The sequence below is a fragment of the Aristolochia californica genome, unplaced genomic scaffold (genome assembly GCF_029961685.1).
Source record: "Aristolochia californica isolate CCGP_79_NKW_82.1479 unplaced genomic scaffold, dmAriCali1.0.hap1 SCAF_8, whole genome shotgun sequence".
NCBI lineage: Eukaryota > Viridiplantae > Streptophyta > Magnoliopsida > Piperales > Aristolochiaceae > Aristolochia > Aristolochia californica.
The window spans coordinates 5,368,243-5,512,421 of NW_027182279.1; the positions used below are offsets into that span (position 1 = coordinate 5,368,243).

Genomic DNA, 144,179 nt, shown 5'->3' on the forward strand with positions numbered 1-144,179 from the left:
TCGGATCGTTCGTTCCCATTAGATCGTTTATTTGTCAAATAGAACATCCAAGTGGGAGAACAAGATGAGAAAAAAAGAAGAAGTTTTTTGCATAGAAGATTTTTTTTTAGGAAAAAAAAATAAAGACTTAGAATCTTTTTCATTGCAAGCTAAAGTTATAAATTCCACCTTGAGGGCGAGTGTTGAAGATAAGGTATGGAAGAGTCCCACTTGATTCTCACAACAAGAAGTCTAATAGAGTTAGGATAATTATGGAATGAGGACTGATAGAAGAGTTTCTTTTTGAATGTGTTTTAGTTATGTTAGTCTTTTATTTGTGTTCAATTGTTCTAGGACTTATCTTTTAGTGTTTAATTTTGGGTGTAACTAACATAAGAGTAGTTTAATTGTAATTAAATTATACTTGTTTCCTTTATCATAAATAGAATCTCATGTACTCAAATTCCAACAAGTCAATGAAGTTTTTTTCCTTTCCGAAAGTTCAACATAGTTTCTACAAGCTTTATAGATTTAAAAGAAATTATTCCCATGGTAGCAAATTAAAAAAAAATGCATAAGCCCTATTAATCATCATTTCCATCTCTTAACATGCCATATGGTTGATAGAAAAGACCAACATGACTATTGATTTATAAGGAACCGTGTGCAAAAAGACAAGTTGGATTTTGATCCAACAAAAAATTGTAGAGTTTATGAATCATTTTGTCCTTTAAGTAGAATCAAAATTTTATTTTAAATTCCATAAATATTTCCCAATCATAGATATTAAACGGGTTACTCTAACAAATAAAAAAATAAAAAAATATGATTTTGATCGATGGACTAGATCGGTTCAATTACTATGTGCCTCCTTTTACAAGCACAAAGATTGAAATATTGGTAAAAGTAAATTAGATATTTATAATAAAATTTATTATGATTTAATGATTTACTCATAGTAAAATAGATATTTAGAAATATATATTAAAATGTCAGAGGAGAAAAATCTAAAAAGCGTCCTTCAAAGGAATTAGAACGTGTGTTCGTCGTCTCTCCTTTCATTGCACGTTACAGCGAAGCAGACAGGGCAGGATCAGAGTTAATTGGGGTCACCTACCCACCAAGAAGAGAAAACAAATTCAAGTCAGGTTCGTATTTTATGCCAACGTAGACTATGCCCACGCGGTCCACGATCACATCGAGCGACATATAGTGGGGCTCTTTCCACGTTTCAGCTGATTATTGGTCCAATCCTAAATTGTCCACGTGACACAATGCTGTGTCACGTGGGCTTCACGTACCTGTCGTCCCCAGGAGGAGATGCAAGATAAGAGAAAAGGACAATAGCAAACAGAAAACGCCATTTCGGAGAGCAAAAAATGGAAGAGGAGATGCGAGAGACAAACGACGTTTCTGTTAAAGGATGGCGTGTGGCTTAATGCCTCTGCTCCATTTCATCGCTTTTCTTCTGAGATGCTCCTATGTATCTGCATTTGCACCTGCACCTGAGTAGCTTTTCTTGTCTTCCACAGCTGAAAGATGCCCAAAGACGCAGGCGCAGGTGCAGATGCAGACACATTTCATCTTGGGTTTCTCTCTCTCGATCCCTTCCAATTATATCTCTCGTTTCTGGGTATCTTTGGTGCAAGTGAAAGTTTGTTTGTTGTTACCATGTTTCTGCTATACTCCGCTTCTCTCATTTCTGGATCGCTTCCAGTGAGTTTTTGAGCAGGTGCAGATGCAGACACATTTCATCTTGGGTTTCTCTCTCTCGGTCCCTTCCAATTATCTCTCTCGTTTCTGGGTATCTTTGATGCAAGTGAAAGTTTGTTTGTTGTTACCATGTTTCTGCTATACTCTGCCTCTCTCATTTCTGGATCGCTTCCAGTGAGTTTTTTTTATCGACATAAACACTATACAAACACTTTTTTTTTAAAAAAAAATTTTTATTTGCTTTTGAGTCAGGAGATCCACCCGTCTGGTATAGGTTGGCTGTCTCGCATCTTGATAACCAGACTGTCTCCCCGTAATATCTACGTCATGTAAATAAATCCATATTCCATCTCCGTGCTATTTGTTATTCTTTGCCTAGCTCAGACGATCGCGTTCGACCTCGAAACTCACTCTCTCAGTTCCTCCGGTTTGACTGACTGGTTTCCTGGCTTTTCTTTGGTTCTCTTTCTGGGGCTTTGAACAAGTAGAGTTCGGATTTGTTTTATCATGCACGTTGCGATTAATTCCTCTCTCCTGACTTCTCCCTCGACAGATGTTATTTACTAGTGAGCCAAGAGGTGGCTGCTTCGTCTTTTTAGCTTTGCCTCATACGTAAGTGAATTCCGTTCCATTAATGCTTCCAGGTAACGTGCTCTTTCTCTCTCGACCTCTCTCATGAATTTGTCGTACTGCTGTGAATGAACTTTCTGTTCTTGAATTAGGGCTTTATGTAGGCAGGAGACGATCACGTCCTGTAAGAGTTTCAGGTAGAGGTTTCCATCGAATTGTTATACCCAGTTTTAATTCATATTTCAGAATAAAAACTCCTCCTTAAAAGGAAAATTTTGAAAGAGTAAAAAGCAACCCGTGAACCAAATCCGAGATGTGATTTCTCATATGTTTATCTTGCTTTTTAATGAAATTTCATGCTGCCAAGAGAAGAAATCCAAGGCCTAAACCATCTAGAAGATGAGTCAAGCTGAGACTATACGAGATAAGATCAAAGTCAAAAAGCAAAGCATTGATTAAGACTGAACTAAACTGTTTACTGATGAAGATGCATGTCTGATTAGATCACTTAGATTTATCCTGGATGACTTTGGTTAATTTTGTCGATCATATGGTCACTTCTGAAGATAAAATTGCAATGCTTACATGCAGCTGTCGTTCGAGGAATGAGTATAGAGCAAATCAGGTTAAATTTGACTACAATTATATGATGGCAAAGCAATGGAGAGGCTCCTTGAAATTCCATGTGAAATAGACCACCTTCGATATGATATATGAAGTCCTTTTATTGGTTTGACGTAGACAAGTTGGCAGTAGATCCTAGCTCATATTAATGAAGGCAAGCTATCTGATTGTCCCACTTAATTGATTGTTTTTCATGACGTTTAGTGACTATATTGATATTATCTTTTTCTTGTTTCAAACTAGCTAGTTTCTGTTTCTATTCTTTACAAATATAATTGATCTTTATGTACCGACCGATGGCTACTCTCATTCCTTTCAATCACTAGGGAGTATCCCTGAAGAATTGCTTTCTTCATCTCACAGGATGAATCTCAAGTTCTGTTTCGTAGGAGCAACAGAAGAATGAGGTGCCTGCTCTTAGAGCTGAATTTTAAGAAGAGAAGATACATTAAGAGAAAGCTTAATCAAGTGCTGGGGGTTCTTTCGAGCATTCCAAGATTGCCAAGAGGAAGTACGATGAGATTAGCGACTAAATAGTGTGTGAATTAAGACATTCTCAAGTGAGCTACCGATGCAAATAGTGTTTTGATCATCGTCTTCAATTGTAGATAGTGGTGCTGGGGCAGTATCATCGTCTGATGAACCTATAAATTATTGATACGTTTGAAGTTTGTCTTAGAGAGCTATTAACAGATCTTAATTCAGGAATGGTAGTCCTATTGATATCTTGTATGACTGTATCTAGACACTTGCTTCTAACAGTTCTATAAATGAGGAATGTGGCAAACCAAGATTGAAGCTTGAAAAAACGAGCCAAGAAAATTGAAGTCTGGTTGTCGAGAAGAAGTCAAGCAAGAGGATACTGAACTAAAAACATTTGGACAATATCTAGATTTTTGTTTTGAAGATTACCTGAACATCTTTTTGTAGATGAGGAGTGTTTTTGAAACATTTAGGCTTTAAAATTGATTAAAAATGACTTGATACCACTTGAGAGCAAATATTTCACCTTTCTATAAAAATGCCCACAAGTTGCATCAACTGGTGATAGGTGGAGCTGAATATGACATTCTCTCAGGTTGAACTCAACTCAACTCCAACAAGTAAATTTGACGTTTTGACTTGAGTGACTCAAGTTTTCAGGTGTGTTGTTTTAGAATAGCTAAAAAAAATTGAGCTGGGTCGATGTAGGTGGAGTTTGTGAAGACAAGCTAGGCATCATTGTCACTCCCTTGCAAAGGAGATCCAATTCCTTAAACCAAGGGATATCTAAATGCAAGGCTACACGTCTATCAGCTCCCACGCAAGAAAAAATTAACAGTCATTCATGGGACATAGATTGCCAATCACACAAGAACCACATAATAATAAGGAGAGGATATATTCTACAAGATCAATTCCAAATCTCGCAAGATCATACAATCTCTCACTCAACTAGAATCAATCAAGATCCTATAACCTCTCTCTCAAGGAGAATCAATCAAGATCCTACAATCTCTCTCAAGGAGAGTTAATTAAGATCCTACAATTGAGAAGCTAAGAGAAAAAGAATAATAAAAAATTCAAAAGTGTTTCCATATCTCTCAAGAGGAAAGACAACTATATGTTTTCAAATTCCTTCTTTTTGACAAAACAAAAAGATGTATGTAAAGTGTATATAGCATTCATTCAATCAATTAATCAATTAACAATGTTATTCAAAGAATAATTGCAATTTTTAATGATAGTCATAGGGTAACTCGTCCACCCTTTGATGGTTAGATAATGGTTAGTTAGTTTCTACACTCTATAAATAATAATGGAGCATTATTTGAGGCAGAATATTCAAAAAAAAAATTCTGTAGCAATATCTCATGCTCCAGTAGTGTATTTCTCCGCTTTCTCTTTCTACATCTTGTGAAGAAAATTGCTTGTTTTACTAGTCTTCAAAAATCAATAGGTGCCGGTGCTTGAATTGTATTTTTCATTTCATACTTTTGTATATATACAATTGGTTGGCTACCTTGTGACATGAAAGCAAGTGGGCTTTTTCTTGCGGAATATTTTAGAAAAAATCTTTCGGGATTAAGGTTTTTAGTGAACTTTTGTAACTAGGGGAAGTGTTTTGAATAGTTTGTAGGTGTTTGTAGTTTCAAAATCTAATGGGGTTTAGTGGATTTTCTTGACCAAAAATTCTCAAGTAGAGACTAGAGTAAACCACATCCCTACCCACTCACCCCCCATGTTGAGGTTGTTGAATTGAAATTATCAAATTAAAAACAAGTTGCATGTAACTAAAATTCATGTATAAAAACAAGTCAAGATGAAATGTAACATGCACACACCATAAAGATAAAGAGTTTTTTTATTATCGATGTTCCCCTAGTGGTAGTCACCACCTAAGAACCCTTGCTTGTAAAAATCCCACTATTTTCAAAAGCTCTAATATCTTGAATTAACAAAGAGATTCCAGCTCTTTTTTCCAAGTTTAGCTCAATACACGATTTTTACAATGCAAATGTCCCCTATAGATTGCTGCTAGATTCTAACTCTAGTTAGGCCTTTCTATCTAGATTATATAGGTCCTAGATGGACCTTTAACAAAATCAAATAAAAGAAAGGTAAAAATACACCCTTACTTGGAGAAATGCTTCTCCTTGAGAGATTAAAGTTTCCTCTTCCTTTATAGCATGATTTGATGAAGGAGCTTTGACTAGGTGAATGCAAGGATAGATGAAAGAGAAATGAGATTTTTCAAGGTGTGAGGCTCTCTCTTTCAGTTTACAACATTTACAAATGATTTTTTTTTTAAGATAGAGAAGAAAGGCTTGAGTATTTGCCAATAAATTCTCATTAACTTCTCTATACACGGTTTGGTGGGCTATTTTTACCATCCCAACAGTTATTTGCCTATTTACAAAAATCGGCACTTTGATTGATCAATCACTAAAAAGTGATTGATTGATCATTGACAAGGGCAAAATTCCCTCTGGCTATGCATTACAAGTATGATCGATCATGTTTTTTGTCCTTTACTAGAATTTTTTTGTCTGATCGATCAATCAGGTGGGATGATCGATCATTCCATGTGAAATTTGCTTGCCCTGGTAGAAATGATCGATCAATCCAAGTGGAATGATCGATCATGCTTTATAGCATGAAATAGCCATATTTTGGATGATCAATCAATCGATTATGGTTGATCGACCATGTTTTATATTTTTGGCCTGCACAGTTCTGGATGATCGATCATTCCAATGAGAGTTCAACAATGTTGAATTTTAAAGAATGATAATATCTTTCTCTAAGTACTCTAGCATGATCTAAATGATGTTCATGATGATCCTAAACATGTCTAAGTATAAATTTTGACCTAAAGCTCCAATTTCACATATGTACTTAAATAAGGGAGTTTAGAATACTCTCTTACATAAGTGACTGAGTTTTGACATTTTGACTATTTCACTTAAACTCTAGTCTTCTCATTATCTTCTTCCATGTGAGTGCTTTTTCAAGAGATGTTCTTCAATGGTGTTTGAGGTCTTGAGTTTGGCTTGATCATTTTGAAGATTTAGACCTTGAGATGCATTTACACTTGAAGGTGAGGTATATAAAATACTTAAATTTTCAAGTTCTTAGATAAATTAAGTTTTGTTATCTTCAAAAGCAACATGGTAGTCAAGTACTATTAAACAATCTCCCCTTTTTTTATTATGAAAAAAAATAACTTAGAAAAATTAGAAATATACACTTACCTAAGGTTGGTGTTAAAGTAATTGGTTCAAATTCAGCTTAAGCTCCTCCTTAACTTTTTAATAGTGTGATTTGATCCTTTGAAGCATAAGATTTGTAGAAAAAAGCCTAGGTCTTTTGATCTAAGTTCCCAATGTTTCCCACCCTTTTTGTCATACTCAAAAAGATAATTACTTTAAACACACAAGTTATAACAAAAAGTGGCTCATAAGCCGTATCATATATAAAATTATCAATGATTTACAAAAAAAAAGTGTGTACAATGCCTCTAAAGTAAATATACACAAATATAGCATAAAAAATGTACACTAGGAGTCACAAAAGAAAGTGGATGGGTAGATCCTAAAAATGACTAAGCTGGAGGCAGGAGGCGGCTTAGGATGGTCTCTAGGAGTGCTCAATCCTCTACTTTCCAGCCTTCAACTTGTCCTGTGTGGCAAGGATAGCCGCTTGAGTTGCCACAGTATCATCGACAACTGCCTCTAGTGTTGTAAGATGATCGGTGGGGGCTGAGCTTCCTTCTTCGGTGTGTTAGCAGAGGGGGTGGTTGCTGAATTGAAATATTTAAATTAAAACCAATTTGTGTGTGTAATCAACATGCACACACCATAGGGACAAATATTTTTTGTTATCGATGTTCCCCTAGTGGTAGTCACCGCCCAAGAACCCTTGCTTGGGAAACTTCCACTATTGCGCTCTAATAGATGGAAAATTACAAAGATATTTTGGCTCTATTTGGCTACGTGTGGCTCAATACACAATTTGTATACAAGCCAATCTCCCCAAGAGATTGGTGCTAGATACTAACTCTAGCTGGACCTTTCTATCTAGATTAACAGGTTTTAGATGGACCTTTCACAATATCATAAAAACCATTGGGAAAATTACACCCTCACTTGGAGAGATGTTTCTCCTTGAGAGATTCAAGCTGCCTCCTCCATTGTAGTTATAAATAGATCAAGAAGCTTGTATTATGATGTATACAAGGATGATTGAAAGAGATTGAAGACTTTTCAAAGGTAAGACTCTCTTTCTTTATCTCTAAAGCACTTTAGGTGGCAAATTGTAAGATAAAGGTTTATGACTTGAAGATATGCCAATAAAAGCTCATTCACTCCTTTACTTATGGTTTACTGAGGTATTTATGGGTTCCCCAACTCGAACTAGTTGTTATCTGCCCATTTGAAAAAATCGGACCATTGATGGATTGATCACTGGTAAGTGACTAATCGATCAATCGATCATAATGACTACTTTTCTCTTAGATAATGACTCATTTATTGATGGATTAATCAATAAATATATTACCATTGGTCCAAAAAAGTTAAGTTGATCAATCATTGACAGTGGCTGATCAATCAATCGAGATTCCCTCTAGTTGTGCAATACACTTTGGATTCATCAATACTTCCATCCATTTAAAAAAAAGTGGGTCGCGGATGGGTATTTACCTTAAAATATAATATGGATGGAACAATTGCTAGGTATAAAGCATAGTTAGTAGCTATGGTGTATACTCAATCATATACCATTGACAATTATGAAACTTTCTCGCTAGTGGCCAACTTAAACTTGGTACATGTTCCCATATCCCTTACTATTAATTTCAAATGGCAAAATTTTCAGCTCAACATTAATTTTTTTTCCTTCATGGTGACTTATTTGAGGAAATCTATATGATTCAACCACGTGGTTATGTGGTTGACGGTGAGAAAACATATCACCTTTGGAAATCAATTTATGGGTTGAACAATCCCCTCACTATTGGTTTGATAAATTTACCAATTTTGTGGTAAGACTTGGTTTTAAATGATGTGAAAATGATCATTTTTTTTTACTAAGAATGCTACATAGGGCATGATACTTAGGGTTGTTTTTTTAAGATGATATTATCATCACATGAAGTGATTTTGTGGGCATTCAATAGGTTAAGGAGAATTTGGATAAAGTGTTTCAAACCAAAGATCTTGGTTTGTTAAAAGATTTTTTTGGTTATAGAAGGTCTTTAATCTAGTCATGGCATAGTTGTGTCAAAAGAAGTACGAGCTTGATTTACATAAAGAGAAAGGATGCTTGGATGTAAGTCAATTGATACTCTTATAGAACCAAAGGTTAAATTATGTGTTGAATTTGGGGATAATGTAGATGTAGGGAAAATTCAATGGTTGGTCAGAAATTTTATTTATCTCAAAGTTACAAGACCAAAAATCTCTTACTCAGTCAATGTTATTAGTCAGTTTATTCATTAACCACAACAATTTCATTGGATAGCATTAGAAAGAATCCTTCAATATATAAAGAAAATCCAGGTCAACATTTATTATATAAATGGCATGGGCTCACTAATATCAAAAGATTTGTCAATACATATTGGGTTGGGTGCCCTAATGACAAAAAATCAAATAACTTTTATGGCACTGCTATTGGAGGTAACTTGGTCATTTGAAGAAGCAAAGCAAAGGTTGGTAGCTAGATCTTGTGCAGAAGCAGAATATAATAAGTGAACTTTTGTGGCTTTGGTCCTTAAAGACAGAACTTGGTTTTCCAATAACCAAGCCCATGAAACTTCATTATGATAACCAAACTGCTATCATTGTGGCCAATCTGATTTTTCATGAAAGAACAAAGCACATCAAAATTGATTACCATTTTGTTCAGGAGAAGCAACAAGCTTGTGCCGTATCATTGAAATATATTTCTTGTAGAAATTGATTAACATATATTTTCACAAAAAACTATTGCAATGGGACCACTTGGTAATACTTTCCAAAACATGGCATGTTTAATATTTTGGCACCAGCTTGAGGGGAAGGTGTTGAAGAAGCATTAATCGCATATATGGTAATTACAATATGTTGAATTTCAGGAAAAGAAAATTACTTCACTAACTTATTGTAATTTGAGTACATTAAGCCTCTATTTATAAGAGGGAAAACAAATAGAATCCAACTACAATTAAACTACCCTTATCCCAGTTATACCCGAAGTTAAACACTAAAAAATAAATCTTATAATAATTAAACAACTGAACATGAAAAGAAGATTAACAACACTAAAATACCTTTAATTCAGACTCTTTTGTGAGATCTCCTCCTGTGAGACTCCTTTAAAACTCCATCAAATTAATTTTGGCTCTGTGAAACTTTTTACTATGAGAGTTATGTAGGACTCTTCCATATCTACTCTTCAACACTCCCCCTCAAACTGGATTTTATAATTTCAGCTTTCAATGAAAAACATTCTGTCTTCAATCTTCAATGGGTAAATGTTTTTTCATATATGTTAAATCTTCATCATTTGTTCTCCCCCTTTTCTTGAATATTTTGGTCACATAAAAATTACAACAACATGTGGAACAAAATACTTCTTACACTAGTCAAAATGGTTATAGTTTGAAACACACTCAGCTCAATTTTAATGGAAGAAAAATGGCCTAACTTTAGGGCTTAACCAAGAGACTACTCACTATTTAAGGGTAGCTCGAACACAAATCACCTCTTGGGTGAAGAATAAAAGACTTGACTGAAGTTGTATGTTGGGCATAATCCTATTATTAGGTAGTGGGCCTAGCCATTGCTCTGAAGTGATGAAAATACAAAAAGATAAATTGAAAAATATTAGAGGAAAGTAACTTTAATCGAAATGAGATGACAATGCAAAACTCATACTTCCAAACGAATCTAGAATATGACCTTTTAAAATAAACTAGGGAAGACTATATAATAGATGAACTTAATAAATTTGACCAAATATACATTTTTTGGGGGGTGACCACAATTTTTGGAGTTGACAATGTGTATGATACACAACCAAGTAACAAAAACGTAAAACTTGAAAACAAAATTGAAGCAGGAAATTTTTGCATACCTTGAATTACCACATCATGGAGTGATTAATTCTAACAAAAAAATTATGATTAGAAGAAAATTTTGGCTAAAAAACTAGTATTCTAGAAAAAAAAAACACAATTCACGTTTGAGAGATGATAGGAGAGAAGATAGGAAAAATGAGCGATCTTTTAGTAGAACTAATCTTTAGTACTTCTAATATCAATGTTTCCCATAATATAGATCATAATCACAAACCATTTATTTCTTAAGAAACTAGACTCAACGAGATTTAATTTCATACCTAATTTGATATATAAAACGTCATTTTTGAATTTGTTATGATCTCTTTATTTTCTTCATTTTGTAGCTTGACGGATGTCTACTCCAATGTGGATATCACCTTACATATAGATCAGATTGACATAAAATTTTCTCCTTCTGAAACTAGAATTTGATCACTCAAGCATAATATTTCTTTATTAAATATATTTCTTTTGAGAGAAAGAATTTGATAGATTTTTTACTCTTTAATCTGGTCAAACTGACTACTCTTTCTTCTTTGGCCAACATGACCTTTGACAATTCCGATATTGATATCTCCCTCTAGAAAACTCAAATTGAGAATTGGTTTGATATTTTAAAAAATATACTTACAGATCTATATTTTTACATGTAATTCCTCATATTAAGTCTTATTCTTTATGGAATAAAATGTCTTAAAATTTGAAGTTTTCTATAGCAACTCAAACCTCTCTCTTAGTCTAACCTTTTCTGTTTCAAATATTGATTTCTCTTTGAAGAGACTTCAGATTGCCAAAATTATTTTTGCGTTGGAAAGTAGACTCAAAGATATTTCCCTCAACATATAATTTACAATACAAAAATTTTATTAAAGAGGTGTGAATACCAAGAAAAAATGGGTACAAGGACTAAAAAATAAAAAAGATTGAATACGAACCTAAACTACTGGAGATGATAGATCAGAAAAGGATCACATTATCTCAGTGGCTTGACCAAGTCAAATCATAGAACCCGCTCTAATACCATGTTAAATTTTTGGAAAATAAAATACCTCACTAACTTATTGTAATTTAAGTACAATGAGCTCCTATTTATAATAAAGGAAACAAGTAGAATCCAATTACAATTAAACTACCCTTATCTCAGTTACACCCAAAGTTATACACTAAAAGATAAGTCCTAGAACAATTCAAAAATTCAACATAAATAAAATATTAAAATAAAAAAATATATTAAATTGAGATTCTTATGTGAGACTCCTATAAGACTACCATATTAATTTTGGTTCTGTGAGACTTCTTATTGTGAGAATCATGTAGGACACTTCCATATATGTTCTTCAACAAGGGAATTGAGTGGCATACCTTTTAATTACTAAGTATTTTAAGTTCCTTTTTATCTTTGTCATGCATTAGGGTTTCTACCCACGATAATAAATAAGACATCATGAAGAGGGGAGGCTCATACTCGAGCTCCTCTCCATCCTTGCCTAAAGTCTCTTCTCTCTTCCACTCAAGCTCCTCTCCTTAAACTCTATTCTCCTCTTTTCTTCTTCTACTTTTTCCCTCTTCTTTTTTCTCCTCTTCCTTAAGCCTCTTCTTTTTCTCCTCTTCCTAGTCTTTGTGACCAAGTAGGTGGCATAAGTCTCAACATAGATAGCATTGTAATTTGGCCCTTGTGGTCGCTTGTTCTGGATCTCATTAGGTTGTTGGGCATGATAAATTAACTTTAAGGTGCAAACACCTTGGGAATAGATTAACAACATGAGTTTCAGGCTGTGAATTACTTAAAATGTTTGTCTATTCACTTTATAGTTAATTACTTTAAGAGTAAAAATACAGATCATAAGAAGAGTGTGGAATTTTCTATCTAAGTTAACAAACTTATTCACCACTACCCTCCTCATAGGACCAGCCTACCTCCTCCCCCATCTTCTTTCATAGAACGACCTCAATCTCTCAACGTTTATTTGGACAAATGGTTTTCTAGTGTCTCTTGCTTTGAGACCTCTCTCAAAGTGATGACATAACTTCACATAGAAGTTTCCAAGCAGATAGCCTAGGAAATGGAGAACTATTGATAGTGTTTTTTTTTTCTCAAAAAACACACTAGCTAGCCCTATACATAGGTAACTTTTCCTAGAGACACTTGCATACTAAAAGAAGTATGACTAGCCTTTACATTATCCATTATGGTTCTATGTATATATTATTTGGATCTTTGCATAGTGAAGTTATGTCCTCTCACAATTATACCATAAAAATGCATGCAACGGTAAATTGAAGATAAACAGTGAGATGAACACAATTTTATGTTGTGGCCCTTTCTATTCTCAACTTCATGTTTTCTAGTGTGTGAGATGAACTAATTGTTTCAGGTGTGGATGAGATCAACCCATTTAACAATGAGTTACAGTCTACCCAACCTAGGTTCTTGATTGTGTTAGTATGTAAACTAGTTATTGTATATTCTAAATTCTTTATTTATGTTTAAGAAATTATACTCATATAAAAAGGATAAATTTTAAATATGGCATCTAGTTAATGTGATATTTTCAAATATGTCTAAAATTTTAAAATAAAGGACAATCAAAATAGTTATTAAATTATTAAAATTATTCAAAAAGGGACCCACTATGTGGAGTCCCATTTGCCAAGCAATGAGAACCGACTCCTCTTGCCCACCACAATAAAAATGCTAGACAAACAAGATGAGAAGAGTAGAGGTCCTCCTCCCCTTTGCATATCTTTATGTAGATGGAGATCGAGGAATGGGAGGGGTTCTATTCTCTGCTCCCTCGCACGATTGCAAGGTAAGATAGGTGGGCCATTTTCCTCCTTTTTATCTTAAATTAAGAATTAATTAAAAATTCAAGTAGATGATTCAGTTTGTCTATTAAGACTCTACTTGTGGTATTGTCATAATTTCAAATTTCAATGTTGTTTCTCAAAATACACCATCCAACACATTGTATTTTGAAATTCAACATAAAAGGGTTGTATTCCAACAAAACCCAAAAAAAAGGAGTATTGGAAACCCTAATTAAAATTTCAGAATCCATTTAAGAATTTTCAACTATGCTTAAGGGTCTGTTTGGATCCCATATAAAAGAAAAGAAGAGAAAAGAAAATGACAAAGAAAGTGATTTTTTGTTGTTTGGCAGCAGAGAATCATGGAGAGAAAAGAAAACAAGATGGAAAGTTATTTTATCTTTTAGTTAAAAAAAATTCTCTAAAAAAATGATGGAGTTTGGGGAGAAAATAAAATAAATGGAAACTTGAGAGAAAATTTTAATCATAAAAAATTTAAAATATTTTTTTATTTTTCTCTTGCATTCAAACAAGAAAAACTATATTTATCTTCCATTTTCTCTCTCATTTTCCATGTGCATCCAAAGAAGAAAAAAAAACTTTTTTCTTTTTTTTTCTTGTCTCTTTCTCTTTCTCTTTCTTTTCTTTTCTTTCCACTTTTTGTGTTCCAAACACAGCCAAAGGAAACCTATATGGAACTCACATTAAAGAAAATCATTTTATGTTGTTTGGCAGCAAAGAATCATTGAGACAAAATCACTTTTTCTCTTAGTTAATAAATTTTCTCTCACTAAATTATGGAATTTGGGGAGAAAAGAAAAAAAATAGAAGTTTGAGAGAAAATTATAATCATCAAAATTTTAAATTTTACTTTTTTTTTTTCATTTTCCACTTGTATCCAAACAAGTGAAACTATATTTCTCTTCCATTTTCTCTTTGATTTTCTATGAGCATCCAAACAAGAAAAAAATAAAATTTCTTTTCTTTTCCTTTTTTTTTTTCTTTCCTCTTTCTATGTTCTTAACACAACCTAAGGTTGTGTTTTGAACACAAAAAAGTGAAGAGAAAAGAAAATAATGAAGAAAAGAAGTTTCTTTTATGTTGTTTGGATGCCCATAGAAAATAAGAGAGAAAATAAAAGTGAAAAATTATTTCTACAATTTGAATGCATAAAGAAAATGGAAAAGAAAAGAAAATTTAATAATTTAATAATTTTTAATGATTAAATTTATATATAAGCTTAAGAACTAAAATATCTAAAAGTATTAAATTATTATTGATAAAATTTTATTTTCTCTCTAATAATTTTTATTATCTATAATTTTTTCTCTCTAATGTCTCTTTCTTTTCTCTTCTCTCTAAATTCCATGTTTTTGTGTGAGAAAGTCCATGAACTAAGAGAGAAAATAAGTTTCTCTCATATTTTCTTTTTTCTAACAAATCTGCATTGTCAAACACTAGAAAAACACTTTCCTTCTACGTTCTTTTTTTCTGTGGTTTTAAACTAAGAATTATGTAGAAAGGAGAAACAGAAAATGGTCTCAAATATAATGCTTGCATCTCGTAGTCTCCTTTCCGAGGTTTTCTGGGTACGTACAAGGTGGCCATCTGCAAGGAACCAGAAGAAAGTAAAAGGCAAGCAGATGCTTCCAAAAGCGCGAGGAGCTCGTGCGAGCAACGTTTGCCGCCCTCGTTACACCTCGATGACCCTGGGCCCCATGGCGAAGCAGAATGCAAAAGTATCTGAACCCTTTCCCCATACTTTGCAGGTGGGATGCCTGGACAGGCTCGACGAAATGCCCCAACTAAGAAGACTTGCAGAAAGAGAAGAAAGAGAAACCTAAGAAAGGGAGAAATAGATGGAAAGGACAAAACGTGGGCTGAGGCGTGAAAGCCAAGTGTTCTCGCACATGGAAACCAATTCCACTGGTGCATAATAATCCATCATCGTTACACCGTTCTACTCAAAACTTGAGAAGGTAATATTAGACCACAACAAAAGAGAGAGTTAATGGGTAGGTATATCATTGTCGAAGTGGGTCTTCTGGTAGGTAAGATCTGCCCAGGAACTGTGATGGACCACAGAGGATGACGAAAGCTTCTTGTTCATCGTTCTCAGATAGCAAAGAACATGTGCCTACTAACCACTGGAAGTTGCTTCCGGTCCATGTGCAGTTAAAGTTTATTATGTTTGTTTATTGCCCCTGGAGATGAAAAGAGTAAATGTGTTCACCGGCCTCTTTTTGAAGCCTTAACCCAGGAGTTGTGCTAATTGTATCACCCACATTGGGTTGTTCTCTTTCTGTAAAGGAAACTTCTCTTACTTTTTTCACAGATGAATTTGCTACTGTCATAGCTTATCTGCCAGGCTATGTCCCAACCAGAGAAGGATTTCTATTAAGATTTACTATGAGATTTCTTCCCTTAAGGAGAAATCATTAAAATATTCTTTAAATCCGGTATTGTGTAATCCCGTTAATCACTCATAATTCTTCCATGTATATTCTATAAAACGGCTATTTAAGCCTATGAAGTGAATGAGAAAATATGAAAGAAACTGAAGTTGTATTCTTTAGTTGGTATCAGAGCAGGAGAATCCTTCTTCTTCTCCTTCTCGTCACCGAAGAACAGAGCGAAAGCTCTGTCCCGTAGTCTCTGGTCGCCGAAGAATAGAGCGAAAGCTCTGTCCTGAAATCTCAATCACCGAAGAACAGAGTGAAAGCTCTGTCGCAAAATCTCAGTCACCGAAGAACAGAGAAAGCTCTATCCCTTAATCTCAGTCGCTATTCGGAAGTTCCGCCGGTCGCCAACGACCTCAGCCAAGCCACCGCTCAGCCTTCCTTCAGAATGCGTCGCCGACCGATGACGAAGAGCCTCACTAGCGCCGCACTAGCGTGCGTTTCGATGAAGACGAACCTACTCTGGCAGACCTTCTAGACGTCACCGACGACGACAACGATGGCCTTCTAGCAAACAGCCAACCCAATCGACGCAGGCGAAGAGGAAGAGAGGCACCGTCTCGACGAAGAAGACGAGGTATAGGAAATTTAATTTTTCCCACTTAAACTTAGGTCACGGTTTTATTATTTTGCTAAGCGACCTGGTCTCGGACAAAACCAAGATCAACCCAGCAAGAGTAAACGAATTGGACCAAACTGGATCTATTCACGGACCGGATCGGACTGGAAACAGAGACCTAAACCAGGTCAACCCAGTGGCAGGAATCGGACCGGACCAGAAAAATATTGATGAAGCCTTATTTAGAAAATGGACCGGACCAGTTTTCTGACCGGACCGGAATCAGAGATCCAAACCGGATTAACCTAGCAAACAGAAAGCGAATCGAACTAGTATTTTTGGGTGATCATCACCGATCTTCTTGCATCATGTCGAAGAAATCAAAACCAGAGCATATTTGCATTCACTGTGGTGAGACTAGGCATACAAAGTCAAGATGTTATGAACTTATTGGGTATCCAAAATGGTGGGATTCTACTAAAGCGCCTCGCAAACGGAACACTAAACCAAATAATCATGCTTCCGTTGCTGTAGCAAAACCCTCCACCTCTGCTACATCTGGTAAGGTTTTTAATACTTCCACTCCTAGTAGAAAAAGTGAATGGATAATTGATTCTGGTGCTACTGATCATATGACCTTTGACAATCATCATGTTGAAATTATGAAACCATCTGAACAACATATCATATCTACAACAAATGGTACTCTCTCTCAAGTTATTGGAGAAGGTTCCATCACCCTCACTAAAATTCTGAGTCTTGATTCTGTATTAGTTGTTCCAACCCTCAATCATAATTTATTATCAGTGGCTCAGATAACTCACACTTTGCATTGTATTATAATTTTTTGGCCTAACCATTGTGTGTTTAAGGACATTCGAACTTGAAAGACAATTGGTTATGGTACTAGAAGGGGGAAACTCTATTACCTTGATCTGAAGCCAGAGAGTTCTCATCAGTTAGCTCAAGCATTCTCTGTGAATAAATCTACAGAAAATGAGATTTGGTTATGGCATAAAAGGTTGGGTCACTCATCTTTTGGTTATTTAAAGAAACTGTTTCCAAAACTATTTGCTAGATTGTTTGTTTAAGATTTTAAGTGTGAGGTATGTGAATTGGCTAAAAGCCATCGTGTTCCATTTCAAATAAGCATGAATAGGAGTCCAACACCCTTTATGATTATCCACTCTAATGTATGGGGTCCAGTAAATATAGCCTCTCTAAGTGATAAACGGTGGTTTGTTTCCTTTATTGATGATAACACCCGAATGACTTGGATTGGCTTAATGAAATCAAAAAGTGAAGTTACTTCACTGTTCAAAAAATTTCATAAAATGATAGCCACTCAGTACCATTCTACAATACAAACTCTCCGCAATGACAATGGTGGAGAATTTGTTAATCAAAGTTTGAAAGAATATCTAGATGATCATGGAATTAGTCATCAAACTACTTGTCAGTACACCCCTCAGTAAAATGGGGTTGCAGAGCAAAAGAACCGCCACCTTCTTGAGGTTGTTTGTGCTTCCTTGTTTGAAGCTCATACGTCGGCTAGTTATTGGGGTGAAGCCATCACAATTCCAGCTTATCTTATCAACCTAATACCCTCTTATCAACCGAATACCCTCGAGTGCGTTACAATTTAAGACTCTCTTGAGTGTTCTTCATGAAACTATAAGTTCACCTATTGTGCCGAATCTGCCACCTAGAGTTTTTGGGTGTATAGCCTTTGTTCATCTCCATATGCCATTGAGAAATAAATTGGAACCCTGAGCTCTCAAGTGTGTCTTTGTTGGTTATGCTCAACATTAGAAAGGTTATCATTGTTATCATCCTCCCTCTCGCAAATTGTATGTCACTCTTGATGTGGTATTTCATGAAGATCACATGTATTATTCTACTCCCGAATCTTCAATTCAGGGGGAGAACAGGATTGAATTACAGACCCTTAATCGTCATTTGGATATCTTGGATACTACAAGTGGGAAGTATTCAGATTACAGCAGTGAACATCAAAATGATACAAATGAGCATGATTCACAGGATGGAGACAGACAAGACCAGATAGAAGTAATGCAACCAGAGTCTCAACCGATATCTTTCCCCTTTCATAATGTACCAATGGATCAATTGCCTTCCGAGTCTGAGTCCATGTCTGAGCCTCAGGTAAGTTCTGAAATTCAACTAAGAGTGCTACTCATCAAACCACAAGAGGAAAACCTAGAATCAATTATGAACCTCTTTTCACCTCTAAATCTCAGTATCCCATGCATAATTTTGTGTCTTATCATAGATTGTCAAAGCCAAATGAAGTATTTGTGAATTAATTATCTGCTATATCTATTCCTAATAGTGTTCAGGAAGCCTTGAAAGATCCTAAGTGGAAAGAAGTTATGAATGAAGAAATGAGGTCCCTCCAAAAGAATTCAACATAGGAAGTGGTTGACCTACCTGTAGGAAAGACACCAGTTGGATGTAGGTGGGTATTTAACATTAAATATAAAGCCGATGGCACCATTGAAAGGTTCAAAGCAAGGTTTGTCGCCAAAGGATATACTCAAACCTACGTGATCAATTATATAGAGACATTCGCACCAGTGGCCAAAATCAACACTGTTCGGATTCTACTATCTCTAGCTATAAATCTTGACTAACCCTTATATCAGTTTGATGTTAAAAATGCATTTTTGCACGGAGATCTCCAAGAAGAAATATATATAGAATTACCTCCTGGATGTATTATGCAAAACAAATGATGCAAACAAGTATGTAAATTGAGGAAATCCCTATATGGTTTGAAGCAGTCCCCGAGGGAGTGGTTTGGAAGGTTCACAAATTTTATGAAATCTATCGGATACAAGTAAAACAACTTAGATCATACTATCTTCCTGAAATATAACAAGGAGGCCATTACAGCTCTTATTGTGTATGTTGATGATATGATAGTAACTGGGAATAATCTAGAAGAAAAGAAAACATTGCAAAGTCATCTCGCTAGAAAGTTTGAAATGAAAGATCTTGGCTACTTATATTTTCTTGGTATTGAAGTGTCACAGTCCAAGGAGGGAATTTTTCTATCTCAACGAAAATATGCTTTGGATTTATTGAAGGAAACTGGTATGACATCATGTAGTCCAGTCAGTACTCCTATGGAAGAAAATTTGAAACTGAGAACACATTCAGATCAAGTCTCTGCTAACAAGGAACGTTATCAGATAATAGTTGGGAGGTTAATGTATCTTGCACATACCATACCAGATTTAGCTTATGTACTAAGCGTGGTTGGTCAGTTTATGCACTCTCCAAGTGAAGAATGTTGTCAACCGTATCCGGCACTACTTGAAATCATCTCCAGGGAAAGGAATTTTACTTAAAAAGGGAGGTGACTTGAAAATTGAAGATTATACCGATGCCGATTGGGTTGGGCCAATAGAGGATCAACGGTTTACATCTGGATACTTTACATTTGTAGGTAGAAATTTGGTCACTTAGAGAAGTAAGAAACAAGAGGTGGTGGCTAGATCTTCATTTGAAGCCGAACATAGGGGAATGGCCAAGGCAATATGTGAATTATTATGGATCAAAAATCTGATACAAGAACTACATATTGCGCAAACAAGTCCTATGAAATTATACTGTGACAGTAAGGCAACATGTGATATTGCCTACGACCCAGTCTAACATGATAGAACTAAAAATGTTGAAGTTGATAGACACTTTATTAAAGAAAAGTTAGAAGCAAAAATCATTGAAGTCCCTCATGTTTGATCTGATGGTCAGCTTGCCGATGTGCTAACCAAGGTAGTGTCTTACCGAGCTTTTAACAATTGTCTTGACAAGTTGCGCATGAGTGATATCTATGCACCAACTTGAGGGGGGGTGTTAAGATTTACTCTGAGATTTCTTCCCTTAAGGAGAAATCATGTAAATATTCTGTAAATTCGGTGATTGTGTAATCCCGTTAATCACTCATAATTCTTTCATGCATATTTTGTAAAACTGCTATTTAAGCCGATGATGTGAATGAGAAAATATGAAATAAATTGAAGTCGTATTCTTTAGTATTTCTAGGTCCATCCTAAAGTGCTTATGGTCCAGTTATGGCCTACCATATCTTTGGTCTCAATGGAAATAAAATGTTCACATGTATAGCTCTCATTACTTTCTGTCTGTGAAGATTTGTTTAAAGAAAGAGAAGGAAAAGCAGTTGGAAGAGAAAGACAATGCAAGGGCATAATGAAACTAACATGGAAAGAGGTCTTTGAGTGAGCATTGAGTATTGTTTTTCTTTGATTTAATTAAGAAGAAGAAAGGAGAATAGAGAAAGACAAAGGAGAGTATCCTAGTTTTTTTTAATAATGAGCCAGCTCTGAAAGTATGTGCCACGAGAAAGAGAGAGAAACCCTTTTTTCCACACCTTTCTTTGAGTCTTTGCTTCCAATTTTTGGCAGATTAGCTGCCAAATGAACAATTCTTTTAATCATCAACCTTATTCTATCTCAAAGAAAAAGATTAAGAAAAGATAAAGAATCCCTTCGTTGTGTTGCATTTCAGAGGTTAGCTTTCGTTATCCATGAAAGCCTCCAGTCTCCTAATCTGATTAAGCTATTACTTGTTAGTGGAAAATTTGGCTGTTTCCATTACCTCAAGCATGGGAACCAAACTACATAAGATTCAGCACTGAACTAATTGAAAAAGACTCACGGGCGCAATATTCTTTAACAGGAAACAGCTATTAAAAGAAAATGTGGCTTCTTTTCTGTTTCTTTCCAAGTATTTTACTTCAAAAACTGGCGCAGTTCGCTCAGTTTCTGAGCGTTGGTTTATGTAAGATGACGCTGGAAGCTTTTTGTTGCAATTAGGATGGCTTTTGATTAATTTACTTCAATATAGTTAGTTATAAAGGACTTCACTACTGGATCTACAGTTGGCGTTGTCAGATTCTCGCACTCGGCAGGTGTCTTCATATTTGAATGGGGAAACTAAAAGCAAACAATAACATGTTGTAACCAGGGGTGTCATCGAATCAAGCCGGTTTTTTATTTGTTTAAGTAAACAAGCCGAACTTGAACAAGCGGCGATTTGGTTCGCGAGCTCACAAGCCAGCTTGTTTACTTAAACCAGTGGGAGTGCGGGAGCTGGGAGGCACTGATTTATTCAGCCTGCACTTCGGGTCTTCAAGTAAATCTGATTCCTAAACCAGCGGGGTCAGGTTTGAGGTTTCGAGTTTTTTAAGGGTTTAGGTATTAAGATCAGGGTTTGAGGTTCAAGGTTCAGGGATCAGAGTCGGGTTTGGTTTAGGGTTTAGGGTTTAGGGTTTAGGGTAAACCCTAAACCTGACCTATGTCCCTAGTTAGTGGATCCCCTCTAATTTGTTAGCTATGCTTCGCGTGAGTAAAACAGAAAAAGCCTTCCAAGACAACAACGTCATGTTCTGTTTATTGTCACTTTGATAAACTAGCATGTATTGACCTGTAAGGCTACCCTTCGCACATCTCACTAAGCACCTAACCTTAAATTGAACCCTAGCTCTAACCCTAATCCTAACCTTAATCCAAATTAAATCCTAATCTGAATTGAACAATAATTAAATCCTAATCTAAATTGGACCCTAATTAAACCCTAACCCTAATTGTAAAGTCTAATTAAACCCTAATCTGAATTGGAACCTCATTAAATTGTAATCTTAACAAGAACCTTAACCTTAAACCCTAAACCCTTAACCCAAACCCTATCAATAATTCAAACTCAGACCCTAATTAAACCCGGCCCTAATCTAAATTAAACATTGATTAAACCCTAATACAAATCAAATCCTAATTAAACCCTAACTCAAAACCATGACCCTTACCTTATCCCTACCAAATTACACCCTAATTAAAATCTAACCCTAATCCTAACCCAAACCTTAACCTTAACCTAATCTCTAACCCTAACCCTAATCCAAATCAGACCCTAATCAAAACTAGTCCTAATTAAACCCTAATTTGAATTGGTCCTAAATGAAACACTAACCCTAATCCTAACCCTAACCCTAACCCAAATTATTAATTACTTTCAAATCAAGACATGGTTTCTTTCTTTTTCATTTTTTTTTTGTGTGTTTTGGAATTTATAATACATTTTATTATCATTCATATTTTGGTAGTCATGTTAGATGCTTGTTTTGAAAAGGACAAATTGATGTTAATCTACTTAATGAACATGTCACATGTGACATGGTGCATTCTATTTGTGGCACGACATTTTGACATATAGTATGCACATGGCAAATGGGGTTCATCCTCACGATTGGTTGACGCCCTATCATAGGGTCTCTCCCCTGGATTTGGAGTGGCTTTGTGATAAGGTCTTTAGCACCGTCCACTTTAAGATAAATGAAAATTTGGCATTAAGGATAACAATTTAGTTATAGAGTAGTACTAATATTATGTAATTCCAATCTACAAAAAATTCTCAATAGAATGTCAAAAATGTTAGTAACAAACGGTTCAACATACTATGGAACAGAAATCAATCATACACATTCGTGAGGAGATGGTATGTCATATATTAATTTTATTTTTATTTTATTTTATTTTTATTATTTTGTTAAAGAAACATCTTTAGTGTGCAAGTGTTTTCTATATTCAACATTTCAAGAACACCCATCATGGGGCTTCACATGGAAAGAATTCAAGATTTGAGGGAAAATATATAACAATAACTTCATTTTTATCTTAATTTTTTTCAAATATTGTTATTAGTGACCTCAACAAATATATTACTTTTTTATAAAATCTTCAACAAAACCAGATGCAATAATGGGGGAAGAAGTTGTTTAAGTGCGAAAAGCCAACCTACTCAAGAGAGGTGGACCGGAACCACCTCTGACACCCACCCCACCCGTTACCGCTCCCCACGGGATTCAAAGGCGGGACGTACCAGACCTGGCTTTGATACCATGTCAAGAGGCTAAACAATGCAATTTAAAAGACTAGTCGTTTAAGCGCGGAAAGTCAACCTACTCAAGAGAAGTGGACCAGAACCACCTTTGACAAATATAATTCAAGTGGTGAATTTTTCTAAGTTAGCCTTAAAAATGAGTAATCTCTTTTTGAATGCACAAAGATTAAGGTTTTTCTACCTTTAAAAATTGACCAAAGTTTTTCCAAACTTAGACCATTTTGATTGGTATAGGGAATTTTGTCATTTGGCTATGAGTGATTTTTTCTTCTTTCATATTTTTTTTGTTCAAACTAGGACTTTGTGTCCTTTTGATCCGCCGAACTTAAGGGTAAAGATTAGAAGAAAAAGTACAAAAGAATGAGGTATTTGGTATAAGCCAACCATGAAGAAATTTTTTATGTGACTAACAATGAAGAATTCCATAAATTGTGTTAAAATTTTATGTTACTAGTAATGGAGAACATCCAATTAAGGGGAGAATAGAAGGTGAAGAATTTTATAACCCAAATTTTTTATGATGAAGACTAAGATTTTTTTTTTTGCAAATGGAAGTTAGAAACTCCAACTTTAAGGAGAGAATAGAAGAGATAGTTATAAAAGAATCTTACATGATTCTCATGGTAACGAATCTCATAGAGGAAAAATTAATATGGAGATTCTTATAGTAGCCCCACAGGGAGTCTCACACAAGGAGGTTTTTTAGTATTAACAGTTCTATTTAATAGTTGTTTAGTGTGTTTCTCATTAGGAGTTTTATTCTCGATTTAACTTAGAAATGGGTAGTTCAATTTAACTCTGATTCTATATATTTTTCCTATTATAAGTAGAGACCCAATGTACTCAATTTACACATCATGAATGAATTATTTTCTCCTCTTAAAATTTCAAAATATGAGTTACAGTGAACTCGGAAAGAAATGTAGTTCATGTGAGATGAGCATGCTTGAGAGTACTTTCTACTATCTGAGCAAGATGAGATGCATATGTGGATCATGCAATTGCATGATCCACAGATCGTGAGAGGCATCTATCAAGTCCCTCTCTCTCTATCCCCTCCCCCGAGCGGTGACTAGAGATCGACTTCTTCTAAGGTTTCAATATTTTTTACATGTATATATGAATATTTTTCCATACAAGTTTATGTTCACTGAGTAATTATCAATTAACCAATTTTATTTTAATGTGGTTTTAAATTATATTTTTATTTGTGTTATTTTCTTATTATTTATTATTACAAAAAAAATTGTAGGAAAAATAATTTGATGAATAAAAAATATTTGTTTAAAAAATAAATATTCATTCTATTAGGAAAACAAATTGTGTAATTTATTATTAGTTATTGTTGTAGAATTTTCATAGGAAAAAGTAATATGATAAATAAAAATATTTTCATAAAAAAATAAATCTTCCTTCTACGAGAAAAAAAAATTGATACTTTAGTTGATAGAACAATGGTTTTTTTCAAAATTATAAATCTTCCTTCTGCTAATGAAATATGAGTAGTTACGACATTTACCAGAGAAATGCTTTTTTCATTGGCAGAGTTTAATCTTTGCCAATAAAATTTGATTTTTCAACAAAGATTTTCATTTGCTAGCAAAAGCCATTTTGGTTGGTAGAGGTTGTAGTGCCTAAAAGTGAGATCATTGACTTCTTCAATGAAATGAACTAAAAAGAAAATAACTATACTCCAAAATTGAAGGAATATTGTTTGGTGTGTTTAAAAGATGAAAAGGAAAAAGAGAACATTGAAGCCTCTAATGTACTAAGTAGGAGATTCCCCCTTTGGGTCACCATCTTGCAATTGAATTGAATTGCCCCTCCTTTGGGTCACCATCTTATAACTTCAATTGAATTGCCCCTCCTTTGGGTCACCATCTTGCAATGACTCACTCTATTTACTCCAATCTTTATATATATATATATATATTTTATTTGATCTATTTATCAAACGGTCATCTTGACTAACAAACAACTATGGTTAGATTTCGTGGTCCATTATTAGGTTAGTATAGCATGATGAAATTGGCCTCTCATTGCACTAATTGGAGGAATTCACACCACTACCATGGTTAAACTCTCTGCGAAAAAGCCAAGCAGCTCTTTCTGAGGCCAGCTATATTGCAGAACAGGTAGGAAAAATGGCTGAGAGATGTGAAGTTTACTCTGTTTTTACAACTTCGTCTTGATTTGTTGAGATGAATGACAGACCATAGGACAAATTCGCACAGTCCAGTCATTCGTGGGCGAAGCGCGGGCGTTTCAAGCTTACTCTTCTGCGTTGCGAGTTGCTCAGAGGGTCGGGTATAAGAGCGGACTGGCTAAAGGGATTGGATTGGGAGCAACCTATTTCACAGTTTTTTGCTGCTATGCTCTTCTGTTATGGTATGGTGGATACCTTGTGAGACACCACTATGCAAATGGAGGAGTCGCCATTGCTACCATGTTCTCTGCCATGATCGGCGGACTGTAAGTCCATCGTTCTTGATTTTTCCAGTGCCCAAATTGGTTCTGTTTCTGAATTGGTCATTTTGGGATAAACACGAGCCGTTTTGGTGTCGAACAGGGCTTTAGGACAATCTGCACCTAGTATGACTGCATTCGCCAAGGTTAAAGTAGCAGCCGCGAAAATATTTCGTACAATTGATCATAAGCCTGGGATTGATCGGAATGGAGAATCGGGTTTGGAACTAGGGTCTGTTACGGGTCATCTGGAGATTAAAAATGTGGAATTCTCATATCCATCCAGGCCGGAGATTCGGATCCTTAACAATGTCTCCCTCGATGTGCCTGCTGGGAAGACCATTGCTCTGGTTGGGAGCAGTGGTTCTGGTAAGAGTACAGTCGTTTCCCTCATCGAAAGATTCTACGAGCCCTGCTCAGGTAACCTTTCTTCCCTCTTTTTTGCAGAAATCCTTCAGGCAATCTTGTGTTCAAAGTTCTGTTGTCCTCCTTTCTGGTTTTTTTTTTTTTTTTTTTTTGAACAAATTAACCGGACATAGGCATTTTCATTTTTGATTTAACAGAAGTCTGAATCTTTTACAGAAAGAGTGACCACTAAACAGATTTTTGAATGGATGAGTTTTATCTATGTGATCTCAGGACAAGTTCTGCTCGATGGGCACGACATAAAGACACTCAAATTGAGATGGCTGAGGCATCAGATAGGACTCGTGAGCCAGGAGCCTGCTCTGTTTGCCACAACCATCAAAGAAAATCTGCTTTTAGGAAGGGTAAATGCAACCCGGTTGAGGTTGAAGAAGCTGCGAGAGTGGCAAATGCTCATTCCTTCATTGTCAAACTTCCAGAGGGTTATGATACACAGGTATGTCTAATCCCAAATAATGCAGAAAATTTACTCTTCATCGATCTAATTGATAGCCGGACGCTACGCATCTCGAATTCTTTGACTCGATTATCAAATTGATTACACATTCCCAAACTTAACTGTTTTTTTTTTTTTTTTTTTTTTTTTTTTTTTTTTTTGAGAAATCCAAACTTTGCTGTTAGAATCAAGTACGTTGTTGAAGTACGTTGAAGAAGCTCTCGAATTGGAAATTGGAACTGGACTGCTCGCTCGTGAATTGTTCTTAATGAACGCATGAAATTTGCTGTGCAGGTAGGGGAGAGGGTTACAGCTATCCGGAGGACAGAAGCAGAGGATTGCCATCGCAAGGGCTATGCTGAAGAACCCAGCGATCCTCCTCTTGGATGAAGCCACCAGTGCCCTCGACTCTGAATCTGAGAAGCTGGTTGACGCAGGACAGGATAACGATTATCCTGCAAACGATACCACCTGTAATCTACGGGGAAAAATCGCAAGAGGTCGCCTTAAAAACACAGTGAAACCTCTCTGATTTTCAATTCACAATATCAAAATCAATAATTTCCTCTCTGTTCACATAACAGAGTTTTAAACAGAACTCAATGCCCCGACAAGCCCGGGCTGCAGCTCAAAATAAAACAAACCCTAAACCCTCAAAAGTCTGGTCCAACTCGGGTTCAGGAAAAAGGTCCGACTATGGATCCGACTATTTACCAGCTTTACGCTGATCGGTCAACTTGAGGTATTTCAAAGCCAACAACGTGCTATCTGATAATTCAGCATCATCTAACTCAGCTTCTCTTGCATCAGTCGCCTCGAGTTGGAAAGAACTTGTCCTTGAGTTCACAGTAACTTCACCAGAATCACAAACACCAAAAAGTACCTGACGACGGCAACTGTCGGCCTTAACCTGGTACTTGGCATGAGTCTCGGGAATGGCCAACTTTGCCTACTCAGGCGGCAATCCAGGAGGAAGATCCTCCTCTACGTCTTCACGCTCAATCTCTACTAAAAACCTAGACAGTGAAAGCATGTTAGTAGTACCGGCTATCGGAGTAGGAGTGGGTCTGTCCTGACGAGGTACTAACACAATCTTCTTCCCTTTGATGCTAAGAGAATAGGTATTCTTCCATCTATCTGAATAACACTGCGATCATATTGCCAAGGGGCGGCCTAACAAGACATGACAAGCATCCATAGAGATTATATCACACCAAGCATTATCAAAATAGTTCATGCCGATGGAAAAAAACTAGACAACGCCTATCGACTGTTACCTTACTGTTGTGAGTCAGCCACGACAAGTTGTACGGTTGGAGATGATGATCTGTCGTCAACTGCAATTTCTGGATAGTCTCTGTAGACACAACATTCTCATTACTACCATCGTCAATGATCATCTTGCAGACTTTATCTGTGACCGTGCAGGTCATGTGGAAAAGATGGGTTCGCATCCAATCATCCCCTGAATCCCCCTTGGGAGTCAATAGACTCTTACGAACAACCAGGGTCTCATGGCCATCACCATACAACACATCTCCATCCTCATCATCATCATACACAGGCTCACCAAACTCCTCATTTGCATCTACCACATCTTCCTCAATCAGAAGATTTTTGCCTTTCTGAGAAGCAGGTTTCCTACACCCAGTTGCATTATGTCCCTGCTCGCCACATCGAAAACATCTAATATGTGAGGTAGAAGTACCTTGTATAGGCTACTGGGCAGGAACAGATTCTGGAAGACGAACTGGTGGGCTTCTTTGATCGCTTCTAATCATAGGCCTCCTGTTTTGCTGCTTTTCGACAGCCAATGCACGCTGGTAGGCTACAGAAACGGTCCACAGCAAGTGAAGGCGGAGGACATCCTACAGCGGCTGTCGTAACCCCCCCCCCCCTCCCCCCCCCCCCCCCCCCAAAATATCGTGCCACCATCTGCTCTTCCGTCTCAGATAGATCATTACGGGCGATCAACTGATAGAACTTCTCCGTATAGTCATCCACCGATCTCGGGCCTTGCCGCAACAAATGAAGTCGCTAAAACAAGGTTTGAGTGTAGCCGAAAGGAAGGGATTGACCCTTCATCTTCTCTCAATCAGTGATCTTGCCCTTGCCTTGCCAGTCTCGTGATCACCTCAACTGCTCCCACCACGCAGATGCTCTGCCCTTGAATTTGATGGCAACCAGTTTCACCTTGACACGATCTGGGACTTCCTTATACTCAAAGATACGCTCTATTTCATGCAGCCAATCTACTAATCCCTTGGCCTGTAACGTACCAAAAAACTCGGATAACGACACTTTGAAATCGAGGTCTACAGGTCGATCCCCCTGACCTTGGTGCTCCCTGAATCGAGCATGATTGTGATATGGGTTTGCGAACCTGGCATCGGAATCGTGATCTTCCATCCCACGATCACCGAAATCCTACGTCGTTAGATGCTGGGTTAACTCCACAACTTGCCTCTATAAATCTTCAAGCATCACAGCCTGAACATTACGACTACGACCACGACTACCAGCCATGGAAGTTGCGTGTCAATCTCGTCGTCCCTGGAAACGAGAGTGCCCCAAAGCGAATGTTTAGAAAAAATGGGATTTCCCCAAATCGAAACCTCATCTAAAGCTTACGAAATTCGAAAAATTCAGCAAATGTCTCGACGCTGACGTTGACGAAATCGACAAAAACCTCGGCTCTGGAAAATGTCTCGACGCTGACGAAAAATTTCCCCCGAATTCGGGATTTTGGAGCCATTTTTTTTCTGAAATCGAGACCTCTTTGGCCGTCATCTTCGGCAGCCCGAGGTGCTCCTTTCTAGCACGAGGTTCTCCTCTCTCGAACGAACCTCTGTTTCGGCACCCTTTTGTTCGGTAAGTCCCGAACTCGTTCTGTTCGGCCAACTCTATCAACGGCAGTTCCGGCCACGGCGACGGCAATGGCAACATCGTATGATAGTTCCAGCAGTGACGACGTCGATCTTGAACCCTCTCCCTATCAAATCCCTATCTTTCGGCAACAGCCACGAACAACTGCTCTGTTCGGTCGAGTGCCGAGGTCTCCTCGGTCAAGTCCCGGTTTCTGCTCGGTCGAGTCCCAAGTTCTGCTCGGTCGAATCCCAAGTTCTTCCAACAGCAGCGTCGAGCGATTGTTCCGGTGACGGCGACGACGGCGGCGTCGTCTGCATCGACCCTTCTAACTGCTTCTCGTTGCAGCGTCTCTGGCGAGACCTAGCTTCTTCCCCAGCCTAAAGCTCTGATACCAACTGACGCTGGACAGGATAGCGATTATCCTGCAGACGATACCACTGGTAATCTATGAGGAAAAATCGCAAGAAGTCACCTAAAAACACAGAGAAACCTCTCTGATTTTCGATTCACAATATCAAAATCAATAATCTCCTCTCTGTTCACAGAACAGAGTTTTGAATAGAACTCAATGCATCGACAAGCCCGGGCTCTAGCTCAAAATAAAACAAACCCTAAACCCTCAAAAGTCTGGTCCAACCCGGGTTCAAGAAAAAGGTCTGACTACAGATCCGACTACTTACCCGCTTTGCATCATCTGACTCAGCTTCTCCTGCATCACTGTAGCAAGAAGCTCTGGACCGGTTCATGATTGGGAGAACGACTCTCGTTATTGCCCACCGTCTCTCCACCATCCGGAAGGCAGATGTTGTAGCCGTCCTGCAACAAGGCAGTGTCTCTGAGTTGGGAACCCATGATGAGCACCTTGCCAAAGGCGATAATGGGGTCTATGCTAAGCTTATCCGCATGCAAAAGACGGCCCATGAAACTGCTTTAAACAACGCCCGGAAGAGCAGTGCCAGGCAATTCTTATTATCAGTTTAAATCGATTTCATTTATTCTGGCAACCATACCCGTTATGGAATTCAATCAAATTGATTAACCTTTCAACCCTCCTACGCCATTGCAATGCCAGGCCTTCCAGTGCCCGCAACTCGGTAAGCTCGCCGATTATTGCGCGGAACTCCTCTTACGGGAGATCACCATACTCGCGCCGCGTCTCGGACTTCTCAACCTCCGATTTCGGTCTCTCGATCGACCCCAATTACCGCCTCGAGAAGCTGGCTTTCAAGGGCCAAGCAAGCTCCTTCAGGCGCCTAGCCAAAATAAACTCACCGGAGTGGTCCTATGTCCTCGTGGGTTCCATGGGCTCCGTCGTCTGCGGCTCCATCAGTGCCTTCTTTGCCTACGTCCTCAGCGCCGTTCTGAGTGTATACTACAGCATTGACTACCATCACATGCAACGCGAAATCGCAAAATACTGTTTTCTATTGATAGGCGTCTCCTGGGCGGCTTTGATGTTCAACACGTTGCAGCACTTGTTCTGGGACGTAGTCGGCGAGAATCTCACGAAGAGGGTGAGGGAGAAGATGCTGGCGGCAGTGCTCAGGAACGAACGAGAGTGCAAGGATTGCAGCCAGGTTGTCCCTTGATGCTAACAACGTAAGGTCCGCTATCGGCGATCGAACTCTGCCCTCATGCTGGTGGCCTGCACTGGCGTCTCACGTTGGTCCTCTTTGCTGTTTTCCCGGTTATCGTTGCTGCAACAGTTTTGGAGGTAGATTGAGACTCAAAAAATCAAAATTACAGAAAAGAGAAGAGATTTTCCTGGAAACAACTCAAAATGCAACTCTTTTTTACAGAAAATGTTCATGCAAGGATTTTCCGGCGATCTGGAGGCTGCTCACGCGAAGGCTACGCAACTCGCTAGCGAAGCAGTGGCAAATGTTCGAACAGTTGCGGCATTCAACTCGGAGGCCAAAATTGTAACCCTCTTTACCGCGAACTTGCAAACGCCACTCCGGCGGTGCTTCTGGAAGGGTCAAATCGCCGGTTGCGGGTTCGGGGTTGCGCAATTCCTCCTCTACGCCTCCTACGCGCTGGGCCTCTGGTACGCCTCCTACCTCATGAAACACGGCATCTCCGACTTTTCCAAGACGATCCGAGTGTTCATGGTCCTTATGGTGTCCACCAACGGCGCCGCCGAGACTCTAACCCTCGCTTCAGACTTCATCAAGGGAGGCCGCGCCATGCGCTCCGTCTTCGACATTCTCGACCGCAAAACAGAAATCGAGCCTGACGACCCCGACGCCACCCCCGTTCCCGAGCGCCTACGGGGTGAGATCGAATTCAAGCATGTCGACTTTACCTACCCCACCCGCCCGGACATCCAGATTTTCCACGACCTCTGTCTCCGCCTGTGCACCGGAAAAACCCTCGCCCTCGTTGGTCCTAGCGGCTGCGGCAAGAGCTCCGTGATCGCCCTTATTCAACGGTTCTACGAGCCCTCCTCCGACCGGATCCTGATTGACGGGAAAGACCTGCGGAGATACAACCTGGAATCCCTCCGGAAACATATGGCGTTTGTCCCACAAGAGCCCTGCCTATTCGCTTCGAGCGTTCATGAAAATATAGCGTACGGCTGCGAAACAGCGACAGAGGCGGAAGTGATGGAGGCGGCGACGCTGGCGAACGCCCACAAGTTCATCTTGGACCTGCCGGAAGGGTACCTGACGTTTGCGGGAGAGCGGGGAATGCAGCTGTAGGCATTGGCAGAGGAGCCGAGCTTGATTTAAATATTTCGAGCCGAGCTTCGAGCCAAGCCTCATCTCGAACCTAAAATTGTTATCGAGCTTGAGCCCACCGAGTTCGAGTCGAGCTTCGAGCCGAACTCGAGCCTCAACATACATTTAAAACTTTTCAAAAAATATATACCAAATAAAATATATATAAAATTATACATACATTTTACATAAAATTGGGTATAACCTATATATATAATACATGTATAAGATTGGGTATAGTTAAAATTAAGAATAATCTATATATATAATACATGTATAAAATTCGACATGATCTCTATATAAAATTGGGCATAATCAACATACATAATACTTGCATAAATACTCCATAAAATTATTTATACATTCCATAAACACTCCAATAAATTGTTTATTCATTCCATAAAATAGTCTAAACACTCCATACACTACATAATATTATAAATAAATTCCATACAATAATCAAACACAACAAAATTAAATGAAATATCACTATCAATTTACAATCACCCAAATAAAAACTATAAATCCATTATAAATTTACAAACTATAGTTATTTCTCTTTATGTTAGAAAATAATATACGTCCTTGCTTGAGCAAAATCTCCACCTATGACAAAAACAAAAAAATAAAATTAGTTATTGTCAGATAAAAAAATACTCTTCCACTGGTAGTTACTTAATGTCATTAAAAATATTAAAATTACCATGATGAGAAAAAAATGAAAAATCATGTAGCTGATAGCATTATCTTTACACTCTTCTTCTCATGTTGTAATCATAAAACAAAATTTTAATAAATAAAACTAAAAAATATCGTAATAAATAATTAATCAAAGAAATTCACCTTTTGATCTTTCTTTATACCGTGAAGAGTTCGAACCCAACCAGTGCCACAAATCAAAGTTTGAAATGTATTTGGTACCAAAGAAGAACTATACGAGTCTCTACCACCAACACTAAATAATGACTCCGAAGTTACTGTGGATATGAGAATTATAAGGGGGGTTACTCAACAAACTTAAAATTTGAAGTTCATCTTCATCTCCTGCTTCAAATTCATTTAATTCCTCTACATGAAATTCAATTTCAAACTTGGTGTTAGTGTGGACAAGTTCATATACATTGGAAAATAGTTTCCAGTGTTAGTACCCCAAAATAAGAAAAATATAAAAAACAAGAAAATGAGTAACTTATAATAGTATACTTAATTAAAACATAATATTTAAACCCCAAAGTAAGTAAAACAAACATGATTACAACACAAATAAGTAATTTAATGTATAATTAATATATTAATTAATTAAATTAGATATTATATTATTTATTGATTGCTGTTTATTATACATCAATACAATAATTACGTGAGCCAATTAACTGTGTACAAGATTAATTATAAAAAATAAAAAAATAAACAGAAAAATTTGATCAAATGCTAACTTTAACACATTATATTTTTACGTATTAGGATTTGCAAGTTTTTTTTTTTTTTTTTATAAAAACCACACGTGCGAAACTCGCATGTGTGAGTTGCACGTGCGAGTTCGCACGCTGTGCGGGACGGAGCGTCGAGTGGGGAAAATAATCTCCCCCCCTTTCTCCGAACTTTAGGTATCCGGGGGTTCCCGTTCCGGCGAGAGCGGTGGCCGGCTGATTTAACGGCGGCAACAGGCGGTGGTAGGGGGTGACGACGACGAGAGAGGGTCCAGAGCAGCCGCTCTAGTTGGGGTACGACGAAGTGAGAGTGACGCTACGGGAGTCGATGGCGACGACGATGAGAGGAAGAGAAGGCGATGAGCGGGGGGAAGGATTAGGTGCAGCGGCGGCGGAAGGGGCACCGGTGGCGAGAGGGAGAAAGGAGATGGAGGCCGAGAGAGGGAATTTCGGAGGAAAAAGAGAGAAGGGAAGGAGGAGACGAAGAGAACGAGGGCGAGAGAGAGACTGAAAGAAAAAATTTAGGAGAGAGACCGAAAAAAAAAATTCGGGAGAGAAGAGAGCGAGGGCAGGAGAGAGACCGAAAAAAAGTTTTCGGGAGAGGAGAGCGAGGGCGGGAGAGAGACCGAAAAAAAAAATTTCGGGAGAGAAGAGAACAGCGAGGGCGGGAGAGAGACCGAAAAAAAAAATTCGGGAGAGGAGAGCGAGGGCGAGAGAGAGACCCCCGATCCTGCCGCTCGTTAAATTAATGAGTCGGCTCGTGAGCCGACGAGCCGAACCTGGCTCTGTTCGAGCTCGGCTCATTAACCTGAACGAGCCTATTTCTGAGTTCGAGTTCGGCTCGAGCTCGAAATATAACGAGTCGAACCGAGCCGAACACGAGCCACTCGCGAGCCGGCTCGGTTCGAAGCCACCCCTAGCGACGAGCGCCCTGGACGCAGAGTCGGAAAGGTACGTGCAGGAGGCATTGGAGAAAGCCTTGTCAGGGAGGACGACGATCGTTGTGGCCCACAGATTATCGACGGTAAGTAACGCGCATGTGATTTCGGTGATCGAGGAAGGGAAGGTGGCAGAGCAAGGGTCGCACTCCCTTCTACTCAGCCATCACCTTGACGGCTGCTACAAGCGGATGATACAATTGCAGCGGTTCTCGCACGTGCAGGTTGTGCTAGTGCCGGTTCGTAGACGTGTGTGATGGGGCTGAGAGGAAGTGAGTAGTGTAGGGATAATGGGAAAAATTGAAAGAAATTTGACCTCAGTACAAAAAAATTTTTGGAAAAATTGGTAAATACAAGATATGTATTATAGTTGTTAGAGGGTTGATCAAATACGAAAGGTTATTTAGTGTGAAACGGTTATCTCAACTGTCCGAATCTGGCGGCTGAGATAATCATTGATCGAACAACTGAGATAGCCGTTTCGCATATTTTACTTTAAATAACCTTTCATATTGGATCAATCATCATAATTGTTATATGCATTAAAATCACTCCTAACCGTAAGACAAAGCTTCGTACTCCCATCAAATGATCATAGTCAGAAACACTCTCCCCTCAAAGGCAGAAGGAAACCCAACTATGGGGTACAAAGTCTACCCACTTTCTTTAGGTAGCTCAAAAAAACACCTCTTTGGTGAATAATAGACTTACGTTAGATGTTGGACACACTCCTATCATCTGTATGTAGTGGGTCTATAGGCATTGCTTAAAAGTGATTTTAACAAATAATAAGAGGGTAATAGGGAATCCCCAAAAGATAAATGTTGGGGGCACCATATACTTTTTTATTCATCAAAATTACCAATGTTCACAATAGTCAACAACCGAGAAGTCCTTCAATAATAATATCTTAGTCATAAAGACATAACAACACCAGTTGAAATGGAACTGGGCCCAAATAACGTATCAAATAGTGAAAGTCCTTAATAAGGATACATAAAATAATCAGTTGTGAGTCCATCAAAATGTTGTACACCAAATAATACGTTAATCGAGGAATAAGTTGTCAATTAATTCAAGGTAATAATCAAACTGGAACCAAGGGACTGAGTTAGGTGACACACGTATGGATGCCAATATTAAAGTATGATCAAGCTCTGGAGAAGACAAAAACTTGTGAGCGAACTTATCTACCTAACAGTAACTAGACCAGACATATCATATATTGTTAGTGTGGTGAGTCAATACATGTACAAACCACAACTTACCCAATGGTAAGCCTTGGAGAAGATATTATGATATTTAAAAGGAGTTCCAAGAAAATGATTACTTTATAAAAACAATGGCCACTTCAACATAGAAAATTTCTCGAATGCAGATTGGGCTGGATCACTTGATGACAAGAAGCCCACTTCTAGATATTGCACTCTTGTTAGAGGGAACCTGGTTACATGAAAAAACAAGAGGCATAATGTAGTTGCAAGATCTAGTGTAAAAGCAGAATACAGAGCTATGGCTCACATAGTCAGTGAACTCCTATGGATCAAGTCCCTTCTTATCGAATTGGGATTCTATAAAGAAGGTTCTATGAGTCTATATTGTGATAACCAAGTAAATATTCATATCAATTTGAATTTGGTCTTCCATGAAAGGACTAAACACATTGATTGAGGTGGACTCGGGAGAAATTTTAAGCAGGTATAATCTCCCTCAAACTACCATGTTAAATTCTAGGGTTTCATGATTAGAATAACTAGGGTTCAGAGGAAGAAGGAGAGAGGAGGAGGAAAAAAATGAAGTTTAAGAGAGAAGGTTATGCACGTGATGCAAGGAAGAAGAAGGAGAAAGTGAAGAAAATTGAGCACAAATTTTGTGCCAATTTTGATGAAGTTTGCGGTCCTAATAGGCTAACATGCTTGCAACCTCAGCTCCAACTAGTCACAATTGATTCTATAACAAGGTTTTTTCTCCTACTTAGAGGACACTTAGGTCAACACTTGTGTCAACATGAACTTTAAAAATTGAACATCAAATTCATTTGAATCATTTACATGAACTTAAACTTTAAATTTGGTATTTGTGAACGAGTTCATGTACACTAGAAAACAGTTTCCAGTGTTAGTGCCCCACAATAAAAAATATAAAAAAAAATAAGAGAGTTAGTAACTTGTAATAATAAACTTAAATAGAACATATATAACTAAACACCAAATTAACCAAAACAAACATGATTATTACACTAATAAGTAATTTAATGTAGAACTAAAATATATTAATATATTAATTAAATAAATAAAATATTATATTAATTAATGATTGCAGTTTATTGTACATTAATACAATAATTATGTGTGACAATTAACTGATTAATTATAAAAATAATAAAAAATAACAAATACGAAAATAATAATTTTATTTATTTATTTATTTATTTATTAATAACATAAGATATATTTTAACATAAACAAATAAATAATTAAACAAAAGTAATTGACCACTCTTAAATCACTAATTTAAAATTTTAATAAAAATAAATATATATATATATATATATATATATATATAAATAAATTATTTTATCAATATATTTAAAAATTATTATTTTATTTAATAAATATAATTTATTCTTTATTTTCTGCATGCTGGAAGTCGTCTTCAACCTCCAGCCATGCGTAGAGGGGGGTTGATGGTCACCCCATTGCTCGTCACAAGCCGAAAGGGCAAAAGGAGTGTGAGAAGGAGAGAGACCGAGAGGATGTAGGCGAGAGAATGAAGGTCAGAGGGAGAGAATAAAATTTCGGTAAGAAGATGCATCCTGATGGTTTACGTGGATGACTCGGAAAAAACTAGAGATTTCTAATTCCATCAATTAAGCCTTGGGTGTCTTCTTCGACTTCATCCCCTTCATCAAAATAAACCCGACACTGGTTTACTACTAACGACTTCACTAGATGAACTAAGTAATCATGATTCGACTAACGCGCCCTTTATGTAGTTGTCCCCTTTGGTTGAACAAACAAGTCACATTTACATATTTAGAGAGAATTAAATCCATTTACATGGAGAAATGAGTCCTATTCATCTTCTCTATGTAATTATAAGGGATTAACCCACTGCTAGAACACGTATTGGCAAATCTAAACTCGTTGATTAAGGGCTCGTATCGGATCTATATATCATTTCAGAGCCATATCTGTACCCTTCAGAATTCAAGTTGCATCATTAAGGTGCTATCAGAATCCCCCCTACAACATTTATAAGAATCAAATATATCTCCTTGTAAAAGCTGTAGCTTCTGCTGGCAAAATCTAGGAAGAGCAGGTTTAGGACATTAGCTTTGGTCCGTTATCAGGAGGGGCCATACCAGCAGCTAATTCCGCATCAAGTTGAGTATGTGGTGCAGGTCCGTCCATTAGTTTTACTCTACACAAATTCCAACAGGTGGGATTAATACATTGGACTACCAACCTTTCTTGAAGCAAACACATGATCATTTCAATTTTGAAACACGTACAAACCAAACTAAGCAACATTTTCAATAATTTAATCCTCTAAAAAACGACAGACCATCCACTGAAACTCAAATTCCATCACTCTTATGAATATCCCTATTTTTAATAGTTAAAAGGAACCAACACACAATTTATATACCTCTCAAATGACTTGCAACAGATGCAACTTATCTTTGCTACAAATGACTTGAAATCCATGCAACCTATCTTTTGCTACAAATGACTTGCAAATTATATGCCTCTGAAAGCAAATCTAGGTATGCTGTACTAATCTGGGATATCCAAACAAAACTTAACACTGTTAAGCAGGTATGTTGTTCCTCCAAGACTCAACATCTGGCTGTTTTGGCTAATAGAACTGATATCAGACATTTGTGTTAGTGACTGCAAACCATGACTAGACCACACTAAACAAAAACTTGGCTTAGCTTTTAGTGAGTCTGGTGACTAAACCACACTACACAAAAACTTGGCTTCGCTTTAGTGAAGTCAAGAATACATGACTTAAGAGAAAATAATACATAAGCTGTTTTTTTTTATGTTACATTTGTATGTTTATAATAAATTTCTGAAAACAAAAAAATAGCTAAACCATGAGTTCAACGAATATCATAAAACCATCCAATCTAAGCTTTTTTATATTAATGTAGTTTAACATCAATTAAATTCTGTATCTATTCATAAGAAGTTATAACACAAGAAGTTAGGATAAACCAAAGGCTACTTTGGAAGAAAAAAATGACTTGCAAGATGGGCAATTATAACGTTAGAGATAAAAATATACTCACAACTTATCAAATTTTGACAAAATTTAATAAGGTTCGGACAACAAACAATAATATCCAAGAAAAAATAAAAAAATAAACTATGAAAGAAAAACAATGTTGTCATTTTGAGTTTCAAACTTCGTAGGGTACAACATTTTTTATTTTTTTAAACATTTAGCAGTTGGGTACAACATAACTGATGAGCTACTTTTAACAATTTGTTATGCAAATTTAAGAACAACAAAAAGATAAAAAGATCACAATGAAAACAAAGACCAAATAGACAGAAATATAACTAAGAAAAGTTAAGCTTTCAATACTAACATGACTAAGCTCAGTCGTTTCCATTATATTGATAGTCAACCAAGGTTTTAAAGCAAGCAAGTCCGTTAAAAAAGAATAAGGTTTTGGATGATTACTAGGTTTCCTAACTGATCCATGTTAACTCAGGTGAGTCAAAGCAATTCAAGTGAACACACCATGCCAAAACAATGGAGAATAAAAATTTCTTCTATGATTGATCATAAGCCTGTTCAGACCTAGAAGAAGAAATACCATGCCATTTCCTAGCTTGACCATAAAGCTACAACTACAAAGGAAGTCGTAGGAAAATGCCTATAAAGGAAAGGAAATACAGCATGCCAAGAAAAAGAAGAACAAAGAGCAAATTCCACTAAAAGTCTGAAGGAAACAAGTTTAGGAAGTAGAGCTCTTTACAATGAGGGATTAGAGTATGTTAGTGAGCCTGAATGGCCATAATGGGTTGGTTTTGGCTTAGGCCAAAACAAAACTTAGCCAAGCAGAAATAAGCAGAATTAATCAAATGACTAAAGATTACAACCAAAGGAAAATCGTTCTTATTTGTGAAAAAATAAGAAGTTTATTTTCCATTTCTTTACAAAAAGAAACGATAGCACTTTCTTGCCATACAACAGGCTAGATAAATCAGGTAAGGAGGGAGGTTTTATTGCACAAACAAAGTAGATCATTTAGGGAAGAGAAAGTACAAGTTCATCCTAGGGCGATCCACTTTCCCTAGAGTATGCTTTTTAGCATGATTATGCAACTTGCCTGAGTCAATCTGAATTTGGAAGTGGCATGTAAAATTTGGAGATCAGACCCACCCCGTGATCATGTTTTTTCGACCTGGACTCCGGAACCAACTCAGTCACCCAAAAACCTGAGTAGGATCAGTTTGAATCACCCGGAAATCCGAGTAGGATGAGTTCAACAAACCTGAAAATCATGGTATTCCTTGTAATTTCTTCGAGTCCTTTGACTCGCATTGAGTTTGGCTTTTGGATTAGGGAAAATTAACAAACCTAAGGTGAACCGACCCAGAATTTATCTGGGCATGAGTCAGGACACAATAGAGTGTTAGTTTGTGTAAGTGCTAAAAAAAAGTCAAGCATGCAACTTTTTATTTTCAAATTATGGTTCAGATGAGAATATAATAATCTCAATTATCTCATTTGAACATTATACAGAAAAAGTAAAATCCTACCTTTTAAGAGGGGATGTCACTTTCCTATTCATATTCATAAACACGATTATTCATCTTCTCCACGACTATGTTTACTAAAGCATTATAAACATTTTATCCTACTTTCTCCCTTGATTTTCCTTATGCATTTATAGGATCATAAGATAAGAACTAGAGGAAATGCCCTTACGAGTCCCTTAAATTGAAGTATCCAAATTTACCTCTGTTTCTCAAGTAACATGTCAAAATCCCCTACATATCTTTAGCGTTTAAATGCTTACAAACCCTTATATAGCTAAAACTACCTACATACACCTAATTTTTTTTTTAAAACAAAGTTAATAAAAAAAAACTACCCTTGAGAAAGTTGTGAGTTGAGTAATTATGCCGTAGGTCATACCAATGGGACCCACTACCTGAGTGTGTGCAGGCTGCTGATCCGCAAAGAAAAACAATTAGGAGCATTGCATGTCATCAATTTATTAATTGGCATATATATGTGCAGGTTTCTATTACGAGCAATAAAGGTGTATAAGTTTGTCCATACATGTTTCATTAACATAAAAAAGTGAAAACTACTGTATGTGATATTCAACCTGTATCTAGACTTACCCAAAAACCCAATTTTTTTATGAAATGCCTTTCATAGTTAAGTCAGAGAAGCCAATTTGAAAATACAGTACAATAAATTTCAAGGAAAAAAATGGTTAAACAAGTCATACTTAGAAAAAGTACAATGAACCTTAAACCCTTCATCATATAACTGTACAATTGCAAAATATATAAAAATAACTTGAGAGTCTTTGAACACTAAAACGGGACATTGATATTTGTCAGATATTTTCAAGTTCAAGAATTACTTGGTCATCAAAATCACACATTTCTGTGTTCTACATATCTGACATTTGCCACAAGCAAGCTTCAGTTGTTCAGAAATTGGAGCGACAGCTCAAACGATGCATATGAAAACAGTAGGATCATCACCTGAGCATCTATTTGTGAATTGCAGTGCAGAAGTATGCATCAATTTATGCAAGCTTCTATTAAGCAAGACGAAGGTGTAAACCTTAGCCCACACCATAGTCTTTCTTAATAAAAGGAAAGTCAAAACTGCTTTATGCAATAAATTACCATCTAGACCAATCAAAGATAAATACAAACAGTTATGAAGTGCATTTCTGTAATCGAGTCAGAAAAATCAAATTGGATACAAGCTACATACAAAAAAGAAGGAATACAGGGCAGGTAACTCATGGAGAAATCAATATCATTGACTTCATTATTTGTTTAATGATTTCTTAGTGTGATTGCACAAAATCAGGCCACCGGACACTTAGTAGAACAAAACTCCTTAGAGGTTTCAAAAAGAAACTCAGACCATAAAAATAGACAAAACCGTAAAAAGAAGAAATAAAGCAAAGAGTGAGAAAAGAAGAAATTCGACAAAGGAAGTGCTCACACGATACCCATAAAGCTCGAGTAAAGTTCTCCTTACCGTTTCTTGTGTCTCTTCGACCGGAAATGATCATCTCTCACGGAGACATTCGAGAAGTACCGACTGAACAGAAGCCAAAAGCGTACAAACGTTAACCAAAAAACAAAACGACAACCACAGCAAATGAGTCAGATAAATTGAAAATAATAGAGAGTACTCAATGAGGTATAAAAAGTTCTCACTCGCAGTGCAGACAGTAGTATTGACCCATTCCCGGGAGGTCTTGGTCCAATGGTAAAGGATTTGACTCCTCGTCAGTCTTGCGAAGGTCCGAATGAATCATGTCATCGCGTGATCCGTTATACGTCAAGAGATGAACAAATTTGAAACAGAAGGATTGCTGTGTCCAATAATTGAAAAGAAAAAACAAAATGAATATGAAGGAATAAAAGTCAGAAAAGGATATCCTTGTGAAGGAATTTCTCACGGCGTGCGGATTTGTGAGACAGCCTGCGTTTCTTTACTTTGCGGTGTGGGCATTTACCACCCATGATTGACTGATATCTCCCCGCTTTCTGTTCAAGGGTTTCTCTTAAACCCTAGGAAGAAGAAAGCAGAAGTCGCGATAGGCACTGATGGATGAGGAGTCAGTTAAATTAATTTATTTTACCTTGTCTTGATCGCGTAGAGGGGGTCGGGAGTGGGCTGTAAACGGATATCCGGATCTCTTCCGGAACAGGGCCCGAGCTGTAGAATGAAATCAGAAGTCTGGAATACTTCGGAACCTAAACGGATATCCAATCCCGAAATAAATGGTTCCAAACTCTAAAATTGGAATGAAGAGGTTTGTATGTATTCGGTGTACTAATTTTTCCAATTTTTATATATATTAGCTTTTCAAGTATTTTTTTTTCATGTTTGTCATCTCTAGATCTAGTAAAAGAACATGCTTCTATTCTTTAAAAGAACACATACGGAGAAAAAAAAAAAAAGAATGAAGTTATGGACTTATGTCCAAACCCTCCCCCTAAGCTCTATTTATAAATAAATAAAAGTATAATATTATAATTATGTCCTTCACGCCAGTTAAAGTGAAGAAGATACAAGAAATATAAACTATTTACATCAATAACATCCGAATTATATTATATCTTTCAACACTCTCCCTTAACCTGGGAGGTAATGACAGTGATCTCATCTTAAAACAAATAACATAGATGTAGTAATAAGCTCCTCCATCACGGTGTTATAAGGATAAATACGACACCTGGTACGTAGTCTCAAATGGTAGAAATAGGAGATAAAATATAAGTCCAAACCAACTTCAAATGATTTCGAACAAATATATTGATACTAATAACTCAAATAGGTAATGTCAGTCATTCACAAGACAACGATAAAAAACCCAAGGGTACCAATAAAAAATCTCAAAGGACTTAAAAACACCTATATAAATAAAAGGACCAACCAAAGCAACACTCCAAAAAGGGTTGGCTGAAGGGGTTAGTTGTTACGATATGTTAAAATATATATTAGATATAATTTATGTTCATGATTGTTGTATAATTTGGGTTATGTACATAGGGTTATTAGATTAGGCTTAATGGGATGGGTGGTATTGTATTGGGCCCATGGGCCATTTTATAACAAGAAAACCTAAAGCCTAAATACATAATGAAAGGGGGAAAAAACCCGAACGGAAACATTTTATCATTTGTCTCTCATGTTCGTTGTGTTCGCCGAGAAAACAGAGAGCTCAACACTCTCTCTCGTTTGGTGATTTGGACTGTTCCGTCAGTCCCATGAGGTAGTGGTGGTTTCGTCCACCACCGTGAGCTCGTTGTGCCATCAGCCGTTGAGTTTCGTCGGGTTGTTGGTTGTCAGAAACAAATCTAAACATGGTATCAAAGCTGGATTCGTCCAAAGATTGACAAAGAATCTCCGTCCGAAGGTTTTTCGCCCAAAGTATCCCTATCTGATGACCTGTGCTGTCCGACGACTCTATTTTCGGTAACACTTTCGGGGATTGTCAGAAAACCTTGTCGGAGCTCCAAAAAGTCATCGAAAAAGCTCCAACGGGTGGTTCTGTTGCTGGAGAAGCTCCAACGGGGTAGTTCCATTGCCAGGAAGGGGGTTCTCGCCGGGAAAGGAGTTCTTGCTGGAAGGGAGAAGAAATGTGTGTTTTTTTTTCCCGCCTCTGTTCAATTAAGAGGAAGATTATTTGGCATAAGGTTGTTCTGAAATTTTCAGAAACTTTGGGGCCAATTTGGAATTTCTGAAGGTTTTGGGGCCAATTTGGAATTTTTGATAATTTGGGGGCAAATCTTGAATTTCTGAAGGTGTGGGGGTTTATTTCAAATTTCTGATAATTTGAGGGCAAATCTTGACTTTCTGAAGGTGTAGCGGTCTATTTGGAATTTTCGAAGAGTGGGGGTATATTTGGAATTTTTTATATTGCGGGGGTAGATCAGCAATTTTTGTTGGATCCATCATGTCAGTAGACAAGTTAGATTTATCTCCTATTCGGTTCACGGGCAAGAACTACGGTGCTTGGAAATTTCAGTTCCGGTTATTTGTTTAGGGAAAGGATTTATTGGGTCATATTGATGGGAGTGATCCAGCACCTGGCAATGCTGACGCATTGTCAAAATGGATCATCCTAGATGCTAGAGTCATGACCTGGATACTTGGATCCATTGAGTCTTATCTAGTCCTTAATCTGAGGCCCTACAAAATTGCAACAGATATGTGGAATTACTTCCACAATGTTTATTGTCAAACCAGCACGACCTGTCGATTTCAAGTTGAATATGAAATGGCTAATTTCACCCAAGGTAGCCGTTCCATTGAAGAATATTTCTTAGGCTTCCAAAATCTGTGGGCTGACTACACTGACATTGTTTATGAGGATGTCCTTGTTGCTGCCTCCCTGTTATGCAAGTCGTACATTAAACCAGTAAAAGAGATCAATTCTTGATGAAGCTTCGTCCAAAATTTGAGATTGCTCGATCACATCTGATGAATCGTCATCGAGTGTCGTCACTAGATGCCTATTTGAGTGAACTTCTCCGGGAGGAGCAGTGCCTTGCTAATCAGGCTGTCATGGAACAACGAGTTCAGACTGATGTCTCGGCTATTGTAGCTTATGTAGCACAAGGAAGAAATAAGGGTCGGGACACGAGTTATGTTCAGTGCTTCCACTACAAGGCATATGGTCACTTTGCTCAGGAATGCCCCAAGAGGTCCTGTAGCTACTGCAAGAAGTTGGGTCATCACATTGCCGTTTGTCCTACACGTCCTGAAAGGAGGAAAAATACAGTTTATCATGCCTCCACCAGTGCTTCTAGTTTAGCAGCATTGCCGTCGGCCGTCCCAGTCACTACCATTCCAGTTCCACCAGCACCTGCAAGTTCAACCACCCTCACTCTTGAAATGGTACAACAGATGATCATATCTGCCTTTTCTACTTTTGGTATCTCAGATAAGCAAAAAATCTCTACTCAACCATGGTATTTTGATTTTGGTGCCTCTAATCACATGACCAACAATGTTGTATGTCTTTCAAATGTCAGAAAGTATGATGACAACCTGCACATCAACACTACTGATGGCAGCACTCTGCCTATCAGTGTTGTTGGTGATCTCTCTCCATCTTTAGCTGATGTCTTTGTGTCTCCTGACCTATCGACAAACTTTCTATCTGTTGGTCAATTGGTTGATAAAAACTGTAATATTCAGTTTTCTCACTCTGGCTGTGTTGTGTAGGATCAAGTGTCGGGGAAGGTGATCACGAAGGGGCCTAAAGTGGACATGTTATTTCTACTTAAAGTCTTTTTATCCACTGTTATTCCACGTTCTTTTGTACTTTATTTTTCTTGTAATGTTGTTGGATCTGGCACTAAGATGTAGCATAGATGTCTACGTCACCCAAACTCAGTTGTATTTCGTACATTGTCTAAATCGGGTTTATTAGACAATCAAGACTGCACTTCTCGTGATACTTATTTTGACTGTTCATCATGTAAACTTGAAAAAAGTAAAACTCTACCATTTTCGTCTCATGCCTGGCATGCCTCCCACTGCTTTGACCTTATTCATAGTGATGTCTGGGGAATTTCTCATATTGTCTCGCATGCACAAATTAAGTACTTTGTCACCTTTATTGATGACTTTAGTCGATGTACCTGGGTCTTCTTCTTACGAGCTAAGTCTGAAGTTTTTTGTCATTTTTAAGCGGCTTCTTGTACTCATTGAAACACAGTTCTCTGCTCACCTTAAAGTACTTCGCTCTGACTCTGGAGGCGAGTACATATCGATGGAATTCGATGAATTTCTTCAAAGCAAAGGCATTATCTCTCAATGTTCTTGTCCCTCGACACTGCAACAAAATGGTGTTACTGAACGAAAAAATTGTCACCTTCTTGATATGGTCCGTACCCTTCTCATTGAATCATCCGTTGCTCCTAGGTTTTGGTGTGAAGCTCTCTCTACCTCCGTTCATTTAATCAACCGCCTGCCCTCGCCTATTTTGCATCATGTCTCTCCCTTTGTTAAATTATTTGGTTATTCCTCATCCTACACTGATCTTCAGATGTTCGGTTGTGTTTGTTTTGTGCATTTACCTGATCATGAACAGCATAAACTTACAACCCAATTAGTTATATGTACATTTCTTGGGTATGTCAGATCTCAAAAGGGCTATGTTTACTATGATCCCCAGGCACGTCGAGTCCGTGTTTCTCAGAATGTGGTCTTCTTTGAAAATCAATATTTCTTTCCATCTCAAGTTACTCTACCGTCTGTCTCTTTGTCTAGTTTGTCGAGCTTTGATGAGCCTCACCCCACTACCTCGCTGCCCTCTCCTCATCCTGACCTGGTGCTTGCTCCTGATCCTCCCTCTGATCCTGCTCCCATCACTCTTCGCAGATCCACGCGTCGTTCTTACCCTCCTACCAGGTATGGTTTTCCCTCTCCAGTATCTTTGGTAGCTACTTTGTCTTCTATTTCCATTCCTTCTGGCTAAAAATAGGCTATGACTCATGAGTGTTGGCAAAAAGGCAATGCAAACTAAACTACAAGTGCTAGAGGAGAATCACACATGGGACATTGTGGCTTGCCCTTCTACTATTTGGCCTCTTGGAAGTAAGTGGGTCTTCTTTGTCAAACTGCGTTCAAATGGATCGTTGGATCGGTACAAAGCCCGGGTTGTGGCCCTAAGGAACAGGTAGGAATATGAGATTGATTATGAGGAAAGTTTTGCACCAGTTGCCAAGATGCCCACAGTCTGTACTATCTTAGCCATTGCAACATCTCAATCCTGGCCACTGCATCAGATGGATGTGAAGAATGTCTTTCTCCACGGTGATCTGCAGGAAGATGTCTACATAAAGCTTCCCTCGAGTATGTCTACATCCTCTCCTGATCATGTCTGCAAGTTATGCCGTCCTTTGTATGGGCTTAAACAAGCCCCCCGGGCCTGGTTTGAGAAGTTTCACGACACACTTATCCTCCACCAGTTTACCCAGAGTCAGTATGATTCATCTCTCTTCTATCATAAGTCTGTCGCAGGCATGGTCATTCTCTTGGTTTATGTGGATGACATCATCATTACTGGCACTGACTCTGGACTGATTACCAAGCTTCAGAAGGTGTTGCATGCCACTTTTCATATGAAGGATCTTGGACAACTCACATAGTTCTTAGGGCTGGAGGTACATCACACACCCAAAGGTATTTTCTTAAACCAACATAAGTATATTCAAAATCTTATTACTCTCGCTGGGTTGGAAGACATATTCGGTGGCTACCCCTATGGAGTTCAATGTCAAATATAGGAAAGATGAAGGGAATCTCCTTGATGATTTGACTATCTATCGACGACTGGTCAGGAGTCTCATACACTTGACTACTACTCGCTCGGACATCTCCTATGTTGTTCATAAGGTCAATCAGTTTATGTCATCTCCTCGGCACCTTCATCTTGTGGCAGTTTGACGCATCATCCGCTATCTGAGTGGCTCCCCTGCTAGTGGCTTATTCTTTCCTACCGGCTTCGCACTACGTCTGATTGCCTACATTGCTGTTGATTGGGTAGGGTGCTCCTATACCCGCTGCTCTACTACAGGCTGGTGTAAGTTTTTAGGGGTTGCACTGATTTTTGGGAAATGTAAGAAACAAGACCGGGTGTCCAAGTCATCTACCGAGGCCGAGTATTGCGCTATGTCTACTGCGTATTCTGAAGTTATTTGGCTCCACGGTCTTCTTGCTGAGCTCCAGTTTCCTCAACCCTCATCTACACCGTTTCATGCAGATAATACAAGTGCTATCCAGATTGCAGCCAATCCGGTTTTTCATGAGTGCACCAAGCATATTGAGGTTAACTATCACTCCATCCGCGACACTTTGGAGCACCGGGTAATATCTCTTCTGTACATTTATTCAAATCTTCAGGTGACCGATGTCTTCACCAAAGCATTGTCTCAATCCCAACATAATTTTTTTGGTTGGCAAATTGTTACTGGTTGACTCACCAACATCAATTTGAGGAGGGATGTTACGATATGTTAAAATGTATATTAGATATAATTTATGTTCATAATTTTTGTATAATTTGGGTTGTGTACATAGGGTTATTAGATTAGGCTTAATGGGATGGGTGGTATTGTATTAGGCCCATGGGCCATTTTGTACCAGGAAAACCTAAAGCTTAAATACATAATGAAAGGGGAGAAAACCCCGAATAGAAACATTTTATCATTTGTCTCTCGTGTTCGTTGTGTTCGCCGAGAAACTTGAGAGCTCAATGCTCTCTCTCGTTTGGTGATTTGGACTGTTCCATCAGTCCTGTGAGGTAGTGGTGGTTTCGTCCACCACCGCGAGCTTGTTGTGCCGTCAGCCGTTGAGTTTCGTCAGATCGTTGGTTGTCAGAAACAAATCTTAAAATTAGAAAGAAATAAAGACAGTAGGAGAAAGGCTGCCAAAGGGTAATGGGTAATGAGGAACATAAGGTATAGAAGTGCTTTATTTTTCTAAGGAATTCAAATTCTTCAACAGATAAACCAATGTCAACAATAGTCAGCAACTGATGAACCCAAGCAACCAAATGGTTCTTCTTTAGTAATAATGTCTCAATCAAAGATGCACAATAGTAGCAACAGGAATTGGCCAATACCCAAATAGCACGTACCAAATGTGCAGTTGTATAGCAGTGGATAACCGATAAATAATGGAAGTCCTTAAGAGTAATAAGGACACATGAAATAATCCGCAACAACTCCATCCTTGAATAAGGTGAATCTGTACCAAATAATAATAAGTTGGAGCCAAGTAATAAACTGCCAATAATCCAAGAGAATAATCAAGCCAAAGTAAAAAAAATTAGAGTCAAACCGGGGCAAGGGACTGAGTCGAGCCGAGTCAAGTATCAGACCAATATAGCCGAGTTATGGGAGGAATCAGTGTGGAACTCGGGACTCAGACCAGTAAAATAAAAGCAGAGAGTAAGTGAATCAAGTTAGGCTGACTCGAGTCCAAGTTGACCTGAGTTAACTCGACAAAACAGTAGTAAGAAGCAGTAACTCAAACAACAGTAACTCGCCAGATTAAGATTCTGGTCTAAGTGAGGAAATGCAATAACTCGGACAGCAATTGAAGGAGTAACTTGAGTTGTACTAATCTGGTTTGATGAATCAACGTCTACTGCAACCAGAGCGTGATTGGCAGCAAGAATAGAGAACATCAAAGAACCAAAGACTGCAACTAACAGTGAAACCCCAGGAAGATCAATCCATTCCAATGCCAGTGAAGAGACGAAGCAAAGAAAGGCCAAAGAAGAGAGGAACAGAGGAGTTTAAAAAAAAAAGCAGTAGCAAGATCCCTGAGAAGCAATAACGAACAGGATGGAACAACAACAATACAAGATGAAATCAAATAATCTTCTGCTTGTAGCTCAGTGGGTAGATTTTCAGTGATTCAAGCTAATCAAGTAATATGTTTTAACTGCCTCCCTTAATTTTTGGAAGCACTAGTCCTCAACTTCTATCAAGAGTTATAACTCTCTTCCTCTGTAGTTACACGATGCCATATAGCTTGATGGAAGCTTAGCTAAAAAAGACGACATACGGAATCTGATCGCCATGGAAGGGGGTATGATTTTATCGCTTCCATTTATGTTTTTTATAAAGTCTTACAACATGAGTATCCTTCGACGATATCTAGTACTGAGAAAGATTATCAAGAAATTATTGTAATTACTTTTGGAGATTAATTCGAAATGGCAAAACATTGATCGTAATATCTTCTAGAGATTAATCAACGCGTATCAAGCGTTACAGGAGATGCATTTGCAGAGACTTCCACTGGATGACAGAACACGGAACGGTTAGAGAATCCAAATAATCTCATAGATTTGCAGAGACTTTAATGTCTGATAGCTAGGGATAGAAAATGCCAGCAGATGGTTGGTAGGCCATATAATAATGAGATACTATGCCAACAGGATCCAGGTGACAACGGCTAGCCAATACACCCAACAGACCGATCTGTTAGGTGTGGAAAGCTACCGCCTACAAGAGTGGATGGAACCACTTTGACACCAGGAAGACAATTCTGATAGTTGTGAAAAGAAGGAAAAAATGCCAGCAGCAAGTATTCATTGGATCACAAGTAATCAAAGGAGATGAGAATAATCCAGATAACAAAGAAATAATCAACCAAAGAAATTTTAGTATCAACTAAAGAATAATCAGAGTTGCCAAGAAGCAATGATGAGAAGCAAAGATGATGGGAAGCATCGAGCAGCGACGATCAACTAGAGAATAGTTTCTGTGAAATAGTTTTTGTTTCATCCTGATAATAGAGAATTTATCCAAATGAATGTGGTAGTGAAAACTATTTATAGGCAGAGAGCTTATCTGAATAACAGAGAGCATATCAGAAAACTATTTCCGAGATGTCCGAATGACAGTGAGAGTAGTGTAGTTTCTGTAGTTCCTCTTGTTTTTGAAATATTTCTAGGTAGTTAAATAGTTTATGAAATGTCCAGACCCAATCTCCGAGCAACAATAATACTTGATTATGGTGGGTCCTTGTTATGGTGGGTCCCAGATTGAGAACGCTAAACTGCAATAATATCAAGTGCAAAAAAAATAGCAATATCTTAGGCAAGATTATGGCAGCAAGAACAAGAGTCCAGAGAATACCGTCAGGTCGAGTAGAGCAAACTTCCAACAAAAATACAATGATGAGTATTAGCAAGAGATACCAATAGCTGCGAGTTAGCAACCATCAAAGACAGGAAATAAACCAACATGGAGCAACTCGGATTGGGCAACAGTAATAATCCAAGCATATAGCAAGATTGAAATTCTAACACACCATAGTTATGAGTCCTGAAAATCAATACTCTGATACCAAGTTGATTTTTAGGACTCTATAGATTACCGCATGGAGAAAGAAGAAGAATGCATGCTAGGCGGAACAGGGAAAAAGAATGAGGTTATGGACTAATGCCCAAACCCTCTTCCTTAAGCTCTATTTATAAATGAATAAAAATATAATATTACAATTATACCCTTTACCCTAGTAAGAGTGAAGAAGAGATAAGAAACATAAACTTATTACATCATTTATGTCCTAATTACAGTATATCTTCCAATAATGCAAAAATCAACATTAGCCACGGAGCTCCTTCTCTCGTTCGTGATGACGAAGTAGAAAGATGAAATCAAGTGTCCTGGAGAACGAGACTTAGATACGTCATATATGGTCTGCTTGATAGAGATAAAGATAAAACCAAATAGAATTTAAGATTGTCTCAAATTGGAACTCTAAAGCAATGTAAACTCCTCTTAGTGATAATACTTATCATGTACAATCTTGTCTCTTTGTAACCTATAAATGCTTGTATTGATGAATGTAAAGCATCAAGAAATTATTCATTCTTCTTATTCTATATGGTATTAGAGCTCTCGATCGGCAATCCTTCTTCATGTAGCTGAAGACTCAACTGGAGCTCTCTCCTACCCATCGTCAGAGCCTTTCCCATTCACGCACCTGAGGAAGAATTGCGTCTGCGATTCTATTTTTGTTGTCCTGCTCGCCCCCAACCCAAAACCAACTTGGTTTCCCTCTTCCCCGAACCACCACCACTAACGCTCCCATCGTCACTGTCGCCGTCACCCATATGCCACCAAGGGTCATCGACAAAACCACGCTATTTCCACCATTGACAGAGTCGCATCATTGTCGTCGCCCAACTGCTACCGTGGGTTGTCCCACAATCGCCATTGTTGACAGCGTCGCGCCACTACGGGTTGTCCTGTCATTGCAGGTATTCCTCTTCCCTCTTCTTTTTCCCATTTTTCTTCATATCACCTTTGGTTTAATTCAAAGTCGTGATTAAATCAAGTTCGGGAAGAAGAAGAGTGTGGCATGTGTGACTCTGCAACAAAAAGAGAGAAAAAAAATAAAAAATTCATCCACCTTCTTGCTTAGAGAATTTCACTCAAGGATCTTGGCTCCTTGACTTACTTTCTCGGAATTGAAGTTGTTCCTCATTCTCAAGGACTACTTCTGCCTCAACACCTATATATCTCTGATCTCCTTGCTCAACACGCATAACAAATGCAAAGCCTGTAGTGTTAAACATTAGACACCCTAATTCTAAACTAATAAGAGCAATAATAATAATCACAGAAGAAGGAAAAAATCAATCACGAAGAACACACAAGATTTATACAGTTTGCCTCAAGTTGAGACTACGTCTTGTCTTTCGCCGTTGAAGTAATCCACTATGAAGATGAAATAGTTTACAAGAGAAATTGCACGCACTTACAGGTGTTTTCTCTAACCTCTCTTTCAGGCCGCAACTCAAGATGCTCCTTGGATGAATGATAAAACCTTAATAGCGGTGCCCCAAATATAAAGAGGAAACTAAGGCAACCGCAATACAAGAGTAAAATTCTCAAACTACCCTTAATGAAACAACAATTAATATATCGTGGACCGGGTGGGGGCTCCGCCCCACACCCTTTAGAGGGGGGCTTCCCGTCTCCCTTCCTACCCCTACGACAACCTTACCGCAAAGGTCGATCCGCATACCAACTCAACGTAGGGCGTTTATTAGGCTTCACAATTTAACATGTAGCTTCACCCCTTGCCACATCATCTATACACACTTTAGTTTGGCACGACACTCTCTGATGCATTTGAATATCGGACTTTTGTTGGGTGTGGGACTCTGGATCATAGTATCGTAATACATTGATAATCTTATTTGTCTCTTCATGCTTTCTTTTATGCTGACTGGGCAAAAAATAAGGATGATTTCACTTCCATTGGTGCCTATATTGTTTGCCTAGGTCGCAATCATATCTCTTTGAGTTCTAAAAAGTAACAAATTGTGGCTCGATCCTCTATTGAGGTGGAATAGATATGTTTCAATCACTGTAGCTGAGATCAGTTGGATATGCTCTTTTCTCACTGAACTTGGTGTTCTTCTTCCGTGACAACCGGTGCTTTATTGTGGTAATATCGGTGCTATAAATTTGTGCTCCAATCCAGTCTTTCACTCGTGCATGAAACATGTAGCTTTGGATTACCACTTCATTCTAGAACAAGTTCAGAGCGGTGCTCTTTGGGTTATTCACATATCTTCTGCTGATCAGTTAGTATATACTTTCACCAAACCGCTTCCACGAACACGTTTCCTCTTCTAGAAGACTTAAATTGGACCTTCCTCTCGAAGTTGCATCTTGCAGAGGCATGATAGAGATAAAGATAAAGCCGGTAGAATTTGAGATCATCTCAAATTGTGATCTCAAATTGTAACTCTAAAGCAATGTAAACTCCTCTTAGTGATAATGCTTATCATGTAAAATATTATCTCTTTGTAACCTATAAATACCTATATTGATGAATGCAAAGGAACAGGAAATTACCTATTCTTCTTATTCTACATTGCTCTTAGATTTTCGCCTCTTTTGGAGTTCGGATCCCATTCCCAAATTGAAAATTATTCTCCTTCCTTATTCTTCTGATTAATCCTCTTTGGTATGACTTTTCCATATGTGGAAACCTCCCTTGCCTTTTTTATTTTGTTTCTCCCTCTTGAAGTTTTCATGATTGTTGTAACGATGCCGACTGCCAGTTCCAAAATTCAAAAACAACTAGGCTTCTCCATAGTGTGAAACAAATAGATGATCAAGGAAAATTTTTAGGCACCGTTGTCAAGCAAAATGTGCAAGAAGAGATTCGAATTGAGTCTGAAAAACGATAAGAAATGCATCCATAATAAAAAGAAGAAAGCAGCAAAAATGGCAATGGCATCGATACCAAAGAGGCAAATCCCTATGGAGGTTACTTTGACAAGGAAGATCTCTAGGAAGTGCATCATCACATTGTTAGAAACGTTCAAATATGACCCATTCTTAGGAAGTTGTTTTCTTTAGATGTAGGAAGAAGTAGACAGTTGTAACTGCCCAACAGTTACAACTTCTCCTCTTTTGTTGGGGAAAAAGGAATTAAAGTTTCACAGATCTGGTCTAGCAAAGAGCTTGTGACTTTCCATTGAGAAACCTCTGAATAGACGAGCCAATGTACGTTCTTGTGGAATTTGATTGCCATAACTGGAGGTAAGAAACTATTGATGTTTCCGTTTAAAGATTATGAATTTCATGATGTATTTAGAAATTCATTTGTTCTAACATTGGTATCAGAGCTAGATACCTCTGATCTGGCTTCAAATCCATTAAAAAAATTGAGCAAGGTCAAATTCTTTGTGCGTGACGCTCTTCTGGGCATTGTGTGTGACTGGTTTGCCACTCCAATCGACCTCAATAGCGCCAGCCAACCCTCGTCAATGAGATGCCGAGGTAGGCACCCAGTCATGTCGATGGTTGAAAAATGAGATGTCATGATAGGCACCCATTTGAGCGCAGGAGTCTATTTTTCGATGAACGCTGAAAGATGTTGGAGTCGTTGTTGTGACCAACACAAGATGCATCTAATGTCAGGTGTGTCATGCTTCAGAGGAAGTCGAACCGACATTTGCGCTCGTTGGCGTTGTGAAGTCGACTGCTGCTGTGTGCGCCATCATTAGGAAGGCTCTCGGAAGAGCAAAGCCAGGTCGGGAGTGCCGGTTTTCAGCATTCTCTGGCAATCCCGATTGTGCCATATGCATGCCAGAGTATCAATTGTGCTCTCTACACCGGTCGGCCGATGATTCTCGCAATGGGTGCGTCATGAGTCAGAGGAAGATGGATTGGCATCTGAGCGTGTTGACCAGCATCACCATCGGCCCTGCAAAGTCAATTGGCATCGCTATCATGAAGGACGTTGGTGCGTTGGGCTCTAGCCCATTCATCTAGGGATAGATGGCTAAGCTACCTTCTCTGTGTTGAAGCTGATCGAAACTGGGTGGCGCTGGCAGACACGGGATGCGCCGGCATCATGCGTCGGTGGTAGCCGTCACCCTGGCGTCATGTTGGTGATGGAGAGTGATGAGGGCACCCCCTCTTTGCACGTGGCTAGAGGTTGAAGACGACCTCTAACGTGTAGAAACATAAAAAAAAAAAATCAAAAGTAAATGGTAACCTGATTTAATTTCAGAGTCGGATCGGACGGGTTGAGTCGGCCCAACTCACCCAATCGAGTCGCCCAAGAGCAGGCTGGGCCGACTCGGTTCACATAAAAAAAATTGTTGAGGGTAGGATTTGAACAAGCGACATCAATTTAAAGATTAAGGGAAATGACCATTAGGCCATCTCAACTATATGTGTTATCGTTAGATACATATTTAAATCTCTGTAAAATTAGTATATTTGTTTTTTATACAATTTCTCTTTTAATTCATATGAATTAATAATTGTGCATGTATATATATATAGTTGTATAATGTGCATGTTTTTTTAATCTTTTAAATATGGAAAATTAATTTAGGTTTTTATGCATACTTAATTTTCTATACATAATTTTATTGACCTAAATATAAGGTATTAATAATCGGCATAAAGTTTAGTCAATTATTTTGATGTCAAATTTTTGGTATACATTTGAATAATTGAGTAATTACCACAAAATTCTTAATTATGAAAATGTTTAGTGACATTAAGCTTAGTCACATAAATTTAATGACATAAGAAATTGTAATTAATCATGGAGATATAATAATTTAACCCCACGAGGTAAATATTATATTTATGTGATTAATCAGGATGAGATAGATATATTAAAAAAAATCTAGTTGCCCACACACCTAGAATTTTCCTTTACAAACAAATTTTTAATCATATCATAAAGTGACATAAATCAATTATGTGCTATAATCTAAGCTCCCAGGAAAGATTATAATGTCAAGTTGATTTATTTGTTTGAATTTATTTACATGAGTAAATATTCAAAATTTGGCCTCATTGTATGTTTTAGTAAGCTTGTTGTTTATTTTGCAGTTCTTCAAACTTTATCTGTTCCAAATTTTGATTCCTCTAATATTCCTCTGAATAGAGAAAATTTTATTCAGTGGAAAGAAAAATTCACCTATTATTGGGGTACAAGGACCTTGACTTGGCACTTCCAGTGGATGAACCTACAAGGCCCACAGAATCTAGTACCCAAATTGAGAAAACATTTTTAATTTTTGGGAGCAATCCAATCGCTTAAGTTTGATGTTTATCAAGTCTCATATTGGGAATAGTATCTGTGGATTCATCCCTAATTGTGCCAAAACGAAGAAATATCTTTAAGCTATTTAAGATCAATTTGAGACTTTAAGTTCTTTAGTGTGTTTTGAATCCACTATCATGTTTCTTATAACATTTGGTGGATTGATTCTGGAACTACAATTCATGTTGCCAACACTACGCAAGTTTTCTTAAACCAACGAAAACTGATACAAAGTGAATCTTCCATCTATTTAGGAAACAAGATGGGTACATGTGGAGGTGGTTGGAACTTACAAACCTGTCCTCTACTGGTTTTGTTTTAGACCTTGAAATGACCTTTTATGTTCTATTCTTTTCTAGAAACCTTATCTTAATTTTCAGACTTTCACCTTTTGGATTTAGTTATCAATTTCCTAGAAATTCCCTTCAATTGTATAAAGACAATATTCTCGTTGAAAGTGTCCTTTTGGATGATGGGTTGTTAAAAGTCATTTTATCTTCTACACTCGATTGTAGTCTTACAACTATGCACAATTCAAATGTTGGCATTAAGTATGGTGTTATAAATGAGAAATCCTTCATGTTGTAGCACAGGATATTAAGTCATATCTCCATTGATAGAATTAAAAGATTAGTAAATGATTTGAGGCTCTTGACTTTACTGATTTTGGTATTTGTGTGGATTGCATTAAGGGAAAACAAATAACAAATACAAGAAATGTACCAGGAGGACTTCTGCTATTTTAGAAATAATACACACTGATATTTCAGGTCCTTATGATGCATGTTTTAATGGTAAAAAATATTTCATTACTTTTATTGTGACTATACACGATATATGTATCTCTATTTGCTTTATGATAGAAGTAAAGCAATAGATGCTTTTAAGGTCTATATAGCAGAAGTAGAGAAATAATTAGGCAAACAAATCAAAATTGTGAGGTTAGATAGAGTGGTAAATATTATGGTATGTACATTGAATAGGGACAATTGTCAAGTCCTTTGGCAAGGTTTCTTGAGGAACAAGGTGTTGTGGCACAATACATAATGTCTGGCTCACTGTCTCAAAAAGGTGTGGCTGAAAGAAGAAATCGAACATTAATGGACATGGTGACAAGTATGATTAGTAACTCCGATCTCCCTTTGTCTTTGTGAAGTGAAACTCTCAAATTGCAATTTATGTACTCAATAGGGTTCCAACCAAGGCGGTTCATAAGATGTCATTTGAGTTATGGAAAGGTTGGAAACTTATTTTAAGACATGTACATATTTGGGGTTGCCCAGCTGAACTTTGGATTTACAATCCACATGAGAAAAACTTAGACTCTAGAACAGTCATTGGACATTTCATCAACTATGTAGAAAAGTCTAAGAGATATAGATTTTATTCTCCATCTCGTTTGACGAGAATTGTTGAATATGAGAATACAAGGTTCCCTGAGAATGATGTGATTAGTAAGAGTAGCCAACTTCAAAACTTAGTTTTTGAGGAACATACGAGTTCTCAACTTGCTCGTACATTTTCACATAGATTGGTTATCATTCAGGATAATCATTAAGATTCGATTACTCAACAACAATCAATAGTTAAAGAACCATCTTTTCATGAGGATGTTCCTATAGATCCAGTTACTCAACATTCTCAACCTAAAAATGTTGAAGTACCACTTAAAATATCTTCAAGAGTTAAGAAAACCTACAATTTGCCATGAAAGAAGAGTTGGATTCAATGGTTAAAAACCAATATTTGGGATCTTGTTCAATTGCCTAAATGGGGGGAAGGCCATTGGTTGTAAGTGCGTTTTTAAAACCAAAAGAGACTCTTTAGGCAATATTGAAAGACATAAGGCAAGACTTGTAGCCAAAGGATTTACTCAACAAGAAGAAATTGATTATCAGATACCTTCTCTCTTATTTCAAAGTAGGATTCATTTCAGATAATCATGGCACTAGTAGCTCATTTTTTTATATAGAGTTACATCAAATGGATGTAGACACAACTTTCCTCAAATGGAGACCTAGAAAAAGAGGTTTACATGAAACAACCTGAAGGTTTCATTTCATAGGGGAATGATCACTTGGTTTGTAGACTTAAGAAACCTATATATGGACTAAAAGAAGTCTTCCGTCAGTGGTATCTAAAATTCCATGATGTAATTTCTTTATTTGGTTTTACGAAAAATACCATGGATCAATGTATATATCATACGGTCAATAAGAATAAAATAATTTTCTTAGTCCTTTATATAGATGATATTCTACTTGCTTCAAGTGATTTAGGATTACTTCATGAGGTTAAACGATTTATCTCGATAAAATCTTATATGAAAGATATGGGGAAAGTTTCTTATGTCATAGGCATAAAGATTGATAGAGACAGATCCCGAGGGACATTAAGATTATCTCAAGAAACATATATCAACAAATTTTTAGAGATATTTCATACAAAAATTGTTCATCTGGTGTTGCACCTATTATCAAAAGTGACAAATTAAGTTTGGAACAAAGTTCACGAAATTATTTAGAGTGGGAGCAAATGAAAAATATTTCATATGCTTTCGTAGTTGGGGGTTTAATGTATGTTCAGGTTTGCACAAGACTGACATAGCATATGCAATAGGAATGTAGGCAGAAATCAAAGTAACCCCAGTTTGGACCATTGGAAAGCTGCAAAGAAAATCATGGTAGGTAATACTTGCTCTAAAAGACTTACCATCACGATTCAAATGAGACAATTACATTGTAATACATGGTAGGTAATACTTGCTCTAAAAGACTTACCATCACGATTCATACAATTTAATCTTTTTTGTTTGGGTATGAGGATATCATATTTATGGGAAACATTTTTTTTTAGGATGTATCAATATTCAATAATACATATTAAGTATGTGAATGGGTCAATTAAGAGAATGTTAGACAGTTGACAGTTGTAACTATCCAACAGTTACAATTTCTTCTCTTTTGATGGGGAACAAGGAATTAAAGTTTCATGGATCTACTATAGCAGAGAGTATGTGACTTTCATCGAAGAGCCTCTGAATAGGCGAGCATATCTACGTTCTTGTGACATTTGACCGCCATGACTGGAGGTAAGCGATCATTCACGTTTCCGTTTACAAATTATGAATTTAATGATGTATTTAAAAATTCATTTAGTCTAACACACATGTTGCGAGAGGAAATCCATGCCCCATCAATCATGATCAAATCCCACTATTACTCAATGCCAACCGGAACACCTCATTCCCCTGAAGCAGTATCCACGTTGACAGGTAGGCAATTCAAGGCATTCATTAAAACCCAATTATCGTTACAGCTTCCCAAGCATGCTGATGTCCAGCATGTCCATCTTCTGGCAGCTGCCGCCATAAGTCTTCAAGGCCAGATCGATAAAATGCATTGAGGAGAGAGGCACTACAACGATGCCATTGGCTCAGCTGACTCGAAAGTGGTAGAATTTGCCCAAGCATGGCAAGGTTTCGGTCACCGGGATCACACAAGCTAGCCTCTAGCCGCACCTTCTTCAGACTACTTAACAACACCTATATGCCGGTGTTTTAATTGAACGAGGACTCTGCTTGCTGAATTATTGTCTTGAGTTGCTCCCCCTCTCCTCGGACTGCCTTGTTTGTTCTTTCGGACGACACCAACTTCGCCGACTTTCCAAAGAATTCTGAATCAAAATTTAACAAGCTCATGTTCCTCCGAAGAATTCTAAAATCTTCCTGTCCACAACACCCAATTACTTTATAATAGTCGAAGAATTTGTTATCAAGGAATGCTATTGGCTCACTGAAATTCTGTGTTTGGTGTCTCTGTGGTCACCAGGGGCACCCTCAAATCTCAATTCATTATGGCATCGATAACCATTCATTCGAGAGATTGGTTTTTTAAACAAGACCATTATCCCACTACAAGAAATGACCCCATTCTCTGGAATCTTGTTCTTCTCTCTTCCTGATGAAGTTTGCAAGTTGAACTCTGCTATGTTGTAGGTATTGGGGAAAAAGCAAGGTTAACTTTGAAAAATGTGTACCTGGTACGAGTTGAAAAAATTATAAAGAATTCTACTGGTTCTTCATAAGATGATTTTCATATTTCATGTACAGTAACTTGGGTACCGGATTCAATGAAGAAAGAAAGACAAAATAAGCCTCCTATGTGAAAGGAAACAAATCAAACAACAGGAGAGAAAAAAACATGCAATTAAATTTATCCAGCCAGCCACCCCAAAAGTGAAATGCTTCAAAGAATTTGTTTATGAAATTAAAAGAAAAATTCACCCTTTCAAAAGTTGCAGATTCCGACAGACCCAACGCTTCTGCTCCTCTTTTTACAGTTCCGGATATCATTAATCTTTCTTTTATTTTTCTTTACAAGCACATCCAATCTTGTGCATTTGTTACTGCTCAAGTTGAAACATCTCTATAGATGAGTACCTCTCCTTAAATCTCACCTAAATCCTAAATATGATCCTACTTGTTGCCGTTACAAAGTGCAGAATATACATCAGGGGTGGTGGGAGAAGAAGCAAAAATCTTATGTTAAAGGTGGCCTATCAGTTTATTTACATTATAAGAGCTCCTACTACTGTTAACTCTCGGTTCCCCTCGAGATGGAAATCTAAGGCTGATTAAGTCACTAATAAACCAGTCCCAAATTAGCTGTACAGAGTCTTACTCCTTTCCTCAAACTCATGAAGAATATGAGGTAGAGATCCCAATGCACCTTTCTGTAAAAAAAAACATAAAGGGTAAAGTAGTAAGGTAAGTATTTTTTATATTCCTTTCTTCAGAAAATATTGGAGAAAAGGAGCATTTAATGCAAATCTAAACAAGAAACAAACATCATTATTAAACAAAAATAAGGCTTTCTAAACAAGCTAAAAAAAAAAGAGAAAACCTAAAACAAATCTTAAAAAGAAAAGTTCTAATTACATACAGAGCTTCTTACCTCCAGTTGTGACAAGTTTCTCAACACGAGCAACTATGTGTTTGCCATACGTGTACCTCTTCAGGGCATTTAAGTGCACTTTGATGCGTGCCAGAATCAGCTCACGACTTTGATCGTCACAAGTTTCAAGAACCTTCTGAACCACATAGTTAGCAAACTGGTCTTTCACCATAGCCTGCCACACACATTTTAGATCTCTCTTCCATCAACAATTATGCAAAAATAAGATAATTGCTGAAAACCTTAAATAATTATCAAACATACTTAACAAGAATGAAATTTGGATTGAATCAAAGAACATAAATACAGAATTTTGACAAATTAAATAAATTTGTTGTTGAACTTATTAATAAACTAGAACACCAGCCCTGGAATGTACGTCCAGTTCTGTAAATATGGAAGCACCAAGGAGGTTTAACCAGCAGCTTCATATATGCTGAATGGCAAGACTCCTGGGCCCGATGTTTTTGTTACAAATTCTATGAGGTAAGAAAATTTCTCAAAAAGGATATCATGCAGACACTTTAACAATTCTATGAAAATGGTCCAACATGTAAAGCTATAAAGGCCACCTTTATTGCATTAATCCCAAAGAAGGATGGTATTGCAGCATCCAGGAGTGTTCAGGCCAATCAGCTTGTTGTCTAGCCCTTACAAATAGATTGGTTGTGTGCTGGCCTTTTGTCATATAAAGGTAACCGGTCACGTTATCTGCCCCATCAAAGTACTTTTATTAATAGCCATTAAATCCTGAATTAGGCCTTCTCAGCACATGAACTTGATCCCCACTTCTTGAAACCAGGTGCATAAAAATTATATTCAAACAGGATTCAGGAAAATATTTGTTAGAAATAATTCGATTTTTCTGGATGAGATAATAATAAAAATGAGTTTTGGGCATAAGTGGAGGCATTGGATTCATATTTGTTTTCTTTGGCAAGGTTCCCTGTTCTCATAAATGGGCCAGGCCAAAGGATTCTATAAGCTGAAGGGAATATCCACAAGGGGATTCCCCTTTACCTCCCCCTCCACAACCACCTCCTCCTCTTCAATCCAGTAGCAGAAGCTTTGAACAGCATTTTTTTGCTGTCTCATACCAGAAGTTGGCCACCTGATTACCACCCTCACCTGTTTGCCCTCACCTCTTCAATTTGCCGACAATATGATTTGCTTTTGTGATGACAACATAGACAAGATCCTCAACATTAAAGTTCTCCTTCATATTTATGAAGTTATGTCAGGTTAACAGGTAAACTGGGGGAAATCTAGTATTGTGGGCATCAATGGTGAGGAGGTAAATTTCTTGGTGCGTAGTTGCTAAGTGACAAGCCTTCCCATCTCCCATCAGTGGCTGCCACTCTTCTCAGCTAGGGTGGTAAAAGCCTTTTAGCATCCAATCACTAAAGGAATTGAAAAAAGGCTTGCAACTTTTGGAGGCTGTATCACATTTATCAAGTCAAAATTAGAGGGAACTCCTAATGTTTTCCTCTCTTTGCAGCCATGCCCTGCTAGTTTGGCTGTGTGATTTGAAGCTATGGAAGAGGAATGGAAGAAAGCTTCTCTCAAGTGATTCTTTTGTTGGCTTCTTACCAAGAGGCCTTTCTCCTCTTACGTGGGCACCTCTATCCGCGACAATTGGAGCACAATGGCAAAAATGAGATTTGCTTCAAGTCCCCAGTTATGCAAGAATGGATCCCTCCAAAGCAAGGCTTCCTAAAGTTGAATTTTGCCGGTTCTTCGCTAGGCAGTCCCGGGATAGCAGGTTTTGGGGGAGCTATCTCTAACCCCTCTAGAAACCAGTTTTTCTCGTATGCCGACACATTAGGCATTGCTGATTCCACATTGGCTGAGCTCCAAGGTCTTCTTAATGGATTTTGCATCTTTAGAGATAATTGCAGTGACCCTCTGCATATTGAAGGAGACTCAAAGGTGGTAATTAGTTGGTGCGAGAATGTTTCCTCTCCCATGTGGCACCATTGGGACTCTTTTAGGGAGATTCTTGAAATTGCATCTCCATTTTTTTGCATTTGGTCTCACATCTTTTTCAAAAAACAAAAAGTGATTCTTTTGTTGGCAATAGATGTGACATAGTAAATTTGGATGAAAATTAGATGCCCAAGATGAATGGGGTTCCTAGGATCTGAAAATTTTGACCACTGAACCATGCCATCTTGTTGAGCACAACAGAAAAAGTACGACATCCCCCTCGGCAATTGGTTGCCCCCAGGAGAGACGAACTCGCTACTTCTTCCTTGCAGATTGCCGTGTGCTGGCTGTCCATAAATCCTCAACAGGATCAGATCATTTTGGGAAAATCATTGGATTGGTGATAGGTCCCTCTGCTATAGAGTTCCCATCTCAAAACTCTTGCAAATCACCTGCGACACAGATGTATCCATCACCAACTCATAGGGCATGTGAACCTAGCTGGGGCTGGGAGCTGAATTTTCTTAGGGATTTGATGTGCTATTTGAGAACATTTTCAGTGCCTTCCTCCTATGCTCCTCTAACTGAGCGGAACAATAACTCTCCCCAATTTTCCCATGATAGCTTTGTTGCCCCCTTGCAGAGTGGCTGGTTGAAATCCCCTCATGCCCATTCCATGATTGGGTAAAGCTCTTTGGAATTTAGTTGGTCTGGATCCCATGGAGTTCGTGGCCGGAGAATGGTGAAAGCGTTTTCTCATCTCACGAGTGCTCTCTCGGTGCCATTACCTAAAAGACTACACATATGGTTCTTTCTTGGGCTCAACTTATTTAGGATTTTTTTTTTTTTTTGGAATGTTGAAAACTCTTAGACACTGGTGAGATTTGAGCCCACAAGCTCACACACCCCACCCATGGTTCATTGGTGGTTATCTCTTGGTTTAATTGATAGGCTGATCCTCCTTGAAGATTTGACCATCACTTCCTGCCGCATTGCTGGTACCCTTGAGCATAATCAAGTCTCCTGGGTTCACATTATTAGTTATGCAAACTCCATCGCAGAATCTCTTGCTAAGGGGGGGCTTCACAACAACATCTAGTTGAGAATATAGCCCCTAACTTGTAGCCTTTTATTTTTTTTAGTTTTTCATTTCGCTTAATAAATATTGTACTATTCAAAACAAAAAGGATTTGATGCAACAGATATACTTGACATCATCAATTTCAAATAATGCTATGTGGAGAGAAAAGACAACATTTTAATTACTACAAAACTAATGCATCTTTCACCAATAAGAGATGCTAGTCTTTAAGTCATCCCTGCGAGAACCCACTTTATAAAAAGAAAAGTAACAGCAGCAAGGATAACAGAATCAGTGGAAATAGCCAAGCTCTAATGTAGTGATATACAGTATCAGTATTGCAGAAGAAAAGGTACAAAGACAAACCTGCAAGGGCTCATTTTCATCAGTGGTACCAAGCATCTCATTAACCAAATGCTGGCGTTCTTCAGGCCCACCATAAGTTAAGCACTTCTCCACAACATTGGAAGCAAACTTCTGCTGACTCATCTTTACAATTTGCCCCGCAAGTTTGTTGATTATAGCAGATCGCTCATGAGGTTTCCCATGTTGCAAAACATGCTACAATATGCCCAAGGCACCAAAAGAGATAGTCAGAAAACTGAAAAAGAAGTAACAAGTAACACACAACATAGCCACAAAAACTTAAAAGAGTACAGAACGTGTAAACCAAATGGCAGACTATATAAAACCATTATAGTCAGCTAGGTCCCACAAGCAGATACTGCTATAAACCCCTCAAGCAAACAAATGTCCAGACCAGCCAACTATGGAGCCAGCCCAATGCTTGATTATGCTTACAGTGCATGATTAGGTACCCAAGTGAATATCAACTTATGAGGAACATGAGCTCCAACCAAGTGGACACAATATCATCTGTAACCATGTACAGGTGAAATGACCATAGCCAAAATATGTACCAATAACAATAAGCCAAAGTACATTCTATAGTGCTGCCTTACTAAATACATTCAATCAACATCTACGTAACAAAGCACACTTATATTTTTTTGAAATGGAAAGAAATGAAGCACATTACTTACATGCCCATAGATAAAACATAATCCAGCAAATGCCTTTCAATTTTATTTAACTTTCAATATATTTCTTTTCCAGAAAGATGATGTGTTTTCACTCAAGAAAAGGAAGAACAACCAGTTATCGAAGTGATGCAGCCAAGAAAAGGAAGTTGACGACACTTTATCTTTCATTTTTAATCTCGGTTAACAGGTTATTTGTTTATCCTTAATCACACAAAGTATTACTTGATGAAAACTGCTCAGTTGGAAAAGAGCATGTTTGTTCAATTTTTTTTGAAAGCAATGGTTTATTCATTTAGGGAGGTCAAATTAAGGGAATAGTTACTCCTGTCATTGCGGGATGGTAAGTGGGAGAGAGCGACTACAATCGAGAGCAAGGCTCAGAGAGCGAACAGGCTACATGGGAGATTTCAAACCAGAGATCGATGGCGATTTACACGGAAAGAACGATGACGGGAACCTACTTCTACAAATTTACAAATAGGACAACGCCGTGATTCTACTACACCTGCTTTGGTGATTTCTCATGACAATAAACAATCGGCACCAGAAGGCCCCCATGTGGAATGACAACATGGTAAGGAAATCTTCTCTGCGATTCCGGAGACACAGACCATAGGTGGATGACCAGGATTTTGGGCCAGCTCTTCAAACTTCAACTATGGAACCTGAATGGACAACAGTCAATTCCAAACGACTCCGACGAAGACCTTCTCCACGAGTAAACAACAACTCAGAACCTTCCAAGCAGGTAAAACCTCCTTAAGCTTCTGCTTAGTCAACAATGGTGTTAAGGTTACCAGTGCGACCAATGAGAAACGATCTTCCATCACAATACCACTCAATGCTGCGGGCAACTTCATTAAAGTCTTCATCGTCCCCAACCTCCAGATCATTTCCCACCTCTCCACACTACAAACCCAAAATTCCGCCGCAAAACCCAACATCCTCCTCACCATCATAGAATACCAACAACATCAACATCATCTCTTCCAAGACCATTGAAAACCAATCCCTATTCCCATCCATACCTCCATCCCCCCCCACCAACATCACCATTGCCACCACCTCCATTCACAACATGACCCCCTCCCCCCTTATATGACATACCTACTGTTGACATTCCTCCTCACCTTTGGGAAATGGGCGAAAAACTTTTCTCCCTATCCATTGCCATCACTACCACCAAAAGTTGCACCTTAATCCATTGGCTCACTTCACATCTTCAACTTAAAAACACACCAACATTCTCTTTCCTCCACACCAACAACTGCATCCTTGACCAATGGATTTGCGTTTGGGGACTACCAGCTGAATTCTGGCATGATCATACCTTCAGCTTGATCAGTCAAACTTTTGGCACCCTTTCATCCCTTGACACTCTAACAATCATGAAATCAAGAGTTGACAGAGCAAGGCTGTTTATCATTCCTCACAGCCCACACCTTGGCACCCGTCTCATCAAACTATCCATTAACAACACTTTCTTCTGGCTTCGAATCACCTTCACAGACCTCTCTCAGCTCCATCACTCCACCATATTGATCTGCCACCTCACCAAGTTAACTCAAAACCTTCTGAGTCACAACCCATCCAAAAACGCCCCTTGACAACCATAAGTCTGAATCAGCTTTTGAAAATTCAATTTTTTAATCCTCTAACCCTCTTCCAATTGACAGTTTTGATCCTATTTTGCCATCTCTGGCCCCATACCAACAACACCTAGACAAAACCCGTGAACTCCATCTACCCCCACATGAGCTGGCATCCACCTTTCTTCAAATTGTGGTTGACAACGTCCCCAATCCCGAGATCCATCCCAATCAAACCAATCCACTCGCCGACCTCTGAACCTCAATGCTTTTCACTCCCCCCAAGGCTACCGAACTGTCAATCTCACAGGCTTCAATCCCCACACCCTCACTCACAACCCAACTACCATTCCCCCACCTAGCATCTTCCGCCAAACCACCCTACCCAGACTCCTGCCATTTTAAGCTCCCCACCACGCTCTCTGACACTCCCATTACCCTCCCCCCCCCCCCCCCCCCCCCCCCCCCCCCCAACCCAACCCTCAGAGCTACTACCCCGACTTAATTCACCACCCATTCTCGCCACATATCAACGTAGAGGCAAAGCCCCTGACCAACGCTTCTTCAGTGGTGAGCCCAGTGTTGTCTCCCAACTTCCAGTCGATCCGGTCACCATCAGAATTATTTTCCCCCCTCTGAATGAAAATTCCAGGAAGCTAATTGCTGAGCTTCAATCTGAACGGTTCAAGTATGATGATGAAACGTGGAGAGAAATGATGAGTTTGGTAGAGATTAAGGGAGCAATTCAACAAGACCCCCCACTAACACCCTTTCCAACTCAAGAGTCTGCAAACCATCCAAGAAGCGATGATCATTTTGTCTTGGAGCATTTGTGGAATTGGTCATCCTCGAAAGCATTCTGCTATCAGTGATCTTCTCTCTTCCTCCAAACTAGCTATTGTCTTTTTCCATGAACCAAAGCTTCAATCTGTTGATAACCAATTTCCCCACTCTCTTTGGAACTGTCCTTCCCACACAACCGGGCTTCTCTAGACGCCATTAGACAGGCATTCCTGCTCTCTGAAATTCGGACCTGGTTGATGTTCTGGACTGTATCACAGGTACTTATTCTATTGCTCTCAAAATTTGTGATTGATCTACCAATAGCACTTGGTGTGTCGCCGGTGTCTACGGACCTGACCATTATAGAGAGCATTGATTCCTTTGGGAAGAGCTTGCTGCTCTTACTCAAATGTGGCAGTCAGCTTGGCTCTTCGCGGAAGATTTCAACACAATCCGCTTCTGCTCTAACAGATTTGCCCAAAATCAATTCTTCTATTCACCACTTCGCCAACTTTATTGATGGTTGTGAGCTTGATGAAAATCCCTCTCTCAGGTAAGAAGTGCGCATGGTCTAATTGTCTCTATCACCAAGAGTCTGGGAAAGTGCTCAACCGAATTTGCGCCGATCACTGGCCTATTATGCTTGATACCAGAATGGGCAGGATCCCAAGCCATTTCGCTTTGAGAACTCTTGGCTCGTTGACCCTGAACTCATGCCTCACTTCACCCGTCATTGGATACAGCTCTCCACTACATTCAAAAACGAATGGCACCTCCCCTTCAGCTCAAAGTTATGAAAGATCATCTCAAATCTTGGGTTTCTTCCCGTCAGACAGCTTCGGTTGCTTCTAGGAATCAATTCATCTCCCGTATTGCTAAATTAGATCGAATCGAAGATCAATCAAGATCTCTCTCAACCTCGGAATTCTCTTGCCAACTTGCTCTTCAATCACAAATCCTCTCTCTCAACCACATGGAGTGTATCCATTGGAAGCAAAAAGCCCGCTTCCGATGGCTATCTGAAGGCGATGGCAACACAAAATTTTCATGCAATTGCCTCAAGACAAATAACGAACCGCATAAGCTCTCTCTGCATCAATGAAAGGGTGACCTCGGACAAAACTCTTATTACTAACACTTTTTTTCGATTTTTTTGCAGATCTTTACATGGATGACTGGCCTTGCCGGCCAAAAATCCTAAACCTTCAGTACCCATCTATCTTCCGTACCGTTGCCAACCTGCTGAAGCTTCCATTCTCAGCTTTGGAAATTGAGCGGGCAATTCTTGGTCTACCTTTAGACAGCTCCTGGCCCTGATGGTTATAACAGTGACTTCTTTTCTCACTGCTGATTAAGCCTCAAGGAGGATATCACCGCCATGGTCCAAGCATTCTACCATCATGGCCTCTCCTTTCACAGTTTGGGTGCCACATTCATGGCCTTAATCCCGAAGAAGAACACTGTTGAGCACCCCTCTTATTTCCATCCTATCAGCCTCATTTCCAGCAGTTATACCTCTCTCGCCACCTCAGAACAGCCCTACCTCTCCTAATTCATCTGAGCCAACGTGCCTTCATCAAAGGTTGATCTATCCATTATGGCCTCCTATGAAATCCTCAATCACTTCAAGTCGGCTGGTGAACCTCGAATTGCTCTCAAATTTGAATTAGAGAAGGCCTTGGACAGAGTAAACTGGAACCTTCTCGACGACATGCTCAACGCGATGGGCTTTGGTTCTAAATGGCATTTCTAGATTAGAAGCTGCATTGCCTCCTCAGACTTCACTCTCCTCCTCAATGGCACCGTTTGTAGGTACTACAAGAGCTCCAGAGGTCTTCGCCAGGGAGATCCCCTACCCCCTCTTCTATTTAACAATATGGTGGAATACTAACTCATCCGCACAGCACATCGTCTCAATTGGTTGGAACACATTGCTTCTCAGTCGGCTTTCAACATTCCTCTTCTTCAGTTTGCCAACGACACTATGATTTTTGGTGTCAGCTCAATGGATCAAGTTAAACATCTCAAGGCCCTTCTGAACATCTTTGAGATAACCTCCAGTCAGAAGATCAATTGGAAGAAAAGCTCCCTCATTGGCTACCATATTGATCCTGGTCTTCTTCATGAGATGGCCTCATACCTGAACTGCAGCATCAGCTCCGTGCCCACTACCTACTTGGGCCTCCCTCTATTTGAAGGCAGACCTTGAAAACAGTTGTGGGATCCAGTGCTAGAGCGCCTTGGCTGTCAACTTGCCTCTTGGAGAGGTCGCCTATTATCTACTGCCGATCGAATCATCCTCATAAACTCATGTCTTGCTGGAATCCCCAACTATTTTCTATCCTATTTTCACTGCCCAATGGCAATCTATCGGAAGATTGATGGAGTTAAGCGCAATTTCCTCTGGAAGGGTGCTGAACCTGGCTTCAAATATCACTTGGTTCGGTGGAGTGACATCTGCTTACCCATGATCTGAGGGGGGATTGGCAATCGTAAACTCTTCGTGTCAACTGGGCCTTCATCCTAAAATGGCTTTAGAGATTTAACGCTTCCCCCTCGACTATCCGGAGGCCGATGATTGCCTCCTGCCTTGGTTGGACCTCACCTTGGTGGACTACTGGAGGTCATCATCTCAACCTTTCACCTCTCTGGCACACTTTTTTTCCTTTGCTTGACACCCTTGTGAAGGGAATCAGATTCTTTGTCAGCAATGGTGATAGTATTAACTTCTGGAATGACTGGTGGTGCTCCACAGGTCCTCTCAGCAGCAATTTTGCCTCCCCCCATCTGATCAGCTACCAGCCCAATTCTAAAGTTGCCTCTTCCTGGTTGTCCCCCTGATGACTGGAATTTATTCTTACACTGAGGACTCAATGACGAGGTAGCTTCCTTCGCCTCATCCCTCTTCAAAACAATTCAAGGTCCCACTGTTTGCCCCAACTCCAAAAATAAGATCTTATGGCATCTTGAGCGGGATGGCATCTTCTCAGACTCCTCTACATACCATCTTTTTTTTTTTTATCTAAATACCATCTCATCAACGGTTGGCGCTCCACCATGGATCCTAGCGACCTCCTTTTCATATGGAATCTGGCGACGCCCCTCGTAACTAAATTCTTTCTCTGATGAGCCTTCAAAAACAAAATTCTCACTGCTGCTAACTCCACAGATGGGGAAACACTTCTCCCTCCCTGCCATGTACCTTCTGCAATGCCACGGAAGAGACAACCGATCACCTTCACCTTCATTGTCGCTTCTCCTGGTCTATTTGGACCAGTATCTTCAGCCACTTCGGCCTTTAGCTTCGTCTTCCTAGTAACCTCCTCACCAGCCTCAGGATTGCAATCAGACTGCCTCTTCCCACCTTGGGAAAACTCTTACTCTCCTCTGTTGTTGATCACACCCCCTGGGCCATCTTTTTTTTTTTATAAAGATGTATTTATATTAACAAGAGAAAAATTACAAAGGAAGAGGGAGTAGATCCCTAACAACAAGAGATTGTAGGGATACTCCCTGCTTGGCAAGCACATCTGCTGCCAAATTTGCAGATCTCGGAATGTGAGACCAAAATGAGCTTGTTAGCATCGGAGGGTCTCATTTTGACAGAATTCAAAGAATCCAATAAACGGCTTGCTTCCAAGACCTCCGTATCGAAAAGACCCCTTTGGGGATGTAGGCTCAAACCACCCCCCTCAAAAGCATCGGCTACTGATATCTCCCTTTGTGTGGAAAGAAGGAATAGATTCCTGAAGGCATTCAGCAAAGGTTCCTGCCCTGTCCACCAATCATCCCAAAATTTAAGAGATCTACCACTTCCAACAAAGAATCTACTGGCTGAGGAAAATTTCTGAAGAAGCGAGTAAAGTGATCTCCATATTGAGGATAGCTCTCTCCGATTTCCACCGGACATCCACCATGAAGAATTCCAACCCAGCTTAACACGAACCATATTCTTCCAAAGGTTAGAAGAATTAGTGTTGAACTTCCATATCCATTTAAGAAGCAAAGTGTTGTTCATTTCCTTTGATTTTCGTATCCCCAACCCACCCAATCTCTTTGGCAGACACACTACATCCCATCTGACCAGGTGATATTTAAATGAATCACTTAATCCCCTCCAGAGAAACCTTCTTTTCATTTTATCCATGGTTTTACAAACGGAAGAAGGGCAAGGCATAAAGGACAACGCATAATTTGGGATGCCCGCAATACAAGACTTAAGGAGGATTAGCCTTCCTGCTTTACTGAGGAGATGTCCCACCCAGGTTGCTAATCGGGACTCAATCTTTTCGACCACCAGGTTCCATAAACTTTGGGATATACGCCCATTGAAATGGGGGAGGCCAAGGTACGTTGCTGGGAGACTTGTAGTTGAACAACCAAATAAATTCGCTATCTCTGCAAGAAGCTTTGGGCCAACATTAAATCCTATGAGAGAGGTTTTCCCCCAATTAACTTTTTGCCTAGACGCTAATTCAAAAAGACCCAATACTGCTTTGATCCTTCTGGCACCATCAATATCCCCGATTCCAAATATAATAGTATCATCTGCATAATGAAGTATAGGAATATTAAAAGCCTGGTGGGGACTCGTGGGGGGAGCCATCCAAGATTAACCGCCGAATAAAACATAGCAGAGAGGAATTCTACTACTATGTTGAATAAAAGCGAAGAGAGAGGGTCACCTTGTTTGATCCCCCTGGTTCCTTTGAAATACCCACATACCGAACCATTGAGGATGAGGGAGTAGGATGCCGAGCCCACACAACTTCTGATCCAAAATCGCCATTTTTCTCCAAAACCCATTTTTTCCATTGTCTCATCAAGCAAGATCCAGCTAACTCTGTCTAAAGCTTTTTCAAGATCAAGCTAAAGGGCGATTTTCGGGTCCTGGTTACGCCAGAAGTGACCCATAAGCTCGTGCGCTGCCATTGTGGAATCTAAAATTGCTCTCCCCTTAAGGAAAGAAATCTGTAAAAAACTTAATCAACTCATTAGTAATTGATGTCCGACACGACGTTACCTCATTATTAATGCATAATGAGGTAATTCGGTTGGATCTCCTCTTTGCCGAAGCGACGGCATGGAAAAATTTAGTGTTTGCATCTCCCTCCTTCAGCCATTTAAATCTGGCTCTTTGCTTCCACTGGATCTTCTCTTGATGTAGGATGGAATTGAGATTAGGATGGAATTGAGATTAGAATTTAGATAAACTTGGGAAGAAAACTTATCAGAAGTTAAGTACCTTTGTTCCTCCACCAAGTCCAGGGCCGTGATCTGAGAGAGGAGGGAAGCCTTCTCGGCACCCAAAGAGGCATGCCGACTAGTAGCCCACTCCTTTATTTTTCCTTTTATGAATCGCAGCTTTAGAGGGAATGCCCACTCCCTTCAACCAAAGCTCGAACCCTCAGCCCACCATCCATCAATAAGAGCTTCAAATTTTTTCTCCATTAACCATGAATTTTTGAAACAGAAAGGTGAGGCCCCCATTTTTCAAAAACGGTGGTCAGCATAATAGGCCAATGATCAAACCCTACTTTATAGAGAACTCTTCCCGTAACATTCCCAAACATCTACAACCAGTCATGACAAACCAAGAAACGGTCCAATTTTGAGAGGATAGGCTGCTGCTGGCCATTAGTCCAAGTGTAGTTCTTCCCGGAAAGAGGTATCTCATCCATAGCACAACTGCCGATGAAGTCTGAGAAGCCTTGCATTGAGGCAGAAATGCGGGCTGACGGAGGTTTATTCTCATGACAATATTTGATAGCATTGAAATCCCCCTCAAATATCGATGGGAGATTCCAATTCTGCTAAAGCGCACTGAGCTCTTCTCAGAATAGGGATATCTAGTTGGACCATACACTCCGCCCACGCACCAAATTCTGCCGGAGGAGAGATCTCTAATCTGGATACCCAGAGAGAAGCGACCCTCAATGACATTACGAGAGTCAAAATTCACTGAGTCCTAGGCTACAAAGATACCTCCCGAGTGACCAATAGCATTTACTGCTACCCAATTGATTGAGGAGCACGATCAGAGCTCCTTGGCAATGGCATCTATCATATCTTGACATTTTGTTTCTTGGAAGATAACAATAGAAGGCTTGAATTGAGAAAGGAAGCTAGATATCATGTCGTGCATCTAGACAAAACCAATCCCTCTTACATTCCAAGATTGCAAAATCATTTGCTACCTCGGTTTTGGACTCCCGACGCAGTACTGTCACCAGGTAACTGACCTTTATAAACAGCACCCACAAGGTGCGCCAAACGCATCAAGTGTTGCCATGTCTCATCGTCATATCTATGACGCTCCACTCGGAGTTCCTCCTCAAGACGAGTTGATTTGTCATTTGGAGGGGGAGGTTGAGCAATTTACTCTCTCAGGAAGACGAAGAGATTCTCTAAGAGGAAAATCATTTCCCAGACGCCTTCTTCTTCTTTGATATGTAGCTAGGACAGGGGGAGATATTGGGTGTAGAGGAAGGGAATTTTCCGAGTCTGGAAGGTATGTCTGGCCTCCATGTGAGTGCACCGAGGAGAGGCAGGGTCCGATAGCCTTTCTATTCTCAGAGGGGGTGGGGGTAGGAGGGTCTTGCTCAACAAGAGTAAGATGGAAGCTGGAATCAGTGAGAGCAGCTCTTGGCATGTGGTAATTCCATTCCCCAAAAGAGACAGAGTTTGAGGGGAAGAGAGCTCTGTCCACAGGAGAACTCCCTGTGTTCTCCGTGCTCGAGGTGTCAGACCTCGAGAGGTTACTGTTGATAGCACCGGTGTACATTGTTGGGCCTCGACATGAAGTGCATGTGAGGAGCATGGTTCGAAGTTCAGATTAAACATCTCCTTTTGGCTATCTGTGTTCCCGAGGTGATCAACGTGCTTGTGACTGCCAGATAGTCTCAAACCCTGCAGAAAGATTTCTTGATGCGAGGGAGAAAAAGTGGAAGAGCTTTTCTGGAAGAGAGGATTGGACAGAAGGTTCATGAGTGGTCTGAGGAAAGATGAAAAAAAGGAAGCAGACACAAGGAAAAGTGTATTTACGGGGTTTGAAAAAACTGAAGAGGTAGACATTTCTGACAAAGGACTAACTGAGACACTTGACGAAGTTTGAAAGCTTTGAGTTGAAGTACGAGAGGAGTCAGTATTGGAGTTCGACAAGGAGAGGTGGGTCTGACTCATTCTCTTTTTGGGAACCAGGGTTTAAAATTGAAACTGGAGTGGACTCGTTTACTGAGACGAGATCAAAAAGGACAGATCTCGGGATTCTCACATGGCTCTTCAAGTTGAATTTTGAAAATTTTGGGTCGGAGATCGAGCGGATTTCGCATTGGAGACCGGGAGGTACAGGATGGATGGGGAGTGACACATATCCCACTTTTTCGTTTTGGGAATCCGGGATTGGTTTAAAGACTTCTGGCACGAAACCCCTTTTTTTCATATTGGGAAATCCGGGATTGATTTAAAAACATCTAACAAGGAAGCATCGTAACTCGGGATCACGCCATAGACGATTCTCGAAAAACTTCCCAATGAATTCAAAAATGAGTTTGAGTTTTGAGTCAAAACTCGAGAGCGATGTGGACTCACTTGAGTGAGAGGGATCCTGTTGAGTGCCCACTGAGTTGACTCGTCTAGGATTCGTGCAGGTTGTGAACTCAGGGGTTGTGCTTCTCCTTCGCATCCGACGACATTCCGGTGGCCTCAGAAGACAGAGTTCCCCGAAGGACACCTCTATCCACACAAACTCATCACCGAAAATTAATTTCAGAAAACACGGCTCTATCCCGCAGGAGTTTGGGTCGACGAAAGCCGTAGCGACGTTGAGCTTTGATCCCTTTGACGTGGTGTCCGATCACTGTATCAGCTTTCCGAATGAGCTGAAAATTTGATTTAGCACTTCATCCATCCATAGTTCGATCGGGAGACCTCGGATCGAAACCCATTGGCTAATATGCCATCTTCTTGCAACCATTTCCTAATTTCCCAAATTTCTTCAGCCTCCTCCCTCAATTTGAGGAGCACCAGCCATTTCCGGGGTTCCATCCACGCTATTTTGGGCTAAAGCTTGAAGGAATCGCGGAACCATTTCGCCACGATTAGGCCAGCGCTGAGATTCAATTTCCCAGTTTTGAAAGTGTCAGGGGGCAAGTATATGGTCAGGTTCTGAGCAGTAGGGTGGGGGATTTTTTGGGGGGGATAAAGGTGTTTTTTAGGTTTAATGGCTTAGGGGTTGGGTCTTCCTAGCCGGGAATTGGAACGGGGGGAAGTGACGGAGGCCATTTCTAGTGTGTGTGTGTGTGTGAGAAGACCCAAAAAAATTTCGGTAGGTAGACGCACGTCATGATGGTAGTCCCCCTTCTTTGGATTATCTTGAGCTCTCTAATCCCCTTTTTTGGAAACAAGGAAAGGAAGAAAAACCTCCCCGATTCAGATTTCACGGAGTTCTTCCCATGTCTCCATCTTCGAAACATCGAGCAAAATCCGAGATGGAAGCCAGGGGGATTGAAATGAAAGAACTTCTTCGCCCATTTCGCATAGTGATTCGGATTACCCTAGCACTTCGCCCTTGCTTTAGGGCCAGTGAGATCTCAAACTCAATGTAAATCCATGATGAGTCCCCCATTTATGATTTCCTTTCCTTGTCGTAGATCTTCCTTTCGCCATGCTCCAGGGACCATCATCCTCCATCGCCAGCAGTTTGCCGCGGTCATCTTGCCTCTAATGGGTCCCCGTGATTGGAGCCTCCACATCATCGACTATTCGAGGGAGGGGAAGTTGGGGCAGCAGAGGGAGCCCAACCTCAGGCGCCGATGTCGCCTCATCGCTCTCCTTCCGACGTTGCATGTCTTCACCCATATGCCCCTCAAATTTGGCATAAATGCAAACATACCTCAAATTTACAAATTAATGCCACAATATCCTTACGATATCACCAAAATTGCCTACATGCCTTTACTCTTCATTTTTTAAATAAAAATACAAAATAATCCTTTTTCTTAAGTTTGTATGGTTTACCTTAGAAGGGCCCACACAATGAGTGGGAACCCCAACCACCACCATCAGCACAGATAGAGAGGGAGGTGGACAGCCATCTACCATTCCTCTGGCTGCCAGCAGAGGAAGGCAGGAGAGGTCTTTCATTTGTGCAGATGCACAAATTGAGGACCACAGCTGTCCCTACATCCTCCTCCCAATGGCTGATAGAGGCAGGGAAGGAGCCTCCATGAGCAAGATGAAGGTAGGCAGCAACCCTCCATTCCTGCCCCCATATGTGCAGATCTCTACAAACAGCTGTCTCTCCCCCACCCCTCTCCTCCCAATGGGCTGACAGAGGCAGTGCAAGAGAGGATTCTCTGGCTCCCCCCACCCCACCATCCTCTGAACACTTGGATATGAGGGGGTGATTGCGCTCAAACAATGGATACCACCTTCCCTGACAAGGGACGACCCAGCTCCATGGGTACCACCTTGTTTCCTGTCTGGGTCCCATATTTCTTGTATAGGCTCAAACAATAATCCTATAAAGGAAAATTTGCCTTTTACAAGTCTAAGTTAAGGGTTAATTGGCAGAATTTAGAAGATACAAGGATGCAGAGAATTTTAATAATACTATAATGGTATGTAGGCATCAATATTAATACAAGGGTATGTGGGCTTTTATGCTATATATTTGAGAGAATGCATTCAAATAACCCTTTCATCAAAAACCATTTTGTTAATTGACATTTATTGCAAAAAATGAAAAGCCAAATTTGACAGAATGCAAGTAAAAGAAAGATGATGTTGAATATCCATCTCATTTAAGGAGGGAGAATGATGTAAATTTGTGAATAATAAAAGAATAACATAACTCAGTAGAACTAATTTTAACTTGCTAGCATATACCTGAACAACATAATTCCCATATTGGTCTTGTGCTAAGGTACAGATAGATTGCAAAATTTCTTCCATCATAATGCTCTGTGTTTGTCGATCATTGCAGTGCTCCAGGACCCGCTGCCAGAAATTGTCAAGTAACAGATTTAATGAATGACAATAAAAAGAAAAAGAACAAACAAGCCATGACAACTATGAGAAGAAAAATAAAAAATGCGAGTACCTGAATGACCCGGCAGCCATAGGGGTGAGTAGAGAGTGCTACAACTTGTCCATAAAAGGATGAAACTATAAATTGAATCCTTTCTTGGGGGACACACTCTATACATTTTTGGATCACGTGGTTGCCATTCTGGTCACGAACGCATTTCATGATGGAACCATCAAGCTCGGAAACCATTCGGGTTTGCTGCTCTACATCAACCACCTCTAAAGCCTGTCCAAAATATTTGAATCATTAACAACTTAATTGGTCAAAGTAATATAAAATGGTGTAAAGGGCAGCTTTACCATGTCTAATGCAATGTCTTCATAGTGGGACAAGATAAAATCATCGACTGAAATTCAAATTGTTGATTTTCAAGACTCCATGGATTTAGCTCATGGAGAAAAAGAGAAAGGGACTCATTGAGAGAAAACAAGAGGAAAAGAGGTTATGGACTTGATTATCCTAACCCTCCCCCTGAAGCTCTATTTATAGATTAATGAAACTATTGTATTACAATAATACCCCTGAACTTAGGGTTTAGGGTTTAGGGCTTAACCCTGGAACTTTAATATAATTACATCAATACTATCTCTATAAGATGACTTTTTATTTACCATCCTGTCATCATTGTATGTGGGCATATGAGCCTTCTCCTTGATCTATGGGCCTTGAGCCCGTCTTCTATATCTCTTGGATGTATGGGTCTTCCTTGGTCTTATGGGCTTGGGCCCATATTCCAACACACTTGGATATGTAGGCCTTCCTTGGTCTTATGGGGTTGGGCCCTATCTTCTAACACTCCCCCTCAAATTGGGGATGAGAGAACAGCATAAACTCCCAGCTTGATGCAAATGATGTATAAAATCTTTTTTTGTATAATTTGACACATCTTCCAATACTCCCCCTCACGCTGGTGGTCTCGTTCATGAGGCCCAGTTGGCATAAGAAAAGTGAGAGTAAAATCACTTCAAGTCGTATTACATTGCTCTTTAATCCAGTCAAATAACTCATGCTCGATGTTTGACACACTCCTATCTTTAAGTAGTGTCACTCCTATTAATGTAGGTAGTGAGTCTATACGTTGTTCGGTAGTGTAATAAAAAAACTCCTATATCACTGTGTCCCTCCACAGGACAACAACTCTCAAATGGTAGGAGTAATAAATGTCAATTCATGGGGTTATAACATAGAGTCAGTAATAATTTTTCAGATTTTGGACTCTTTCCCAATATCATCGGCAATAGTAAGAATCAGGAAAATGTCTCCTTCTTCCCCACGACACGACGCCGAACAGCTCGGGACAGCAGAGTCGTCCCGCGGCAACCAAGCAGATCTTTTTTTTTCCACGGTGCCAAAGGTCTCTTGGCGGAAACAATCCAGAAACTTACGGCGTCGAAGGACTCTTGGAATGCCTTCATCTTCCTCACGACGTTGAACAACGAGTCGTCTTCCTCACGGAGCAGAAACTGGACTCGGCAATCTCACAGCAGAGTCGTCTTATCCGGTTCCGAACAGAGCGGGAAACCAGAGAGAGCAAAGATGTATCGTTGCAGTGACCAGTGAGACTTCCTCGCCGTGAGAAGTTGTCGTCTCCGATGCTATTTTCGGATGCCAGCCAGTTATTTTCCAAAGGTAAGAAAAAAAACGTCCCGACTGGATTCTAATATCTCATAAATTTACTGGAAAGATACCAACCAGCCAGCAAAAATCTTCCCACGAGATCAAGTCCTTTAGTGCGACGCTGGCATAACCAAATAAGCAGCAGCACAGTAGTCGAGTCGTCAACTTTAGACTGCAACTTTCCAGTCGAGCAACAATACAAACACGCAGCAGTAGAGAGTTTCAGAGATAAATTATAACGTATTTTTGTTTCCGCAGAGAGTGAGCTGGTGACGAGTTTTCAGGAATAGAGACCAATGAAGCAGCACGGGCCTCGCAAAACTGGCAGAAACCGATATCTTCTGCTTCCGCCTTTCTCCAATTTTTTTTTCGCCGTCAAAGAGAGAAGAGATTGCAAGTTAACTCGGGTCAATGGCAGCAATGGCAGTGAGAAAGCCAGCCGAATAGAGTAAGAATAAAAATAAAATAAATAACAACAATATGACGAACAGTAAGCAAAGTATGAGCAAAGAAAAAAGTAATGGGTTTGTTTTTGAATCTTGAAGACCATAGATCTGGGTCCTGAAAATCAATGATTTGATACCATGTTGATTTTCAGGACTCCATGGATTTAACTCATAGAGAAAAAGAGAAAGGGACTCATTGAGAGAAAACAAGAGAAAAGAGGTTATGGACTTTGATTATCCTAACCCTCCCCCTGAAGCTCTATTTATAGATTAATGAAACTACAGTATTACAATAATACCCCTGAACTTAGGGTTTAGGGGTTTAACCCTAGAACTTTAATCTAATTACATCAAACCCCCTGGAGCCCTATGAGATGACTCTTTATTTACCATCCTACCATCATTGTATATGGGCCTATAGGCCTTCTCCTTGATCTATGGGCCTTGAGCCCGTCTTCTATATCTCTTGGATGCATGGGTCTTCCTTGGTCTTATGGGCTTGGACCCATCTTCCAACACACTTGTATATGTGGGTCTTCCTTAGTTGTGTGTGCTTGGGCCCTATCTTCCAACACAAATCAAGAAACAAAAATAACTGATTAATTTTGGAGATGATGGAGAAAACAAGACTATACAACAGTGCTCCACGTGAGCTACTCATCCATTTTGTAAGATGTGATGAAAGCTTTTACAACAGCAGTCGATCTACTTGATACAATTCTCATCCCTCTTAGATGCTAGGAAGCAGAAGCCAACCATGACATATAGGTTTATGGTTATTGTTGTGAAATATTTAATTTCTTGAACTCTTCTACAAGAGAACTCTTCTACTGGAGTTAGATGATTCCGAGGTTCCTGAAACTATCTGGGTCAAAGGAAACTTGGAACCCCTTGATGGTGTCTCCAGCAATAGCACAAAACAATTCAAGACTTGCAACAATAATGGATGTCACATCAATTGTACTGTTCCCAGTGAACTACTTAGAAAGACATGCTGGTAGCTGTATTCTGTTCTGAGAATGGTTGGGACTAAAACTAAGATATGATCTGAGAGATGACAAATATCGTGACGCCAGTAGCCACCCATCCCTCGATTTCTATTACTTGCATCAAACAGGTGATAACAAAGTCTTAAGGAAATGGTTTACAAGTGGAAAGTTATCAGTCTCTTCTTTCTAAAAGACCACATTCCTCGCCAGCCAGTACCATTATACTGCCTCAATGCTGAATTGCGAGCTCCTTGGCTCCCTGAAGCACTTTTTTTCGGTTGGTTTGCCATCAAAAACAGATCCTTATGACAACCTCAATAGAAGATGAAGCATGATGATTAATTCCCTGTGCCAGCTTTGTGGAAATGTCATTGACAGTTGATCACATCCTTCTTCTCTGCCCATACACCTCAAAATTTTGGCTTCACATGTTCAACCTCTTCAACCAAGCCTCAGCCCCACGAATTCATTTAAAGATCTCATTATTTAATGAGCCTTTTTGCTTCTCCCCCACTACATTAAAATCCTTTGGCAGATTGTTTTTTGTGGTTCTTCTTTGGTCCGTTTGGAAAAAACAAAATAGCATCGTTTTTACCAACACTTTCAACACCATTAAAAGCATCATTGAGAAGGTAATTTGTCAAACACAAGCTTGGATCTGCACTGGAAGGCAGTATCCTAGTACTGAAAGTGCCTTCATTCATCAAAACCAGTCATCTGCGGTTTATCTTACTGCCCTGAAAACAGTGTTATTGAAGCTTGGGCCCCCCAATCTAGTTCCCTTAAATAAAATCTTGATGATTGTTCCTTGAGGAACCCCAGGCCAGCATGCTAGGGTAGTCACATCATGACTCACAAGAATAATTACTATTACAGGGCCACTCAGTACTGCTACCTCCATTGATGTGGAGATCAATGGTCTCCTACATAGTCTTTCTGTTGCTACAAGAACACCTGTCTGTCCACCTACGGATGAAGGGTGTTCCACTGCTGTAATGAACTGGTGCAGGAAGAATATTGATCCCCGGTGAAGGCTCCTTCACATAATGAAAGAAATTCTCAACTTCAGTCATTCAATCAATATTACAAGAAGAAATGTCCCTCGATCAGCAAACATGGCAGCTTATGCTCTCAACTAAAGATGGAGTCCATTAAGATGGCTTAATTATCTTGCATCGCTCTCCCTAGTGGTCTTCTTCCCATCAAGATGTATCTTTATTGTTGTTTATTATTGTATTCGCTTACAGTTGTACGCATTGTCACACCCTTCTGTTCATTGAGTTGCTTGTTCACATCCTAACAAGATCTCTTTCTCGCAATTCATCATAGAATAACTAAAGAAAAAAGAAAAAGGAAGCAGAACCTTCCTGACATATATATTGCTTCCCTGAGTCAAATAATAGACTTGTTTTAAAAGCTAGGAACTCTTCATCTTTGTTTAAACGACAGCTTGGTTGTCATTGATGAGGATATCATTCATCCTAGTGGAGGGACCACCAGAAAGAGTACATGTATTATGTTCATGAAAAAAAAGCAAGCTAAATTTGACAAACAAAATATGAATTAATAGCAAAGTACGCTAAATTTTGTTAAATGAACTTGAATTTGTAGAAGAACGAGCGCAAAATTCTGGCAAGCTGTAAAACAGAGTTACTAATAGAATTGGAAACACAACATAAACTAATGATAGAAATAGAAAACCATATAAAAACACTGGAAAATGATAAGTAAAGTAAATAAAAGACCAAATAAAGGAAGTACCTTCTGAATCACTCTACAACCATACATTTGAAGACTTAGAGGCAATACATAGCCCGTAAGCTGATCCGCAAGCTCCTTCCTCTGACTCTCTGTCCCATGCTCAAAGAACTGCAGATCCGAGTAACTATTTGTCAGGTCACGAGAAAGTCTCAAATATCTGATCATCGAACAAGAAAATGGAAATAACTAAACCAGAAGAATTGAATGGACCTTCTGTATAACATAATTTCCAAAAACATCAGTCATCAAGCCACGTGCTTTAGGAATGATCTCAGGAAAAATTTTGTTCTTCTCTTCCTCTGATGCGATTTCTAGTTTTTGTTGAATAAAACGACTCCCATACTGATCCACACTGGAAAAAAACAAGGAAAAGAAAATAAGAGAGAGAGAGAGAGAGAGAGAGAGGCAAAGGAGAGATGAATAGACAGTCATTATGCCGAGATACTGAAACAAACTACAATGAGGTATTAATAAATACCTGAATTCAACTACATGGCCCACAATCTCAGATAACTCAAAACATCTGGTCTTGTTAGTTTTAAACTCCTCTAATAAGAATGACCCAAAACTCTCCTCCATGCTTCCGCCATTTTCTGAATGCCATGATGCCATCAATCCACCCGATGTATTTCTCATCATTGATGAAAAATGTGCAACCCGCTCATTCGGCCTCCTAGTACTTCCAGCTCCAACAGAAGGAAGAATAGAGCTTGTCAATGGGCTAGCAGGATAAGGCATGCCAGCACCATAAGTAGGGCCAGCCCCACCATAAAAGCCATGATTCAATCCACTAGATTTTCCTAAAAACGGAAGCCCATATTGGGCTTTCTGTTGTGCAAGCAGTGTCCCCAGATATGCTTTTTGAAGCCCAAGCAGCTCCATGTTTGAAGCACCCATGTAATTCCGCCCCAAAGAAGGATCAGTTAAACCTGCAGCCACCAGTGCAGTATAATCAGGAGTTCGCTGCAGATACTGCGTATACAGAGGGTCAATAGTGGAGACTTGATTAGCAGACCCCACTAAGCTTCCACTTCGGTTCAGGGTTGATCCTTCAAGTCCCCCAGCCAAAGTCGCACCTGAAAGCAAGACACCATAAGTGGCCAAAACACAGAAAAGTTTCTACAGTGTGTGATCTGCCAAGAGTACATATACACAGAACAAAGGTTCTGTTTTCACAGCAGTTCCTGTGCCCTTCCAAACTAATTCCATCAGGCAAGTTAGCCACATGTTGTACCTCTCCATGTGCCTAACACACAATAGAATGAACCAAGGTTGAAAACTAAAATTGACATGTTAAATCTGATTTGACTTTGTTGTTATTTTGCCAAATAATATCAGGAAACAGAAAGGAACAGAAGAGACTTTCTATTGACCAAGTTTTCCAAGTGTCAGTTTCTTCCACCAAAGCAGATGCAGGAAAGAATGGGTAAGAAAATTGGTAAAAGAGAAGCTTTACCAAAAAAAATTCCAATAGGGAAAAGGCCAACAGCATTTGGTTTTCTTTTTGTTTCTTTCTTCTTCTTTTTTCCCAGAGGAACAAGCATCCCCTTAAATAGTAAGGAATTAGGTTCAGAGCATGAGGTATGGTTGCTCAAGATATAAGAAGCAGCAGTAAGACAAGCAGAACAGATAAAGGAGGATGACTTAGAAGTACAAAAGATACATTGGTTATATTAAACAACATAAGCAGAAAGAAGAAGAAAAATGATAAAAAAAAAAAAAAAGTAAACACATGTATGTATCCTCACCTGTATCAAAGTGATTCTTCATCATTGAGGGCATCCTTTGGTTCAGAGAGAATCCACCTGAGTTATACCCACTATAATCTAAATTAGGATCTACATTTCGATAATGAGCACCCAACCCTTCTACACTAGCAGGACCAGCAGTGGGAAATGTAGGGTACACAGCAGCAGAGGAATAAGAACGTTTTAGCAAGTTAACTTGTTCATCACAGGTAACTCCATTGCTTTTAGACAAATTATTGTGAGACATTCCAATGGCAGGCATTGTTGGTGAATCTGCTTCGGTCTTGTTGAACAGAAAACTGGACTGGTCAGGAAATTCATGTTGGTGCTGAGACTGGACATGAATTTCTTCTCCTACAAGCCTATTTCTAGAAAGGCTTAATCCAGAAAAAGCGGTAGCAATCTCATCACGGTCAGCCATGCTAGAAGATACACCATCATAGGTTGAACTAAGAACTGTACTTTTATCAGTAGCTGGAGCCCTCCCGCCAACTAAAGGATGGGTGGATCCCACAGACCTCCCAATCAGCTGAGCATCAGGAGTTGAACTTCTGGAAACAGATGATCCCAGAACAGAAGCAAATGATTGAGGAGCTGATGAACCAATGCTTTGAACCCTAACCAGGCTGGGCCCACCAGAACCAACTATTCCAGAGCACAAGCCATCTACAGATTCCAGATCATTTTGTAACTGTGAGAATTGGGAACCATTTATGCCAGTTGGATCAGAAGTATCATCAAAAGTATTACGGCTCACTGGACGTGAAAAACGTCCAGATACTGCTGCACTTCGGCCTAGTCCTTCCTGAGAAGAGCCCACAAATCTTGAGAATACAAGATAAATTACCAGGAAAGGCACGAGAGAGAGAGAGAGAACAACTAAGAACTGAAGCAGTTACTAGACATTAACAACATGAAATAAAAGGAAGCTGAGATATATCCAAACAAAACGAACAAAGGCACAGAGATTCAAAAGTCAGGAATCACATAAAAAGATGTTGCCACTGTTGTCATCTTACAAAAAACCAATAACACTTCAGGAAAAAAGAAAAAGCCAAAGCTGTTTTGTAGTTCAATAATCAAGCTGTTCCACCATGAAAAAATACACAAACAACAAGAAAGAGTGTTACATGAGTAAACGTGTCTTAATGATAAAACTGGGAATGGTGATTAACCAAAAGACACAAATAAAATATATTGAACTAAACATGTTCCTTTGTCTTTACACTCCACAAACCACCTTTATCCTTCCCATGCCAATAAAGGTCCTAATGACTGTAATTTCCTTCTTCTTTTATGTATTAATAATTGCATGACATAGTTACAACAACTTCCAGTTTATTATTTTCTGCTTTCACCTGTGAATTTCAAATCAGTTGCCACTACATGATGCAGATATAACAACAATTTCAATATATGTCTATTTTTTATTCTATCTTCCACTCAAAAGAAGATAAATTTTAAAGAAAATGCAAGGGCTTTTTCTTAATGTTGGGGAAAAAATAAGGGCTTCAGTGTAGGGATCAAAATTGCCAGATAAAACTTTCTAGAAGGACTTTTTGTTCTCTAAAGGAATGGAAAAACTTACATGACAGATCCTGCACTAGCTCAACTTTTCTAAATTAAAACCACATTTAAAATGAGTTCAAGACACTAAAGATACATAACATAAAATTCAATATCATTTGAATAACCCCTTTCATGCATCTAGACACCTTGTTCCCACTTACATTGGATAGTAATCATTTTCAAACATTTAAAAACAATGCAAAGATGAACAACCATGACACAGGAAAACCACATCAGTATGCATGCGAAGTTTGAAAGAAAAACAAAACCAAGTCCAAATGTAAGAAACTCTACAAATCTATAATCAAACACTAAATCATGCAAATATTTTGTTTTTTAAAAATCTTCCTAGCACACACGTAACCAACAAAACATTCAATAACAACAGAACCACAACAATTAAAAGAAAATGAACCATAACGCATAAAACATTTTAATGGTTAGACTAACAGCAGACCTGGAGCATGTCTGCGAGGCTCTTTGTCCTTGCACCCAAGCGCACCCCTGCCAATCCAATCAAACCATCAGCCTCACGTTCCAACCACTCAGCTGAAGGTTGCCTGGTCAGATTGACCTTTTTAGGTCTTATTATTTCTTCATCCCCCCTCTGACCTGGTTGCAATGAAAATAATGACTTGCTGATTCCATCATCAACTATCTCCTTTTTCCTCCTATCTCCAATACCCCCAAAGGAAGAGCTTCCAGCCTGAAATCTTTGTGCAATACGCCAATCTTCCTTAGTCAAAAGTGGGGGAGGAAGTCTTGGATTCTGGTTCTCATGAGAATAATAATAAGATAAATAAGCAGGGTGAGACAGTAATTCTTGGTCAGAGAGAAGGGAGTTCTTATTAAGACAAACTGGTGGGAAATCCGAGCCTCCAACTCGAAAAAGACTGCCGGCGGCTGTCAAAGAGCCCTCTACTGTCGGAGGGGCACTTCCACTACGGTAGATGTTTAGTTCTCTCTCTGTGTCAAAAATGTCTTTACTGCGCTGCTCTTTGAGCATAATCTCAATTTGTTTATCTAAAGTATCCTCAGAAGTATTGCTTGAGCCACTTGGACCGTCCCCAAGCGCTGGACCGACACCGAGATCCGATAGCGTCTTCAAAGGACTCTCCGTTACCATCCTCAAAAACCTATTAACAAAGTTTAAACATGAAACACCCAACAAGAACAAAGTAATAAGGCGAAGGAACGGCAATTCTCCATAAGCCGACCTTCCCAACACAAATGAAATAAGGAATTTTTTCAAAAGCAAAGAAAAAAAACCATTACTGCATCAGAAAATATTTTCTTGCTTGAAAATAAATTAAAAATAAAAATAAAACCAAACATCGTCATATAAATGAGTGAGAAAAGAAATTCTAAAAGGGCATAAAAAAGAGCATGCAGAGAATCACACCTTCACACGAAATTCCGCATCAGACTCAATCGTCGATGGTTCGAAAACGCGCCGTGACCAATGATCAACAAACGAAAGTCACCACCAAAAACAGAATCGGAGCCCCAGAATTGGCCAAATTCTGAAGGCGAATAGTGGCAGATGCAAAGGGAATAGATTACTGGGGCGGCAGATTCTCCGTCATAGTTCCAACCCAGATTCGAATGTGGGTATCTTAAAATCGTTGGCTTCGTTTCGGTAAGAACCGAACATTACATGGGCAAATTGTATAGAGAAGAAAATAACTGAGCGGAGGCAAAGCCAGAAGAACAAGAGCAATGGTTTAGCAGCCGTCGATCTGAGAAGGACGGCAGAGATGGGGAACGGAGTTATAAGGGCGCGGTTGTGGAGGTGGGTGGATTTTGAGGGGGTTGAGTTTGATTACTTGTTACTTGCTTCCGCATTTTAGGGTTCTCTCTAACTTCTACTCGTTGGGTTGGAACTGGTAAGAAAATCTTTTCGATTCAGTTGGGTTACACGTGGAAAAATAGAAAAGGTAGTAACCAGTTATGTAAGAACCAGTCCCCTTAATAATCCAGAAAGGTGCTGGCAATCCTTCTTCCTTCCTTCTTCCTTTCTTCCTTCTTCCTTCTTCCTTCCTTCCCCTTCCTCTCATTAACTAGGGTAACTTAACCTCATTGATTGATTATAAAATGTAATTACTAAATCAAATGGGTCAATCAATATTCATTTATATTAATATATTAATTTTTTATGTTTTTAGGCCAAGGCAGGGGCAAAGTCACAACATTGAGGGTCCATTTGGAACCCCTAAAAAATAAAAGAAAATGAGATTTTGATTATTATTACTCTCAAAAATAGTTAGTAAAAATAACGTAACGATCAAATTATCCTTTTCATTGATTTTTTTTGGAATAATGATGGTTAAATTCTCTTCTCTTCTCTTCTTTTTTTCTTTTCTTTTCCAAGGGATTCCAAACAGACCCCAAGTACTCGCACTCACTCTTTAGAAAAATTATGAAATATACGATCATAGTAGAATAAATTTTCAATTTTAAAAGAAATGAAGAGTTCATTTTTTTCCTACTATTATAAAAAAAATTAACATATAAAAAATTAACATATAAAAAAATTTAATAATAGTTCACTTCATACCTGGATATTCAAGATTTGGCCTTCTATGGCTCTGATACCAATTACAGCGTACTGTTATAATACTTTACTATTCATCTTCGCTCTTGTTATGATATGGGACGTCACCCAAGTCGCGTTGAGGTATGCCCATGTTGCCGTTGCCATGGATAGGCATAGGCATTGAAGGGCCGCTATACTCTTAAATCGTTGACAGACGTGTATCTGATCAAGAAGATGATGAACAGTAAATTAATTATGATATTAGGAATCAAAGTTTGCTTCGTTCATGATTCTCATATAATAAGTTTATAATATGTTTACTTCATACTAGAATATTCCCCCTTCTGATTCACTTTTACCACTCTTAGTTGTAGGTTAATTTAGTTTACTTTTATTTTACTTTGTTTTAATTTGTCAAAACATGGCATCCAGTAGTAGGAGTACTGGCTCAGTAAAGAATGCATCTTTAGTTGAATATAAAGTTCAACAACAATTGAATGATTGGACCATTCCGTCCATTAAACCTACATCAATCTACAAGAAAGGAACTTTCACCCTTTCTAGTACCATGGGAATTAAAACCATGGAACAAACAATTAATCTTGAAAATCAAGATTCAACTCTTAAATTATTAGAGTTAACAAATCTCAATAAGTATCTAGCCGATACTGAGAAGAAATATATGCATATCGGATGCATACAGATTGCGTTCAAACCCTTGACCTTACTAGGGATGAACACATGTCTGTAGGCCATACTCAGAGATGGTCGCTGTTTGGATTGGAAACCCTCATTAATGGGTATTGTTGAAACAAGTCTCAGTCGGGGACCTGTTTATTTTAATGTCCATCCAAACCTTACCCTATCATTAATAGATAGGAATTTGTTAGAATCTATCCAGTTGAGGATTCTAACACAAGGATACAATTTTATCCCTGGAACTGAAACCATTGCAGTAATTGCAAGGATTCATTTCAAAATTATGAATACCCTAGTCCCTAAGGTATTACACTTACCAGATCAAGGTAAGACTGTTTTGATCAAGACCGATCTTATGAGTGCAAATGTTGCCACTCCAAGGATGATCAATTAGGAGGAAATTCATTTCCCAGCCAACTGGACTATTCCACAGGCTGTTCCTCCACAACTTCTGATTAATCAGGATATTGATCATGTCATCCAATCAACCGATGGCGATGTGGTAATCAATTTCAAAGATAAGACTCCATATCGAGTCTCTTTACCACCCACGTCATCCCGGTATTCGGATGTAGGTCCATCTACGTGCCTATAGGAATTGGATGAAAAATAATCCATCAAGGATGATTCCTCATTAAAAGGAATCCACCGATCAGACACCCAGATACCTCATGGGGTCTACCGAGAAAGGGAGCAAGACCGGACTTCTCCCACTCCCAGCGAAATGACTGGTTTTACTCTGTGATTATGATTTTTACATCTTATCAGAGTAACTCAGCGCCACCACCTTTTGTGGTGGACAGAGCAGCAATCAAAGCTGAATTCTTTCACCCCAATAATCTAGGTTTCAAAAATTGGTTTTTTGAAACCTATGGGGCCGCAGAACGCATGGAATTTTCAAATGACTTTTATCTTTATTTGGAAACAAATAAGGTTATCATGTCATTTGTTGATTGGTTCATGCAAACCAGACTAAAGAAGGCGGAGAAATGACCCTTAGTTTCTTCCACTGCCCCCACTCTTTCAACCCTTACGAAAGAATGGTAGCTTATGTCTGGCCGAAATATCTGATCCGTTCATCCTCCTACTGATCCAATCCGACTTGAATTTCCAAGTCCATCAGGGAAATCCCCTGAGTTTGTAGAAGCTGTTGCTTTTGTTAATCCTAAAATTTCTCTGAATCCAATGGGTCAGATCAGGAGACAAAACAACTTCACCAATTTAAATCTTCAAACTATTGGCCAACAGCTCACTCGCATTGAAGATTAACTAGACAAAGATATCCTCGAGAAATATTGTCAGAATCCTTAAGACTTATCTCCTCGAAAATTACCATTGTTGATGAATGATAAACCACTCATCAAACCACCGGTTCCAGTCAGGAACTTTAAATTGGATAATAATTCTGAGGTAGTCGAAGAATTATTATTAAGGCTTGGAAAATTGAATCTGTCAGAAGATCAAATCAAACAAGCCCAGCAGGCAAATGAAGTCCAAGCTAATGCGGTTCGTAAAAGTCTCCATGTTTTGGAAGCTGACGAATCCAATGATGAAGATTCTCAAGAAGGATCTTTATCGCAAAATAATACTGAAGATTTAACTCCTTCAGCATACTCTGATTCTGATATAGGTCAAAATCCTAATCTTCATGATTTGGGTTTAACCAATATCTGACAGACTGAAGTAATTCTTCAGGAAATGATTCAAGATCAACCGAGTATTCAAAAATTGGATTTTACGAAGAAATCTACTCGGGAATGGGATCTAAAGAATAAACGTTATTACCATAGGCCTACACCGCAGGACCTATTGTATGAAGAAAATTTATATTTAGATCAAAAATCCTATGATGGGAGAACCATCTATGAATGGAGTATAGATGGCTTATCTGAATATCAGATAATGAAACATTGTCAACGGATGTTAATGTATATTACCATCTGTAGACAGCATAAGAATTCCGATCAAGGAATAGCAGAAATGTTAACTGCTGGATTCTCTGGAATCCTAAAAGGTTGGTGGGACAATATCCTAACCCATGAACAACATCAGGAAATTTATAATGCAAAAAAGGTTATCAAAACTGAAGTTGGTCCCGCATACCTTGGCGAGGACGATGCAGTTTATACCTTATTTTCCTGTATTGTTCATCATTTTATTGGCCGATTAACTTCCCAAACAGATAAGGGAAGAGAGGTTTTGCAAAACTTACGTTGTAGAACTCTTAGCCATTTCAGATGGTATAAAGATGTTTTCCTAACAAAAGTTATGCAAAGACCTGATGCCAATAATGAATATTGGAAAGCTAAATACATTGATGGATTACCAACTCTTTTTGCTAGCAAAGTAAGAAAGAGAATAGGTAATGAAGTTGGAAGTATCAACTACCATCAATATACATACGGCCTCCTCACTAGTGCTATTATCCAAGAAGGATTGGCCTTATGTAATGATTTAAAACTTCAGGCTCAGCTTAAACAGCAGAATCTTACTGGTAAGCGAGAGCTAGGGGAATTCTGTGAACAATTTGCTTGTGACACAGGACCCCAACCTTCCAATCAAAGGAAGGGCAAAGGGAAAGTCTCTCATTCTAAGAGATCGGAATCCTACTCACACCAGAGTAGGAGATATCCCAAAAGACTCGTCAGGAACCTTGGATACCTCTTCCACGTCAGAGACCTCCTCCTAGAAGAAATCCTCCAGACAAAAAGAAAATTGTCTGTTATAAATGTGGTAAATTAGGCCACTACTCAAATAGATGCAAAACAAAAGAGAAATTGAACCAACTTCAAATAGATGAAGGATTGAAAATTCAATTGGCTAAAATTCTCTTAAATTCTGATTCTGGGGATGATATTGATTATGCCTCATCCAGTCAATCAGAAGGCGACCCAGATTGCAGTTGTTCTCACCTACAATCTGTGGCCCAAATGCATCAGATTAAAGTTCTTACCACCATACAGCAAAGCATGCTGGAGAACATTGATCAAGAGGAAAATCCTTAAACCAAGAGATATTTAATCAAAGAATATCTTGATCAAATTCAAAGTACTTCAAAGATAGTTTCTCCTATCCAAGGAGTAAAACCCTATTCTTTGAAGGAAATTATGGGTCATTATGAAGCAGATATCTCTTCAAAACAACCAATATCCATCTCCTCATTACAAGGAGAAATTAAAGAAATCAAGCAAGAATTAAAAGAATTAAAATCTTTGTATAAAAAGCTTGAACAAAAATGTGAACAAAAACATTTGCCTCCAGAACAAGCATCTGAGGCTTCTTTTCTGAATCAAATCACCAAAGTCATCCATCAAAGATGGCATACTACTATTAATTTGGTTATTGATCAGAACTTTGTCATTCCTAAACTGACAGCTCTGATTGATAGTGGAGCAGATTTAAATTGCATCCAGGAAGGGTTGATTCCAACCCAATATTTTGAGAAGACAACTCAAACTTTAGCCAATGCTAATGGAGACAAAATGAAGATTAAATATAAACTCAATAATGCCTCCATATGCACTAATGATCAGTGCATTATTACTGACTTTTTATTAGTCAAAAATATGACACAACAGGTCATATTAGGTAATTCTTTCTTGGAGAAAATTATGCCAATTCAAGGCATAGACAACCATGGAATTCATGGTCAGGTTAATAATAAACCTATTTATTTCTCTTTCAAATCTCCACCTCAAATTAGTTTTATCAATGAGATTTCCGAATTGAGAAATGTGAAAGAACATCATCTCAGTTTCCTACATAAAGAATTACAATTGTTAACTCTTGAACAACAGTTGGAAACTATTGGGATCAAAGAGAAAATTAGTTCTCTTCAGAAATTATTAACCCACGAAATTTGTAGTGACATTCCTACAACTTTTTGGGATAGACATAAATATATTGTGTCTTTACCATATATTGATGGGTTCAATGAAAGAACCATTCCCACCAAAGCACGGCCTAGTCAAATGAAACATGCTTTACTAGACCTCTGCAAGAAGGAAATCCACAATCTGTTGGATAAGGAATTAATTAGAAAATCTTACTCCCCATGGAGTTGTACTGCTTTTTATGTCAATAAAAATGCAGAGAAGGAACGAGGTGTTCCGCGCTTAGTGGTTAATTATAAACCACTGAATGAATGTTTGAGATGGATTCGCTATCCTATCCCAAATAAAAAAGATTTATTAGACAGATTGTTTTCTGCTAAAATCTTTTCCAAATTTGATTTGAAATCTGGATATTGGCAAATTCAAATTAATGAAAAGGATAAATATAAAACTGCATTCACTGTCCCTTTTGGTCACTTTGAATGGAATGTTATGCCTTTCGGTTTGAAAATTGCTCCATCTGAATTTCAAAATATCATGAATGATATATTTGCTCCTTATTCTGAATTTACCATTGTGTATATTGATGATATACTTGTTTATTCAGACTCTATTGATGCTCATTTTAATCATTTACATGTTTTCACAACAGTGATTAGAAAACATGGGTTGGTGATATCGGCACCGAAAATGAAATTGTTTCAGACCTCTGTTAGATTTTTAGGTCACAATATTCACAAGGGAAAAATAGTTCCCATTGATAGAAGCATTGAGTTTGCCTTCAAGTTTCGTGATGCATTACTGGAGAAAACTCAACTTCGGAGATTTCTAGGAAGTCTCAATTATATTGCGGATTATTATCCTCATCTTGCCCAAGACTCCGCAATATTACATAAAAGACTCAAAAAGAATCCTGAGCCTTGGACTCCTAAACATACTCAGGCAGTCCAATTAATCAAAAGTAAGGTTAAGCAACTTCCTTGCCTTAACCTCACTAATCCTTCTTATCCGAAGGTGGTAGAGACCGATGCTTCCTATATAGGCTATGGTGGCATCTTAAAACAAAGAAATCCCTCTGGTAAAGAAGAACTTGTTCGCTTTACCTCTGGTAACTGGCATGATGCACAGCAAAATTATTCCACTGTTAAACAGGAAATATTGGCAATAATTAAGTGCATTCATAAATTCCAGGATGATTTATTAAATCAGAAATTCCTTTTAAGAGTTGATTGTTCAGCAGCAAAATCGATTCTTAAGAAGGACGTGAAGAATCTTACTTCCAAACAAATCTTTGCCAGATGGCAGGCGGAATTAAGCGCCTTTGATTTTGATATAGAACATATCAAAGGAGAATTAAACTCCTTACCTGATTTCCTAACCCATGAATTTCTCCAGGGTCAAAATCATGTATAACCCCGCAAGGGGCAATCCACTCCCAATGAGAAGACGTGGTAATCAACAATCAAGAGGCCGAGGCCGAAAGAATCCAGAAAGAGGAAATTCCTCAAACAAGAAGGGAAAAGCCCCAGTGTCGTATAAAGACACTTGAAGGCGAACCAGAGTATATTACTCTTCCGAAAACGGAGACTATTTTGCTCCTCAATAAAGAGGACCTTGAGGGTACATTGGATTCCTGGGAGATGTTACAGAAATGGCTTGGAGAAGCCTACTGTCCCATCCGTGCAGGAAAACGATGGTATTCCTTTGAATCCATTTTGGTTCATCTAAATTCTATATCAGTGCATCATACACTGACAAATGTGGCTAAATGGGATAGCCCAAGAGCGTACAGTAAATGTACAATACAAATATTCATGCATCCCTCAACATGGGGAAAATTTGATTTGGCTAAAGCAGCTAATCTTCCTAATGATAAGGAATTTAATTATTGGGATTATATGGATTCTTGGTATAATACCTTTTATTACCAAAATCCCTCCCATAGGCATTCCTGGTTTTTCCAATGGGAAAAGAATGTCTTTCAGAGGTCATTACCTCTACCCAGTTGGGTATTTGCATGGTGGAACAAATTTGGGCCACCCATTTCAATATTACCTGAGCCCATTAAGGCTTGTTTTATAAAATGGACTCAATCCAGTCCTGATCTTAAAGCTCTGGGTTATGAAAAACCCCCAAAGAATTGGGACAGTCTTATCTTCTTTATGATGGATTTGGAGATGGGATTGTACTTCAGGCTTTAATAATAAAAGCCTACCAGTACTTTTAAGAACATTTCATGTTCGTTGGTGGAAAAATTTCCCCAATATTGATTCCAAAGTTGCAGAAATTAAGTCTGCTATCATACAAAATGAAAACAATCTTGGATTGCATCGCGTCTTCGAAGTCCATTATGACTCTGACAATTTATTTGCAAGTTTCAAAACTCAATTGAAAAGTTTGATTCCAAATATATTGGAAAAAGATATTATGAAAAAATTATTAGAATCAATGAAGGATTTTATGGTAACTCAGTGCAATGAAGGCACTTCTTCTCAACCAGCAGACGACAACATGTCTGTGTCAGAACCTTCTGCTGCTGAAGATGAGGAAGAAATTGATTATAATAGCACTAAACAAGATGATAATGCTCAAGACTCTTTACCGGATAGTCAGCCACCTGATGAGGATCCGGAAGAATATATTAATCTTATGTTGCAGGCATTTAGAGCAACATCTAAAAAGAAATATTTTTTTAGGATATGACTATGACAGATAAATCTGTTCCAGATTCGTCGGCCAAGTCCGTCCAAAAGCAACAGAGGAAATTTTATCCTCCGGCCCACAGTTGGCCTATTTGTCACATCAATCAAGGCTCCTACAGTATATTTGGTTGGCCATTTTCCATAAAGTCTCACGCATGGGATGCCGCCAGTAGCCGCCTGCATCAGATAAGAGTTAAGGCTCTTCGTCAACAAAAGATACTTTGGGACCAAGCCCAGCAAATGTCTCTATCCAATCTCACTCATGGAGATAAAAATGATAAAGATGACAAGAATCTCAATAATAGAGAGGATGACTCACAACCGCCTCAATCATAGAGGTTACTTTTTGTATTAGTGGCGGATTTCAAATATTTGCCAATCCACATTAGTTCGCTCCTTCTATATAAGGAGTTAGTTTCTTTAGGTAAGGCATCACTTGAAAAACCTTCCCCTCTGTCTTCAAGGTTGTCTACTCGTGTGCTTTAGTTTTGGAGTTTGCTGTAAGTACTTTATGATATTGTGAATAAATTATTAGTACTTTAAAGTTATTCTCTGCCTGTTTCTTCCGTTACTTGCCTTCTGTCAATCTTCCTTCTTTCCGCTGTAATTGGTATGGGTAACCTAACCTCATTGATTGATTATGAAATGTAATTACTAAATCAAATGGGTCAATCAATATTCATTTATATTAATATATTAATTTTTTATGTTTTTAGGCCAAGGCAGGGGCAAAGTCACAACATTGAGGGTCCATTTGGAACCCCTAAAAAAGAAAAGAAAATGAGATTTTGATTATTATTATTCTCAAAAATAGTTAGTAAAAATAACGTAACGATCAAATTATCCTTTTCATTGATTATTTTTTGGAATAATAATGGTCAAATTCTCTTCTCTTCTTTTTTTCTTTTCTTTTCCAAGGGATTCCAAATAAACCCCAAGTACTCGCACTCACTCTTTAGAAAAATTATGAAATATACGATCATAGTAGAATAAATTTTCAATTTTAAAAGAAATGAAGAGTTCATTTTTTTCCTACTTTCATCACAATGTCAAGAGAGAAGGGTGCGAAAGTAGGACCGGTTGCACCATGCCCCTGTGTAATCTCTATGATATATCAAGGTCTCTTCTCATAAAAAAGTTGGGAAAGATCATATCTTCCCCCTTAATTCTATTTTGGAAAAAAAAAATCTCCTTAGGAGAAAGTTGGAAGGGGACACCTCTTACCCATCCCATTCACCAAACATTGGGGCAATAGAGAAGGGAAGATGTCCCTCTCTTTAAATCAAATATGATTTTAATGAATTGAATATTTCTTTGTCATTTTACGATAAAAAAAATGTATAGTCTATTCTAAAGAGATTGGGGTTGAGCCCTTGGTTGACGAATTGAACCCGCATACTTTTTATTGAGTGTGTATAGTCTTTCTATGAAAATAGGGAATAAGATAAAATGAAGGAGTAGCCAATAGAGCCTCTGAAGAATACACATGAGGAAGGTGAAAAGAGGAGTAAAAGAAAGAGAAGCAATAAATGTGCAACAAGTAAATGATAGCCAATGAGTACATAAACATGCTGAAATGTAGATGGTCTAGTGGAATAGTGTGGTTCTTTTTTAATAGCAATATGCCTAATGTCATATGGAGGACCAAACATAATAGGAATTTCATATGGTACTCATGTTGCACAATGGACTGGAATTTTATTTTGATCTAAACCATAGTCCTCTAGTTGTTGTCTCATCCATAGAAGTTGTCCATAACAACTTCCAGCAGCTATATACTAGGCCTCAGTAGTAGAAAGGGTAACCAAATATTCCTTCTTGGAAAACTAATAAATAAGTATATTTCCAAGTAATTGAGAACTATCACTCGTACTCTTTCATTCAAGTTTGCATTCACAAAAATCAGCATTGGAGTAACCTACTAGATTTATGGTAGAGGAGTTAAGAGTACCAAATTCCTAAGTTTGGATTTCCAAATAGGTACCAATTTTTTTTTTTTTTACTACCACTAAGTGATTCTCGAGGGTCAGATTGAAATCTAGCGCATAAGCATATTGAAAACATGATATATGGTCTACTGGCCAATAAATAGAGTAGGGAGCCAATCATACTTCTGTAAAATTTGTGATCAATGGTCATACATGAGCTGTCCGAGTCAAGTTTCTAGGACAAACTCATGGGTATGCTAATAGACTTAAGATTGTTGAACTTCTAGAAAAGATAAATATTTCACTAACTTGTTGTAATTTGAGTACATAAGTCTCTATTTATAATAGAGAAAATAAGTAGAAACCAGTTACAATTAAACTACAATTATCCCTGTTACACCCAAAGTTAAACACTAAAAGATACACCTTAGAATAATTGAACTGAACATTAATAGAAGACTAACATAACTAAAACACCTGAAACTGAGACTCTTTTACGAGACCTCCTTCCATGAGACTCTTCTTAGTCTCTACTATTTAATTCTGGCTCTGTGACGCTTCTTACTATGAGAGTCATGTAAGACTCTTTCATACTTGCTCTTCAACACTCCCCCTCAAGCTAGAGTTTATATCTTCAGCTCACAATGAAAAGGATTCTTGATCTTCAATTTTCTTTTGCTGAAAAATTTCTTCGTAGGTACAAAAACTTCATCTTTTGTACTCCCCCTCTCTTGAATATTTTGGTTACATAAAAAATACCACAACATGTGGAATAAAATATCTCTTTCTTGTACTTCTTCTTCTACTTCTTCCCTTCAAGTTGGGGATAAAAAAGACATAGAGACCCAGCTTGGACAAAACACAATATGAAAGAAGAAAATCACTCCTAGTCATATGACAAAGCTCCAAATACTAGTTAAAATGGTCATAATCTAAAACACACTCCACCTAATTTTAAAGGTGGAAATAGCCAAACTTTAGGGCTTAAGAAAGAGGCTACTCACTTTTTAAGGGTAGCTCAAATACAAATCACCTCTTGAGTGAAGAATAAAAGACTTGCCTCAAGTAGGATGTTGGACACACTCCTATACTTTTAAGGTAGTGGGTCTAGGTATTGCTCTAAAGTGATGAAAATCATAAATTGAAGAAATACTAGAGAAAAACAACTTTAACCTGAAGGAGGCGACTATGCAACACTCATACTTCCAAATGAATCTAGATAATGACCTTTTTTATGTAAAACTAGAGAAAACTATAACAACAAAACTTAATAAATTTGACAAAGTATAAATTTTTTGTGGTTGGCCACGATTTTTGGAGTTCACGGTGCATAAGATACACAACCAAGTAACAAAAACGTAAAACTTAAAAAGAACATCAAAGCAAAATATTACATATCTTGAATGAGCACATCATGAAGTAATTAATTCTGACCAAAATTCTCTGTTTAGAAGAGAAATTAGGCTAAAAAACTTGGATTTTAGGAGAAAAAAAACTCAATTCATGTCAACGCTTGAAGAGATAATAGGAGAGAAAATAGGGAAAATGAGGGATTTTCAGCAAAACTAACCTTTATTACTTTTGATATCGAAATCTCAAAAAATATACCTCAAAATCACAAAAACAAATATTGATAAATAAACTAGACTCAAAGATCTTTAATTTGGTACCTAATTTGAAATAAAATCTTCGTTCTTGAATCTTTTTATGACCTCTTGATTTTCTTCATTCTATAGTTTGACCCTTGCCAACTCCAATACGAATATCTCCCTAACTATAGATCAGATTGACATGAAACTTGCTCCTTCTGAAACTAGATTTTGATACCTTTCAGTTAAGTATAACTTTTATTCATAAAATATACTTCTTTATGGAGAAAAAAGCTGACATATTTTGGTCTCTTTAATTTGGTCGAATTGAGTTCTCTTTCTTCTTTGGCCAGTTTGATCATTGACTCGTCCGAGATCGATATCTCCCTCTAGAAAACTCAAATTGAGAATTGGTTGGATAGGTAAGAAAATATACTTACATATATTTCTTTTTTTGTATAATTTTCCATATAAAGTCCCGTCCTTGATGGTATAAAACCCCTTGAAAGTTGAAGTTTTATGCTGCTAGTCAAACCTCTCTTGCAGTCTGACCTTTGTAGCTTCAAATATCAATTTTTCTTTGTAAAAACCTCAGATTTAAAAAATAAAATTCCAGTTCTAAAGTCGACTCAAAGAGCTTTCCTTCAATATATAAATTGAAATACGAAAAGTTTATTATAGAGGTGTGAATGCCAAAAATACAATAGGTCATGGGACAGAAAAGAAATAAAGATAGAATATGAACCTAAACTACTAAAGATAATATATCAGAAAGGATCGCATTATATTTGTGGGTTGACCGAGTCAACTCATGAAACCCGCTCTGATACTATGTTGAATTTTTAGAAAAGAGAAATGTTTTATTAACTTTTTCTAATTTTAGTACATAATTCTCTATCTATAATAGAGGAAATAAGTAGAATCTAATTATAGTTAAACTACCCTTGTCCTAGTTACACCCAATGTTAAACACTAAAATATAAGTCCTAGAACAATTGAACATAAATAGAAGACTAACATAACTAAACCACCTTTAACTGAAACTCTTTTGTGAGACCTCCTTCCATGAAACTCTTCTTAAACTTCACCATATTAATTTTGGTTCATTGAGGCTTCTTACTTTGAGAATTACATAAGACTCTTCCATACTTGCTCTTCAACAATTTTTTTCAAATGTTGAACCTCTTAAGCAGTCCTTTGGTGTAGTTGGACTAGTTTATAGAAGTTCAATTTTTAGTTTGCATAACTTGAAGACCAAGTGTAGATTTCTAGGGCCAACACATAAGTACAAAAGATCTTAAGGGAATGAGATAAGAGAGGAGGTAAGAAACCAAGGGAGAGAAAAAAATGAGGAAAAGAGAGGGAGGTATAAGGACAAATTTGAGCCAAGAGGAAGATGTTTGAACGCTCTACCCCATGCCTTGATGTTGCATTTATAATTGTGAAAAGATGTTTATAATGATTACAATGCCCTTAGGGCTATATACTTTAAAAGGAAAAAAATATAAGAGGATATACACTAGCACACATAATTATAATTCTATGTCGTCTCCATGAAAGTTCTCCCTATTTACTAGTTGTGTCACCCCTACACACATGGGTGTCTTTTAACACCAATAAATAATATGAGTTCACCCATTAAACTCATTTCAAGTTTAGTCTTCATTTCACTAGCAAATTCTTGACACATCAGGGGTTTGTCGATCCAAAAATGATATCTTCTACAAATTTTGACAATGATCAGGTTTTTATCATGGTTCTTGGTAAATAAAATCATATTCATACTACCTCTCTTATATCCATTTTCTTCAAGAATTCATTATGTATTTTACACCACGCTCTAGGATCTTTCTTTAACCTTATAGTGCTTTGTTCAACTTGTATACATGGTCAAGTTTACTCATGTCTTCTAAACCTTTAGGCTACTCTATATACACTTTTTCTTGAATGTACCTATCTAAGAATGTGTTCTTTATATCCATTTGCTAAATTTTGAATTTCATGTGACAAACATAGGCTAATAAGATTCTAATTGCCTGTAGTCTTGCCACAAGTGCATAAGTTTCCTCAAAGTCAATACCTTCTTCTCGGTTGTTCCCTTTGGCAATTAATCTAGTTTTGTTTCTCACAATTTGATTTTCTCCATTAACTTTGTTCCTAAAAACCCATGTAGCTCCTATTACTTGTTGGTTTTGGGGTCTAGGCACTAAAGCCCAAACTTTGTTTATTTCAATTTGATTTAATTCTTCTTGTATTGCCATGATTGAAAATTCATCTTTTTCAGCTTCGACAAATCACTTAGACTCTCTTGGAGAAACATTGGTACTATTTACCATAGCTTCATGAGTTGTCCTTCTAGTTGCAATTTTGCCTTGAGGGTCACCAATTATTTGTTCTATCAGATGATCATCCATGAACCTGAAGTTCTTTGGCTCCATAGGAGGTCCTTCTTTTGCTATTCCTGTCATTTGTGTTTTCATTTTTGGGGTTGAGATCTCGTGGATGAGTCGAATGGGTTTCCCTCTTCGTCATCGAAAATTGGAGTTGGGGTTGGATTTGATGAATCCTATTCGTCAAATTCAACATGCATTGGATCCTAGACTCTTATAGATGTCTTATTGTATATTCTATATGCCTTGTTGTGAGATGAATAAAGAAATATTCCTATATCAGCCCTAAAATCAAACTTTCCTAATTTCTCCTTCGGTTATTTTAATACAAATATTTTGCTAGGAAATCTTTCCTTATGAACCTAAAATAGTCATCTACAATCACTAAGGTGAGACACTTTCCATTTAAGCTTAGAGTTCGAGTAGGTGCAACTAATTCCATGTAGATTAGTTGAAGAGGTAGAGAGGTAGAAATAATTGTCTTGGCTTTGAAAAAGTTTTTGTGTTGCTTTTCTAGTTGACAAACATCACAAGGTTTATCTCTTACAAATTTTGTATTTGATAGTCCTCTACCTAGTTTTTTCTTTCCTAATTTATTTAAGGAAGGTAATCCTTGCCTCTTATGCCATCACCAAGATTCATCAATATTTACACTCAAATAGATGGCGCTAGTTGAGGGTAAGTCAACTATGTTCGCAATATTGAGATTTCTATTTTTATGTCCGTCTAGAAAAAGTTCATCATTTTCATTCTTTATAGCATATTCTGGCAAAGTTGTCTAATTGATCTTGCTTTATATTTATAGCTAGTGCACATTTTAGATGATCAATCATTGGCAGACATTAAACGATCATGCCAAAGCCTAGTTTCTAATCTTGGCTTTAGAGCTTGATAAAAGTTTGTCCCAAGTGATTCTAATATGTTTGAAAGTTAGGTATGCATTTGTAAAACATGTTATGGATGCAAAATATCCTATAGCTCTAGAATTTTTATTTGTACCTGAATTTTGAAGATTTAGGACTACTCTTTTACATGGATAGAGTTATTGAATTTTTTTTCAACAAATTGGACATTAAAATTTTATTTTTCATTTCTTCACTTGTGGGGTGCGTCTTCAAGATGACTTCACACACTGATGGGGCTCGAGGACTTGAGATGCATATGCCAATTTTTTTTTTTTTCAAACCTTAATTTTTGTGTCTCTTGAAGGGAAAGGCTTTGAAAGGGTAAATTTTCGATTGTTAGTTTGATTAAGTTTTCAATATTATAAAAAAAATGGATGGGAGCCAACTCTCAATCAAGATCTATTATAATAATTAAACCTTTTATTTTTATTGCTAACAATCCATTTTTTTACGAAAGAACCAAACACATAGAGGTTGATTGTCATTTTGTAAGAGATCGAAAAATTACTACCCCACATATCAGGATCAACTTGCAGATGACTTCACCAAAACTCTTCAAGGTGCCCGATCCATAACGTTGCATTCCAAGTTGGGAGTTTTTATGCCTACTCTCTAGCTTAAGGAGTTTTAAAATGGTCAGTGTATTATGAAAGTTAAAAGCTTGAAGTAATTTTTTTATTTGTTTTTGTCTTGAGTTTAGTTTCTTATACATAGCAAGGCTAATAATGCAATTGCATCTTATATCTTCTTTGAGTTATAAAGAAAACATTCATTTCCCTCAGGCAATTGCATACTGATAAAGCTTCCGGTTCTCTTTCTTCCTTCTTTTATTTTCTCATTCCTTTTTCTTCTTCCACCCTTTCTCTTTTATCCTCTCTATTGCTCTTCTTCTGATTTTTCTCCTATAACAAATCTCACATACCAATGAAGATCTTCATTACTGGAGCTCTTTTTCTACTATTTCTTTCCGCCATATCCTTTATGGCAGGTTGGTTACATCTATAGCGCCGCGTGGAAACTACGTGTTTAGTAATTTAAAAAATGTCAAATTGTGTCTCAATCATCAGTTGCTAGGACCATTTATACAGAGGTAAGGCCCCCATAAAAAAACCCAAACATCTCACTCAGTACCCCTGCTTTAAATCCCTACCGCAATTCCGCGCTGAATTGCTCTTTCACAGTAGATGATTGATGATCCTTTACACCGCCTCCATGCACTAGTGAATCAATTTATTAACTGCGCAAAAATCCTTCTTCATTCTACCATTAGCAAATTACTTCAACAAATGGATCAATCAAGTTGTATTAATAGGCTTAAAACATTAAACTCTTAAGCTATGGCTAAATAGTAGATCCCGAGACACGCCTGAGTTGCAAAAGGGAGCCGCAACAAGCAGTTGGAGAACATGGAGAAAAGAAGATTAATTTATACCTGTTCCTATTCACTGGAAGAGAAAGGGAACTCAAGAATGACAAACTGCATTGCCTCAAACCTCTCCACCCCCCTTTGGCTACTTCTCAGTTGCCAGTGAGGATGGGTCCACTGAAAGACCCATACTTGGCAAGGGCAGGAATGCTTTGGGATCGCCCTTGAAACCTATCATCGCTGACGGAACGTTTTCTAAACCTCTGATTTTTCTCTATCATGAAAGAAGAATAAGAGCACAAGGTTTCGGATACTTGATCAAGTTGGTCACCGGTACTTAAAAATCTGTTGAGATTTACCCGAGACTTGTCAGCCAGGTGCTTGTTTGCATCATTGTTACTTCCTAAAGGAGACTTCTTGCTATCTTCTTCATCATTGTCCGACCAATATCCATTCTCCTGACCATCACGCATGGCCAAATCATCGTACTCCTCATCAGATTTTGTCGACTCTTCATCCACAGAGCCCTCCATCTGGCAAAATGAAGGAAGAAACTCGGCTATTTAGAAGAAAAACATTGAAATGGAGATAAATCAGTGTGAAAGGGAGATAAATCTGTATGAAATTACAATGAGAAAGAGATGGAAAATAAAACCTCACTAAGATGTAAGATCAGGTTATCTCTTTAGATAATAACATCTTGCACTGCAGTCAGATTAAATATTTGGTAGATTGTATTTCTAACTTTTATTCACCACTACTCTTTATTCATTATCATTTGAAACGTACAGCAAATGGTATTGAAAGAAAATGTGCCAACTGCACGACAAGTAATAACCCCTATGGATTGTCGAATTGATCAAGACCTCAAGTTATCTACCTGTCCTTCAAAACTAGAGTGCTGCTCATTTTTTGTTAAAGACATATAAGCTCTATGAAAAGCCATTACCTCATCATGGATTTCCTTGATGCCAGCATCACTCAGATCCTCATCACTATCCTGTTCGACTGGATCATCAGGTTCTTCTTCACTACCAGAGACTGACAATTCTTCCTTGAGCTGTAATGCGGAACAAAAGGTGAACATAGGGTTTGTGACAAGTGCTTGCCGGAGAAATTAGATAAAAGCAAAAATACGAGTGAACCAATTTTCCAAGAGAAGGTAAGAGATGGACAAGACAGTCCATGAGAAGGACAAGTCACCAGCTCAGGTACCAGTTCAACCGTAGTCAGCTAGTGATGCTAACTTCAAATGTAAATGGTATCAGCTGGATTGGTAAGTAAACCACATTTCTACTTTGTTTTTTGAAATTAAATTTTATTTAATTTATGACAACCAAACCAGGCCACTTAACCCAATTTGGCCAATCTGATTTGGAGCATATGACATGATCATTGATCAATCAATAGACGCAGAGAACATACTGACACAACTTTGTTCAGTGCAAATCAGATATCTTCACTGGAGGAGAATTAACATAGAAAACAGACGATGAAGAAAGAATGGCATACTTCCTTGGCAGGCCCATCAGACATCCTTGGAGAGCTGCAACATGAAGAATAGTACCTACTCCCATTTTCAGTACCATCTCCCTTTGATTCGTCCACACTCCCAGCATTGCTAGTTCCACATGTATCACTTGGCCAAGCACTGATTCCAAAGTTTCCAAACTGAAGATTAACAGACTCTGCTTTCCCAATCTGTAAAGGTCCATACATGGGCCCTTTTCCACCTTTCTCCCCATACACCACAACTGGTTTCCCATTCTCATCAACTTCTTCTACAGGCCAAGCCTTAGCTACAGACCCATCTGTATTAACAAGTGCCATTAGATGCCTTGAAGAACCTTTCCGCTGAATCAGTCGAAACATGCACTTGGAACTTAAGGAGTTAGCAGCACATTGATTGCGATACTCTTCATCAATAAGCACAACTGTGTTAGTAGTTGGATCATAAAGCTGCTCTCCTGCCTCGCGCCTGCGGAGGCAACTGAACACTGTAGCATGGATTGCTGCGACACTCCTGTCAACGTTAGTGTTGTTTACTTTGGGCACAAGATGCTTATCAGCTCTGTTACAGAGATATTCCTGAATTGTTCTGATATTCCGAATATATTTGACATATTTATTTTTAGCAGGGTCCAGCGTCATGTACTTTGCTCGGACAGCAAACCTCTCCGTGTGTTTGTCCTCACTGGTGATGTACACCATAAAAGGTATAATTGATGGATGTTTCTTCATAAGCCCCATCTAGCAGACCAAAAGATGCACAAAACAGAGAACTATGAGCAAACATATATTTACTGAAACTGAGTTAGAAATTCAGCAGGTTAGCAAGCACTAATTGTGCTGGCCTACTACTAACCTCTCTTTGTACATCTAAAATTTAAATCAGTGGAGGAAACGGAGATTTGATGCACCAGCAGAGAAGTAAATTGAGATCTATTTCATTTGTTTCAAACAAATATGCCGAACACCAAAAGTGACCTCTTAAAGAAAATAATGAAATAAAATAAAACAAACAAACAACAATGACATGCCTGAAACAGCAAAAGGATTACAATAAATAAGACGAAGATAACCTAGCCATGAAAACGTGGGAAGTTACTAACCACAAAATTGAGGCTTAAGTGAACACCCTCTACAACCACTGACTCCTTTCTTTCTTCCCATGCAGTAATCAGCCAATCAAGACTATCAATAACCATCTCGCTTTGTGCTTTAAACCCCTCAATAGCCATCTGCTTAGGTCCAATTTTTATTTCAGTGATAGATGTTGTATCCATCAACCCTGTTTTAGGCCTGTCATTTGAACCCGCGTCAGATAACTCCTCCTTAGAGAAGGAACGAGAAATCCCAGCCAACTTCTTGGCTTTTCTTTTTGCCTTAGCTTCAGCAACTGCAACTGGGTCTAAGAATTCGCCAGCATGATAGGTCGAAGACCAAAGGAGAGGGTTTTCCTTCTCGTCCACAAAGCTCCTCATCATGTGGCGAATTGAATCTGTAGAAATCACTGTTGTGATTCCCAATCTGCTACCCTGAAAGAAATATAGGAAGTCAAAACATATTTGGACAAAATGAATAAAATCTTGGTTACTCATGAAACAAGGCGTCTGCTCTATCAGCACTGATACTTTAGCTGTCAATTGTAAAAAACGAGAGATGACAACAAACAATGGGCAGAATCACATCATATAATTACAGTAATGGAACATTTTATATTTCTTAATCCTATATAAAAAGAAGAGGAACGAAGGAAGAAATGAAAGGCAGTTACATGAAACATGATGAACCAATAGTGTAGTATGGAGAACTACTAGAGCTACCTTAATTAGAATCTCGTCTCTAAGCAGGGGTAATGAATTATGTTCAAATAAATGCCAATGAACAACTTTCGTGCAACAGAAAGAAGAAATCATTTTGTTTTTCACAGGGACAATCAGAAGCTTTGTTCAAAGTATGTGACGTGTAAGGAATGCTTTTTTTAAGACAACTTTTAGAAATGCCCTCAATTCAAAATTGAGCCAAAAAATAAACTAGAACTTAAAAAGAGCATTGAAAGTCAAAAATATTACCAGCAAGGCAGACAACGTAGATTTTCCACACCCACTTGTTCCACATAATAGAATTGTCACAGATTCCTTTTTCTCTCGAATCCTACAAAAATGAAAGGCAAATCAGAGAAACAAAAGCAATGCTAAAGCATGCTTGTGTATCAAAATCAAGTATTTTAAGCATCATATATCAGGCGGAACATAATACTAGTGAAGAGTCCATATAAAGAGTAAGAATACAACATCTCAACAGTTCAAAGAATTAGACAGCCATAGAGCAGTAACACAAGATGAATTTCATACTCATCATTTGAATATGACACACGGTGCAGAATACTAGACATGCTCGTTCTCTGTATATTTCCAAATAACCAGTCCAGTGTGCAAATACAAACTGGAGACACATATAGAAGGACAAGACACACATACAAAAAATATTTCACCAAGGATTCTACCTTAATTCTCACACAGAGATCCAGGATCTAAACACTGAGTTGACTAGGAAAAACTTATAGATGAAAATCTTATCATTGAGATACCATAAAACTGTCCTTAATTAGTAAACACTCATATTCTTTTTAAACCATCAGACAAGGATGAAAATGTCCTAAATCTTGGCAATAATGCTAAAAGAATCTGACCCATAGCTTCTGTACTGAGCTAGAATTCAGAACTTGTTTGCAGTTAATCGCATATGAAAACTAATAAGGCAAACTTAAAATAACCAAATGAAAAAGCAAGAACAATCAAAGCTATGGAAAGAAAACTGAGAGTATCCATCGGTAAGCTTAGATACAATCTATACCTGCATGCCAAAATTAAGTCAGCTCTTTGATTGGGACCAAAGTACTTATATACAGAAAGTGCATCACAAACAACATCCAAGAATGTGTCTCTCTTAACAACAACTGTAGTGCGCCTTTTGTACAATTCAAAGGGCACAATACTCTGTTCATCTTTCTCTTGAACTGAATAGATCACATCCTCCATTTTTTTTCTGTTGCACTGCAGCTCCAAAGTATCAGATCCAAAGGTTTCCTCCAATGAAGGAGGCAACATATTTCCAGAAAATTCAATTCTCATAACTTCAAAAACCCTTCGACTTATCTGATGCAAATAGAAGAAGATAAGTATGCATGAAAAGGTGGATTAGAGAATAACAATAGAAATCTGACGTTAACAATAAGTCAAATTCACATAATAAATGATCTTCACACGCATAAAGACAGTAACTACTCAAACCAACGTACACATGAACACTAGAAAAAAATAGGGAGTTCATAGAAATGAGAGATCAAATAAATTAAAAAATTAAAAAAAGGAAGTTGAAGCAGACTTTTTGAAGTCAAACCAGACTTAAAACGCTTAGATTCTTTTCTGTCACATATGTCATTGGAATAGTAATTATACTACTACTTCGGAGCAACGACACTGTGTACCCAAAGCTGCACAACTCATTCTTATCTTTTAGGATGATTCATCGAGTCACATACAAATGACTTCACTTTATATCTTCATGGCAATGAAAACAACTCTTTGCTCATATGAGCTTCTACAGAGTAATTACATAATAAAAAAGACAACATTTTCATGCAAAAGGAAGAGAAAATCCATCCCCTCAAGAAAAGACCAAAAACTACTCAAAAACTTTGCAACTTATGTTAGCAGCATTGAAACTTAGTGCAAGCAGATTGCTCCAATACAAATTCCCACTTTGTCATAAAGGAATTGTTTTGTTTTGACGAGTGTAGCTGACTCATTAGCTATAATAGATGGGAAAAAAATTATAGCCAATTTTTTTTTTTTTTTTTTTGAAAGGAAAAAAATTATAAGGGAAGAAGATGGAAGCCAAAATTTTAGAATAGTCTCTGAATCCCAGTTTGAAATTTGTTATCGGTCACACTAAATTACAACCAAGAATGTCAGACATTGCAGCAAAGGCGTAGCAAAACATAGGCCGTCAAATAAAGCTAAAAAATTGGCTATGATTCGTCGGGAACAGAGTGAAAGGATAACTTTTTTTTCCAATTAAAAAGTCACGGTACCAGATCTACAAGAAAATTTTAAGAGATGAGTTCTTTACTGCGTACTTTAAATGCGTGGCGTGCTTTGCACCCCATGAGCTGCAGAGTGCTCTGCAACACCGGCCGTGTGTACCGGAATGAAACATTTTGTTCCTCTTCTCCTGCATTCTGATCAACAACGACTATATACAACAACTTCGGCGGTTCAGCCATTTTCGGAGCTTCTACAATCCCCTATCACATTTACAACAGAGGAAATAATTGAGAAAAAAAAGGCGAAAGTAGAAAAGAGAGCACTCTCAAAAGAAAATAGCACAATAGATCCACACGATGACAGCCTCAAGTTTCAATGGTAGGATCACAGAAAAGAATGCAAACGAGCGAAGCCAACCTTACCAGCAATTGATTAAACAGATCACAAAACGCTGCAAGGAACAAAACTCAATTCCATAGCCCAGAAGCCCCCCCATTGCTTTGTTACAGTTACAAAAGAAGGTACTCTCAAAATACGAAAGAAAACTAAAAGATAACAGTAAATAAAGGACATGTTTCAAAACAAATATATCGATTTTAAACGTCCAAATGCAACTTACGATCACACACAAAAAAAAAAAAAAAAAAAAAAAATCACGGGAATCAACAACTATAAACATGCTTTGACATAGGCAAATTATTATTTAAGGTGACAAAAAACCATAATACAGTAGATTAGGAACTTTTTCAAACATACATACTTCCTCAACAACACCGTCACCATAACGTACCAGCTTAGAAAAAGGGAGAAGATCCAGCAACTAAACAAAGAATAAGAATAAAATCAAAGATAATGAAAATCTCTGAAGCAAAAACGACGACCAGCTCATTTCAACTTCTCCGTCAAACTCCATTAAAACAAAGACATTCCATAACAGAAGCAAATCAGTGCAATGCAGACCAACATTGGAGAGCACCAAGAATTGAAGATGCACACTACCTCCAAGTATTAGATCCTACAGAAAGTATATGCAAAATCTGAAGACGGAGAGAGTAAAGGAGCTGAAGCTTTTGTAGGCGTAGCTAGGGCTAGGGGTTTCAAGGTCAGGAGGATCAGCCATTTGCGGAGATTCGAAACGAAAATGGCCTTTTCGCCGTCGCTGCCTCCACGCATCACAGCACCCGAGGCTCCACTCGTCCCCTTCTTCCTCTTTCTCTCTCTCTCTTCCTGTGTCTTGGTCGCGGGTCGGTAAAACTATAAGTGGGAAAGAGACGAATTTCCATTTTTTTTTTTCATTTTCTAATCACTTTTTTCTTTTAAAACTTAAAAATGTCGTTGTGACGGAGTCTATACTCACTCCCCCACAAGAACAATTCCACTCACGATCGTGTTGACGATTTCCTTCCACGGTCAAGTTGCCGTTCTCGGTACTCATTTAATGATTAGACAATTACCAGTTATTGCTTTAGAATAATATTTCTCTTTTTTAAATCATTAGATTGACTTATAAGAATACAATTCAAGCAAACCCTCCCATACGCCAAGTTTGATATTTAACATTGACCACTGAGAGTTTTGTTTTTTTTTTGGTAAGACTTAAACCCTGATCTATACACTAAGCCCCTCCCCTCATGTTGACTATTGATTTTTTTAATTTATGGAGAATAAAATTAAAAAAAAAACCTAATTTTAGGCATGAAAAAAAGACTACTCACTTTTTAAGGGTAGCAAAAAAATTCATTTTAGATGAAGAATAAAGACTTAACTCAAGTTGGATATTGGGTGTATTCTTATACTTTGTAGGTAGTGGGTCTAGGCACTAATCCAAAATGGTGAAAAATAAAAGATGATAAATTAAATAAATATTAGAGAAAAACAACGATAACAATAATCATACTTTAATCGAAAGGAGGTGACTATACAACACTCATACTTCTAAACAAATGTAGAGACTTTAGATAGAAAGAGGTGATAATGTAGTATTCTACTTCAAATCGAGTTTCTAAAGAAATAACAAGAACTTGCTTATCAAATCAATAATGAGCATGGCCTTCTTTTTTGAAAAACAAAAAAGGAGAGACTGTAATGGTAAAACTATAAAAATAACAAAAAAATTGGACCAAGTATGACCTCGAAGAAGTTTTTGGGGGTGAGCATAATTTTTTTAGATGAAGATGCGGATGATACACAACTGATGCAAACGAGCAAGCTACCACTGGAGTGGAGACCCTGAGGCAAATTGCCCCATATGATCTTCCCTCAAAACTAAATTAATAGATACCAACTTGGAGTGTTTAAGTTTAACAAAAACTCTTTGATTAGAAGAAAAACATTTCTAAAAAACTATGACTTTATGAGAAAAGGAAATTCAATTCACGTCAATGCATGGAGAAGTAATAGGAGAAAAAATAGGAAAAAAATAGACTTCTAGCAAAACTAACCTTTATTGCTTCAAATATAGATGTCTCCCAAAATATAGTTTAGAATCACAAATGCCTCATTTCTTAAGAAACCAAACTCACAAATATTTCTTTACTAATATAATTCTCTATATAAAGTTCGATTCTTGCTAGTATAAAATGCTTTAAAAAATGAAGCATTCTGTTGTCACAAGAACCTTTCTTGCTACCTAACTTCTACTACTTCAAATGTTGATTTCTCTTTGTGAAAAACACCAATTGATAAAATTCATTTTGCAGTTTAAAATAGACTCAAAATCCTTTATGTCAATGTATGATATGTAGTATGTAAATAATATTATGGAGTGTATCATTATAGGATACTCTCGTACACAAAAGGATTATGTTTGTTATAATCCCACTCTTCAACGTTGACTTGTGTGTTAGGGATGTCACATTTTTTGAAGACTCTCCATACTATTCTGACAATGCACCTCTAGGTTTATCTTCAGTACCAGGTTCTCCACGATCGGTTGTGCCCCATGCTACGGAAACTTCTCAGCCTCCAAAAACACCTGTTGAGTTTACGGATCCCACAGAGGTAAGTCCATCTTTTCTAATTTTTTTTGGCCCACAATATGATACTCGTCCTATCGCACAAAGAAAAGAACCCAAATCATCCCATATCAAATTTTGTGTCTCATCATCGTCTGTCCCCTGCATGTTGTCAATTTTTCTCTACCATTTCTTCCATATCTGTACCACACTCCTATCAGGAGGCTCTCAAGCATCCAGGGTGGAAGGCAATAATGGATGAAGAAGTGCAAGCCCTTTGTGAAAATCAGACATGGGCTCTAGTCCCACTTCCATTAGATAAGAAACCTGCCGATTGCAAATTGGTGTTTATTGTGAAACACAATCCGGATGGGTCTATGGCTCGGCTGATGGCTCGCCTTGTTGCTAAGGGCTATACACAATGTTATGGAATTGATTATCAAGAAACCTTATCTCCAGTGGCAAAAATGAACTCGGTACGTGTGTTATTATCTCTGGCAGCTAACTCTTCCTGGCAGGTATATCAACTTGATGTGAAAAATGCCTTTCTGAATGGGGACATCAAAGAAGAAATTTATATGCAACAACCACCTGGGTGTGTGGTTGAGGGGGCGTCAGTATGTCGACTAAAAAAATCTCTGTATGGTCTAAAACAGTTCCCTAATGCATGGTTTGAGAAATTTAGTCAAGCCCTCATACGGGAAGGATTTTATAGATGCTCTGGAGATCACTCAGTTTTTATTAAAAACACACCTAGAGGCAAGGTAATTATGGTTGTATATGTTGATGATATCATTTTAACTAGTAGTGATTCCGAGGGCTTCTAGGAAACAAAAGAAAAAATATGTGTTGAATTCAAGACAAAGGATCTTGGACTACTCAAATATTTTATGGGTATTGAAGTATTATAATCTAGACATGGGATTATGTTATACCAAAGGAAGTATGCCCTTGATCTACTAGAGGAGTCAGGAATGCTGGGATGCAAACCAGTAGACACTCCTATTGACTCAAATACAAAATTATGTGCAGGTATTGGAGAAGATGTAGACATCGAAAAATATCAGAGACTAGTGCAAAACTTATTTACCTATGTGTAACAAGGCCAGGTATATCATATGCAGTTAGTCATTGACAAGCACTTGAAAGGATATTATGATATCTGAAAGGAGCTCTAGGAAGAGGGTTTCTCTATAAAAATCATGGTTACTTCAACATTGAAGGATTCTCAGATGCTGGGCCGGATCCCCGGATGATAGGAAATATACTTCGGCATTTTGTACAATGGTTGGAGAGAAATTGGTTACATGGAGAAGCAAGAACCAACATGTAGTAGCACGGTCTAGTGCAAAACCAAAATACAAAGCCATGGCACACACTGTTAGTGAACTCCTATGGATAAGATCTCGTCTCACTGAATTGGGATTCTACAAAGAAGCTCCAATGGATCTATATTGTGATAATCAAGTAGCTATACACATTACATTGAATCTAGTCTTCTATGAAAGAACAAAACATATTGAAGTGGGCTGCCATTTTATACGAGAAAAGTTCCAAGCGGGTCTTTTATCTCTAAAACATATATCATCACAAAGTCAAGTTGCAGATATTCTCACCAAGCCAGTCACTCACAAGATTATGTCTACCATATGCAACAAGTTGGGCATCTACAATGTTTTCTCTGTTATGATATTTTGGAATGTATATTAGGTATAACTTATGCTTGTTGTATGTTGTATTATGTACATAGCTTAATGGGCTGGGTGGGAATATGTGATAAACCTAAGTATAAATAAGAAAGAAAATAGAGGGAAGGGGCATTGCATTCTCGTCCTCAAACTTTTTGCCTTCTCTCCTCACCGTCGTCCTCACCGAGAAACAAGAGCGTGAGGCTCTTTGTTAGGGCTGTTCTGTCAGTCCCCGGAGGTCTTGGTGGTTCCGTCCACCATTAACGGAGTTTAGTGGTCTCGGAACGTGAGGAGCTGCAAGCCTTTGTGGCATGGTGTTTCGTCCCCAAGAAGACCAGTGTGTGGACACTGGTCTTGGCTGATTTGTTGGCCCTCGTTCTTGAAGAATACCTCGGTCAACATGGTATTAGAGTTTGGTGGGAGCGTTTTGAGGTAAGCCATCTCCGTCGGACGCATCCTTGCCGACGAGCAGTTGTCCGAAGCCTCAGAGATCGGACGGAGCTCAGGCGAGATCGAAAACGTTTGTTTGAGCTCAGAGGAGTGGTCAGAAACCACCAACCGAGCTCAGAGTCCGTCCTCTAGTGCAGGAAAGGTAAACAGTTGTGAGTTTTTTTTACAACAGGTCTGAAAAATTAATTTTCATAAGTTATGAAATGATTTATGTGCCTAAGGTCATTTTGGAATTTCTGAGATTGTGGGGACAAAATTAGAATTTTTGAGATTGTGGGGACAAAACTAGAATTTCTGTGATTGTGGGGGACATAACTAGAATTTATGAGATTGTGGGAACAAAACTGGAATTTTTGATATTGTGAGGACAGAAGTGGAATTTCTGAAATTATGGGGTAGATCTGGATTTTTTGGCAGCTGTAGGGGCAAATCTAGAATTTTTAGCGGGAATCATGTCAACGGATAGGTTAGTTTTCTCTCCTATTTGTTTCACGGGTAAGAACTATAGTACCTAGGCATTTCAGTTCCGACTATCTGTCATGGGCAAAGATTTATGAGGTCATATTGATGGGAGTGATCTAACACCTTGCGAGGCTGAAACATTGTCAAAGTGGACCACCATGGATGCTAGAGTCATGACCTGGATACTTGGATCCATCGAGCCTCATCTTGTCCTTAATCTAAAGCCCTACAAAACTGCTGCGGAAATGTGGGATTACCTCCACAAGGTGTATCATCAAAATAGCACGGCTCGACGGTTTCAAGTCCAATATGAACTGGCAAATTTCATCCAAGGAGGCAGTTCCATTGAAGAATATTTCTCGGGGTTTCAAAATATGTGGGCTGACTATACTGATATTGTTTATGAGAGCGTCCTAGTTGTTGCTCTCTTAGCAGTGCAAGCAGTACACGAAACCAGTAAGAGGGATTAATACTTGATGAAGCTTCTTCCATAATTTGAGATTGCTCGGTCACATCTGATGAATCGTCATCCAGTGCCGTCTCTGGATGCCTATTTAAGTGAACTCCTTAGGGACGAGCAACACATTGTTACTCAGGCTGGTATGGATCATCGAGTCCAGGCTGATATATCTGCTCTTGTGGCCTATGCAACACAAGGAAAAAATAAGGGTCAAGACATGAGTTATGTTCAGTGCTTCTACTGCAAAGCATATGGTCACTTTGCTCGGGAATGCCCCAAGAAATCCTGTAACTACTGCAAGAAGTCGGGCCATCTCATCGTAGCTTACCCTACTTGCCCTGAAAAGAAAAAGAATACATCTTATCATACCTCAACTAGTACTTCTAGTTCTGCAACATTGCCGACTGCTGTGCCAGCTACTACCGTTCCTGTTCCTCCAACACCTGCAAGTTCACCCCCACTCACCCCTGGAATGGTACAACAGATGATCATATATTCTTTTTCTACTTTTGGTCTCTTAGGTAAGCAGAAAATCTCTCCTCAGCCATGGTATTTTGATTCTAGTGCTTCTAACCATATGACCAACAATGTTGTGTCTCTCTATAACGTCAAAAAGTATGATGGAAACCTGCACATCAACACTGCTAATGGCAACTCTCTGCCTATTAGTGTTGTTGGTGATCTCTCCCTCTCAGTATCTGATGTCTTCGTGTCTCCTGACCTATAGAAAAACCTTCTGTCTATTGGTCAATTGGTTGATAAAAATTGTAATGTTCAATTCTCTCGCTCTGGTTGTGTTGTGCAGGATCAAGCGTCAGGGAAGGTGATCGCGAAGGGGCCTAAAGTGGGAAGGTTGTTTCCTCTTAAAGTCTTTCTCTCCACCATCATTCCATGTACTCATGTACTTTCTTTTGCATGTAATGTTGTTAGCTCTGGCCCTTAGATGTGGCATAGACGTCTAGGCCACCCAAACTAGGATGTTCTTCGTATATTGCTTAAATCTGGTTTATTAGGCAGTAAAAAATGCACCTCTCTTGATACTGTTTTATAATGTTCATCATGCAAACATGGCAAAAGTAAAGTTTTACCGTTTCTTCATCATGCCTCGCATGCCTCACACTGCTTTGTTATTATTCATAGTGATGTTTGGGGAATTACTCATGTTGTCCCCCATGCGCAATATAGGTACTTTGTTACATTTATTGATGATTTTAGTCGGTTTACCTGGGTCTACTTCTTACGGGCTAAGTCTGAAGTTTTTGTTGTCTTTAAGAAGTTTCTTGTCCTTCTTGAAACACAATTCTCTACTCATATTAAAGTACTGCGCTCTGACTCTGGAGGCGAGTACATGTCCACTGAGTTCCAGGATTTTCTTTAGAGCAATGGTATCATCTCTCAACATTCTTTTCCTTTGACATCCCAACAAAATGCAGTTGCTGAGCAGAAAAATCGTCACCTTCTTGATATGGTCCGCACCCTACTTCTTGAGTCATCCGTTCCTCCCTGTTTTTGGTGTGAGGCACTCTCTACCTCAGTTTATTTAATTAACTGCCCACCTCGCCTACCTTGCAGTATGTCTCTCCATTCATTAAGTTATTTGGTTATCCTCCATCATACATTGATCTTCGGACGTTCGGTTGTGTTTGTTTTGTGCATCTCTCTGATCATGAACGACATAAACTCATCGCCCAATCAGTGATGTGTGCATTTCTTGGATATGACATTTCTCAAAAATAGTATGTTTGCTACGATCCCAAGGCATGTCGAGTCCGTGTTTCTCGGAATGTGGTCTTCTTTGAAAAATAATATTTCTTTCCATCTCACATTACATTGCCATCTGCATCTTCGTCTAGTTTGTCGAGCTTTGATGAGTCTCACCCCACTTCCTCGCTGCCCCCTTCTGATTCCGACATGGCGCTTGCTCCTACTCGTCTTCTTGCTCCAACCCCCTTCACCCTTCGTGGATCTACTATTCCATTTTGCCCTCCTGATAGGTAAGGTTTTGTTAAGCACCTAGCCAATACTACCCAAAAGACCGACCTGTTAGGAGTGGAAGACATAGGTACTTAACCCCAGGACCATAACAGGTTTCCCCTCCCCTGTATCACTTGTGGCTACCTTATCCTCTATTTCCATTCCCTCTTGCTACAAACAGGCTATGACACATGAGTATTGACAACAAGCAATACAAACAGAACTGCAAGCACTGGAGGAGAATCACAGACATTGTGAGTTGTCCACCTGCTACTCGGCCTCTTGGGAGTAAGCGGGTATTTTTTGTCAAGCTGCGTTCAGATGGATCATTGTATAGATACAAAGCCCGCCTTGTGGCCCTGGGAAATAAGCAAGAATATGGGATTGATTATGAGGACACATTTGCTCCAGTTGCCAAGATGACCATTGTCCGCAATATATTAGCCATTGCAGCCTCCTAGTCTTGGCCACTGCATCAGATGGATGTGAAGAATACATTTCTACATGGTGACCTACAGGAATATGTCTACATGAAGCTCCCCTCGGGTATGACTACTTCTTAATCATGTTTGCAAGCTACGTTGTCCGCTATATGGGCTGAAGCAAGCTTCTCGGGCTTGGTTTGAGAAGTTTCGCAACACACTTATTCTTCACAAGTTTACACAGATTCAATATGATTCATCTCTATTTTATCGTAAGTCTGTTGCCGGCATGGTCCTTCTCTTGGTTTATGTGGATGACATCATTATTACCGGCACTGACTCGGGCCGGATTTCCAAGGTTCAACAAGTGTTGCATGCCACCTTTAATATGAAGGACCTTGGACACCTCACATACTTCTTAAGGCTGGAAGTACATCACCATCCCAATGGTCTTTTCTTAAACCAGCATAAGTATACTCAAGATCTTATTTCTTTAGCTGGATTGGAGGACACATCTTCAGTTGCTACTCCTATGGAGGTCAATGTCAAATACAGGAAAGATGAAAGGATTCTTCTTGATGATCATACTATTTATCGGCAACTGGTTGAGAGTCTCATATACTTGACTACTACTCGCCTGGACATCTCCTATGTTGTGTATCAGGTCAGTCAGTTTATGTCATCTCCTCGACACCTTCATCTTATGGCAGTTCGACGCATCATCCGCTATCTGCGCAGTTCTCCTACTCGTGGGTTATTCTTTCCTACAAGCTCCGCACTACGACTGGTTGCCTACAGTGATGCATATTGGGTTGGATGCTTAGATACCCGTCGATCTACTACAGGTTGGTGTATATTTTTAGGGGATGCGCTGATTTCTTGGAAATGTAGGAAACAGGACCGGGTGTCCAAGTCATCCACCGAGGCTGAGTATCACGCCATGTCCACTACCTGTTCTGAAGTTATCTAGCTCTGCGGCCTTCTTACTGAGCTCCAGTTTCCTCTGACCTCTGCTACACAACTTCATGCGGATAATATGAGTGTGATTCAGATTGTGGCTAACCCTGTTTTCCATGAGCGCACCAAGCACATTGAGGTGGACTGTCACTCTATCTGTGACACTTTGGAGCGCCGAGTAATATCTCTTCCGTGTATTTCTTTGGATCTTCAAGTGGCTGATATCTTCACCAAAGCATTGTCTCATCCACGACATAATTTTTTAGTTGGCAAATTGTTGCTGGTTGATTCACCAACATCAATTTGAGGGGGGATGTTACGATATTTTGGAATGTATATTAGGTATAAATTATGCTTGTTGTATGTTGTATTATGTACATAGCTTAATGGGTTGGGTGGGATTGTGGTGGGCCCATGGGCTGATATGTAATATGTGATAAACCTAAGTATAAATAAGAAAGAAAAGAGAGGGAAGGGGCATTGCATAACCATCCTCAAACGTTTCTCCTTCTCTCCTCACCGTTGTCTTTGCCGAGAAACAAGAGCGTGAGGCTCACTGTCAGGGCTGTTCCGTCAGTCCCCGGAGGTCTTGGTGGTTCCGTCCACCATCAACGAGGTTTAGTTGTCTCAGAACGTGAAGAGTTGCAAGCCTTGCGGCGTGGTGTTTCGTCCCCAAGGAGACCAACGACTGATTTGTCAGCCCTCTTTCTTGAAGAATACCTCTATTGACATTCTCACCCCCAGCTTGAGGGGAATGTTACAATGTGGGACCCACCATGATGCACGAGCTGGTGGGATCGACCATGAGGACGTGGGATGCCAAGAAGAGTCCTCATCCAAGCTAGCAAGAGTTAAGAAGATAAGAAGCACAACTTGAAATGAGTTAGAAGACTTGAAGATTAAATGAGACCCACAAAGATGCCACGAATTGGTTTCTTATCAATATGAACTGGAAGACCACGTGGGACCCACAAGGATATGACTTCAAGCTCACCTCCTCCCTTATTTCCACGTTATTGAAGAAGAGTTATAGTTCAACTTATATTAGAACTCTATTAGATTGTATTATCCTTTCAAGATAGACTTATCATAGAGAGATAAAGTTGGAATGTAATTAGGAGATTTAAAGGTTAATTGTATAAGGACTCTATCACTTCCTCTACTATAAGTAGAGCTGTTGTAATTCGAAATTGATCAAGTTTTATAATTTTCTCTTGAGTAAATCTTTCTCTCTATGCTTGGCACACACCTTGTTCCTCTTCTCTTCTTCTCTCTACCTGAGAGCCTTCTTCCCCTTTTCTCTTTTTTTCTTTCTCTCTTTCCTTACTTGGAATATTGGAAAAGGGATCCTAAATTCAACTCTCTCTCTCTCTTCCTTTCTTACCTCTGTCTTCATTCACCTCACTTCACTTTTTCTCCTCTTCGCCTTCCTTCGTCTTCCTTACTCTCTAAGTTGTTGATCTTAGTATTATGGAATCTTGAAATGAATATGGTATCAGAGCATTGATTTCAGGATTTTAGATATTTTACTCGGATCATGATTCATGAAGAAATTGTTCAGCATGGAGGAACTACATGACAAAAGTAAATTTTCTATTCTTCTTGTTCTTGGATCTGAAGCAGTTGATACCCCATGCTTCCCATCAGTTTTATAACTGCTTATTGCTGGTAATTTGTTGCTTGTTCATACATTGGTTGCCTGCTAATTGTTCGGCATGGTATTGAGATAGTTTTGAGCCCATTGCTAGTTTTTCCTTTACTTGAACAAAGTACATAATGTTTTATGTCTATGCTTGCTGGAGTCTCTGATCTGAACCCAAATTATCTAGTTGTTTGTATCTCCATTGGCAGGAGTTGGAGAAGAATATTTCTATTTTTGCTGGTGTGCATAACCTAGAAAGATAAGCTACATTTGATGTCTTTGTACCTTCTAATCTATGTGATTCTATAGTCCACATGATTGATCATGCCTGGTCATACCTTCATCCTACTAGCATGGTCATGTTTGAGTACTTTTATTTCTATACTTGAAAGTTGTGGAATTTCTTAGGAGGCATATAAAGTCAAGTCTCTTTACCGTCTTCCTGGTTGCTTCATTTCTGCTCATGAAATGTCATGGAACAAGATAATGCTACCGGTTGGAGGACTCTTCGGAACTTGTCACCCATTCATGTCGGTCTGAAACAAGCATAAGAGAGAACTTATGACTGGGGTTTTTTTCCCAGCAACAAAGCATTTGGAAGTTGCTGGACTTGGCATCACAATTTGGTTGGTTGGCATATTGATCGTATTCTGCTGGAAGTCTTCCATATTGATCATATTTGATTACCAGTGATCTAGCCTGGTATTACGTAGCATGCCAATTAGCGTGTTGGCATTGCTCACTGATTGATCTTCTCCTACTCTAATGATTTGAGTATCCATAGCTGGACCTCGTTGATTGATCTTTGGACAATCTGGCATTCCTACTGGACCTCATTGATTGCTCACTGATTGTTGGCATCGTTATTATTGAAAAATACTGATTGTTGTACCTTGTTGATTGATCTCTGGACGATCTGGCATTCACGATGGATCTTGTTGATTGTTCGCTGATTGTCGGCATCATTATTATTGGAAAGATATTGATTGTTGGACCTCGCTGATCGCTGATTGCTGGACGATTGTTGCCATCTTGCATTGATTGCTGGATGATCGTTATTATTCTCCTCTAGCCTAGCTCAAACTGCTCTTACCTTGGCTGTCAATCAAGCTTTGATTGCACTATCCTGATTACCTTCCCGAGCCTTCAGACATTAACAACAAAAGTTTATGTTAACTTTGGATATTAACAACGGAAGTTTCTGCAAATCTGCATCATTGTTGGCATCATCGTTGATTGATTGGCTTTACCTTGATTTTATCTGGTTGTATTGATCAACCTGAATCATAGATCCAACAAGGAAATCTATCCTCGACTTACTCATCTAGCTTCTTGATCTTTGGAAGTTTATTAGCTTATTGATCTGGTTTATTGAATCCGGGTTTATCTCATATTACTGCTATTGGTATCCCGAGTTGGTTTAACAATACTGTTGCCGAGTGATTATTATCAACAAAATGTATAGAGTGATTATGATTGTGTTGCCGAGTTACTGTTTATTATTGCTGGTTCAACTGTAAATTCAAAGAAAATACTTCTGAGTTGTTATTTTATCCTCACTCGATTAACTCGAACTAGTGAATCAACTACCTGGATGTTAAACACCTACCAATATTACCCAAAAGACCGGCCTGTTAGGAGCGAAAGACAGGTTAACCCCAGGACCATAACATCACACCCCACCTTCGCGAGCCGACGACCACGGCGGCGCAACGACACTGGCCCAACCCGGTGGCCTACTCTAACAACGGCCTACTCCTAGTACCCCTTCACAGTTCTCCAGGTCGCCCCCTCCTCTAGGTCACCCCTTCCGAACCTACCAGTAATTTTAATCCAGCCTTTGCGATCCCCGAGACTCGAACTCGCGACATGGGAGCCCACTCTGATACCAAATGTTAAGCACCTAGCCAATACTACCCAAAAGACCGACCTGTTAGGAGCGGGAGACATAGGTACTTAACCCCAGGACCATAACACTGGACCAGGTTAACTCGGATCAACTTGGACTCACGAGTCAGCTTGACTTGCCATCTCAACCCAGTCTCTTGACTCAGTCACTCAACATCTTGACTCGGTATACATAACTCGATCTTTTAACTCGGTACCAACTGAGAGTAACTCGGTCTTTTAACTTGAGCTCACTCACTCTTGACTCGGTCTCTTGACTTTGGCTTGATTGTTTCCCTAGGTTATTACCATGGATTCTTATTGACTGGTGACAACTTACACAATGATGAAGATTGTTTCTGTCGAAGAATTTGCACTCCTTTAGCATATAAAGTGTCTAATGGATTATCCAAATAGCCAGACCACCTCCAACAAGAATTTTCCTATTGCTACTACTATAACAGGTATGGTCTCAACTACTTCTCCATCTATGATCATTGACTCTATGGCCTCTGAACACATGACAAGTAATGGTATCCTCCTGAATTCTATATCTTCTTGTTTACCTAACAAGTTTATTTCTATAGCTAATGGATCCCAAACCAAGGTACGTGGGGTGGGGTCCACATTTGCTACACCTACTCTTCATTTAAAAGATGTCCTATTTATGCCTGAGTTTCCTTTAAACCTCTTATCCAGTAGTTAGCTCACAAAAGCTTTAATTGTTCCATCACTTTTTCTCCCACTTCTTGTGTTCTTCAGGATCTGAAGACAAAGCAGGTTATTGGTGCAAGTCGTGAAAGAGGGGGGCTCTACTATCTTGATTCACGAGCACTAACAACCACCACCAGTGCTCAACATATGGCTCTTCAGTGGCATAATCAGTTAGGACATCCATCCATTTAGTCACTCAAACAAATTATTCCCACATTACAGTTTGTTTCAAATCTCAACTGCGAATACTACTAAGTGATTAAACACCAATGGAGTACTTATTCTCCTCGTGGTGAAACCAAAGGTGTTGCCACATTTTCTTTAGTTCATGCTGTTATATGGGGCCCTATGAACATCTCCAATGTTCCCTAGTTAAATTATTTTTTTACATTTGTGGATGACTTCTCCCTAGCAACATTGTTGTTCCTCTTTTGTGTGATGGTGTCTACTCAATTCAACACTATCTTGAAGATTCTTTGTTATGATAATGTCAAGGAGTATCTTTCTACAAACTTTCAATCATTCACAAAACCTCTTATGCTTACACATCATAACAAATGGTGTTACTAAAAGAAACAATAGACACTTCTTGAGGTTTCCCGAGCTCTACTCCATCATATGCATGTGCCTCAATTGTATTGGTCCCATGCCATCCTCACAGCCTATTATTTTATTAACATATTACATTCTTTTGTGCTTGGTAATCAGACACCATATTGTTACCTTTTTCTTGGTGATAAGCTAGTTTTTCTCCGTTTGAGAATTTTTGGGTGTACCTATTTTGTCCATAATACTTCCCCACATATTACTAAATTGGATCCCAGGGCAATTAAATATATTTTTTTGGGGTACTCTCGTACTAAAAAAGGATATGTCTATTACCATCCGCTTCTTCAAAAATTGTTTGTTTCTAGTGATGTCACATTTTTTGAGGACCAATCTTGTTATCAATCCACCAGTGCCCCACCTGGTTTTCTGCAGCTAATGAGTTTCCTAAACCTATTATGCCATTGATAACTCTGCAACACATGGTCGTATTGATGTATCTACCACGACCCTTGACGCATTGGCCAATACTATACCTATGGCATCTCCAAATTCTTCAGAGGTAAGCTCTCCTTCTCCACCTCTATTTTTGGTCCTTCGTTTGATACACGGCCCATTGCTCTTCAGAAAGAACCTAGGGCCTGCAGTCAACCCTCTACCTCTCACCCCATTGCTCATTTTTTATCTACCCATCGATTATCCCCATCTTGCTGTCAATTCCTTTCTACCATTTCTCTTGTTGTTATTCCTCAATCTTATCAAGAGGCCCTTTAGAATCCAGGATGGAAAGCAGCCATGAATGAAGAAATGATAGCTCTTTACGAGAATCAAACATGATGCTTTGTTTCCTAACCATCTGGTAAAAAGCCGGTAGGTTGTAAATGAGTCTTCACTATCAAACAAAATTCGGATGGCACAGTGGCCCGCCTAAAAGATCGACTAATTGATAAAGGCAATACCCAATGTTATGGGATTGATCATGAGGAAACTTTTTCCCTCGTCGCCAAGTTCAACTTTATGCGTCTCTTATTATCTCTGGTTGCTAATTCTCGATGGCATGTCTTTTGGCTAGATGTAAAAAATGCCTTCCTCAATGGTGATATTAAAGAGAAAATTTATATGCCACAACCATGTGAATATGTCGTTGAGGGAGTTGCTGTGTTACCTTAAAAAATTATTATATGGTCTGAAACAATCTCCATGGGCTTGGTTTGACAACTTTAGTCAAGCAATGATTCGATTGGGGTTCACAACGTGCTCTATGGACCATTTTGTATTTGTCAAACATACTAAGAAAGGAGTTGTACTACTTGTTGTATATGTGGATGATATTATTTTGATGGGTACTGATTCCAATGACATCAGTCAAGTGAAAAACAAGATATACAATGAATTCAAGATGAAAGACTTGGGACTTCTTAATTATTTTCTTAGTATTGAGGTTCTTCAATTTAAGCATGGTATTATCTTATCCCAGAGGAAATATGTTCTTGACTTACTTGAAGAAACAAGAATGATGGGATGTTGCTCTATTGGGACTGCCATGGTGACAAATACAAAACTATGTGCTAGCTCAAGAGAAGAAGTTGATGATGGCAAGTACCAAAGGCTAGTTGGCAAACTTATCTATCTTGTTGTGACTAGACCAGATATTTCTTTTGCAATCAATGTGCTTAGTCAATATATGCATAAACCTCAGATGTCTCATTGGTAGGCATTGGAAAGGATTCTCAGGTACATAAAAAAGACATAAAGACAAGGGCTCTTGTATAAGTGTCAGGGTCATCTCAATATTGAAAGCTTTGTAGATGCCAATTGGGCTAGGTCACTAGATGATAAAAAATCTACTTCACGATATTGTACTCTAGTTTGAGGCAACCTTGTTACACGGAGGAGTAAAAAATAGAATGTGGTTATATGGTCCAGTGTAGAGGCAGGATACAGAGCCATGACACATACGATAAGTGAACTTCTATGGATTAAATCTCTTCTAGCTGAATTGGGATTCTACAAAGGCGGCCCTATGGAACTCCATTGTTATAATCAAACAACAATCCACATTGCCTCCAACCCAGTGTTTCATGAGAGAACAAAAACATATTAAGGTGGACTGTCACTTTGTGAGAGAAAAGTTGCAAGCATGAATCATAAACCTTAAACATGTCTCAACTCATAGACAACTTGCCGATATGTTCACGAAGTTGATCAACTCCAAAATTCTCTCCATTGCATGCACCAAGCTGGGGATGTACAATATTTTTTTAGTACCAGCTTGATGGAGAGTGTTACAAGATGTTGAAAGACATAGTCAATCTTAAGTGACATTATTGTAAAAATCTTATGCTATCATTAAAAATTATAATATAAATAACATGGATTAAATAATTTTTGCAACATAATTTTCAGTCACCTTAATTATATTAATGATTGAAGGCTATTAATTAACAATTCTTTTTCAATTTCTTAAGTCTAAAATTTGGGTCATTTAAATGAAATAGAAATAAATGAAATCAATCATAGGAATGCAATGTCAATTCTTCTAACTGACCTTTATGTTGGCCCAAGGTTTTATTATGACAGTAAACTCATTGTTTTGATGATAATAGAACAATGGTTTGTTGAACTACTAATTGTTTGAATCGGTGTAATAAGACGTAGCCTTTCAACAAATTTCATAATTTAGACTCGAGGAAGCACAAGCATGGAAAAACATATTACAAATCAAGGTGGAAACAAGAAAGGACAGAAAGTAAAGATAAATGAAGAATTTTAGTTGGGAAAAAATCTAATAAAGTTGGCTTAAGATCCATTCCAAGATTACTAGCTGAAGTTAGAGGTTTACCCTACTAATTAGCATGAGATTATTCTAACATGTGATCCATATGGGACTATTCATAAGTCTCTACCTACTTCATATCTTAACCCTCATAGGTGGGTGATATCAACTCTCATACAGTGTTAAAGTTGAAGAAAAGGTCTATTGAGTTCCATTCTTTCGCTGGTCATATTCTGCACTATAATGTATCAGATTCGATACGAAAAAGTTCCTAATGGGTTCACATTCTTTCTTGTAATTCATTGGATCCAGTGTCGTACCAGTATCAGAGACCTCCCACGCCGTTGAATGTGAACGGCTCCTTCACGGTCTCCTGCTCCACTGATAAAGTATAACCAGTTTTCCAATCTGGAGATAATCAGATTCTGGACAGTGGAAGGGGAATGAAGAGTGGGATTGTCTTATCATATTTGTAAATGTGATTCCGGTTGAAAACCCAGAAGGATTTGTTCAAACATAAAGGCGACGGAGTTATAGATTATTGTTATAGTCTCTTTCGTCCCCTCTCTGCATGAAGAAGACCGGTGGGAGCCACTCGCTGCTCTGCCCGTCCTCTCCTGCATCTTCTCTTTTTCTGTCACCAATGACGACAGAGAAAGATTGAAGCGGTTAGCGGAGCTGAAACTAACCGCTTCAATGGGAGACCCTCTCATGTTTTTCAATCATGTGGGGTGCATAACCAAGACTCGGTTAATCAATCTCTGTCTTTATTGTTTTAATCTGTTTGCGAAGCACTGGAACCATTCAATTGGCCAGATTGGTCGAGTCTGGTAGCATTTTAATAAATCAGATTTTTAAATAACTCTAGTTTTGCTTGCAGTCACCTTCACGGAGTTCTACTTCTAAAAGCCAGATGTGAACGGCCATGAAGCGAGGAAAGAGACGAAGTGGTGGGCGCATCTTTCAACTTCTCTGGAAAAGGGAGCCATTTACTTTTACGAACTGTGGGATGTCTCCATCGTTTGGGCGATCGCTTTGGTATGTGTAATTGATTCCTGCGGAGCGATAGACAGGAAAAAAGCTCCAAAATTGATTCCCTCGATGGAATTCTGTAATCCGCGTCTTCGAGTCAATCATCCGGGAGACGAAGAGGGAATTGTTCCGTTTCCATGGTGTGAAGGATTTTGAGTCATTTTCAACAATGGGATGTCTTTAAATTCAAACTTTCGGATAATATTAGAAATTGGAAATTTCATCGAATTTCACAAAATGATTTCTGACTTGATTTCAGTTCAGAACCGAAACTAAGGATATCTACATCTGATAAACTCTTTCAATTTTATAATATTATATTATTTTTATTTAATATTTTTAAAAGAATTTGACAAAGAAGAAATGTGTGATGATATTCTAATATTTAAAATTATATTTTTAATTATATTTTTATATTTGAGATTTTAATATTAGCCTTTATCTCTCTTTTTTAGTTGATTTTTAATTCTTTTTTAAGTTTTCTTTCCATTTTATAATATTATATTATTTTTTATTTAATATTTTAAAAACAATTTGGCAAAGAAAATAATATTTTTAATAATATTTTTATATTTGAGATTTTAATATTAGCCTTTAATATAGTTTATCTCTCATTTTTTAGTTGGTTTATTTACTCTTGTTTAAGTTTTCATATTAAGATAGTATTTAGATTTGGATATTATCCAACATAACTAAATTTGGATTTTTGATTTTTGGATACCTATATTTATTTTTTGAATTTCATATTTCAAATACCTATAAACGAATGAGATCCAAATCCTACTATATCCAATCTAGATTCCATTCATCGACAAAATTTAACTTATAAGAGCAAAAAAAAAAAAAAAAACTACGGGTACAGATAAAAAAATATCAATAGACTTAACAACACCCATATATAGAAAAAGAACCAATTGAAGGAAGACATCCAAGGGTTGGCTTAAAAGGGTAAAAGAGAGTTAAAAAAAAAAAGATATTAGGAGAAAGGTAACCAACCGAGTAAAAGACATAATGTTGATAACCATCGGGATGAAAAACAAGAGATGGGTAGCTTTTATTTTAAGAAGCCTCATCCTTAACAACCTGAGCAAGATATACGTTGAAGACAAATCATTGAAGCACCATGTATTATCTAGAAAAGTTGTTACAAAATAGTTATGCGTGGCTGTATTGGGACAACTTGGACCTCCGTGGTGTGATTCTCCAATACATGTTGCATGGTGTAGTTTCCTTTACTAAAGCCCTGATGTGCGGAGAAATATCACACTTTTCGAATCATCTATGGAAATAATATCCTAAGATGGATGGATAGATGTCAATTATAAAATACAAGGCTTGCTAGTTTTGTGAAGGGGATGACTAGACTCTAGAATCACACAAGAGTCATCAAATGCAGCTCCAATGCATCATGCATCATCAGGAAGAAATTCAATGCGCATAGATCATCCAACTTCTCACAAAAGAAAGACTAGTCGATGCATGGATGATTTTATTGCCAACTTATCATACCATGAGGTTGATGGTGCAAAGAACTTTGTTATGAGTTTCTGCTTCGTCTTATGATGATAAAAAATCCTTGTAGAGTGTGTATCCGCAAGAGTTGTATGTTTTTCTGAGAAGGTAAAGATTAAGGAGATAGTACAAAATCTTGACACTTATTAAGAGTTCTTGAAGTGCCTCCATATTTACAACACAAAAGTCATTAGCTGATGCCAAAGACTGAATTCTTTGAGATATGACATATGGGAATAGTGTACATTCTCAATAGCATCAATGAGTCCCACCTCATGCTGCCAACTCCGTCACCTTCAGCATCTTCAAGATAGGTATCTTCGCCTTGAGAATTCTCTAGATTCAGTTGCAGCAAAAATCAAACTTACAACCTTCAAAATCTATGCTTTCTATTTAAAACTGTTTCGGCCAAGCAAGGCTCCAATATGCACCAAAACAACAACAAAGATTGCTTGAGATATCCATCTTCTTCAACAACAAAGAAAACTAGACAACAACAAAGAAGGGTAGTTTATTTGAAAGTAATATTTCTAAACATATCATAAATTTGAAAAAATTGAAAGCAAAAATCCAAGAATACATACCTCTAGCCATAACAATCAGATTCTAGGAATTTTAAGAAACACTTGTCAAGTCTATCCAAAGCTTTAATCTAAGCAATTGATGAAGATAACATAAACTTTTACTAGACTAGAGATCCTCTTTTCATTGACCGTGATAAAAATTCACATACAACTTCTCAAAGCCTCTTTCCCATCAAAAGAGGAGAAATTGTACCTGATGGGCAGTTACACAACTGTCCCACTATCCCTACATCTGAGGGAAAAATTACCTAATAATGGGTCAAACAAAGGACATGACTAACATTCTCCAACTTGACCTATTCAATACTTAATATTTACCATTCAATATAAATACATCCTCAATTTTTTTTCCATAGATATAATTTCCATATACCCAAACAAAAGAATTTAAATTGCATTAATCATTATGGTAAGTCCTTTAGAACAAAAAATACTTTCCACGTATCACAATGCCACTTTCTTTTTTGAATGAGAACCATATGTGGTACATATCTTATTGAATGAACTTCCAAGTGCTCATTCAGGATCATGAAATAAAAATTTAAACATGCCTTGCCATTCTCTAAACTTCTTGTATACATCTAAATAAGAGAAGACAAATATGAAATTAATGGAGTATTTCAAATTGACAAAAATACGATACAAACATAAAAGGTATCTCAATCAAATAAAAAATACACAATGGAACTGAGTCCCATATGTTCAACATGTCCCTTATAAGCAATAGGTGGTAGACCTTTTGTCAACAGATCATCAATCATCAATCTAGTGTTGATGTGTTCTACAACTATTTTGTTTTCTTGGACTATCGCAAATTGTTAGATACTTAATATCAATGTGTTTACTACAACTTTTACTTTTGTTCTTGGCCAAAAACACTACAATAGAATTATCACAATAAATCGTCAATGACATGAAAATTGTGTAAACAATTTTAAGCCTAGAAATAAAACTCCTCAACCATATAGCCTCTGAAGTCACTTTGAAACATGATACAAACTCTGCTTTAGTGTTAGAAGTAGGGATCAAAGATTTTTTTGCACTTCTCCAAGAAATGACCCCACTAGTTAATACAAAGACATATCCTGATGTTTATTTTCTCGAGTTAAGGCAATTAGCAAAGTCAAAATCTAATATCCAATCACTTCTAGATGATCATATTGCCTATATGTAACCTTGTATATCTTAGTTCCTTGAAAGGTATCGCATGACTTTCTTTGCAGCTCTCCAATGGTCCAAAACTTGGTTATTTTGTGTTGGAAGATGGGCCCAAGCCCACACGACCATGGAAGGCCCACATATCCAAGTGTGTTGGCAGATGGGTTCAAACCCATAAGACCAAGGAAGGCCACATATCCAAGAGTGTTGGAAGATGGGCCCAAGCACATAAGATATGAGACCCACCATGATCACGTGAGGTGGCATAAAAAGTCTAACAGAGCCACAATTATTATGGATGCAGGTCTCATAGAGGAGTTTTAGTTTAAAAGTTTTTTTTTCATGTTAGTATTCTATTTATATTGGGTTATTTAATTATGCTAGGACATATATTTAAGTGTTAGAGTTTGGGTGTAATTGGGACAAGGATAGTTTAATTGTAATTGGACTCTATTACTTTGCTTTATTATAAATAGAGGTTCATGTACTCTAACTATAATAAGTCAATGAAGTATTTCTCTTTTTCATAAATTCAACATGGTATCAGAGCAGGTTCTTTGAGTTGACTCAGTCAACCCACAGAGGTAATGTAATATTTTTTGATTTATTATCTCTAGTAGTTAAGGTTAGTATTTATCTATTTTTTTCAGTCCCTATACCTATTGTTTTATTTACGTTTTCACATTTATACTGAGATTTTAATATTTTAAATTATATATTCAATAAAATATATTCGAGTCTAATTTCTAAGGAAAAATGATTTTTTCAAATTTGAGTTGTCTTCAAAGAGAAATTGATATTTGAAACAATGAAGGTCAAATTGAAAAAGAGGTCCGAGTAGTAGTAGAAAGTTTCAAATTCCAAGTTATTTATGCTATCAATAACAAGACTTTATATAGAGAATTATATATCAAAATAAAGATATGTAAGTCTATTTTATTACCTATTTAACCAATTCTCGATCTAAGTTTTTTTTATGGAGATATTGATCTTGGAAGAGTCAATGGTCATGTTGGCAAAAGGAGAATGAGTATTAAGTTCGGCCAGATTACAAAGACATCAATCTATCAGATTATATATCTCAATAGAAGTGTATTTTATGAAGAGAATTTATACTTAGATGAAATTTATTTTAAGTGTAGTTTTAGATGGAGAAAGTTTCATGTCAATCTGATCTATATTAAAGATATATTTGCATTGGAAGAATAAAAGGTCATGCTGGAATCCTGTTACATTGAAAAATTTGAATTTAAGCTAATTATTTTGCGTCACTTTTTTGAGTTGATGTTATTGATGAACTTATTACTACATCTATGTTATTTGGTTTAAACTGGGAACACTGCCATTAATTCTCAGCTTGAGCGATAGAAGTAGAAGAAGTACAAGAAAGAGGTATTTTATGCCATATGTTGTCATAAGTTTTATTTGACCAAAATATTCAAGAAAGGGGGAGAACAAAAGATGAAGTTTTTTCATATAAGAAGAAAATTTTGCAACAAAGAAAATTGAAGACCAAGAATCCTAACTCGCAATAATAATTGTGGTAATTATTGGTGATACCTGACTCGGCTTGCCTCGTTTCTATTTTTTCGACTAGATTATTATTTTGAGGTATTTGCAACATATTCCTTGGTCAACATATTATTTTGTGCAAATACTCGCATTGAATTATTTCATGGGTCCTTTTACAAGGATTTTTATTATTTTGGTTCGTGTTATACGGGCCCATGCCTATTTCAGCTATAGTTATTGTCTCTTTGGATGAGACATTATTATTGAAGTGGTGACCTCAATATCCTATCTTCCTCTTTACCCATTACCCATTGGTTATTTGGTAGCCTTTCTCCTACCATCCTTTATTTGACTCTCACATACCTCTTTGGGCCAACCTCTTGCGTGTTGCTTTGTTTGGGAGTGTAAGTTCATCATGGATGGGTGTTTTAAGTCCTTTGAGACTTTTTTATGTACCCGTGGGTCTTTTATCACCGTCTTGTGATTGACAAGCATTACCCACTTATCACGTCTTTTATCGCCATCTTGTAAATGACAGACATTTATCATGTATCACAGCGTCATCTTGTAAATGACAGACATTTATTATGTATCACGTCGCCGTCTTGTGAATAACAAGCATTTATCACCCATTTATACATGTAAGACTCGGTGCCCGAGTTGGGACACCATGTTGGAGGAGCTTACTATTACATATATGTTACCCTCCTTAATTGGCAGTTATTACTCCTACCACTTGAGAGTCGTTGTCCTGTGGAGGGACACGATGATGGAAAACTTTTTACTACACTTCTGAGCACTACGTATAGACCCACTACTTGCGAAAGAAAGGAGTGCCACTACCTAAGAATGATCAGAGTGTGCCCTACATCCAACATGAGTTATGATTGGAGTATGGAGTGATGTCATATGGCTTGGAGTGATTTTACTCTCACTTATCTTATGCCAACTGGGCCTCATGGAAGAGACCACTAGTGTGAGGGGGAGTGTTGGAAGATATGAAGGACTGCCATTTTATACGAGAAGATCCTATACATCATTTGCAGCAAGCTGGAAGTTCATGATGTTCACTCACCCCCAGCTTGAGGGGGAGTGTTGGAAGATGGGCCTAAGCCCACATGACCAAGGAAGGTCCACATATCCAAGTGTATTGAAGATGGGCCCAAACCCATAAGACCAAGGAAGGCCCACATATCCAAGAGTGTTGGAAGATGGGCGCAAGCTCATAAGATATGGGACCCACCATGATCATGTGAGGTGGTATAAGAAGTCTTACATAATAAGAAGTCTAACATAGCCTCAATTATTATGGAAGCAAGTGTCATAGAGGAGTTTCAATTTTAAGTTGTTTTAGTCATGTTAGTCTTCTATTTATATTGGGTTATTTAATTATGCTAAGACTTATCTTTAAGTGTTGGAGTTTGGGTGTAATTGGGACAATGGTAGTTTAATTGCAATTGGACTCTACTACTTTCCTCTATTATAAATAGAGGTTAATGTACTTTGATTATAATAAGTCAATGAAGTATTTCTCTTTTCCATAAAGTCAACACTTTGATGTCATCTCAACATTCCAAGTGCATATGCAATGTCAAGTTTCGTGCAAACCTAAACATATGTTAAACTCCCAATCACGGAAGCATATGGAATGTTTTTCATTTGTTCTCTCTCTACATCATTTCTAGGGCTTTGTTCCAAATTGAATTTGTCACCTTTGATAATAGGTGGAATAGTAGATGAATAATTCTTCATACGAAATCTCTCTAGAACTTTATTGATATAGGATTCTTGAGACAATCCTAAAGTCCCTTGGGATCTATCACTCATAATATTTATGCCTATGACATATGAAGTTTCACCCAATCTTTCATATCAATTTGCATTGAGAGAAATCTCTTAACCTCATGAAGTAAACCTAAATCACTTGAAGCAACCACATATAGGACTAAGAAAATTATTTTGGTCCCACTAATCTTATGGTATATACATTGATCCATGATATTTGCCATAAACTAAAATGAAGAAATAACATTATGAAATTTTAAATACCATTGACCGGAGGCTTGTTTCAACCCATAAATAGATTTCTTAAGCCTACAAACCAAGTGATCATTCTCCTCTCAAATGAAACCATCAAATTGTTTCATGTAAACCTCTTCCTCCAGGTATCCTTTGAGGAATGCCATTTTCACAACCATTTGATGTAGCTCCACATCAAAATGAACCACCAATGTCATAATTATTTGATATGAATTTTTCTTTGAAACAGGAGACAATGTATCATGATAATCAATTCATTCTTGTTGAGTGAATCATTTGGCTACAACTCTTACCTTAAATCTTTCAATATGGCCTAAAGAGTCTCTTTTGGTTTTAAAAATCCACTTAAAACTAATGATCTTTTAACCCTTTAGGCAATTCAACAAGATCCCATACTTGGTTATCACCCTTTGAATCCAACTCATCCTTCATGGCATCATACCATAATGTGGATTTATTTCACTGCCTGTGAAAGTGTAATAGGGTCATCTTCAACACCAATCTCCATATAAGATTCTTGTAAGTACACAACATAGTCTAAAGAAATTCTAGGTTTCCTAACTCTTGGAGATCTTTTCAATGTTACATCAATTTTTTCAGCTTGAGAATGTTGAGTAACTAGATCTATAGGAATATCCTTATGATGATGTGGTTATTCAGCTATTGGTTGTTCCTAAGTTATCCAATCTTGATGATTATCAAGAAGCAAAGCTATTCTATGTGAAGATGTAAGAGTAGGTTGATAACTGCTATGCTCCTCAAAAACTAAGTTTCGAGATTGACTACTCCCACTAATCTCATTATTATAAATGAACCTTGCATTCTTAGATTCTACAATTCTCGTCATACGAGCTAGACAATAAAATCTATATCCCTTAGACTTTTCTGCATAACCTATGAAATATCTACTGACTATGCTTGAGTCTTACTTTGTCTTACGTGGATTGTATATCCTAATTTCAGCTGGGCAGCCCCAAAATATATACCTTCCTTAAACTAGGTTTTCAACATTTCCATAACTCAAATAGCGTTTTGTGAACCACCTTGGTTGGAACCCTACTTAGTACATATGTTGTAGTTTTTAGAGTTTCAGTCCACAAAGACAATTGGAGATCGGAGTTACTAATCATACTCCTCACCATGTCCATTAGGCCCTATTAGTACGCAACGTAAGTGAAATGTATTTCACATACGCTAGGTAAAATATGCCAAAAGCTGTTAGTGCGCAGTGTAAGTGCAGGGGGAAAGTAAAATACAAATGTATTTCACTTTCCCCCGTTTTAGGAATAATGGGAGGGAAAGTGAATTCAGAGGGGTCGAACTCTGAATTCACTTTCCCTCTCTCAATTACATTGGGCTCGGGCTGTCGGGAAGGAAGGCTTTATCGAATGAGGGCTTCGGAGAAATTTTTTTTCTCTCTTGCTCATGTCCGACCTTTGGCGATTTCAATCGCCCTCTGTGCGACCTATCTCCGACGCTCGACTCCCTCTCACCGTCCCCAGCACTAACGACCTTCAACGACTTCTCTCCCCTCTCTGCAACCTCTCCGGCTCTTCTCTAGCTCGCGACCTTCGGCGATTTCAGTCGCCCCCTCTGCGACCTCTCCCCGGTGCTCGACTCTTTTCCTCTTGTCGTCCCCTACACCGACGACTTCTCTCCCCTCTCTACAACCTCCGTTATTTGTTCCACTCGTTGCAACCTCTGTTATTCGTTCCACTAGCTGAGCGAGGAAGATGAGCTACAGTAACTCATTTTAAATAATTATTATTATTAATTTTTCATTTTAAATAACTATTGTTATTATTTATGTTTTGTTTTTTTTATAATCTCTTTTTTCTGTTTTTTATTTTATATTCATATTTTGGACTTTTTCATTATGCAACACGTAGTATTTAATTATTATTATTTAATTTTTCCTTTTAAAATAATTTTAACTTTGTTTAATGTTTGGGTCAAGTGGAGTTTCTAAACACTCAACTTGACCTCGTGCCGTATTTTTAAAAACTCAACATTACCCAGAACCCTTAACCTTAAACCCCTACTTCTAATTTGACAAAAAAAAGGCTAAAAAAAGGAACTAGATCCACCATGTTTTCCCACCTTAATTTGACAAATATTTGTGTGTTGTATTTTTTTATGTACAACTGTAATTTTTTATATTAAATAAGTGATTGAGTTATATTTGTATTATTTTTATTTTTATTATTATGATGTTTATGTAGTACGCTGGGTAGTACGATGTTTGTATAATTATTTCATATTTAGTTATTATAAAATTACAATTTTAATAATATAAAATTAAGCATTTTTAAAAATTTTTATATTTAATATATTTTATTTATTAACTAATATTAATTTAATTTTCTGAAAGTCAGTTATATCAAAATATTTTATTTAATAAATAATTTATCTACACTTTACACCACACTTTCTGTTGTGCACACTAACACAAACAAGTACTTTACACTGCACTTTCCATTGCGCATACTAACACAAACAAGTACTTTACATTCCCTCTCACTTTCCCCCTGAACTTACATTGTGTACTAACCCCCCCTTAATGTTGGTTTCTCCTTTCAACCACACCATTTTGAGATATTGAGCCAGACTTTGTGTATTGTGCCACAATACCTTTGTTACAAGGTGGGACCCACAATGATACCCGAGCTGGTGGGACCCACCAAGATCACATGAGGTAGCATGATGAGTCATCACACACGTTGGAAAATTTGGCAATCTTCTTTGATCAATGTAATCGATTTATCTTCCCTTGATTTGTGTAGATTTGGTTAATCATGATCGATAGTATAAATAGGGATCTTGGTTGAAGGGTTCAATCAAGCTCTGGACTTCTCAACTCGTGAAGAATCTGTCTCTAGCCTAATTTTTTTTTTTTGTTTCTCTTTTCTCCTCTCTACCCAAGCTTTCTTTCTTCCTTTGCTCTTTTTCTTATCTCTCATCTTGCTCGCGGTTTCAATCATGGGTTCCTAAATTCAATATGGTATTAGAGCATCAAATTTAGGATCTCCACGTCAAAAGAATGCTCTAAGAAGTTATAATCAAAACTACTCATAGATAGGTCCTTTGTGAATCAAGATTGAAGCTTGTGAAATAAGTTTTTTATTCTTGTTATTATTACTTCATGCATTTGGTTTTTGGATATTTATAAGATGGTTCAGAGATGATTTTAATGTTGTCTCCATCTTATGAAATTATTGAGATTTATGCATCTCGGATTAGAGGAAGTTTACCAAGGCAGTTTTGTCAATTTGCAAGTTTTTGACTGAAAATCGGTTTATGATGAGATTTTCTGCATAAAAGTTATAATTTTGTGGGAACAAAATTTTCCTGAATAAGAAAAATATTTTTGAGCCTATTATGAGTGGTTTTTTATCTATTGGATTTCAGAAATCTAATTACTTAGCTTCCATGCTAAGCTTCTCCATTAACTGAATTGTTTGAAAAACACTACTCGATTTTTTGATTTTTTGGAGACAATTTTGAGAACCACAAGTGATGAGGACATCAAGCCTACAAGGACTTCTCATGAACCAACTCAAGTTTCAGTTGGTCCAATGATGAGGGCACAAGCTAAAAGATGCAAAGACATGCTGAATAATTTAGTCCTGAGAGTTATGCAACAAGGAACGAGTGTGGCCACAAAGGAAGGGGAGCAAAAGTTGATTTCGCTCATCAAGGTTGATCCAGAAGAGGGCCCAACAGCCACACACGTGCATTGAGGAAGATCATGTGGGCCACGAGTTGGCAAGACATTGGGGTTTCCTTAAGTCTCTTTTAGTGAATGTAATTAGGGTTTCGGGCCTCCTCTATAAATAGAGGCTTCGAAAACAGTTTTCGGACTTTTGGCATTTTGAGTGAAAAACATTCTCCTTGGGTTCTTGCACGAACTATTCGAACTTATCAAGGATTTTCCTTGTGGCGTTCATCGACTTATCAAACGGATTTACATTCCCATTTGTGGCGTCTTCCATTTCCATCCAAACTTGAAAGGTCTTGGGGACATTTACCATATTTGGTAATGGGTTTCGTAACAGGTTGGCGTGGTTCATATCAACGAGTTGGCTGATTATTCTTGGAAAATCAAGAATAGAATATTTTGTTCTACATAAAAAAAATCAAGCACAACGTAAGAAAAGAAGTGGTCATTTGAAAGTCTAGTTGACGCCAATCAGTTTGAAGAAAGATTGCTATTTTTTAAGATCTCACAACATCTTCTCTATTAGGCCTGATTTTATTTGATTTTTGATCAATCATATTTTGCCTAATTCATGAGGAATTGAATCTTGACCAGTTTATCCAAGGTTGGAGTCAAATATATTCTTGGAATGATCTAATTCAGAATTGCTACCTTACCTTAGTTGATGTCTTGCTTATGGATTGATTTTTGCTATTCTCTACATGGAAGACTAGAGAATTAATTACAGAAATTTTTGGACAGCAAGTTGATTGGCCCAAGAGGGTTCCCTCCTTGCCTAAATACTTGATAAATCTCCGGTTCTCCTCCTATCTACCTGAGTTAGCCTTAGCTGCACTTGAATCTTCAAAACCGCTTACTTAGGCTACTTCAAATTTGAGTACATTATTACCCTTGGATTGCCTCTTATGGCTGAATAATACATGAGTAACAAGAATGATATTCTCAAGATTACTACCATACCCTTGTGAGGGATATCAAATTTCTTGAGCTGGTCCACATCGGTTCGACAGTTCCTTATAACAAGGGACCTAATTGGTCACCTCACCAAACTTGGGCTACCCATTGATGAAGAAGATGTTGCTTATGCTAAGTGGTTAAAAAATGACACTTTGGTTATTAGTTGGCTCATTAACAACATGGAAGAACCTGTCTCCAACAATGTTATTCATCTCAACACCGCCAAATAAATTTTGGAGACATGTGCTAAGTTGTACTCTAGCTCCGACAACTCACAGACCATATGATATTCTCCAAAGAATGTTCAATACTAAACAAGGAGAAAATATCCACAAATATTTGACTCATTTTAGAAGCCTTCTTCAAGAATGGAAGCTAGCTCGGCCTACCTCCACCGATGTCTCTATCCAAGACAAGTAGAAGGAAGCCTTAGCCACTGCCATTTTCCTAGAAAATATTAAGTCATATCTCGAAGTTGCTAAAAGTAAACTCCTCTGTGCCTCTGCTATTCCCACATTTGATGATGTATGTGTCACATTACTCCTCATTCCATACTCTTCTTCTCCTTCTCCTACTGAAGTATCATCAGCTATGTACTATGGGCATAAGGGAACATCAACCAATTGCGGCTGAGGCTGTGGAAGAATTTATAGAGGAGGATGAGGAAGAGGTGGAAGGAATGGTTTTGTCAAAATAGACGACAGGGAATGCACCCATTATGGGAAATATGGCCACACTATAGATCAATGTTTTAAAATCCATGGCAAACCAGATTGGGTAAAGGCTAATCAAGCCTCAATAAGTCATACAAAGGAGGACCAATCTACCCCACCAACAAAAAGGAAAACCCTTACCGATGATGAGTATGACATATTCCAAAAAATGAAAACACTGATGGTCTCTCCTCCAAGTTCCTCCTCAACTGTTGTTGCCACCACCGCTTCAGGTATGCTCTTTACCACTTCCTCCTCTTCATCCTGGATAATTAACTCAGGGGCCTCCGAGCATCTCGCAGGTAACAAAAATGTTATCCACTCAGTTTCTCCATGTCTCTCGAATAATTTTGTTATCATAGCTGACGGATCCCAAACTAAAATTCTCAGGAAAGGATACACATCTGTTACACCATCACTTCCACTCATAGATATTCGTTTTGTTGCTACTTTTCTCGTGAAACTTTTATCTCTTAGTCAGCTAACACAATATTTTAATTGCTCAATTACCTTCTCACTCTCTTCCTGTGACGAAGCAGGTGATTGGTGGAGGCTGTGTACAAGAGGGGTTCTACTACTTGGACGTGCCTCAAATAAATGTCGTCTCAACCAAGGAAACGGAGACAAGTCTATAGCACAATTGGTTGGGACATCCATCCGCACAATCTTTTCATCTTCTTTTTCCTACTTTTAAGGATATGTTGATTTTAAATGTGTCAACTAACCAAACACTAGAGGACCACATACTCACCTTGTCCAGAACTTAAAAGTATTGCTCCTTTTTCGTTGATCCACACAGAAGTATGGGGACCCTTGAGCATATCAAACATTTCCCAAGTCAAGTACTTTATTACATTTATTGATGATTTTACTCATACCACATGGCTATTTCTTTTTAAAGAGAGATCTGAAATACCATCCATTTTTAAATCCTTTCATGCTATGGTTGTCACTCAATTTGGTCAGAATATCAAAGTACTTAAGTCTAATAATGCCAAAAAATATACTTCCATCTTTACTATTTTTGTCAAGAGAATGACATTATCCATCAAACATCTTGCGCCTACACCCCCCAATAGAATGATGTAGCAGAACGAAAGAACCGTCACCTTCTTGAGGTAGCTCGTAACTTATTGTATACTGTTATGGTCCTGAGGTTAAGTACCTATGCCTTCTGCTCCTGACAGGCCATTCTTTTGGGTAGTATTGGATAGGTGGTTAATATTTGGTATCAGAGCGGGAGCGGCTCCCATGTCGCGAGTTCGAGTCCCGGGGCGCGCAAAGGCTGGATAAAAATTACTGGTAGGTTCGGAAGGGGCAACCTAGACGAGGGGGCGACCTGGAGAACTGCGAAGGGGCAGGAGGAGTAGGCCGCCGCTAGAGTAGGCCACCGAGTGGGGCCAGTGTCGTTACACCACCGTGGTCGTTGGCTCGTGAAGGTGGGGTGTGATGTTATGGTCCTGGGGTTAAGTACCTATGCCTTCCGCTCTTGACAGGTCGGTCTTTTGGGTAGTATTGGCTAGGTGATTAACATATACCAGGAAAGTCCCATACTTTTATTTGCCTCATGCCATCCTTATTGCATGTTATCTTATAATAGGCTACCCTCTTCCGTTCTCGGTCATAAATATCCATATTCCTTATTGTTTCCACATAGGGATCCCTTTTTCGCTTCCCTTGAAAGTCTTAAGTTGTACATGCTTTGTTCATATTACCTCCCTACAACATAATAAACTTGATCCAAAATTTTTTAAGTGTACCTTCTTAGGATACTCTCGCACGTAGAAGGGCTATATTTGCTACAATCCCACTCTCCAAAGGTTACTTGTGTCCAGGGATGTAATTTTTTTTGAATGATTCTTCATACTACTCTGAAAATGCTCCTCTAGGTCTCTCGTCTGTACCAACTTCTCCTTGACCAGTTGTGCCCTATGCTACGAAAACTGTTCAACCCCCTAAAGCATTGGCTACCACTACACCTGCGGAGTTTGCAGATCCCATCGAGATAAGTCCATATTCTCCTGTTCCTTTTGTTCCACAATATGATACTCGACCTATTGTATTAAGAAAAAAACCCAAAACTTGCACTAGGCCCTCTACTTCTCACCCCATATCCAATTTTGTATCTCACAATCGTTTATCCTCTTCTTGTAGTCAATTTCTTGCGTCTATCTCCTCCATCTCAGTCCCACAGTCTTACCAGGAGGCTCTGAAACATCCAAAGTGGAAGGCGGCAATGGATGAAGAAATGTAGACACTCTATGAGAATAAGACATGGACTCTAGTTCCTCTTCCATCATATAAAAAACCTATCGATTGTAAGTGGGTCTTTACTCTTAAACACAATCCGGATGGGTTAGTTTCTTGACTTAAGGCCCACCTCATTGCTAAAGGCAATACACAGTGTTATGGGATCGATTATAAAGAAACATTCTCTCCAGTGGCCAAAATGATCTCGATGCATATTTTATTATGTCTTGCTGCTAATTCTTCCTGGCTGGTCTATCAGCTTGATGTGAAAAATGATTTTTCTCAATGGGGATATAAAGGAAGAAATTTATATGCAACAACCACCTGGATTTGTGGTTGAGGGGGAGTTGGTATGTCAATTGAAGAAATCCCTTTATGGTATGAAACAATCTCCTCATGCATGGTTTTATAAATTTAGTTAAGCACTCATACGGGCCGAATTTCACAGATGTTCTGTATATCATTTCTTATTTCTTTAAGACACTCCTAAAGGCAAAATAATTTTTGTCGTATATGTTGATGATATTTTCTTAACCGGTAGTGATCCCGAGGGCATTCAGGAAACCAAGGAAAAGATATGTGAAGAATTCAAGACAAAAGATCTTGGACTACTTAAATACTTTCCGGGTATTGAAGTACTACAATCCAAACATGGGATTATACTATCTCAAAGGAAGTATGTCCTTGATCTACTGGAGGAGACAAGAATGATGGGGTGTCGTCCAACAGAAACCCCTTTGGATTCTAATACAAAATTATTTGCAGGCACAAGAGAAGATGTGGATATCAAAAAAATATCAAAGACTTGTGGGGAAACTCATTTATCTCTGTGTAACAAGGCTGGATATATCATATGCAGTAAGTGTGGTGAGTCAATACATGCACAAACCACAAATTACTCACTGGCAAGCACTAGAAAGAATATTACGATATTTGAAAGGAGTTCCAGGAAGAGGGTTTCTCTATAAAAACCATTGTTACTTAAACATAGAAGGGTTCTCAGATGCGGATTGGGTCGGATCCCCGATTGATAGAAAATCTACTTCGGGATATTGTACAATGGTTGGAGGGAACTTGGTTACATAGAGAAACAAGAAGCAAAATATAGTTGCAAGGTCTAGTGCAGAAGTAGAATACAAGGCCATGGCACACACAGGTAGTGAGCTTCTATGGATCAATTCCCTTCTCATTGAACTAGGATTCTATAAAGAAGACCCTATGGATCTACATTGCGATAATCAGGCGGCAATATATATCACCTCAAATCCAGTCTTCCATGAGAGAACAAAGCACATTGAGGTAGACTGCCATTTCATACGAGTGAAATTCCATGCCGACATATTATATCTCAAACATATCTCATCACAAGGGCAAGTTGCAAACATTCTCACCAAACCAGTCACTCATAAGATCTTGTCCACCATCAGCAGCAAGCTGGGCAATTACGATATTTTCTCACCTCCAGTTTGAGGAGGAGTGTTACATGGTGGGACCCACCATGATCACACAAGCTGGTGGGACCCACCAAGATAATGTGAGGTGACATGATGAGTCATCACACAAGCTAGAATCCTTATCACATGAGTTGGAAGATTTGACAATCTTCTTTGATTAATGTAATCAATTTATCTTCCCTTGCTTTGTGTAGATTTGGATAATCATGAGATCTGTAATTAGGGATATTAGGGATCTTATCTTATCCCTTAATATGTAATTGAAATAGTATAAATAGGGGTCTTGGTTGAAGGGTTCAATCAAGCTCTCCACTTCTCAACTCGTGAAAAATCCCTCCCTAGCCAAAACTATTTTTTTCTCTTTTCTCTTTTCTCCTTTTTACCCGAGCTCTCTCTCTCCCTTTGTTCTTTTTCTTCTCCCTCTCTCACCTTGCTCTAGGTTTCAATCATGGGGTCCTAAATTCAACAACCTTGTTCCCTAAGAAACCTTGCAAATAGACATGACAATTGTCATTTTTTCAGTGTACTTGCCATAATATTCACCACCACCTCTATTGGACTTCACGATCTTAATTTGTTTGCCCAATTGTTTCTTTACTTCTGATTTATAGACCTTAAAAACATCTAGTGCTTCACTTTTATCATAAATAAAATAGATATATATATATCGTATATAGTCATCAATAAAGATAATGAAATATTTTTGACCATTAAAGCATGCCTCATAAGGACCTGAAATATTAATGTATATAATCTCTAAAATATCATAAGTCCTTTTGGTACCTTTCTTGGAATTGTTAGTTTGCTTTCCTTTAATACAATCCACACAAGTACCA

At 38.2% G+C, this 144,179-nt stretch overlaps 5 protein-coding genes, 1 long non-coding RNA gene and 1 pseudogene across 6 annotated transcripts; 4 read left to right on the forward strand and 3 right to left on the reverse strand.

Moving 5' to 3' along the window:
- The first annotated feature begins 1,432 nt into the window (after positions 1–1,432).
- LOC137939227 (uncharacterized) lies at positions 1,433–3,594 on the forward strand. Its single transcript, XR_011109932.1, has 2 exons — positions 1,433–3,040; positions 3,250–3,594. It is a non-coding gene; the product is annotated as an uncharacterized lncRNA (long non-coding RNA).
- Positions 3,595–18,184: 14,590 nt separating this feature from the next.
- Positions 18,185–32,140, forward strand: LOC137938212 (ABC transporter B family member 1-like; annotated as a pseudogene).
- Positions 32,141–37,654: 5,514 nt separating this feature from the next.
- On the reverse strand, positions 37,655–42,359 carry LOC137939336 (uncharacterized). The gene is made up of 4 exons (XM_068784618.1): positions 42,190–42,359; positions 41,966–42,074; positions 41,784–41,846; positions 37,655–37,949 (listed from the first exon to the last, which is right to left on the reverse strand). The coding sequence occupies exons 1-4, from the start codon at positions 42,272–42,274 to the stop codon at positions 37,850–37,852; spliced, it is 357 nt and encodes a 118-aa protein (XP_068640719.1). The 5' UTR covers positions 42,275–42,359; the 3' UTR covers positions 37,655–37,849.
- Positions 42,360–46,762: 4,403 nt separating this feature from the next.
- On the forward strand, positions 46,763–47,865 carry LOC137938213 (uncharacterized). Its single transcript, XM_068783203.1, has 5 exons — positions 46,763–46,865; positions 46,989–47,123; positions 47,363–47,453; positions 47,558–47,711; positions 47,818–47,865. Exons 1-5 carry the CDS (start codon positions 46,763–46,765, stop codon positions 47,863–47,865), a joined length of 531 nt encoding a protein of 176 aa, XP_068639304.1.
- A 12,757-nt stretch (positions 47,866–60,622) lies between these two features.
- LOC137938835 (pumilio homolog 1-like) lies at positions 60,623–87,850 on the reverse strand. The gene is made up of 11 exons (XM_068783897.1): positions 87,384–87,850; positions 86,439–87,117; positions 84,413–85,217; positions 83,143–83,740; positions 82,875–83,016; positions 82,665–82,772; positions 77,864–78,076; positions 77,650–77,760; positions 64,713–64,907; positions 61,340–61,514; positions 60,623–61,118 (listed from the first exon to the last, which is right to left on the reverse strand). The coding sequence occupies exons 2-11, from the start codon at positions 87,105–87,107 to the stop codon at positions 61,081–61,083; spliced, it is 3,054 nt and encodes a 1,017-aa protein (XP_068639998.1). The 5' UTR covers positions 87,108–87,117; positions 87,384–87,850; the 3' UTR covers positions 60,623–61,080.
- Positions 87,851–103,345: 15,495 nt separating this feature from the next.
- LOC137939243 (P-loop NTPase domain-containing protein LPA1 homolog 2-like) lies at positions 103,346–110,730 on the reverse strand. Its single transcript, XM_068784477.1, has 8 exons — positions 110,481–110,730; positions 109,574–109,741; positions 108,289–108,590; positions 107,505–107,586; positions 106,542–106,967; positions 105,442–106,179; positions 104,879–104,989; positions 103,346–104,462 (listed from the first exon to the last, which is right to left on the reverse strand). The coding sequence occupies exons 2-8, from the start codon at positions 109,718–109,720 to the stop codon at positions 104,082–104,084; spliced, it is 2,187 nt and encodes a 728-aa protein (XP_068640578.1). The 5' UTR covers positions 109,721–109,741; positions 110,481–110,730; the 3' UTR covers positions 103,346–104,081.
- A 7,450-nt stretch (positions 110,731–118,180) lies between these two features.
- Positions 118,181–119,577, forward strand: LOC137938215 (uncharacterized mitochondrial protein AtMg00810-like). Its single transcript, XM_068783204.1, has 4 exons — positions 118,181–118,795; positions 118,889–119,131; positions 119,231–119,274; positions 119,385–119,577. Exons 1-4 carry the CDS (start codon positions 118,181–118,183, stop codon positions 119,575–119,577), a joined length of 1,095 nt encoding a protein of 364 aa, XP_068639305.1.
- The last annotated feature ends 24,602 nt before the right edge of the window (positions 119,578–144,179 follow it).

Coding starts and splice junctions, on each gene's coding strand:
- LOC137939336 (XM_068784618.1), bottom strand. CDS start 42,274: ATGGGTGGTAAATGCCCACACCGCAAAGTAAAGAAACGCAGGCTGTCT. Junction 41,847..41,965: donor TACTACTGTCTGCACTGCGA/GTGAGAACTTTT, acceptor GCTTCTGTTCAG/TCGGTACTTCTCGAATGTCT. Junction 37,950..41,783: donor TCGAAGAGACACAAGAAACG/GTAAGGAGAACT, acceptor GAATTTGTGTAG/AGTAAAACTAATGGACGGAC.
- LOC137938213 (XM_068783203.1), top strand. CDS start 46,763: ATGAGTGTTGGCAAAAAGGCAATGCAAACTAAACTACAAGTGCTAGAG. Junction 46,866..46,988: donor TACTATTTGGCCTCTTGGAA/GTAAGTGGGTCT, acceptor GTTTTGCACCAG/TTGCCAAGATGCCCACAGTC. Junction 47,454..47,557: donor GGTACATCACACACCCAAAG/GTATTTTCTTAA, acceptor TGTCAAATATAG/GAAAGATGAAGGGAATCTCC.
- LOC137938835 (XM_068783897.1), bottom strand. CDS start 87,107: ATGGTAACGGAGAGTCCTTTGAAGACGCTATCGGATCTCGGTGTCGGT. Junction 82,773..82,874: donor GAAATTATGTTATACAGAAG/GTCCATTCAATT, acceptor TCGGATCTGCAG/TTCTTTGAGCATGGGACAGA. Junction 64,908..77,649: donor ATGGGAATTATGTTGTTCAG/GTATATGCTAGC, acceptor GGCATATTGTAG/CATGTTTTGCAACATGGGAA.
- LOC137939243 (XM_068784477.1), bottom strand. CDS start 109,720: ATGGCTGAACCGCCGAAGTTGTTGTATATAGTCGTTGTTGATCAGAAT. Junction 107,587..108,288: donor GACTTAATTTTGGCATGCAG/GTATAGATTGTA, acceptor TCATTTTTGTAG/GATTCGAGAGAAAAAGGAAT. Junction 106,180..106,541: donor ACTTAAGCCTCAATTTTGTG/GTTAGTAACTTC, acceptor TTGGTCTGCTAG/ATGGGGCTTATGAAGAAACA.
- LOC137938215 (XM_068783204.1), top strand. CDS start 118,181: ATGGTCCTTCTCTTGGTTTATGTGGATGACATCATTATTACCGGCACT. Junction 119,132..119,230: donor TAGTTGGCAAATTGTTGCTG/GTTGATTCACCA, acceptor TTATGTACATAG/CTTAATGGGTTGGGTGGGAT. Junction 119,275..119,384: donor GTGGGCCCATGGGCTGATAT/GTAATATGTGAT, acceptor GTCTTTGCCGAG/AAACAAGAGCGTGAGGCTCA.